This window comes from Acipenser ruthenus, chromosome 13 (genome assembly GCF_902713425.1).
Source record: "Acipenser ruthenus chromosome 13, fAciRut3.2 maternal haplotype, whole genome shotgun sequence".
Classification (NCBI taxonomy): domain Eukaryota; kingdom Metazoa; phylum Chordata; class Actinopteri; order Acipenseriformes; family Acipenseridae; genus Acipenser; species Acipenser ruthenus.
The window spans coordinates 6,416,591-6,560,769 of record NC_081201.1 but is presented as its reverse complement, the minus strand read 5'-3'; the positions used below and the strand labels follow the sequence as shown (position 1 = coordinate 6,560,769).

At 39.1% G+C, this 144,179-nt stretch overlaps 4 protein-coding genes and 1 pseudogene across 19 annotated transcripts; 2 read left to right on the top strand and 3 right to left on the bottom strand.

Moving 5' to 3' along the window:
* The first annotated feature begins 60,671 nt into the window (after positions 1 to 60,671).
* On the top strand, positions 60,672 to 106,562 carry LOC117417822 (myocardin-related transcription factor B-like). 9 transcript variants are annotated; one of them, XM_059035559.1, is made up of 17 exons: positions 60,673 to 60,823; positions 75,998 to 76,092; positions 81,372 to 81,573; positions 91,184 to 91,249; positions 92,864 to 92,919; positions 94,695 to 94,770; positions 95,117 to 95,278; positions 96,316 to 96,488; positions 96,958 to 97,101; positions 99,366 to 99,616; positions 100,349 to 100,499; positions 101,349 to 102,242; positions 102,645 to 102,785; positions 103,646 to 103,801; positions 103,908 to 104,057; positions 104,353 to 104,413; positions 104,765 to 106,562. In XM_059035559.1, the coding sequence occupies exons 3-17, from the start codon at positions 81,420 to 81,422 to the stop codon at positions 105,286 to 105,288; spliced, it is 3,159 nt and encodes a 1,052-aa protein (XP_058891542.1). In that variant the 5' UTR covers positions 60,673 to 60,823; positions 75,998 to 76,092; positions 81,372 to 81,419; the 3' UTR covers positions 105,289 to 106,562. The 9 variants fall into 9 exon arrangements, with proteins under 9 accessions (XP_058891543.1, XP_058891544.1, XP_058891542.1 ...); XM_059035557.1 differs by having other exon boundaries at positions 81,369 to 81,573; XM_059035560.1 differs by lacking the exon at positions 75,998 to 76,092 and having other exon boundaries at positions 60,672 to 60,823; positions 81,369 to 81,573; positions 102,648 to 102,785.
* Positions 106,563 to 109,650: 3,088 nt separating this feature from the next.
* Positions 109,651 to 114,362, bottom strand: LOC117418141 (cell death-inducing p53-target protein 1-like). 3 transcript variants are annotated; one of them, XM_034030760.3, is made up of 6 exons: positions 113,962 to 114,362; positions 112,926 to 113,117; positions 112,486 to 112,605; positions 111,959 to 112,048; positions 111,185 to 111,332; positions 109,651 to 110,487 (listed from the first exon to the last, which is right to left on the bottom strand). In XM_034030760.3, exons 2-6 carry the CDS (start codon positions 113,101 to 113,103, stop codon positions 110,379 to 110,381), a joined length of 645 nt encoding a protein of 214 aa, XP_033886651.1. In that variant the 5' UTR covers positions 113,104 to 113,117; positions 113,962 to 114,362; the 3' UTR covers positions 109,651 to 110,378. The 3 variants fall into 3 exon arrangements, with proteins under 3 accessions (XP_033886651.1, XP_058891547.1, XP_058891549.1); XM_059035564.1 differs by having other exon boundaries at positions 112,926 to 114,362; XM_059035566.1 differs by lacking the exon at positions 111,959 to 112,048.
* A 119-nt stretch (positions 114,363 to 114,481) lies between these two features.
* LOC117418144 (U11/U12 small nuclear ribonucleoprotein 25 kDa protein-like) lies at positions 114,482 to 119,136 on the bottom strand. The gene is made up of 7 exons (XM_034030768.3): positions 118,791 to 119,136; positions 118,218 to 118,463; positions 117,964 to 118,054; positions 117,496 to 117,601; positions 116,647 to 116,721; positions 115,946 to 116,009; positions 114,482 to 115,077 (listed from the first exon to the last, which is right to left on the bottom strand). The coding sequence occupies exons 2-6, from the start codon at positions 118,413 to 118,415 to the stop codon at positions 115,952 to 115,954; spliced, it is 528 nt and encodes a 175-aa protein (XP_033886659.1). The 5' UTR covers positions 118,416 to 118,463; positions 118,791 to 119,136; the 3' UTR covers positions 114,482 to 115,077; positions 115,946 to 115,951.
* Positions 119,137 to 119,181: 45 nt separating this feature from the next.
* On the top strand, positions 119,182 to 119,593 carry LOC117418338 (DNA-directed RNA polymerase III subunit RPC10-like; annotated as a pseudogene).
* A 450-nt stretch (positions 119,594 to 120,043) lies between these two features.
* Positions 120,044 to 132,582, bottom strand: LOC117418142 (cell death-inducing p53-target protein 1-like). Of its 6 annotated transcripts, none has more exons than XM_059035567.1 (6): positions 132,308 to 132,582; positions 127,015 to 127,100; positions 126,538 to 126,644; positions 125,781 to 125,921; positions 124,088 to 124,358; positions 120,044 to 123,234 (listed from the first exon to the last, which is right to left on the bottom strand). In XM_059035567.1, exons 3-6 carry the CDS (start codon positions 126,620 to 126,622, stop codon positions 123,123 to 123,125), a joined length of 609 nt encoding a protein of 202 aa, XP_058891550.1. In that variant the 5' UTR covers positions 126,623 to 126,644; positions 127,015 to 127,100; positions 132,308 to 132,582; the 3' UTR covers positions 120,044 to 123,122. The 6 variants fall into 6 exon arrangements, with proteins under 6 accessions (XP_058891550.1, XP_058891553.1, XP_058891551.1 ...); XM_059035570.1 differs by having other exon boundaries at positions 127,015 to 127,097; XM_059035568.1 differs by lacking the exon at positions 132,308 to 132,582 and adding an exon at positions 127,583 to 127,698.
* Between the last annotated feature and the right edge of the window lie 11,597 nt (positions 132,583 to 144,179).

The following is a 144,179-nucleotide window of genomic DNA, read 5'->3' as shown; positions in this document are numbered from 1 at the left end:
AATAAGCCATTGATTTTAAACCCATGTACAGAACATCCCAGGAAAGTTTAATTAAATGTCATCCTAGAGCAGGTGCTTGATTTAAAAAAAAATGTATTGAATCCCCCCAAAGCAAGTACTGTAGCAGATGGTCTTGATTTTTTCCCAATCCAATCTTCAAAGTCTTTACCTCACTGTGTTTCAAAGGACCTGTCACATTCTGAAGCAGTACAACCTGGATAGATGGTGAGTGGTTCCAGTTCAAGGAACATGTTTTTGCGGTCAACTGTCTGGTGACCATCTAAGGAGATATATGGACACATATTTCATCAGTAGCTTGGGTCTTGAAATTAGTATTTATGATATGGCAATGCCATCCCTATCAGAAGTTTAACCACATTCTAAAACCCCTTAGCAGACCACAGCTTTACCAGCAAGGGAACACAATGTGCAAAGTGGTCTCAACATTGTAGCATTCAACACCCATTGGCAGTGCAATATAGAGAATTAGCAACTTCCCCTCATGTTACAAAAGCACATCTGCTCAGAGCTGAATGTTATTAAGGGAAATATGCAGGCCATTATTTCTATATTAACAGCTCTGTGTTCTCTTGCTGGTAATTATAAATCAATTAAAAGCATGTATTGGAATATAACTCCAGTGTACCAGTCTTATTCTTGTGCTTTTTAATCATGAACATATATTTGCTGTTAATTGCATTTTTGAGTACTCTCTTGACACAATAAAAAGACTGCCTCACTCTTCTCAATGTTGATAATGCTTAGCAACTTTAATTGTATCTCGCTCCCCATAGCTTCTTAAATCCCCCATAAAGAGAATTAATTAAATAAATAATCAAACCTTTATATCATCATTGTTCACACACTACATGTAGCTCTGTCTTGAACCAACAGCCCTACTTTTTAGTTTTGTTTCTGCAGTGTGTCTGCAAGGCCTTTCCAGACAGCTGCTTCTGGTGTATGAGTCTAACCTTGTATCAATACAGTTTAATAAACATCATGTACTTTGAGGCACGGCTGCTAAACAGAGCATTCAGTTCTGAGATGTGAGTTTAGCAGATCAGGTGATTAAGGTCTCTGAGCTTCTCCATTGGGAAATACTATACCTTCTAGTGGCCTTAAACTGTCAGTAACTGTTCATAAAAATGAGATAGCTTTGTATATGTTTCATTATACCCACTTCAGGCCCTGGGACCACAAATGTGGTTGTTTGTCTCTGGTTGTCATTGGTTGTTTGCTATAAAGGTTTATGGGAAAATAGAAGGTTAATACTGAGGATGCTTGTGTTACTACCCGCATGGTGATTTCTTTCCCCTTGAGGGATTGCCTGACAAGGTAACTTTCTGGGTTGCCAAGTACATGGAAACAGTTGGAAATGATGTGGAGACTGAGGATATCAAATGGGTTACCTAGCCATGTTGTTGATGGTGAATCACTGGAATCCTGTAATCCCTGGTCAGAGTTTTGAGAGGAACCAGATGAGCACTGATGGGCCGAATGGCTTGCTCTCTTTCGTGAATTTTATTATGACCTGATGTTTCTGAGGTCTCTACTAAGGTATCATCACAGAGATGAAGTGGAGTAGCTCAGTGCTGCCACCCACAGTGCAGGATGGCTTATGGTATATAGCATGTCCTATAGGACCTGGAAACATGGCAAGTCACAAACGAGGATGCGTGACCACTCCCAGTTGGTGGTTTTGTAGACTACTTTCCACTGAGGACTTAGATGAGACCACTGAAATATTATTACTTGTAACAGAAAGCCCAGACCTCCAGATATGAAAAACTATTTAATTAACCCACTGCATCACCTAACCCATCTATGTCTCCTAATGCTTACATGATAATATTTTACCCTCGGCAATAAAGGATTGTAAATGTATTGCGCACTTACAAACCCCATCAAACACTGTATGTGTAATATCAGCAGATTAGGGCTTTTCAAGAGATAATTGTCTTATCCTGATGTCTGAAGAAATATGACCACAGCTGGTCTGTAAATGTTATCAAAGTTGATGCCTTTGTGTATATATAATTCATAAGTAATGCCAAATAAATTAGTCTGGGTCAGTATGATTACTGACATCACAGTCAGCTCTCTTTCTTAATTAAAAACCTAAAAATATAGCTGGATAGATTGGAAATGAACAGTAACAACAAAATGAACTAAAGCAAAGCTCCCAGGGCTGGACTATATTGCGTTGCTTGTTTTATTAAATACTCCATTGTGAAAATGCCCTTTTTGTGTTTTTGAATGATTCCATGACTGCATCATGAGATTTCTTTAAACTGAAGGAAACAGTGGTGTACTAGATAGGCAACATGGTCAATAATTAGGGCTTCTGTTTTTTGGGTTTTATTAATTGTATTTTTCGGTGCTTATTTTGAGCTGATTTCGAGTTTTATGTAAATCGTTTTTTTCGGGGCTTTCCTTTTTGATGTAATGTATGAAATTAGTGTATTTGGTTACTTTCCAAAATGCTTGAGCGTTTTTTTTTTCTGTCAAAATATGTATAGTAACTTGACAGTACTTGCACACTTAAGTTGTACCTTCTTTCCTTTGCTGTCTTCCACAACGAAATCCCTATGGTCATGGGCATGTTCTTCTGGGGGTTTTGTGTGTAGGCATTTTTGTACATTTCGCCACAATTCTGTTTTAAATCCTCTGTATCTTAACTGTAATACAGTTTGAAATCCCGCTAACAAGCCTCCATTCTGATTGTAATCTCATTTTAAATCTCGCAAGCGGAGTCTCCAATAGAAATTTAGGAATGTGCTGTCATTCAGCAGTTGGGGCGGGTTTAAAGTATTGAGAACGAATTACTGATAGATGCAAGTCAGGGAGGCGGGACATTGCCTGGCAGCACTGAGAAATGTATTTATTATTATTTTTGTAGTAGGTTTTATTTTTTAATTGGGAAAAGGGTAAAGTCAACGTGAATAGATTAACCATTTCCACAGTTTTTCTGGTGTTTCCTGGTGTTTATTGGCTATCCACCTATTTAATTTATTTTGTATGGGGGGTATTTCATCGGGTTTTAGTGGTTAAAACCAAAAATCAGAGGCCCTATCAATAATGTATCACTTTAGTAGGAACTATTAGGATAGTACAGCAGCACATTATGCTGAACCATTACCAGTATAGTACGTGATCGACTGTGGAGTATATACGTCAAAAAGCAGTTGGTTACAGTAGTTTGCTGTAAAATGGTAAAGTAAGTAGTTATCAGAGTTTAAAAGGGGCGTGTGCCTGGCTAGTCAGAGAATCAGTGGTGTAGTCGAGGGTATACGCAGGTAAACGCCATTTACCCACTTTTAATTTGGGCAATATAGCATTTACCCACTTCTCATATAAGGGATACAGAGTTTACTCATTTCTACTCTCCTGTGATATGCAAATCCTGGGTTAAAGACAAGATATTTTAACTGTGTTGCTGCAGCGTGACTGACAGCTGAGAGCTCTCATTCATAATTGCGATGCGGGCGGGTGGCATGGCCACTGGACTGTGTGTTCTCTGTGTGTGAGTGAGTGCTCTGTGATTGGTTGTTATGTTCTGTTAGGCACACTGGACCTGCGGGCCGTGCTAGTAGCCTTCACCCTAGCCCTCGAAAGGAAGCTCAAAGAACTGTGAAGCGCAATGTCACATTGTGCAGTGGATATGTACAACATGTATTTTATTATCATAGTCTGAAAAAGACTATAAAACTTTAGTGTATATTTTAAAAAGATGGCCTGGTGTGACATACATTTTTACAGTACAAAAGACTTGAGTTAGGTCATACTTGTGTTGCTGCCAGTTTATCGTCTGTTGTGAATAAACCATGCCAGCTCGATGATAAATCCTCCAGAAACCAGGCCGTTGTCACAAAATAAGTCATCCACCATAACAAAAAATGGACGTTTGAGTGACGTTTTCAGTTGCAGCCCTCTGTCTCTGGTCATTCAGCGGACAACCACAATTGACGTAGCAGGTAACAAAACCCTGTTACAGTTCTGAACTATTTGGATAGGGGGACATTGGTTTATTTATTTTTTTGGGAGAGGGCTTCAACTATTTTTTAAACAAGGGTTTCCAGAGTTCTGACATTCGTGTGCATTTTGTTTGCCTTGGAGACTTTTCTTTAGTTTGTGCTATTTACAAAGCCAAAATCATTTTTAAAAGAGTGTTGTCACTGTCCCTGTGGAACCGAGTGCCAGAAATGCATTTTAATGTCTTTCATTTTTGCCCCTGATATCCTCCAAACCCAATTAAAAAAAAACGGAAACAATGACCTGGAGCACCAAACAAGGGAGTTTACCCACTTTTTTATTTACCACTACACCACTGCAGAGAATGCAAGATGAAGTTGACCACTGTGCTAGAAATACTCAAGGACTGGCAAACTTCCAAGTTTACTGATGAGGGATTAACCACTTGTTAGGAACCGACTGTATAACAGTACAATTATTATTATTTATTTCTTAGCAGACGCCCTTATCCAGGGCGACTTACAATTGTTACAAGATATCACATTATACATTATTTCACATTATACAGATATCACATTATTTTTTACATACAATTACCCATTTATACAGTTGGGTTTTTACTGGAGCAATCTAGGTAAAGTACCTTGTAAAGTACAACAGCAGTGTCCCCCACTGGGGATGGAACCCACAACCCTCCGGTCAAGAGTCCAGAGCCCTAACCACTACTCCACACTGCAATATAGCACTATCTCATGCTGCCAATGTAAAATTGGTAGTAGTGAGTCTTCTCTTAGGGGTGCAACAATTAATGGATGCATCGATTATTGATCACCTGTCCTTAAATTTCCAGAGCTTTGATTACATATTGGTGAATCGATGCATCAAATTAGAATCCAGTTTGAAGTTTCCTGTTGCAGGTTTGCATTAAAACCGCGAGTGTGTGAGACTGCGCTTCTTTTAACGCTAGTACGGTAGATTACCTCGTTGCTAGGATACACACTTTAGGCCTCTACATTCGTGTTGGACAAGCCAAATCAGAAGTAGACCTATTGTATTCACATTTTCTTGATTTAAAAATTAAGGCAATAGTTTTTTTTATTTAATTATTTATTTTTAAATCTATTAAATCTACCGATTTACCTTCTTTTGTTTCAAAGCATGTTGTGTTTGATTATATGGCAATATTATATAAAAAGAAGCTGAATTTAGTATGATAGTTAAATTAGTCAGGATTTGTGAGATTAATTTTAATGTTTTGCTTAGCTTTTAGACATAAAATGAACAGTAATGAACAACCATAGTTGAGATAGAAATGACTTCTGTTAAAATATAGTATTTTTTATTATTATTACAATGTTAAAGGGATATCTGATGCGGACGCACGCATATTCTGTTCAGTTGTTAAAAACTCAAGTCCTTTGTATTTCTGTTTTTATAATCGGAAGTGTTCTCATTTGAATATAAGTTATGCCTTTGTGTTTAACTTTTATGCACAATGGTGTTTTTAGTTATTGTGCTTTATAACGTATTTAGAAGAAAACACAATCTAAGGCTTTAAAAGAGGTCTCTTTTGGGTCTTACACGCTTGGAAGGACTTGCAATGAGTAACGTGATGAAAAAAAGAATCTACATATAAATAATAACTGACTTCAATCTTAAATCTCATATTGCTATCTGTGTGTGTTCTTTTGCTTTGGGTGAAAGAAACTCCTTTTTTTCATCTTTACCCAGCACTATTGTTCAACGAAACCCGTTAAGACCAATATTGTGGCGACTGCCTCCGGCTCACATGGATTTACAGAAATTAGAGATGGATTTATCTGTTGTGAGATAGGTGCTTCATAGATTTGAGATTGAGACTCCCTCTGGGATGAGCATGGCCTACAATAAATGAGAATATTAATTATTCATCCAGTGTGACGTTTTGCTTTTCATCCCAAACTTGTATTTTTCTCCCAATAATAGGTTGCTAAAATCATTATTATATTGTAAGCAACTATGTATATGAGCAAGGGATATAGGACCCAGTCAGAGGCACATCTTATCCATGATTCATATAGCCTTTATTAAACACATATCTGTATTGAACTGCTTCATACATCTTTGATATCTGAAGCCACACATTGTGTCTGTTCTAGATTGGTGAATGTTATATATTGAGTTACCAACCATATTTAGAACAGTAGGTATTGCTAAAACTGTAGGGAGCCATCGAACTGCAGCTGTATAACAAGGCAAATTGCTGAATTTGTGTCTGGAAAAATCCAATTAAACTTCCGGATTTTTCTCCGTTGTGTATTGACACATATTTTCACCTTGTTTCTACTTTCTCCCAGTAGATTATCCTTACATTGGTGGTGCGCGAATGAGAAAATAATTGTGTTACAAACATCTAGCCAGCCAATTTTACCTTTACCTGAGCAATTTTAATCAAAAGATTACCACATGCGGTACCACACCGGGTAACAACTGCATTTAAACAGAACATATGAAACATCTGCCATGTGTGTTCCTACTTAAAATAGATAATGCAAATGAAATCACTCCTGTGTATTCTGTTATATGTTGTATATCTCCGTTGGCCAGTTGTAATCGCAACATGCTCACAGCAGACCTACAGTAGTCTCGCAGACATATTTTGAGGCTGTGTGGTCCAGTGGTTAAAGAAAAGGGCTTGTAACCAGAATGTCCCCGGTTCAAATCCCACCTCAACCTCTGACTCATTGTGTGACCCTGAGCAAGTCACTTAACCCCCTTGTGCTCCGTCTTTTGGGTGAGACGTAATTGTAAGTGACTCTGCAGCTGATGCATAGTTCACACACCCTAGTCTCTGTAAGTCGCCTTGGATAAAGGCGTCTGCTAAATAAACAAATAATAATAATAATAATTTTCTGCTGAGATTACACCCCCTTAGGAGAAATGAATCTAACAGAAGCTCTGAACAGGTTAGAGGTGGTCAAGCCATACAGCTTGTCCTGGCTTGACCATAGTGTCCATTGTTCAGCACCAACCCGGGGGACAGTTGACCTGTATCACCATTTTCTATTAATAAAATGATTGCTCCTCTCTTCCCTTCCCTGTCAAATTCAGATGTTCATTACAGCACAGAACAATGGAATCACAGCCAGTTCTCATCATAAAAACTTTGACCTTTGGTATCCAGCGACACGTTGAAAAGAAAGATTGACGCCTATTAGGGGAGATTTTTAATCGCTGGGTATGATGTACTGTTATTATTTTCTTTTTTACTTTGTTCTTATGTGTTCATATCTATGGGGAAAATATAACAATAGCCATATCTCAAGTTGCCAAGCAAGTTTGCTGTTATCATTTTTAGTCACCTATCATGCTTTTTACAATACAAAGCTTTTGCTATGCTTTAAAAGACAGTTCATCAATAACTAAAAACAAAAAAATGCATTATTACATTATTACGTTCCTGATCAATCATACAATATTAAGTAGTGTACTTGCAAGGTATTATTGTCTAAGACTAACAAACAGTGGCAAACCTACTTCACTTACCATTTGAGATGCATAATATAAATCTAAGTTTTCTCTGCTCTCTCTTTTAAATAAGCTGGGTTTTCTTTCAAACTCACTATTAAGTACGTACTGTGCATCTGTAAATCAAAAACAATGTTGTAGCCCCTAGATTTGGATCGAAATTATTATTATTATCATTTATTTCTTAGCAGACGCCCTTATCCAGGGCGACTTACAATTGTTACAAGATATCACATTATACAGATATCACATTATTTTACATACAATTACCCATTTATACAGTTGGGTTTTTACTGGAGCAATCTAGGTAAAGTACCTTACTCAAGGGTACAACAGCAGTGTCCCCCACTGGGGATTGAACCCACAACCCTCCGGTCAAGAGTCCAGAGCCCTAACCACTACTCCACACTGCTGCCCTAAATTGCATTGTCGTTATTTTTAATTTACAAAGATTCACATATGAGTTCAGGAAAAGAAATGCTGAATTATTTGTGACAGCTGTTTATTCAAGAATGGACTAATTAAGTCCATAATGACATTTTAAGAACTAAAAAAAGGCATAACTTATTTTATGCATGCAGGCATCACATATAATCAGGAATTCAGTGTTATCAGGGTTTCCAATAGATACCTTGTTTATACAGAATTATGAATTCGAAAGGGAGGCATAAATTCTGACTCCTGAACTCATCTTTAAGCTCAAATGAATGTTGGGCATAGACTGTCCTTCTAATTAAGTATAATAAATGCAGTATGACTGAATGTTGCCCAGTCACCCATAAAGTATCAGTCATCCACGTTCATGTGGGCAGCTTCATCAAAGGATTTATTCAAATAAATTGTTGTTTTAACAGAAGGAAGAATGGCCTTATTTATTTTATTCAACAGTAAGTAAAACCGAGTGGCTTAAAGGGGTATGTCACTGAGAAAGGAATCTACCTGTGGATCTGTGACAGACACATTTAAATTACGCTTTTATGTAAACTGGTGTCTTACTGCAAACTGCAATCGCTTGCTCCAGTTGAATATACTTTTTACTGTGGCATATTGATTTTTATGTGGTTGTTCTGGTGGGGGAACGATAAAAAAAAGTTAATTTAAAATTCAATAAATATTCAATAAAAAGATCGCCAAATAAACGGCACAGTGGCCAAAATAAAGCGATACAATAATTTAAACAAGTATCGTGCTGGTGTTAACCCGGCATGCGCAGCAATTGTTTATAAAGTTTGTCTCTCTCTTACTTTCTGTCTGCTCTCTCCTTCCTGCTTTCCACTCTCATCCACCATCTATGAGTGGCTTTTAGATACGTGGCCATCTCCCAATTGGTAATGACTTAATTAATCTGGAGATGGCCACATTATGCACACGTTTACATGGATGGGGGATTTTAACCCTACCATGCTGTAAAACAACAATTACAAAACCTTGCTTTGTTTGAAACAAATACAAAACAGTACATTTAAATAATAATAATACAAAATAACACCAATAAACACAGGGGATGGGTGTACCCCGTCAGACACCTTTAAGGGATTTTTTTTAAAAGTTTAAAATACCAAACAAATCCATAACTTCAGCTTTGCAATGATTGGGAGTGAAGATCAATAGATAGGAAAATGTTTCATGCCTACAGGGACCCACCCATTGACGGCTGTATGAAGCAGCTCTTGGAAGTGATTCTGGACTGCCCTTGCAGTTATACTCTTGAAAAGGCAGATGCTGACAGCGGGGGACGATTGTGAGAGAATGGCCGCAAGTGAAGCAAATCATTCTTCCCCTGAACAAGCCCCTCAGCTTGTAATACTAAGACATCTGACACCGGGTCACTTACTGAAGTGATTTGCTTTGACCTGCAGCTTCTGCCTTATTTCAGCTTTGTGCTGCCTACAATGTATTTTTGTGTCCATTATATTCACAGGCTAATTGCATTGCATTGCAGAGAAATACTGGGCCCGGGGGGGCTCGGGGGGGGCAGACAACTACCTGTTTCATCAATAACTTTACCTGCATTGTTTTACTGGAGACAAAGTTCATCCTAATTATATGAGTATTGATTTTCATGTGGGCTTTGGGATTAAATTCAAACTTGTAATTGTACCCCAACAAAGTGCCTTCATTGATATCCATACACGAAAGGACCTGTACAAACCCAAAGATACCAAGTGCTATGCAGTTACTGGTCCCGCGGCTTTGTTTCATGAAAATGCCACTGGAGCCTAGATCCAGTCTTTTTATTTTATACCGCCTCAAGCTGTTTTAATAAATCACCTTTTTGTCTATAAAGATAAATATGGAGAAAGGTAATGACAGTTATGCAGTTAGGTACACATGGGTGTTCTTATGCTAATGGAAATTGTTCTACTCATTTTACAGCTATTATAATTACAAATCCCATTAGAAACAACAGTAAGTCTTTTTCTTCACCTATCTCATTCATGTCTGTACACACATATTATAGGTACCTAAGAAAAAGTCCACTTATGTGTTTATCTTTAAATTATTTTTTTAGACAAAATAAAGGCATTATCTTCATCTTATTTATTAGATTGATTTCTATCCTCTGGGATCTGATATATTCTTTCAATAAAGTCCTTGTTCTCTGATAATGATTTCACCATTAGGTGTATATCTATACAGTATATATCAATGTGTCATCTGAAATGTTCTCCCAGATATATGGAGGCAAATGAGTTTAATCATGGGTTCCAGGTAATAAATCATCACCTGCTCAAGTGTCATTGTGTTTGGCTCAAGGCCTTTGTGTCATGGATTACTGAGAGTGTTTGATCACCTTTGCATTAGCTAAAGGGACTTGGCATTTAATTAGAATGTATGGACAATATTATGTGTGCTTTATTCTCTATCCCCTCGAAACTCAACAAATCTCACTGCCCTCGTTTATCTGGGCGAATAAAGACATTATTATTATTATTATTATTATTATTATTATTATTATTATTATTATTATTATTATTATTATTATTATTATTATTATTAATAGTACGACAGGGATCTAAAGGACACAGTTCGTGGGGAAGAAGTTAGACAACAAGCAGTGGAAGGGTTGAAGAGCATAGACATCAGCGCTTTACCAGGCAAACTAAAACTCTGGTGCTTTCAGTTTGGTCTACTGCCGAGGTTGCTGTGGCCACTGACTGTGTACGAGGTTTCTTTGACAACAGTAGAGGAGCTGGAAGCTTTAATCAGTTCATACATCAGGAAATGGTTGGAAGTTCCACGCTGCCTCAGCAGAGTGGGGCTTTATGGTAAAGGAATACTGCAGCTACCCGTCTCCACTCTAACCGAGGAGTTTAAGTGCGCCATGGTCAGACTGGAAATGACATTAGTAGAGTCATGCGACAAATGCGTAAGGGAGGCAGCACCTGTGATGAAAACTGGAAGAAAGTGGGCAGCAAAGAAAGCTGTGGAGGATGCAAAGGCCACCCTTCGAATTGGTGATATCATGGGGCAAGTTCAGCATGGAAGAGGGTGTCTTGGTTTCAGTTCAGCTCCTCCTACATGGCACAAGGCAGCCCCTGCTCAATGGAGGAAGCTGGTAGTCAACGAGGTGCAAAAGCAGGAGGAGAGGATGAGGTGTATACAGGCCATTTCCCAGGCCAAGCAGGGAGAATGGATGAGATGGGAGAGTGTGGAACAACGCAAGATTGGCTGGCAAGAACTATGATCAATGGAACAGAGCAGGATCAGTTTCCTCACCAGGTCAACATATAATGTTCTCCCATCACCACAGAACTTAAACCTCTGGGTAGGAGAAGATCCCTCATGTCCTTTGTATTCATCACCTGCAACTTTAAGGCACATTTTGACAGGAAGTAAGATGGCTCTTAGCCAAGGACGGTTTACTTGGCGCCGTGACCAGGTGCTGCGATGTTTGGCCTTAGCATTGGAAGACAAGCGTAACATGACCAATAAGTTGCCACCTGTTCCATCAAAACATTACACACAAAAGACAACATTCCTCCGCCCAGGAGAGCAACCACCAAGAAAAGGTGTTAAAACCAATCCTCGCCCAGGACAACTGGAAGCTGCTAGAGACTGGAAAATGCCAGCAGATGTTGGTCAATGGCTTATTTTTCCACCTGAGATTGCCACCACTAACCTTTTACCAGATATTGTCTTGTGGTCTGGATTCTTCTTCTTCTTCTTCTTCTTCTTCTTCTTCTTCTTCTTTTTCTTCTTCTTCTTCTTCTTATGTAGCACTGTATTTTAAAGGATATGAATAGATATGTAATTACAATGTTATAATTAGGGGGTTATCGCCTTTCATGGCCTTATAAACAGCATCTTCTTAACTGATGTAATTCCATTGTAACTCCGTGGTACCTGCCATTTCTATGTAATTATTCTGCTAGTAGTTACCATGTAAGTTCAGCAGGAACCAGTTAGTACATTGTTATGTCTGCTTTGTAATCTGAAGCGCTATTGATTAATTTGCATTAGTGGTTGTAGTTGTAGTTGTGATAAAACTTTTCAATAACAAAATGATACTGTATGTATAGGAATTCTGTCTTGTGATTTAGTAAAAATGCTATTGAGAAGTAATAAATTATTTTGGTTATTAAAACATTTGTTTTAAATCAGAAACTTCAATTGAACTGGACGTACAAATGCCTAAGCCTCCTATCATTTCACCAGGTCACAGAACAGTAGTTTACCTCAATCGTGTAACCTTGGTGACCAGACTGGTAGGAGTTAACAGAGTCAGTGCTGAATTACTAGCCTGTGATTCAGTCAGGCTGTTAATAAGGAAGGATGTCAACAAAGCCAGGCTTTAAAAATGGCATCAAACCAAAAAAGAAACAAACAAGGGTCCCTTATCCAGCATTACTGCAGGGCTATTGATTGAGGGAATTGATAGCTGCAGATGTATTTCTAATGATTCCAGGGGACTGTATAAGGGTATATAAAGCCAGTTAGAAAATGTAGAACAAGTAAACACTGTATTCCAGAGAAGTGTTCATCCCATAGGATATAAACAGAAAAACAAACTGTAGCTGAAATATGCAATGCTGCAACAAAAAACATCCTAGCACACAAAAGTATTGCTAAAAATGCCAAGTACAGTTGTTGAAAAAACAAGCAATATATGTTTTTCATCCATGTGCATAAATGTATGCATGTTCTTGTATTATATGTAATTAGACTGTTACATTTTTGTCTTAGGGCAATGTCATCTTCCACAGTATATGCTTAGCTGTGAGTTTCTATTAGAAAGCAAAGGTGACTTTACTGTAGGGTACACTGTTCAGTACACTCTGTCTCACCATATCCCTGGATTATTCTCATTAGCATTACCTGGCTCCAGCCCCTTAGCCCTAATCCCATTTCTCTCCATACATTAGTGTAGAGGTTAGACAGGGGTTAAGTGGATGTCTGGAACTTTGTATATGGCTATTTCACTGTTTTGCTAACTGTCCTCAGCAAGCCAGAGAGCACATTATGAGTTTTGGTATTATTTTATTTGGTATTATTAATTTATAAATAATATTTGCTATACTTGCTGTCCATGGTGCTGAAATCATAATGCGGAGCAATACTGTTCAAATGATTACTCTTTGTACATTACAGTCTATAGTATAATTGCAATAACATTGTGGTAATGTAATTTAGCATATATAAAAAGATATACTAGGTAAAATGGACGTTGGGAGTTCCATTTATACATCCTAAACCTTTTCTTTTTTTTTGCTGAGACCTTGAATGCATGTTGCCTCCACTTAATTGTATCCAAGGGCCCATCACCACAAACCCTACCATGTATTGTTTAGAAATCTATCAACATGGATACGGAGATCATATTGGTTATAATCAGGGATTCCGATGTTTTCCACCGACTTTTCTAATCTCCTATAAAAATTCAATTGATACCTGTTTAGCCTTTCATGAATCTCAATCACAACTGAGAAAGGTGCTAATTTTAAAATTGATTTCATTTATAGTTTTTTTTTTCAATGAAACAACTAAATGGGCTTTTAAATCATAAGTCTTACTTTTTTCATCTTTATTAATGTAAATACAGTCATGCAGAACAGTTGTAATAAAGTGTGTCCAGCATAAAGTATTTTATTTTTCATTACAGCTTTAATAAAGATTAGTTGATTATTAACATGTTGCGATCTCATTTGTATGTTGTGCTTGTTAATCAAAAATTAAGGCTTGGCCAATTTAAGAGGCAATGTAGTTGTTTCACAGGGAAAAAATCGTAAATTAAATCAATTTTACAATTAACACGTTTCTCAGTTGTGATTGAGATATACAAATGGCTTAACAGGTATCAATTGAATTCTTAATTATTATAATATATATATGCCTGACTTACTATGAAATATATATATATATATATATATATATATATATATATATATATATATATATATATATATATATATATATCATCATTTATTATTATTATTTATTGCTTAGCAGACACCCTTATCCAGGGTGACTTACAATTGTTACAATTCTCTATCCCCTCGAAACTCAACAAATCCCACTGCCCTCGTTTATCTGGGTGGATAAAGACATTTGTATTATTATTATTATTATTATTATTATTATTATTATTATTATTATTATTATTATTATTATTATTATTATGTAGCACTGTAGATTAAAAGATATGAATAGATATGTAATTACAATGTTATAATTAGGGGGTTATCACCTTTCATGGTCTTATAAACAGCATCTTCTTAACTGATGTAATTCCATGGCAACTCCTTGGTACCTGCCATTTCTATGTAATTATTCTGCTAGTGGCTACCATGTAAGTTTAGCAGGAACCCGTTAGTACATTGTTATGTCTGCTTTGTAATCTGAAGCGCTATTGATGAATTTGTATTAGTGGTTGTAGTTGTAGATCAATAACAAAATGATCCTGTATGTATAGGAATTCTGTCTTGTGATTTAGTAAAAATGCTATTGAGAAGTAATAAATTATTTTGGTTATTAAAACATTGTTTTAAATTAGAAACTTCAATTGAAGTGGATGTACAAATGCCTAAGCCTCCTATCATTTCACCAGGTCACAGAACAGTAGTTTACATCAATCGTGTAACCTTGGTGACCAGACTGGTAGGAGTTAACAGAGTCAGTGCTGAATTACTAGCCTGTGATTCAGTCAGGCTGTTAATAAGGAAGGATGTCAACAAAGCCAGGCTTTGAAAATGGCATCAAACCAAAAAAGAAACAAACAAGGGTCCCTTATCCAGCATTACTGCAGGGCTATTGATTGATGGAATTGATAGCTGCAGATGTATTTCTAATGATTCCAGGGGACTGTATAAGGGTATATAAAGCCAGTTAGAAAATGTAGAACAAGTAAACACTGTATTCCAGAGAAGTGTTCATCCCATAGGATATAAACAGAAAAACAAACTGTAGCTGAAATATACAATGCTGCAACAAAAAACATCCTAGCACACAAAAGTATTGCTAAAAATGCCAAGTACAGTTGTTGAAAAACAAGCAATATATGTTTTTCATCCATGTGCATAAATGTATGCATGTTCTTGTATTATATGTAATTAGACTGTTACATTTTTGTCTTAGGGCAATGTCATCTTCCACAGTATATGCTTAGCTGTGAGTTTCTATTAGAAAGCAAAGGTGACTTTACTGTAGGGTACACTGTTCAGTACACTCTGTATCACCATATCCCTAGATTATTCTCATTAGCATTACCTGGCTCCAGCCCCTTAGCCCTAATCCCATTTCTCTCCATACATTAGTGTAGAGGTTAGATAGGGGTTAAGTGGATGTCTGCAACTTTGTATATGGCTATTTCACTGTTTTGCTAACTGTCCTCAGCAAGCCAGAGAGCACATTATGAGTTTTGGTATTATTTTATTTGGTATTATTAATTTATAAATAATATTTGCTATACTTGCTGTCCATGGTGCTGAAATCATAATGCGGAGCAATACTGTTCAAATGATTACTCTTTGTACATTACAGTCTATAGTATAATTGCAATAACATTGTGGTAATGTAATTTAGCATATATAAAAAGATATACTAGGTAAAATGGACGTTGGGAGTTCCATTTATACATCCTAAACCTTTTCTTTTTTTTTTTGCTGAGACCTTGAATGCATGTTGCCTCCACTTAATTGTATCCAATTAACATGGATACAGAGATCATATTGGTTATAATCAGGGATTCCGATGTTTTCCACCGACTTTTCTAATCTCCTTTAAAAATTCTGTTAAGCCTTTCGTGAATCTCAATCACAACTGAGAAACATGCTAATTTTAAAATTAATTTCATGTATAGGTTTTTTTAGATGAAACAACTAAATGGGCTTTTAAATCATGTCTTACTTTTTTCATCTGTATTAATGTAAATACAGTCATGCAGAACGGTTGTAATAAAGTGTGTCCAGCATAAAGTATTTTATTTTTCATTACAGCTTTAATAAAGATTAGTTGATTATTAACATGTTGCGATCTCATTTGTATGTTGTGCTTGTTAATCAAAAATTAAGGCTTGGCCAATTTAAGAGGCAATGTAGTTGTTTCACAGGAAAAAAAATCGTAAATTAAATCAATTTTACAATGAACACGTTTCTCAGTTGTGATTCATATATACAAATGGCTTAACAGGTATCAATTGAATTCTTAATTATTATAATATATATGCCTGACTTACTATGAAATATATATATTTTATCATTATTTATTATTATTATTATTATTATTATTATTATTATTATTATTATTATTATTATTATTATTTATTGCTTAGCAGACACCCTTATCCAGGGTGACTTACAATTGTTACAAGATATCACATTATTTTACATACAATTACCCATTTATACAGTTAGGTTTTTTTTTTTTTACAGGCGCAATCTAGGTAAAGTACGTTGCTCAAGGGTACAACAGCAGTGTCCCCCACCTGAGGTTGAATCCACGACCCTCTGGTCAAGAGTCCAGAGCCCTAACCACTACTCCATACTGCTGCCCCAGTATATCTTACTATATATAGTAAGATAGAGTGGAATCCTATTACGACAACCAAAGGAAAGGAATAAAATGATATTTACTGAGATATTCTGAAAGTTTATATAGAAGGAGTTGAGCTGATTTTTCTATGGAGCCGCCCACAAGGACTGGTTTTATTAATTTCATAGGAGTTCACTATGATTGCTAAAAATGCATTTTTATTTCATATGGGTGTGCAGAAACAGTACTACTATTACATATGTGTAGAGCCCAGTGAAATTCTTTTTATTTATTTATTTATTTATTTATTTATAATTTTACATTTTATTTTTCACAAATTTCATTTTATTTTGTTTTATATTTCACAAATTTCATTTTATTACAGATACACATTAATAAAACAATCCAAATAGATGTAGTATACATCATGTTTTAACTACATACATATTTTTTATTAAACATTATCCTCTTTTTTTTACATTTTGACATAAATAGACCTTATTAGCAGCAGTAACGATAACATACAGTCCCCCACTCTTTTCATTTAACTGCCTATTTACAGTAAATACTGCCCATGCCCTCTATAAAAATACAATAAGGTAAAATAAAATAAATATATAGTCACTGCCCTACTATTTTGGGGCTGTCATAATAATTGCACATACAGCAATCTACCCATCAAAAAAAAAACGATAGGAATTGTATTTCAATCCCACTGCACTGAAGCAGGGCTCCAGTATACAAGAAGCTTGGAGTTTGTCAGTATTTAAACACTAAGCAAAGCAGATTCATTCATTCAAATCCATTCAAAACCAAAACAGCATTTGCTCCAGTGCAAAGTTTGCACCACTGGAAATAAAACAAAAAATTAGCATACTAATACAAAATACAAGCAAACAAGCCATATTTTCCCCAAAAGGAATAAACAGCTAATCTTAAAGACGGTATCTTTCACTCGCGTTCCAGCCGACAGTTGCAAAATCTACACATCATTATTTTGTCAACATCAGCTGCATACATCACCTAATGCACAAATTCTTTGCAGCGTTGCTTAATTGTTATACGCGGTTTAGGAGTTTTAGAAATAAATATATCTTCTCTTTCATCCCAATTTTAATTCCCAAATGACTCGCTCCAAATTATACATCTGCGCAAGTGCTAGTCAGAGCTTCCGTTTCCCTTCAGACCGTGTCCATGGTAACGACTGAGCCTTCACAACTATGATTGCAAGTATTTATTTAAAGTACTTTTTCTATAAACCTCCCAATTTAAAAATGTCATTCTATTTTTGCTTTATAATGATTTGTCATTGTATTTCGCGTTAAATTTGCATTTTGTTTTATTTCGTTTTATATGTTACATTTCGTTTTATTTTGTGCTATTTCGTATTTGCGATAAACACGGGGCTCTACCTATGTACTACGTATCTTTACATAAATAAATAGTTTAGGATGAAGATGGCCAGATATGTTCACACACTGTCCAGTAAAGATTCAGCTTGTTAGTTAGATAGATAGATAGATAGAAGCAGAAATATGTGTGTAGAATAAAGGTAAAACACAAACTTAATTTAATTGAGTTTGTTTTATATATCAAAACAGTACCAGTATTTGTTTATGCAGAGTCTGTCACTCATTGCCTCAAGGTGCCTCACAGCACAGTTCCTTTACATTATGGATTCTGATAGACTGACTGACAGACAGACACAGTCCCACCTGTGAATAATCATACTGTGTTCAAACTATATTATTCTTATTTTTTAGAGTCATTTCAAAATATGGCTTTGGAAAGTGTTAACAAGAGCAAATTGAAATTTAAACTTTTAGACGACCTAATCAAACTGTTTTCCCAAACTGCAAGCCTTTTATAAGATTCATCACATTTAAACAGCCCTTAACTGTGAAAAGAATCCAGTCTTACATCCATAAAAACCGTCATACTTCTAAAAGGCTTGGTTTGTTCTGAGCAAAAGCTTCTACATTAATCACAGACATTGTTAAATGGGCCTGTATACATGTGTGCGTTTTTGTAAATCTTAACAAGCCTCATTAAATTTCTTCCCTCCCCCACCCCTGCTTCCTGGTAAAGCCAGGAGTTATTTTTCTTAATTAATACATCATTTTTTTTGTTTAGTTTGTTGTTGTCTTTTTGTACAAAACATTAGGAACACCTGCTCTTTCCATGAAATAGACTGACGAGGTGAATCCAGGTGAAAGCTATGATCCCTTATTGATGTAACCTGTTAAATCCACTTCAATCAGTGTAGATGAAGGGGAGACAGGTTAAAGAAGGATTTTTAAGCCTTGACACAATTGAGACATGGATTGTGTATGTGTGCTATTCAGAGAGTAAATGGGCAAAACAAAAGATTTAAGTTCCTTTGAACGGGGTATGGTAGTAGGTGCTAGGCGCGCCGGTTTGAGTGTGTCAAGAACTGCAACTCTGTTGGGTTTTTCACGCTCAACAGTTTCCCGTGTGTATCAAGGATGGTCCACCACCCAAAGGACATCCAGCCAACGGCAGGCCAGTGGTCGAAAACGACTCATTGATGAAAGAGGCCAAAGGAGGCTGACACGAATTGTGCAGAGCAACAGACGGGCTACAGTTAGTCAACTGACAGTCCAGTACAACATTGGTGCCGAAAGACCCATAAAAGAATGCACAACTCGTCGTACCTTGACACGAATGGGGTATGGCAGCCGACAACCTAACAGCTTCTTTCAGCAAAACACAAGAAACTGCGGTTGCAGTGGGCTAAGGAACGAAAACACTGGACACTGGAGGACTGGAAAAACATTGCCTGGTCTGATGAATCCCGTTTCCTGCTGTTTCACGCTGAAGGGAGGACTAGGGTATGGAGAAAACCACATGAGTACATACATCCATCATGCCGCGTGTCAACATTGCAGGCTGGTGATGGTGTGGGGTGTGTTTTCATGGCACACATTGGGCCTCTTGATAAAAGTGGAGCAACGTTTGAATGCCACAGGATATCTGAACATCATTGCCAATTAGGTGCATCCCTTCATGACAGCAGTGTATCCATCTGCTAATGGATTTTTTCAGCAGGATAATGCCCCATTCCACAAGGCTAGGATTGTCCAGGAATGGTTCCACGAACATGACAGTGAATTCAGCTTACTGCAGTGGCTTGCCCAGTCACCAGATCTCAATCCAATTGAGCATCTGTGGGATGAGATGGAATGAGCCAGCCAACTTGACACAACTGTGGGAAGCATTGGAGTCAACATGGGCCAGCATTAATTTTTGTAATGTTATTTTTATAATTAGGAAGCTCATTTTACTATTCCAAGGAAAAGGAAAGAAAAACCTTGTGTTAATTATGAAGACCTGAATTCCCAGGGTTTAGAAAGACATTAAAAAACGAAACACCTTTCATTAATGTTATTAATGCATGACCAGACCCTGGATTTTATTATTCAAGAGTTAGAGGCTTTAATGTATCAATTAATGCCTAATTCAAACTGAATTAACACCCTTACCTCCCTTTCCCCAAATAATAATAATAATAATAATAATAATAATAATAATAATAATAATAATAATAAAACACTGTCACATTGTGGTAATAAGCTACTGTCTTCAAAAAGGATAAAAGCAAATCAACGAAGAAAAACAAAAACTAAGCCACAAGGCCCCCAGGGTTCCAGAACGATCAGTCCTTTAGAATAAAGTGTGTAACTGTGTTACTCAGTGAGATGAGAAAGCGAGGTGAGGACTGTTCCACAAGAGAAAGCTCGATCTATTGTAAATTACATGATGTGCTTATCCTGGCTTTACATAGAGGAGCACGCTGTTCTACCAGAAAGACATTAACTGTTAATGAAATGAAAAGGTGGAATTGTGTATGGTATATGAATAGAACACTTGTGTGTACAAAGGAGACACGTTGAATAAGAAGAATCACGAACATTCCGGAATAGATTGCAGTTCTATAATCCTTTATTGTTACCATCGCCTTTTATTCTTTCATATATTCACTAGAGCTAAACCCCAAAGCCTTGATATTGAATCTGTTAGGACAGAGTGGTTTTATTTTACTTGAGGCAGCAAACATTGAAAAAGGTGGACAAATAAAAAAAAAAAACTTTTTGCAATTTACTTTCATTTTTTCATTAACACTCTGCATTGTGTTTAACTGCACCAACACAGCAGAGTATTGTATGATTGTTACTTTTGCAATTAACATTTTTGGCTCTTGTTTTAAAACCTTTTACACAGATGTTTCTAAAAAACTTAAATTGTGCAATTATTTTAATAATCAGTAGTAAATTGGTTTATTTTCAGAAAAGTGCCCCTCTTTTAAAAAAGTGTCATTCAGATAATAACAGATAAGAGCAGACAGATGCTAGGGATTTCTCCAACCAAATGTCCATCCAGTCAAACACAACACTTTGCAAGGCTAACTTTGTTAATAGCTAATGTACAGCCCCCCACCAGCTCCTGCCTTCACTGCTTGTAAGGGGCGTCCTAGCTAGAGCCAATAATCACTGTTCTCCACAGCTCATTGGTCACCTCTAACGTTTGTGAGGAAAAGGGTCAATGCTTCAGAAGATGAGTGTTCTGCATCATTTAGTACATCTGTTCGGTATCCAGCCCCCTGTAATTGGCATCTTCGGGGGCATCCATCATTTCAGTTTGGTCCCCGCCTCCAACCATCCGCAGTCCAGGAATACAACCTGCATGACTGAACAGCTTTCCCACAAAACACTGCAAAAGGCCTGTGCCAGCCCCTCCTGGAGGTGCTATTCACAGTGTCACCAAGGCACAGTATATTAAAGTGCATGCAGTTTTGTTAACCACCATCACAATGGAGTTGTTAGAGCTTAGATACTGAGATCCAGTGTTGCTTTCAGTGTAGGTACATAAAACACATGGCTTTTTATCTTGTTGCAAGTGCATACTGGCATTAAAGGAGTTACAACTACCAGCACACACATCTACTTTATCTCACCTCTTCACTTTAGCGTGTAAACATGCTGAGGAGAAGTGCGGAGAGGCTTAAACAAAGATCAAATTGAAATAAAAAATGTCTTTAATGTATGCGTGTCCTATTTTTGTGGTACAGCTGATTTCATATCTCTTTATCTATTTTTATTTGTATTAGCTTGAGCATTTCAATTCACACTTGTCAACTTGTAATGAATCCCCTCCTAGTGGCTGATGGGTTTATATCGCTACCATCAGCATAAGACACGTACTTTCCTCTCTACTAGAGAGCTTGCTCTTTAGTTGACTGGTAAGGCGTTCGTCTTTTAACCGCATGGTCGCAGGTTCGCGTCCCGGTCCTGTCATTCCATGCAGTTCAATGGAGTGAAAAACCCATGTGTTACAAGCTGCACGTACTTAAAGGATTCGCTCTGATGGTAGAAGTGAACTAATGAACGTCCAGGACACAAGAGGCAGGTTTTAAATCTCAGCTCAACATGAAGGTTGTGAATATATTATAGCCCACCAAGCACCATCCCATACTGCTGGTTTCACATCCCAAAATCAGCACTAATCCTGATTAGAGATCACGGTTAACCAACTCCACCTGTTTGTTCAGTTGCTGTTGCAGTTAGACTTTAGTCTTATAACACCTCTCTGCAGCTGTTACCACCAATGTTCTGCACGTTTAATACAATAGTTAAAAAAATGCATCTGTTGAACTTGTTGGCACTCGTAACTCCCTCTTAACATTGCAATGCTGTTGCTCAGCAGTGCCAGGGTGCTAATTCACTGTGTCAGATCTCCCAGAGTAATTTAGCTGTCCTGTGAACACTGATGTATTACCAGCTGAACATAGACGGTGGAAAAAGAAAATAATAATCTGATAGGACTAGGTAGAAAATCGCATGGCTGAGGCACTGGAGAGAAAGTAAGATACAGAAGCTGTCAGGAACCAGTGCTGCCTTTGAAGGATTACATGCTAAAATCTCCCAAAGGTTTTTAATGAAATAAAAGTGACTCGAGCCTGGTGATATAAATCTGTGTTAATGTCTCCAAAGGCTCCTCAATACAGACCCAAAGCTTTCAGTGTAGCCATATCTCTCTCACACATACATAACAAAAACCTTCCCTCTCTCTCTCTCTCTCTCTCTCTCTCTCTCTCTCTCTCTCTCTCTCTCTCTCTCTCTCTCCCCTACCACTAGACAATGAGAAAAGACATTAAGTGCAGCCAATCCCCAAAATGTATTTTGTGTTGGTACTGTGGGTATCTGGGTTTGTTATTTGCCATCTATGGAGTTTATGGATTTTAGGTTGTCATAGTAACCAGAGCAGCAGTACTGCATGCAGAGGAAATGAGGATTGGTAGAAAAATATGGGCTTTGTTTTGTGTGCCTTAGCGTTCACACATGTGTGTAGGAAGGGCCCTCTGTTAGAATGGGGTGTCATTTTTTAGCAGTACAGGAAACTTTGATTATTTATGTGTGTCGGTGTTAGAATGGTGAAACCCAAAGAAACTATTATTGCTTTTTTTCTCTTTCAAGTACTTCTATAATGTTTTTTAATATTTTTTAACACAGAATTTGTGTTACTCCGTTCCAGCAGGCAGCAGATAGAACACATTCAATAATGGGCTCTTGGTTGGCTGGTGCTTCTGTATACACAATTACACAAATGACTGATGTAGTACAAGGATTTACATGCAATAATTCTTAATTCTTAAAGAAAAACAGATATTAAAAGACGTTAACGTAAGTTCCCACTCACTGCAATGGTTGAGCTAGGATCTCTGAAAATTGGCCTTGGTAAACTTTGTCCATGTAAACTTTTTTTAAAGGAACCACTAACTTTCTGTTTCCACTCAGAATTAACCTACACCACATGAAGGACTCTTAGTATAAGTACAGATATATATTTTTTTACAACAAAGTTGATATGATAAATCATGTGAAGAAACTTTTTTTTACCATAATTGGTTACCATTGTGATGTCATAATCAACATTCCACCACCTCAATGAACGGTTGTAATTAAAAAGAAATTGCATCATTCAGAATAAAATATTGTCAGGCTGGATCTCTCCGCCATTCATGAGATATTAGGCCATCCTGTTATCACATACTGAACCCTGCAGGATAGGCTATATAAAATCTTATTTAGAATTTCAACAAGCAGTCTTGTTTACAGGCAATGAGCAATCAGATTTGTGCTAATCAGCTGCCCTGTTCCAACTTTTCATAACAGCTGGGCAGCTTTTAGGCATGTAGATATTAACTCACTCATCTAGCGTGCATTACATTCCCAGTTACTGAATAAAATGAAAGAGATTTCTGACAAGGTGTCCTCGTATTAAAGCTGCAGTGTCCCACAATCAAGGAAAAAAACATATGTATTGGTTCAAAAACATTACCACTGACAGAATCATTTTCATTGCAGTGCCACTTCATTGTCATTGTATATGTAGCTGTGATAACAAAGAGCAAATTACCTCTGTACTGGAGCAAATTTCATTTTCTCTCCTATATAAGATTACTTCTAATGTAAATTCCCAACCAAACAAATAAATTAGATTCAGATACACAACCTTCTCAGAAAGCAAGGTCAGGAATTAAAATGGCTTTTTAAAAATGTAATACAATTACAGCAGCCAACGTCCTAATATATGTCAGAGGCAAAGTAATGTGATAAATGGTACTGTTGTAATTAACATTCAATTCAATTCAAATAACATGACAGGCGGCTAAATGGAGCTGACGATTGTGTGTGCAGTTCGTGGAAATGCCCTTAGCAATTAGCTATACAGAGGAAAAGATCAAACTAAAAAAAGTTACAGCCAGACCCACAATGAATAAAAACTACAGCTGAATCGTTTAGGACACAGCTACTATGAATAAAATAACTTGCAAGTAGTGCAATACATTATGACAGTCTCAAATCCATTGTAGTTCTGCGTATCTGATTTTTTAAGTTAGTAATTTTCAGAAATGTGCCCCAGTGCTTTTCTCTGGTTGCTTGGGGTTGTATAATCACATGACTCATGGGGGAATATATTTCCCAGCAGCCTCTGGAGCTCCCTTCCAATTGCTGTGTCTCCTATGATTCACATGATTGTGTTTCTCATTAGTCCTAGCAACCAGGAAATGGCTGCAAATTAGTAAGAACTGCATGTTTAATTGTACCATGTAAAGTTTCCTATCTTTGCTATACTTTGTAATGTATTTATGTTAGGCAGCACATAGAAAAAGCATGGAAAAGAACAAGCAAACATGATAAATCACAAAGAATAATTAACCACGGTGCAGACAAATTATAATAACCTTTTATAAAGGTTCTGTAGTATTAATGTTTTGTATTTAGTTATGCACTGTAAAGCAAATACGGTAATTGCTCAATAAGGTGATTTTAACTTATAGCACTTGTTTGTGTTTAGCGATGTAAACTAAAGGTCCTTTCTCAACACTGTCAAGTTAATCAAAGTTTTTTTTTTTTTCAAAGCTGCCTATAGATTAAAGTCTATGAATAAAACAGTTGAAAGAAAACCATGAACTCTGGAGTGGTGCTTTATTAATTCCCTGCCATACACCATTACATTTCACTCTGCCTACACAAGGAATGGGAGATAAAGAAAACATGGGAATGAGCAGGCAGATTTAATGAGAGAATCTGCACAAATATATTCAACAGAACCACTTAATGCAACATCATGTCAAGCTGATAAAGAACACAGGGGAGAAGGGACTTCTTTCTTATGCCACTCAGACAGCATTGGCAACCTAATTGCAGACCGCCTGCCTGAACCATCTTTTTTTCTCTTTATTGTATGACTTCATCACCCTGGTTTCTGTTGTTTCTTCTTGCCAAGCTCTTGCTGACACACCATGCTAGCTCACCATATACAGTGTATATAAACCAGCCATCCTTGTCAGTGTAAGGGATGTGATCTTACATATTGATAATCGGGTACATATACATAAACATATGCATGGTACACATAAATAGAAGACACACATAGAAGAGGACATGGTCAGGACAGTTGCCATGTGGAGCTGACAGCAACATTGCAGAAGAGAGTGAAAGCAATCCTGTCACAGGTCTCTCCTCACCAGAGGCACACATCTTTTGGTTTTCTGCCCTGGACAAAGAAACAAACAAGTAGACATGCCCTGCAATTGCTTCTGCGTCTAAATGTCTTCAGCAGATAGAACGGAGACTTTTATTTTCCTATTTTTGTTTCACATAGAATACCGCTGTTGCCTCGAAGGTTTAAAAGTAAATTACCCAGCCCTGTATTTCCAGTGGTTCCCCTGTGCAGTTGAAGTTTTCACGTCTAATATATTGTCTTCGATTTCTCTAGAAGTTCAACAAATCAAATATATCATCTTTGTTTGAAAGTCTCTGAAGGGACACAGTCCATATTGGGGACTGAAGACCAAAGTATTTTCAAATCTGTGGATGGAAGTTCAACATTTTCAGTTCCCGAACCCTATAGAGGGGAGAAGGATATGAGTCAATCAGATCTTTCCTGAACTGCAGGTAACACATCATGCTCTTTTAATCAATCACCAACAGTGGATCTGCACCTTAAATCGTATACGAGACGAGAACTGCAGTTTGTCTGAGAAAGGGGTTAAATACCTAGGGACTACATATTTACATTCAGGCTCAGCATCAGTGTGTAAGACCTGCATGTGGGTGACAGTATAACAGATGTGGGATAGGTGCACCACTGCTCTTGTGAGTGCCTCCCTACCTTGGCTCATAATCATTTGAAAAATGCACACAACGAGAAAAGAAAAATACCACGACTCGGTACACAAGAGGTCAAATTTAATAAAGTCGGTGTGGATAAAGCTGAGCAAAGTTAGCCCTGCTCTTGTCCGTTGTGATTAATGACTTACTGATCACTGGGGAGTTCTTTTCCGGCTGCAACGCTAATATTTGCTTGATTAGTGTAACTAAATTAGGGGGACATTTTCCATCATCCAACTATCAATGTCTTTGTTAGCAAGAGGCATGTGAAATGAAAGGGCCTAAATGAAGGCCTAATTTTTCACAATACTTTTCTCCGCTACCCTCTCTTAAGCAAGTCTCTTACTGAAGCTGTATTCAGGATTAGGCTATCCAGGCATCCTTCTGCTATTATGAGCCTGTGGAAGGCCTGCCACTGTAAAGTTCAGGATTATTTTCAAAACTCTCCTGCTCACCTACAATGCCCTTCATCACACAGGTCCCAAGTACCTCCTCAACCTGCTGACCCGCTATGTCCCTGCCCGCAAATTGAGGTCCTTCGACTCTGGCCTGCTTGTTATCCCCATGCAAAAGTGCACCACACTTGGAGAATGCTCGTTTAGCTTCATGGCTCCGACTCTCTGGAACTCCCTCCCAGCTTCGGTGCGTGATGCTCCCACCGTCGCTGGCTTTAAATCAACCCTCAAGACCCACCTGTTCTCTCTTGCTTTCCATGCTCTTTAAGCCTGATATCTGCTAGGTCCTCTGTTGGCACCCTCTGCTGCAGCAAACCACAACTCAACTACCGCTATTTATTCGAAAAGATGTTGCACGACTCTCGCAATGCTTGAGATCTCGCTAAGATGACGCTAAAAATATTTAAATTAGTATACTGCGGCTCTTTTCATTAACATATTGTCTCTTAGTACACGCCACAAAATGAGTACTAACATGAGTAGATTTGAATTTGTCTTTGCTGACATTCAGTGGTGTAATGCTGAAATTCAGGATGGAGCTGTGCTTCGGTAGCTCAAACAATACTGCAGCCGATACGTGTTTTATAACAACTTTAAAATGCCTATTGTTGTTTCGATTTCCTTGAGAGGGAGTTTAGTCAAGAAATGCCAGTTACTGATTGGCCTGCATCAGACTCACATGGTTGCGAAGAGGCCATAAGGGTTTGAACTTAATGTCGAAGCAGTCTGTTTACAATGAAAGTAAAGATTCGCCAGGTATACTAATAACTGAATTCATTCATTTAATACAAAATATATACAAATTGTATTACATTTATTTTAAAAATATACAGAATATTGAATGATCGTTGATAGTTAGCTTTTTATTTGCCTTAGGAGGATGTCCTTACATACATTACTGGGATTTATCCTCCTGTGGCAAATAAAAACCATATACCATGACCGATCATTCATTACCCTCTGTGTATCTTTCTGCTCAGGGGGTGCACCAAGGAATCTGTTTCAATCATTTCAGCATCACTTATGGAGCAGCAGTGTGGAGTAGTGGTTAGGGCTCTGGACTCTTGACCGGAGGGTTGTGGGTTCAATCCCCAGTGGGGGACACTGCTGTTGTACCCTTGAGCAAGGTACTTTACCTAGATTGCTCCAGTAAAAACCCAACTGTATAAATGGGTAATTGTATGTAAAAATAATGTGATATAATGTATAATGTGATATCTTGTAACAAGTGTAAGTCGCCCTGGATAAGGGCATCTGTTAAGAAATAAATAAAAATAAATAATAAACTGAATGAAACATTTCCACAACGTTTGCTTACAGTTTGTAGTGATAGCACAAGAATTTCAGGTTATTTTGGAAAAAGTTAATCTTTCTCTTACTTCTCGTGAAGCAGACTGAATGGACATTGCATTACTGAAATTTCTCAACTTTCTCAAATGACCGGTAATTTAAAAAAAATATCACAAGCCACAATCGATCTTAGACCCATTTAAGACATGGTGCTGTGGACCATTTAAAAAGCGCAGTTAACCTCCTTAAATATTTCAGAAGGTCTCTCATCAGGGGATTGAGGTTAGTTTGCTTTCTGAGCAGCCGAGGTAATGATCTTCATGTTCAGAGAGCGGAGTGCTAAAATACTCCTCGCCTTTGTGGAATAAACACTGAAATCGAGGTAATTGATAGTGTTCTTTGAGCTATACTGGCTTGAACTGTGTTAAGTAGGGTACAGATATTAGATGCAACTTAGTCCTTTACACATCTGAACAGCCGGCTCTAAAGGAATTATACATTTGAGTGAAAAATGTCCTTGATTTCACAGTTTTAAGTCTGTCAAAAAGAAAACAGAAGAAAAGAGCCAATAAAAAACAGATTTCAATGAAAACAGACATCTGCAATTAATTCCCCACAGTCTAAAAGGTTAATAAATTCATGTGTGCTAATTCCATGCAATTTGGGACACTTGATTTAAAGTGCAAGTTTTACGTACTGGAAAACGAAATACATTCAAACAAATCCGGGTAACAAAGAAGAAATGGAAATGCAACAAATTCAGGAACTGCCTGCAGAGAATCTGCAGATTCTTCTGTCGTGTCAAAACTGATTTATGACCAGCACTATTAAAAATAATCTGAATAGGTGCTGTACAACAAAGCAGCCTGTTCAGTAACACTTTAAGTAGTGTCTCTACTGCACACCTGTTGTCACTCCCTCCAATAGCACTGCCCCCTGACGGCACCCAGGTGCTCTTCCACCATTCTTCTGACTGACCTCTATCTGAATCTCTCTTATCTCCATCAGTCCAGACAGCGGCCTGAACATAGTAGCCTGTCCTTGGGTCAAAGGTCCTTTTTCTAATGATGTCTGACTCCTCCACACATCACTGCCTCGCTAGAGACCACTTTCATTCAACTACTATATATGAATTGGCATAATAAACTGCCTCTTAATTGTGAGACTTGTCAAGCCAGGCCTTTTTGAGAAATATATATTCCCATAACATTAAATATTTCCTATTTCTTTTCTTGTATAGTCCCTTTTTCAATTTAAATGCTCTATGTAGGTCACTTTACAAGGCTGGCTTGAGTTTGTTTTAGAAAGTCCCGCCATAACACTGTCAATACATACTAGAATACAGAGGTTGATTAATCACCCCTTCTATTTCCTTTCCTTCAAGCAAGGGAAAGCAGAAACACTCAGACATATTACGTTCAACAATGTGCTTGCCTGATGTACTTGCAGTTTGTCAGTCCATAGTTTTTATCCTGGATTATTTCACCAAACCACAATACAGTTAACTTTACTACATTTCGATCACAAGAAAAGTGCCCTTGTTAAATACAGCTTTTACATTAATTTTATTTCTTTCTCCTGACAGCATTTTCTATTTTCACACAAAGTTGTGACAGTTTAATTACATCCTCAGCTTTCAATTCCTTGCAGTTACTCTTTGGGAGCCAAATGTGAGACTGTCTGTCTCCATCTTATTGTCACTCCAACTGCCCTTTCTTATTCCTTCTTTTCGCCTTCCTCCAGGCGCGAGGTTGTCATTTTATTCTTTTTTGGCAGGGCGAAAGGAAAAGCAGGAATTGAGCCTTTGCTATAATGCTCCTCTGAGACCCTCCTCCTAAAGATCCCACTTTGGTTTCAAGGCAAAAAGACAGACCTGACATTGAAACTCAGGTTTCTCAGTTTCAAGGTGTTTCCTAGAAGTCTGTCAAAGTCACAGCACTGGGCTTGTTTCTACCAGGGAAAATACAATGCAAAACAGTCCTGGGATGGATACCATGGGGTGGGGTGGTGGAGAATATGGAAAGCAGACATGCAAAAATGTTGAGGTGGGGATGCGGTTTAATTTATTAACATTTCATGTTTAATTTCATGTGTCATTTCCTGCTTCAATTAGCGGTCTGAGCAGTGGAATCCTTGCTATGTCAAATAATGCTGTGATTCATCGAGGTGTTCTTTTAAACAAAACATAAAAACTGGATCCCATGGAAATGCTGACCTGCTCCAGAAGAGTATCAAACAGCCCCCATAAACATGGCTTGCACACTGCAGCCTCTGGAGGGGATATTTACACCCCAGGACTCAATGGGCACAACTCCGGTTTGGCTTCGCACATTCTTGGCATGAGCCCGTTGCAAATTTTGGCGTCAGATCAACAGTTTAACACCCATCGCAGCACTGTCTGCAACATAGTCTCTAGTCATTGTTTTTGTGGCTAGAAACATGCGGCTGTATCACAGTTCAGAGTCTAATTCTGTCAGCCATTATGGGAAGGAATTGCCAGCTGTCACTCATAGGGGTACTGCTGGTTGGTTTACATGGAAGGAAAGCATACAAGAAATCCTCCTGTTAGTTTAAACCTGTAGTGCCAGTTATTATTATTATTTTATTATTTATTTCTTAGCAGACGCCCTTATCCAGGGCGACTTACAGTTGTTACAAGATATCACATTATACATTATTTCACATACAATTACCCATTTATACAGTTGGGTTTTTACTGGAGCAATCTAGGTAAAGTACCTTGCTCAAGGGTACAACAGCAGTGTCTCTCACTGGGAATTGAACCCACAACCCTCCAGTCAAGAGTCCAGAGCCCTAACCACTACTCCACACTGCTGTACACAATTCTGCACCAGTAAAATGTAATATATATATATATATATATATATATATATATATATATATATATATATATATATATATATATATATATATATATATATATATATATATATATATATATATATGTAATAAATCTGTTATAAAGATTATTCTGGTGTTTACAAATTTCTAGCCCTTATTATCTGGCAGATAATAAACGTATGTAATTACACCCTAAATTTAAAGATAGATAGAAAGATAAATAGATAGATAGATAGATAGATAGATAGATAGATAGATAGATAGATAGATAGATAGATTTTTACTCTAACAAATATCAAAAGAAAACAGAAAAAAACAAGAACACATTCATGTTACTATTACCAAAAATCAGATATAAAATACAATTAAATTATCGTATCACCCTAAAATGTAAAGAAAGTACATTAAAATCACAAAAACAAAGACAATCTGAGTGTTTCCTCCTCAATTGCACACTCAACCCCACCCACACACCAAGTATGTTTACAGCTGTCCAGGTTGTGCATCATAGAATACAAGTTAAAATCGAGTCTAACTCTGGCCAAAACCAGCGCTCTAAAAATATCAAGAGCATCAGAAGCTAAAGCCCCATCCACCTTGTGTTTCCTGCTTTTTAAAATTGCTAATTTAGGTGGTCCCACTATAAAGTTTGCTAGTTGGCATAGATGTTTCCTGCGTTTGGTGTATGGTACACCAAACACACAGTCTCTGAAAAGTCAATCCCAGGATCCTCAAACAAGGACTGTATTAGTGCAAACAGCTGGGACAATCTTTGGCAAGACATGTAACTGTGGAACACAGTCTCTCTCTTTGCAGAAGGGGCATTTATCAGTGATCCTTGGATCGATTATGCAGAGATAAGAATTGTGTGCAGGAGTCTCCTGACCTTTTAAGTAGAAGGAGTTTGTACAGTGCCCTCCAAGCTGACCTGATCTAGCCGGTCTCTCCAGTGTGTGTCAGTGTGTGTTGTTTGTGACACTTTTAAGCATACCTGGTGTAGGAGCTTCCCCTCCACGCTGTGCAGAGGGAGGTCAATGAAGTGTTTTAATCAGAGCAGGCACCCTTCCTGCTCACTCTCCGGGGGGACAAGCAGGGATGGGAAAGGAGTCTCGCAGGGAGGCGGGACACACTTGGTGAAGCAGTGATTCAGAATGTGCCGTTGTTCTCTGGGTAGGGTAGTGCGGAGCTGTGAGAGCAGCAGGCTAGCCACCCTTACAAAGTGTAGACCCAGTGCTGCAGACAGACTGTCCGGGCTCATCCAGGTGTGATTTTGTTGAGCACATGGCCAGTTTTAAAATCCCAGCTTTGATCAGGGTACCAGAAAAAGTGGGAGAGTTACACAGCCCTTTTCTAAAAGCAGAAATCAAAACAATGGGTTCCTCAAGCACCCGATACAAGTCCATTGTTTGTTTATTTTGCTCTGCCTGTAGACTTTTCCATCTTGCTTGTGTCCATTTAAAGCAAGTGTTTGTCCAGACCCAGGCCTCCAGCCTTGCGAAGGAAAGCCAAAGCTAGCTCTCTCCAGGGGGCATGGGGCAGGAGTTTTTGCAGGGCCTGTAAACGAAAGGCAGCAGTGTGGCTGGCTATGTGAATGAGGCCCTGCCCACCCTCTTCCAGGGGCAGGTACAGCACACTCTGCCTCAGCCAGTGCAGTCCATCCCAAAAGAAATCCAGGATCACTTTCTGGAGCTGTTCTAACAGGGACTGTTGTGGCTCCACACAGATCAGTGTGTGCCAGAGCACTGATGCTACCAGGTTATTTACAATTAAAGCCCGCCCTCTGAAGGACAGTTGAGGTAGAGCCAGCACCCCCTCCAAATTCTTTTGGGACATTTTTTCGTCACCTAAAAACACCACCAAGTACTTAACGCTAGAACCTCCGCGGTTATACTCATACCTAAAACCAGTCAGGCAGTCATTATCAAGGTTACATTTTAAACAACATCAGTATTAAAAGACAAACTATCAGATACAACTCAAAAATGTTATCCAAGCACGTCATATCAAACATCTGCACAGCTGAAACACCGTATTTAAATGAACAATTAAACATAAAAGGGTTTGTTTTCTAACTTACCACATATAAAGCACTACTTCAAAAAATGAAAAACTATAATAAAATAAACATTTCAAAAGAAACTAGTGTGTAAACAGGTGTAAACAGGTATATGTACATACAAAACTGTAAAAACGAATGTATTTTTTCATTTAAAACAAAAGTTACATATGTTTTCTCTGCATGTATCCCTCGGGGCAGCACAGAATCCAGGCTGAGCTGTAGCTTTGCAGTTTTCTGATCGAAATGTTTCTGCCAAAGCGCTGTGGCTAGCTTCAAGATGAAATCTCTCCTACTGATATTTTCCCTGGTCCATTCCTTTTACAAAATGAAGGAATTGGTGGCTGCCAGGTCCAGTAGAGATAACAACAGGCTTGTATATTTAAAAAAAAAAAATCAAAATGACTGCTATGGCGGTTCTAGGTGGTCGGGATTATAACTTCCTTATTTCCGTGATCCTGCCTTTCACACGCCGTCAGGGTAGTTAATACATGTATTTAGGAAAAGTCATAAACGGACAACCGCATGACATTCCACCACAGAGCAATTTAAATTTGAAAACCTCAAACTGTCAAAATGACTGCCGTGACGGTTCTAGTGTTCCACTGTAACCCTTGTGGTAGGGCTGGAGGACTAAGCCCTTGCCCATCCCCCATCAGTATTGCACTGCTGTTTGCCCAGTTCATTCTTACTGAGATTTTTTCAAAGTAGGCCTGGCTGCGTCACAGTTCTTTTAGATATTTTTCTTTTTAGATCTTTCTCGGTATTGTGAGCCCATTGCAATGGGGGTATTGTGAGCCCTGTGAAAACCTGCCTCAGTTTGCATTTTAGAGGCTCTAAGGACAGGGAAAAATAACAAACCTGGGAGCTGGCAACCTTGTCTAATCCCTCTCTGCACAGGAAAAGGTGCACTCAATCCCCCATTGATCTTCAGGAGGCAGAAAATGTTACAATAAAGAATCTGGGCTAACAAACCAGGGCCAAAGCCGAATGTTCCCAGCACCTGCCATAAGTACTGGTGATCCACACGGTCAAAGGCTTTCTCCTGGTCCAAAGAAATCAGACGAGCAGGGAAGCCAAAGAGCTTGGAAGCAGCCATAATGAATTAAAAAGATCAAAGATTGACCTGTTGGGGATGCAATAAGTTTGGTCAGGGTGGATCATGATTCCCATCACAGAGATCAGCCGATTGGCCAGGGCTTTGGACAAGATTTTGTAATCTGTGCAGAGCAGAGACAACGGACGCCAGTTCTTGATCTCACACAAATCTCACTTCTTTGACAGCAGAGTGATAACTGCATACCTGCAGCTCAGGGCAGCTCTCCTCTCTCCAGGCTCTCACTATACACAGCTTGTAAATCAGCTCTGAGCAGCGGCCAAAATTATCTAAAGAACTCGACTGGTAGACCATCGATTCCTGGAGACTTACCTCCTGTCAGCCCCTTGAGGGCGTCAGAGAGCTCCTGCACAGTCAGCACACTCCCTAACCCTGCAGTTTCCTCCCTACAGTTCAAAGAGCAGTTAAAATCACCACCCAACAGTACTACTTCATCAGCAGCACAGCCCCTTAAAACCTGCTCTAAAACCTGTAAAAAATCAAATTCATTTGGTGCATAGATGTTAATAAAGTTAAAAGCTTCACCCCCCACCACAGCCTGAACTTTGAGCAGTCGCCCTTTAACAAATTTGCTCTCAGCAACAGAGTCAGGCTTAAACTGTCTTGAAAATAAAACCACCATTCCAGCACTCAGGTTTGTCCTATGGCTATAAACAAAATCCCCTCCCCAGTCCCGAAACCACTCAGTCTGCTTAATTATATCACTATGCATCTCTTGTAAAAAAGTGGCATTTAGTTTTTTTCGAGCTACGTATTCAAAGAGCACTGCCCTCTTTAAATCATCCTAAATTTCGGGGATAAGGAGGGAGAGAGACAGACAAAAGACAAGATGACAGAACAACAACTGAGCAGAAAAGCAGCTGAAGACAGACATTAATTTTTATTTTGAAAACCAATGTGAACTTTCAATATCAAGTTCTTTAGTTTTCAGTTTTGAACCTGAGTCCTTCTGCATAGTGTACCTAGCAGAGTTTATTAACTACTCGGGATCGTGAAAATGATCTCCCACAGTGATTCCTCTCCTTCCTTTCATGGGCTTTAGAAAATGTTTAATGCTGTGTACAGTATACCCGCCCTTTGTAAAAGACGACTCAGAGACTTGTTAAATCGGCTTCTTTTCCGCTATCTAAATCTGAGCTGTCTTCAGTAACTATACTGGAAGCCTGTTCAGCAGAGCGTCTCGTCATTTCAGCCCGACCTGCCTGCGTGTCAGTCTCTCCCTTATTTGCAGTGCTTTCTTTGGAAAATTACCTTTCTTACTAGCCACTGCATCTAACTGTTTTTTTCTTTTTTGCTGGTATTTTTAAATCCGGTTCGCTAACGACTTGGCTAGCATTCTCTGATATTATATCTCCCCACACACTGACTGTCTTATGTTTCTATTTCGTTTCTGCATAGACAGGTCTGCTGGAGCCTCATTCTCTTACAGCCCCTTCCTCCATATACCACTGTTATCTGGCTCTGAGACCGGAGTGCTTAATTTACCACTGCCACTCGGCAGGGGTCACTGGCTCTTCTGCGCCGTTCCCCCGCTGCAGTCGTACCATCTCCCTCCGCAAGATGCAGCTGGCCATCCTCATCACGCACTACAGCATGGGCGGTCTGCCCGCTCTCTGTATTAGTGTCTGGGACCTGAGGCACTGCTCTCCCATCTATTCTGGTTTGCTAGTGGGTACAAACATGAGAATCCCAGTTGCATCTGTGCACTGTGCAAATCTGTGGAACTGACAATCATCTGGTACCTTCTGTGTCACATAGCTATATGTGTATCAAAACTGAAATGCCTTGCTTACTGCCTGGGAAATTGGCTTGTGGAATTGCTCTATGACAACAGTGTGACCAGAAGGAGACGCACAAACCTCCAGGAATAGAATGTGTGTGTGTCTGGGTTTTGCTGGGAAGCCTGTGATTGTCATTTACTTGATAACAAGATACAGCTGGACAAGGCTGGGGCAAGCTACTTATCTCTCTGCAGAAACTATAGGCTGTTGCAGAAAGCAATATCAGAGCTTCCAGTTTCTATGGCCACCCAATAAATATTTTAAATGAATGGAACTCAAGCTTGCCTCTTTTGAATTATTATAAGAAGGGCTCTTTGTAAAGCTGACACTTCTAACAGTGCCTGTGAATCTCTTTAGTGTATTTACCATTTAGAGTGTAGCAAAAACCCTAGGGCTGTTCGGAGTATGTTTATTGTGATATATCCTGTTAAAAGCATAGCCAAGTGTAGCAAAACATAGTAAAAGTGTGATAAAAATATATATACGATAAATATGGTGAATCATATGTAAAACCATTGTTAACTATAGCAGGGTATTGGAAAGCATACTAGATGAATAGCAGAAGCATGGATAAGCAGGGTAAACTGCAAAATGACCATGCAAATGTACCATGGAAAAACTTAGGGAGGGGGGTCCTAGTTCCATTTTTTTTTAACAGTGGCGTATTTAAATACAGCCACTTGAATACAGTAAAATGATATGCATCGAACACATGAACTCTTTAGTTTTAGTATATTTCAATGTTCTAAATGTTTTAATTGAGCCAATTAAACTGCCATCCAGAACTTGGAGTAGTTAATTATGTAATTTGACCTGTTAAATTTGGAGTGGAATAGCCCACAAGGATATGACTGGACACCCTGCTCTTAGATGTACGTACGTTAGTTCAATCATAAAAGGAAAAGATGCAAAGTTTGATGTGAGGATAAACACACATGACCAGTTTTCAAAACCATGTGTGTTTATCCTCACATCATGCTAAAGAGCAGTGGGTCACACTTTCATTGATGGGAATTTATCCAGACCACAGTTTTACTCAGCTGTGTTGCTTTTTAGACAGGGGCTTACAGAAACTCTGCATCTGTGGCTAATGCTGCTCATGAGAATATAGTCCTCTCAGATTCTCTCATCAGGGAAACCTGAAGCAAACACGTAATAAAAATGACACCTTCACTAATGCACAGGTTCATAAGGTAGAGATCATAGGGCAAAGTGTTAAGAAAATGCCAAAAGAGAAATAGAAATGAAAAGAAATCTATCTATCTATCTATCTATCTATATATATATATATATATATATATATATATATATATATATATATACAGTATATACACACACACACCCAGTTTGGATGAAACCGTAGGACCAGATCACTTCATATATCCAGGAGCATAACTGTGTTGGTGGTTAGTGTGCGTTTTATTTGATTTCTCTCAAAGGTTATCCGTTTCTATATCAGTTACACTGTGACATGATTAATTACCCAATTAGGCTCTGTCCTACCTTCCCTTAATAGCTGCAGCAGTCAATCATTCTTATCCTTGAGTGTCTGAAACACAAGTTCCTCAGTGGAATCAGGTGACTGCAGTGTGGAAGGCTCCTGTACCCTAGAGTGGAGCCAGCGACAGACTCAAATCAGAAAGCCATTTAGTATAACCCTGAGTATCAAAGAGTTTCACTGACTAGGATTTCACGAAAAGCTATTTAAAAGGTGTCAAATGGCAACAACAGGACTGAAACTAATGTGACATGCTTTTGAATAAAGCCAGCATCATGGATATATAATTACCAATGAGGGAACACATTTATTGCTATCTCTTATAAGGGAGTGACAGGCAGGAACAGGTTTGTTAAGGAGGGTTATACACACCTATTTTCTTAATTCCCTTCAACAGCTTCAGAAATTACTTTGGAGGGGCTCCAAAACTATAATTGAGAAGTCAGGAGAAATATAAGTAGGCTTACTACTATTCGATTTTTTTTTTCTCCAAATGGACGATTAATACCAATGTTCATTTTAGAAAGAATTTACCATTTTTTTCGATCTTTATTTTTCCATTCAAGCAGAGAATGGGTGAAATCGACCGTTATGCTTTAAAAAAAACACAGACGTTTTATGCCATTGAGAAACGTCTTATTTAGCGAAACCCCTTTATCATATTCAACATGCAACAAAACCATGGTTACCAACATTCTAATTGAAATAACGTTTGGACACAGCAGAGCTATAGCTTGTATAGATATAGATCCTACACAAATTTAAAAAATTTACCAGCTTCAGGTTCAGCACAGCTGGACTCAGAGTCACTGGAAGGTAAGGCAGACAGGCTTGCTTCGTCCTGCCGCGGAGACTTCAGCTGTCAGTCAGGGTATTTTGCACAATATTCATGAACTGTTTTCCTCTTGCGCCCCATTTTCAAATCAAACTAGTAAATGTCACCGTATATACCTATAGCAAAAGCCTACCTACACAATAACCTGCTAACTTCAAAGTAGGAGCTTTGAATGACAGGCGCTGTAGCTGGCAAATGAAAGTGCACAGTCGGTGCAGGTCTTGATGATTGACAGTCATTTAAGCGAATGAGAGCATTGTAGTGCTGCTTCAGTCAACGAGATGTGTCAGAACACTGTCCATGACAGTGAAACTACAGTACTAATGGACCACTGAGATGATTGACAGTGACCCCTGGCCATTCAGAGCGGAAAGGAGACGGGACAGACAGTAAGTATAAAAACTACACAAACTCTAAATGATTATTTTTGGTAAGAAAATAAAAAATAGCAAGTGGTTTTACCAACATTTATCCTATATAACTCATATTTTTGGAGAATTTGACATTTAACAAGCTTTATCGATTAATATCGAAAAGTAGCAAGCCTAAATATAAGTTATCATCTCTCCTTGTTTCCAAATTTAGTAGAACTGTCTGTGATTGAAAAATAATTACATAAAAACAATCATGCATTTTACTGTTAAATTCAAGTGAGATAAACAATTCAACATTGATTAATCTTGAAAAAGCACAAATATATATATATATATATATATATATATATATATATATATATATATATATATATATATATATATCGTCGTTATGAGTAAGTATTGACTGTATCCTGAATTGATGTTTACTTCATAGGGATTCAAAAGGAAATATGTTAGTTCAATAATAGTTATTTGACTCATCACCAAAATAAAACATGCATGTATTTATCCCAAATGTATGCATCCCAGGGGCGATTTATTGATGATTACTACATTTTTAACTCAATCGACTTCTGACTCTGATCCAATTACTTACTGCTTATCCTCATTATGTTTGATTGTCTTTTCTGTTGTGTGTAATTTGGCTTAATGTTTCTGGAGAAGATGTAATTATTTATCATGTCTGACTCTTAAGCGAACTGGTTAACTTGCTCTATTGTCTTGCTGCTGTAACGATTTCCCTAAATGTCACTAGGTAGCTCTAGGAAAAGTGTTTATAGGCAACCACAGCAGAGCAGAGCTGCAAACAATTTACTCAACAGACTTTGCAATATTTCTGTATGTACAGTGCAGAGCAAAAGATACAAGTCTTATCTATCTTAAAAGAAAAGATACAAGTGAATTTGGGTGCACCAGAACCCAAGGCCTCTTGTATCAAATGACTCCTGTCACATGACTGAAATTCAGGCTTTATTTCAAAATCCTGTCTCTCAGTACCAAATAATTACTACATTTAAAAAAATAATAATAATAACAACAAACAGCATATCTAAGTATGAGTCACCATCCATGCAAAAGTACGTTTGAGCAAATGTAATTTCCTGTCGAGGTCAAGATGTTTCCAGTTTAAGCCAATGGATAGAAACAAGGTTGCAGAGATATTATAAGAGAGAGGGGCTGAGCTAAGATCAGAGCAGGTGCACAGTGCTTAAACAGGCTTTCCGATATAACTGACTGTATTTAGCTAGATTAAGACTGCATGAGAAATAAATGTGAAGCTCTGTAATTGCAAAAGAACAAAAGAAAAATAATAGCAATATTAAAACCTCTGTAAAGGGCAACAATATGGGATTGAGCTATTTTAGCAAGAAGGCGATCGTGAGTGTCTCAGGAGAGAACAGCATGGTGACATTCTCTGGTCTGCCAACAGTTTCAATTCCACATACTTTAGGGGGGAAGAGGATTCAGCCAACAATAAATACATGGAATAACAACGATATTCAATTGCCTCAGTAGGGGCACAAGAGGATTGTGCATGAAGCGAGAGCCCATATCCCAAACCATACCAAAGCATATATAGTGTTTTCAGAACTTTATATGAACCCCATCCGGAGCTTTTTTAATTGTCCGGGTCTCCATGCCTATGTAATGGGCAGTGTTGTGTGATGCACTGCAGCTGTATGTTCTGTCCCCTGTTGGTTGAGATGAGATGAGGTTAAAAGCTCAAAAAACACTAATGCCGACGAGTCTGGCTCTTTTGCATTGTGTTTAAGATGCTTGCTTGCGGTGTGCAGGGTCTCTGGATCATGCCTTGCTTCCACCCTGTTACACCTAGAAGAGCCCAAGCTGTTAGAGCTTCAATGGTTTGAGATAACAGGGGATGCTCTACAAGTTCATACAGATTATATATATATATATATATATATATATATATATATATATATATATATATATATATATATATACAGGTGTATATATATAGTGAAGATAAGGACAGCGACGCCTTTAAGGAATGGCGTCGCTGGGAGAAAAACTACATGCCCCAGGAGGCTCAGCATAAAGTGGAGAGGCGGGGTCACTGGATTTAAAAGGAAACCAGGCAGAACAATCGGGGGTTCGTGGGGAACACCGTTGGATTGTCCTGCCTGACCAAGCCATTGGTCTATTTGCGTTTCAATACCGTCTTGCCTAAGAATAGTAAGTACGTGACTTCTCAGTGTTAGTCAGTCTTAAAAGTATAGCTTTCTACGTGTAACCTCTTGTTGAGGCGGCTTTTTGTTTGTTTTGTTTTATTTGATATTCACGTTGTTTTTGTGTTACGACTGTTTTGTTATTCTGCCAAATAGTCGTTATATGCTATTTATATTTGAGCGTTTGAACTGTGCAGAGAGAGTAAGCTGTGCTGAATGTTAAGAATATATGAAAGTGAAACAAACCCAGGACTGTATTAGGGTACTCTTATGTTTATTAGCTGCAGGAGCAGCGAACTGCAACTTGTTGTGAAGGTGCTTAAGAAAACAAAAAACGCAGACACAGGACTGTGGGATTACAAATTGTTTATTTACTGTCCGGGACTGATTTGTTTAAATCCAGCCGTCACGCTGGGGTACCAGTACCCTGCTGTTCTGACAAGGAAGCCAGCTGCATTTCGCAGACATCCTGGGATTCATCGGAGGTGACAGCAGTACCATACGCACCTGCTCCGATATGTGTATGCTCCAGGGTTATCCCTACAAGGAGAGTTGCTGTTGTCTGTTTGTCTGTGTTCCAGGCGATTAACAGAGGGAGCCTGTACCCAGCTTACCTGTGTTCCTGGATTACTCCAACAGAGGGAGCCATACGCCACTTGCCTGTGTTCCCAGCTCACTCCACCAGAGGGAGCCCATATTCAACTTACCTGTGTTCCCAGCTCACTCCACCAGAGGGAGCCCATATTCAATTTACCTGTGTTCCCAGCTCACTCCACCAAAGGGAGCCCATATTCAACTTACCTGTGTTCCTGGCTACTTCACCTGGAGAAGACACCTTTGTCTGCGTACTGGCAGTGTAAAATCCAGGCATGCTACAGGCGGAGGCTGTGGCAGCTTGGTCCTCAAGAGATAGTATAGAGAGGGAAGAAGATGTGAGTTAGTTAGTGGCCCGTACAGGGCACAATACGTTTGATTTATGCAAACGTCTGTGTAAATATTGTAAATAAAGTTGCTCACCTGACTACAGAGCGTGTCCAATTCTGTCCAAGGGAAAGAAAAACGCCAGAGGTTAACGGTACCACACTACCACTCTTTTACAATATATATATATATATATTCTTTTAAGTATCACAGTACTTTCGATTCGCTACAGGTCTCCTCCCAGGCCTTAGCCTTAACATAGACCCAGACCACAGGATTTCTCCTACTTTTATCTATGGCTTTAATCAGCCTCAGGTGTTTACCATTGATGACCCGGTTACCCAGCGCAGTGCCTATTGGGTAATGTAGTCCTGATTCCCCCCTGGCTAGGACTCCGGACTAGATTTTCCCCTGCAACCAGTTAAAATGGAAAGATACTGCACTGAATTTTAGCACTTATATACCTTCCATCTATGATTTTTCTCCATGCTTCACCACAAATATATAATAGACAGCATTGTATTTTCCATCTGAAGGGTTATATGATTAGATTTTTGTTTATTACTTTTATTTTCCCTTATTTCAAGTCGTGCCTTGCAGTAATTGCTTTTTCATGTCATTTGTCTAAAGACAGGCAGTGCTGTAAACATCCTGTGTGCAAAGCCAGCTCACAATCTTCTTGTCTCTCTACAAAACAGCAATCAGAGCTCAGATTTAAAGCAGAAATCTCTTGACCTGCAGAGAACATTCCATTCATTAAATCCACCTTATAGTTTAATTCATGGTAAGTCGGCATTAAGTCTTTTAATTACCATTTTGCCTTTGTGCTTAAGTACTTCCAACACTAATGCAACGCCTGTGTGGATGTATTTATGGATCGTAATGCTGTGAGATTTAGAGTTACACTCTCTCTATGTCTTTCTCGCCCTGATAAAATGGTACCATGGTAGATTTGCATTGTTTCCTTTGTCGCTTTCCATGCTATCATATTTAACTTATAGTTTTACTGCCACCACCTCTCTATTCATAGGGTGTTGCTGCAGAATCTAGTGGTGTTTCGTAATGAAGCACATGTCTACCCTGCTTCCCTGGTGGACTTGGAGGCAGAATCAATGAGGAATGACACATTCTATCAAAACAATTTAAACATCTTGCAGACTCGTCATGTCAAAACAGATCCTCCCTGGTGCAACACTCTGTCTGCAGCAGATTGGCAGGTAATCACATTTTATTTGCAGGTAATCTAATTTGTTACCAACAGCGCTAAGGTGAAGTGGGAGCTAAACAGAGCAATGTGCACTAGGAGGCAGAAAGCATTTTAACATTGGCAGGCTCTGGCAAATAGGGGTTTATTCAATCAAAATGACCCATCACCAGTGTTAGGTGCCTCTGACTACAATTTTATTACACTCGAATTGTGTGGTAACATAGTAATTACATTATAGCTCAACCACATAACTACAGAAGGCACTAGCAACTACAAACAAGTTTCCCTTTGTCTTTAAGCATGTTGGTGCATCAGTCCTGACTAATGACTGTTAGTTTTACCATCCTTGTTATTAATTCTTATACCATCCTTTATCGTTACAACAGGCAGTAACAGATTGCTTCTCTCCTTGGCTTCTGTCAACATGAGAAAATATCTGGCAGCAATGAAGACACAACAGAGAATTGTGGACAGTGACCATTAATGAGGCATCAAACACTGTAATGTCAGGAGCATGTTTGTAATGTGAAAGGCGGCAATTTCTGTTCTACTGGATGAGTGATGCTTGTCTAAAACAGTCAGCCAAAAATATGGGAAGTCAAAATTAGCAAATAGATTTCTGCATCCACACATATGGGATCGGCTAAGGGTTTCAGAGTAGTGTGTCAATTGTGTGTCACTTCAATAGAGCTGCCATGGCTCGTAGTTCTGGCAGCCTGTTACTGGCTGAACAAGGAGGCTCCAGACCTGATTGTACATGCAGGTATCCTTGAAACTCATCAGCACAGTCTGGCCTTGGCAATGTTTTCTATAGAGGTCACTGGCAATGATTCAAGCCAGAATTATAAATTATTAAAAAGCAGAAATCTATTACTATGCAAGGAACTGCTGGAAAGGAGCATCAATTTTATCTTTAGAGGTAGCGATTAGGTTCATAGAATTAAGATGATGTCAAAATGTACAATATATCACTATGTAAAAAGCGACTGTAAAGGAACATCCCTGTTCCGGTCAATCAAACAGCCCCTGCAGAACGTTGATTACAACTGTCATTATCTACTATTCACAGATTCACAGATATCCCTCCTGGATAAAGCTAGAAATTAGTAATGGAAGGGTGTGGCAATGTGCCCCGCCCCTGTGTGCATATTATGTGTTGTATGTTGCGTGCGTGTGTTAATGTTGGTGTATAGATTGGTACATGGGATATAAACGGGTCTGTGTTTCTCGTGTGATTTAAAAATGTAGATTTGTATTTAGGCACAAGGAGGGCACAAATCACTTCATGTGCTGGTTAAATGTAATATGTGAGCACGGGGTTGCACAGAATTAATTCACGTGCTGGGATTCAAGTGAATAATGAATTAGTAATTGAATCCCAGCACAACAGTATATATAGATGCACATTTCATTCAGTCGGGGTTGGGTGTTCGGTGAGTGGAGAACGGGATTGGAGACGGAGGTAATTGTGAATTGTAAAAGTGAATAGTTAGAGTATCTGCTCACCGTGTTTGTTTGTCTGTCTAGTCCGTTTTGTTCGTCTATTTATTTTGGCCTCAAGTGCCGTGCCCTGTGTTTTGTCTGTTCAAACCTTTTATTTTCTGTTTATTCACCAAACCACACCTCTCTGTCTGTTTATTTCCTGCTTCTGGTCTGAAGCCACCCACTCCGGCCGTCTTTGTGACAAAGGGTTAAAGGTTTCTACTTAAAAAGGCAAGAAACATAATCATACAAACCAAAATAATACCTATTCATGAGTGTAATAAAAACAGTCACACAGCACAAGCTAACTCAGGTTTTATTGCATTTCATTGGAAAGTGTCACCAGGAGCCCCCTGATAAAGGTGAATCAATCAGGACACCTGAAGATGCTTTTTTTGTATTCCTAATCTCAGTCAACTTGCTTATTTATTCGAATGAATATTTAAACACTTTTTGACAGGAAAAACACACAGAGACATCTCCCAGTGGCAGCGGCACTATATTGTATGCAAACAGATGAGTGACTCATTTTTCACTGGTGAAGTTTTAAACTATCTAACCTAATATAAACTCCAGTGATTTAACTACTCTCATATCTCCACACAGCCCTTTTATTATTTATCAAGGCTGTTTGCTGTAGGGTGCCATTTCAATAATTTTTTTTGTGAAAACAACACACACCAGTCATATGAGTTGATTAATCAAAGCATGTGAGAGTAATAAAAGGACTTCCAGAATCCAAATACTAAAATGAAACTCTATTATAATGGAACAAAAACAACTGCTTCGGTAAATGCAATCATGTTTTTTAAACTAATTTAAGGTGAAAGTGCTGAGTTGATTATATTTAGCATTTGCTTTGTTAGATTTAATTTGAAGGTAACACGCCATTAGTAAGTAATTGAAGTGCTTGGTTTCATTTCCCCATTTAACTCTTGTGTTACGTGTAACAGAACCTCGCACTACCCTGCATAGTTCTCTATGTATATTGAGTACATAGAAATGTAGGGCTCAGATGGGGTCCTATTGGTCTCTTAGCAGAGTCTATACTCCAACAGGGACTGAGACAATAGCACCACAGAACATCCAAAATTCACATTTCTATAAAATGATTTCCATTGACACCACTGTTGCCATCTTTGCATCGTGTCTGAATAAGTAGTTCCAGTGGCGAATGCTGCCTAACGCACCTTCAGCACCATGTATTGTGACTCTATCCTCTCTTGGCACCAATCAGAGGAATGAACTTACTCTCAGATCCGCAGAGACCTATTACCTGTAACACAGGAACTAAGAGTGTTATGGAAAGACCAGAGTCAAAGAGAAAATAAAGTCTGGAAAACAACAACAAAACAATCATAATGTTGTTATGCTACAGAATCTTGGCCATTGCACCTGTAAACTGTAAAAACTGATTTACCTGCCTTCTAAGTTTCGTATACTTTGAATGTTTGTGGAGTATTATCTAAATGTGGAAATCATATAAGCAACAAAAAAAAAGTATTTTCATGTAATATGTTCCAACTTAATTCAACATGCAAGCTGTACATCTATATTGTTTCTTTCTGCATCATGAACAACAGAAAAGAAAATTATTTGCAATGATCGCCCCTTATTTACGTCTCTTGAGCTTCCACTCATCATCCAGAGAAGAGTGGGAATTCATTGCAGCACATACTCTCTGAAGCTTAAAACCTAGGCAAAAGCAACTCTGTATCAGTGATAAACCAATATAAATGCAATCTGTTCTCATGAAATATTTACTTGGGGTTTTACAAACTTCTGAAACATGCATTGCTAAATTCTGTTTCTTTTCTTTAAAAATAACTTAGCTAAACAACATTCCTGTTCTAAAAAGATTAAAAATAAATAAATAAATAAATAAAAGGTCAATCTCTGTCAATATTAAGGGTTTTGAAATGTCTCGTCCTCCTTGAAAATGATCTGGCTTGCCATTATGTTTTTGTGTTTCATTTCTATTTTGGACTGTATTTCTTGAGCTGAGTGCTGTAACTTGGTAAGGTCCTGAGTGTTGGCAGCACTCCCAACAGACTCATCACAAATGCTTGTGGATGTAGCTCTATGAGAAAACAAAAGGGAAACGTTCAGGAAAATGGGGTGAGCATGAAGCCAAGACCTGAACCCAAACAACTAAGGAACTCTGGCATTCTGGTTTTGATAACAACAGCAAAGAAAAATCCTTTGCAGTAATTACCAGCGATTCAAAAGACAAACAATGGCTTATGCTCTGTGCCCCAAATCAATACAGCTGTAGTGGTTAATGTATCATAAATAATTATACAATACTGACACACTATGCACATAATTAATGTCTGTTAATTAAAACCAGGTACTGTACAATTGTTCTTGTTCCTGGAGATGTTTAGCTATATTGGAAGCACTGGTAATTTTGGATCAGTAGAATGCTGAGCATGCGTATTCTCTACTTACTGTATACAATTCCAATGACCTTGACCTTCATCTTGCATGCAAGGTGTGCCATTGTAACTGCATAATAATGTCATGAACCTTATTATTTATGTTATAAAACCGTTGTTATGTATTATTATTTGTATTTGAAAAATAGAGCACATCACTAGTACTTAATTATTTGATATAGTCACCATAAATGACAATGAGTTGGATAGCCTTGAAAAAGTTTTCTTTCTAGTTTAATAGACTCTTTGGCCTCACGGCTACAACATACATCATTTGAATAAAAAAATAAAATAAAAAATTCTCTAGATCAAGGTTAGCCTGGTTGTACTGTGACTGGGTGATACAGGTATTGTCGATTTGAACAACAAAATGTAATTAAAATATTTTGATAAATTGGTCAAAATACATTAAAATGCTCAAAAATCTGCCTAAAATCATTCATTGAGACCCCTAATCACAATGCAGGGAGCTTTCAGATTCATTTGCTAAGAAGCATCCATCACACATGCCTCTCTACCACCAGTTATATTGGGGTTTATACCAACACAAGCGGGATTTAAAAATGGTAGCACTGCAATCTATCTGCAGTTAGAACTATCTTTTTTAAAAAATGATAACAAAGTTACCAAGAGACATAATATACATTTTTCCCCCCTTGTTTGATAATTGGTTGGAGACGTTTAATTCCTGATGACGCAGGCACTACTGCAATGCCATTATCTCCATCACTGCTAGATTCAATAAGGTAAGTGTCTGCCTTTGCTCTAAAGACTCTGCTAGGAGAACAGCACAGCACAAGCAGAGCCGATCTCTTGGAGGAGCATTTATGTAGTGGTTTTGTGATGCCCCCTTTGTATAAGATATTTATGAAGGGTATAGTGGTGGTTGAGTATAGCAATCTCATAATAACATTTTATTATTATTATTATTATTTATTTCTTAGCAGACGCCCTTATCCAGGGCGACTTACAATTGTTACAAGATATCACATTATACATTATTTCACATATCACATTAATAGAGATTTTATAGAGATAACTATAGAGGTCATCAACTGTAATCTCGCCTGCAGTTTACACAATGTATTATTTTAACAAAAGTTGCTGACACAAGTATGATATGAAATTAAGGCACTACAAGAATCAATTTACTGAACTTTTACAGCAGACATGCCTCTCTCTCTCTCTCTCTCTCTCTCTCTCTCTCTCTCTCTCTCTCTCTCTCTCCTTCTCTCTCTCTCTCTCGCTGTCTCACTCTCTCCCCCCTCTCTCTTTCTCTGTCTCTCTCTCTCTCTCTCTCTCTCTCTCTCTCTCTCTCTCTCTCTCTCTCTCTCTCTCTCTCTCTCTCTCTCTCTCTCTGCTACATAGTGAGCACCAGACCACAGAGAGAAAGGCTCACTCTAAAAATTGATCCTGCCATCTCTAATTGTAATGGGGATCTGGGACACTCGTAGCAAAGTGACACCAAATACTGACCTATATTAGCATCCCTGGTACATTCAGTGCAGTCTGAAAAGTTTTAAAAAGCATAACCATTTACCCTTACCTGTTCATTCACACTGCACAGTCTCACAAGATTATGGCTCATTAAAACAAAAACTACTAAAATTAGCGGTGAAACTGGGACAGTGTGGGCAGTATGAAACTGTTTCAAAACTGAAGACAGGGAAAATAAATTGTGACTATCTACATTTGCATAGCTTTTCTCAAAGAACAAAAGCATAGAAATGATGAATGTTTGGATACGGGTTCTTTAGCTTTGTCATGTTTACATTCTAGGAGATTTGTGTGATGTTTTCAAATGTATCCATTATTTTTGGCTTAACACAAATAGCCCTTAATTCGGTATGGATCCATTTCAGCCTCGGTTTTTGCACACCCCTAATTTCAAAAGTGATGGACCAGTGAATTGTGACAAAATGCAACAAAGCCAGGTTTCTCTGGTCCCAGTTCGCAGCCTGATGCCATCACACTGCAGCGCGACCCAGTCAAGAACACTAACACCGATTTACTAGGCACTCAAACTCTTATCTTTTAAATGATTTACGCTGTCTTTGCTACATGGGAAAGGGACATATGTTCCTGCTGACCTTTAAAGATATACTTTAAATACTAAGAGGCCGTCAATCCTCCAAGCTGTTTACATGTTGTTGTTTTTGGCCTACTTACTCCCCTTCTTTGTTTCTTTCCAGAGGACAGCAGGAAGCTTTACAAACCTGTGCAGAATAGTGGTTTGAAACAATTGTATTAGGGAATTCGAAATGTTAATTGCTCTTAAATGTGCTGTATAATACTAGCGCATTCTCTTTAATGGGAACAGATAATGTCAGGCTGAGAGACATTACCACTGATTGATCCTATCCCTGTGGAATGATTTTTATTTGGTCAGTTGCAAACACTTGCCTGCGGCTTGTAGTTATTATGCTGATTGCATGCAAAAAAAAAATCAGATACAACTCAATTATTCCATAAAAACAGCCAGGGATTTGGATGTACCCTGATATCATTACAGCACCACAATGACTTGAAACTTGACCAGTTAAAAATTCTGTTGGAAAACCATGCCACATACTTGGAAGAGAAAGAGAGAGATCCGGAGACTCTCTCTGTCTCTCTCTGGGCCTTTCCACATAAAGAGCCTCTGTTGAGTTTGGCAGTCTCCTGGGTATTCTGTATCCTATTTAGAAGCAGACACAGTTAAAGTTGCCTGGTTATCTTGGCCTGGGAGTGCTGGAAACCTGGGTTCAATCAAACGCAACAGCAACATTGACAAATGCTCCCGTTACCTCACATAAAGACAAACTGTGCACTGCCTCTCTTTAATAAAGACACAGAAAACACGCTTGAAGAGATCCACGCCTGAGGAGATACATGCCTGAGAAGATCCATGCCTGAGGAGATCCACGCCTGAGGAGATACATGCCTGAGGAGATCCATGCCTGAGGAGATCCATGCCTGAGGAGATCCATGCCTGAGGAGATCCACGCCTGAGGAGATACATGCCTGAGGAGATCCATGCCTGAGGAGATACATGCCTGAGGAGATACATGCCTGAGGAGATCCATGCCTGAGGAGATCCACGCCTGAGGAGATACATGCCTGAGGAGATACATGCCTGAGGAGATCCACGCCTGAGGAGATCCATGCCTGAGGAGATCCACGCCTGAGGGGAGACACTACATGGCAGGTCAAAAGTGCAACAGAACCAGAAAAGCAGACAATACTGATCGTATTAAGAAAACAATCCACCCACAATGCAAATGAAATGTTGGTTGTTCAAACAAAAAATAAGAAACTAGCCCTGGTCATTCCATTTCAGTCATGCTCCTAATATTGAGGTATCATTATATCAAAGATGATTTGCAAGACATATACAGGCCTTTGAATATTCTCTGCATCAAGGTGCACCAGTTTTATGGGTTGCAAATCGACCCCCTCTGAATGCATTTGGCACTGTTAAGCTGCAGAGGAAAATAATGAATAAACACATTTAATGTCCCATTACTTTGCAATGCAGCCCATTAGACAGAATTTATTCTACAGTCCCACTTAAAATATTGGAATGCTTCTACACTCTTTGGAGCATCATTTAGACTGATTATGAGGTGTCTCTAATAAAAATCAAGGTATTATCAACCCATTGTAAATCACTTATTGGAAAGACGGCCCTAATTCAGCTAAAAGATTCTGTAATAAAATTGAAGGTACTGTACATATTTGAAAATAGCCGCAGACATTTAAGGCACATTTAAACAATTCTAATTCAAAGATTTTATTTCAACATATATGCCAGGAAACACGTTAAGACGTGCTGAAATATACAAATAATATCTTTACATGATAACCCCAACCCCTGTGGTGTTTCATAAAGAAATACAAGGAGAAGAAATGTCAATTTATTCGACTTGTTTTCCATACCACTGTCCTGATTTATTATATTGAATTACATTTTCTTTTTGCTTCCAGAACACTACTTTTTCTTCTAAACCAAGCATTTTTTTATTTTTATTTATTACCAATCACATGCAATGCTTTGCTAAACAACACTGGAGAAGAACACTTAAATAGCCAGAATAGTAAACGCAGCATGCCAATCTTTTTTATTCTTCTTTTTTTCTTACTGCATTAGATCAGTATAACTCCAACATGTCATAAACGTCTCACTCTGAAGCAGATCACATTTGTTTAACGTTAAGTTTCCCAATAAGCAAATTAAGTTGGTTGTCAGTTTTTTTTCCAATACACACACTTTATACATTTCAGCACAGCTTTGTCTGAAGTTGGAGACTGGCTTGTCTCTTCTGCTGGGAAAGTGAAAATGTTTATTGTCAGGGTGCAATGACTTGGACTTGGCACACTTGCATCTGACTGGGTTGGACTAAAAAGACTGCAAATAGACTGAAAACAGATTATTACTCATAAATATACACTCTTTAAATGCAATATAAATAGACTCTAATGATGCAAGTATTACGGAGTGTTTTTCAAAGGTTTTGGCTTCTTGTTTTCATCACTGAAGCAGTAGACAGCTACCTGCTACCAATATTTTGTACCGTACAACTTATTGTTTGTCTCAGTATTTGAGCTGTATTCTATAACCTTCTCAGTTAAGTTCCATTACCAGTGCTGACCAGGGAAAATATGAATTAAGTGTAACTTCAGAAAGTTCTATTGAAGCATCATATTTGATCTGGCTACATAATCATACCGTATCATTCAAGCACAGGAGGAAAAATGGCCCGGTGTCTTTACAGTTTGGTACAGTGCTGTCTTTCAGTCACATTCTGTTATTGCTGTTGTCCATTTAAAATGAACCATTTCACTGTCACATTGTTTTAATTCCTGAACATACAGCTATCAATGATTCACATCTTTTCATATATCCATTTTACTTCAAATATCAGAGACACCATTCCCCTTAAATTATGTTCCATGGGTATAAAACATTTCTAATTATGTTCTGAATATGTAGATGTTTAACCACTAGAATTCAACACAGACAGAACTGTAAGGTTACAGCACCCCAAACTCATTCCAGACCTAAATCTGTGTGTGTGATGTACATGGACATAAAAGTCTTGACAATGTGCAGCAAAGCAAGTTCTTTAGACAGTTTCATTGGCTAGATGCAACTTTTTAATGCATGAACAGCTGTCTGAAATTCTAGTAACAACTCACCAAATACCTGACAGCTAGTACTGCAGTTCAAAGGTGTCTTTCTTTTCGCTGTATTTGCTTTATTATCTTGTTTTGATCATCCAACACCCCCCCATACAATATGTACACACAATACACACACTCCCTATGAAGCTGTAATAACAGTTCTACTTAAAATGATTTATAAATAAACTGGGCAGAGTGCATCTAGACTCCAGTTTAACCACAGTTTAGCTGACTGTACCCAAAATAATTACACTGTCACTGTAATTTATTGTCTATATAATGCCATTGAAGCTGCTGTTTTGCATCACTGAAACTACAGTGTAATTGATGGTATAGTGCTGTATTCAGAATATAGGTAATATTTCATAAGTGACGCAAGCATACATGCTCACGGCCAAACACACATACAAGAATACATGCATGCACATACATCACTATGAGTCACTGCACATATTCAGCTGTTTAACCACTCTTGACGTTGTTTTCTTCATCCTGATTATTTTAGGTAGTTCTTGTAAATATAGTTATAGAAGACTAGTCCATTTAAATGTCCAGATGCTTTACTGAAGGGGACAGCAGTGTTCTGCTGCCCTCTAGTGACTATTGGCTGTGACACCTCTGTCTTTTTCGATCAAAAGTCCATGCCCAATGCATGGACTTTTAAGTAAAAGTGTAAGTAAAGCACACCTTCCCTGTAGAAGTCTGGATGATAATATCTATAGAGAAAATTCTGTTGCTATTGCTGTGGCGATGTTACAGCTCAGTGTTAGTACAGAAATAGATCCTCAAGCATTTTCATGTATCCATGATTCAATGAATCACACTGTTATACTTGGCTGTTCCTGTATAAACTGTGCTTATTATACCACGCATAGTCAGTGTTAATAAGTGCTGTAGGTATGAATGCATATCCAACTACACATTCACACCAATGACTCAACCAGTGTGATATATATATATATAATTTCGTTTTCTGTCTCAACCTGCTAGCAGCTATAAACCAAAGCGACAAATTTCAGAAATTGAAAAATAACACGGATTTGTAGCAGGGGTGTGTGGTAACTGACTACCCACTGCCACACCGATACAGAGTTAAACTGGCACCTGACATAATTGATTTTGAAGGTTTCACTGGTGCCAGGAGCAGATTGGACAAAGAGAACGTGGTCTTATAATACAGCTCCTCCTCCACACTCTTCCTGTTTCAGATTCATGGGAGCGACCAGACACTTATTCCCTCGCTAGCACTTCTCGATGTCTGACTCTAGCACAGTACAAGGCCTTTGGTATTTTAATCTGTAAGTGGAATGTATACACAACCCAGCGACATTACTTATAAGTCATCGATGTCTGTTGCTTCACCGACACAATAATGTACACATTTCACACATGGTGAATTTGGAGATACAGGTTTCTATTGACAGAACTTTAACTCTTGCTTCATTTAAAGATTTATTTAAATATATTTGCATATCTATATAACTATCGAAAAGATAACTCCACTCAAGACAGTGGATTACTGTTGCACTCAACATGGCAGACCTGTAGACTGGTCTCAGATATGTGTAAAATATTTGTGTGATTTTTTCATTGTAAGGCATGCAGCTATTAATTAATCGGTTATCCTACCTTTATCTTTCTGTGCACTTATATAGTGTTCAAAGGGTTAAATGGGGTTAAGTATTCCTTAAGCATTTATTGGCTGTTTTATGAATGGAAGGCATGGGACAGTTCATTGGACCATTAAATAACTGATAGAAAGGGGCAATGGGAACTACTGAGAATGATGCAACAATTCCAGACCTGTAATTATCAGCAGGGACTTAAAATAATATTTTTGTGACATACAGTAGGTAGTTTGGCACTGCGGGTACAGTATATACACTAGAGCCACCTATTGGACACTGATAGGTACTGTGTTTACGGCACTGTGCAGTTTTCCCTGGGATATGAGTAACACACTGGGCCATCAAGCCCCTTAACCTTCAACACCTCCAACATTCAGCTCAACTGCCAGCTCGAGCCCACTCTGCATTTCAAAAGGAAGAGATGAATGTGAGTCACGCTTAAAACACTACTTAGCTCTGCTGTTTAAAGCCTTGCACGAAGCCTTCCTTGCCTTTGACAGGGAGAGGCAGCTAGAGAGTCTCCTCCAGTGAAACCACGTTATTCTTAGCACTGATTAGGTCTTACACCTCCTGATTGAGCCAGGCCTGTCTGATCCGGATTACAGAATCGCAGACATAGAGGCTCGACAATGATTCATACCTCATTATGCAAGGCTTTTTGATTCTACAGAAATGCTGTTTAACCTTTATATCACCTAAGGGTTTATATATATATATATATATATATATATATATATATATATATATATATATATATATATATATATATATATATATATATATATATAATTTATTTTAATATGTTTAAAAGTCTTAGTTAACAATTAGCATGTATGTATATTTATTTCAAAATATTCAAATGTATATGTATGTATTTTTTGTATCATACTTATCCAAGATTTTATTATTTTTGAATGATTTTTGTACTTACCCGTAATTATAATTTGTTAGTCTATATTTGGGCTGTGTTAACTGAATATTTTCCTTGTAAATTTAAATAAAAAATATTTTTAAATCATTTTATACAGTATGTTAATTATTTTCCCCTTTAAAAAAATCGGATTGTGGTGCAACAGTGCCATCTAGCTGATGCAAGGTTTGGTTCATTAGAGTGTGCTAAATAGCTTTTTTTTGAGCAGGAGAAATTTGCATTTCCTTAGCAGTTCTTCTTACAGTACATACCACTAGCAGCCACACAATCATAACTCCAGCTGTACCGATTTAGCTGATACAATACCTAATTTCTAACTTTGGTACAGAATCTTTACCGAATTTTTAGCTTCATCTGAAGTCTTTTCTTTTTTACTGCATGGCGCCACCAATCCACTAGAGGGCCTGTTAGGCAGATAGCAGACAGCAAAGAAAGTGTGTTAGTATAGAATTTGTTTGGTTAATTTTCCGAGCAGGAGCAGTGGAACTCAGAACTACGTCCATGGCTTGTTTTATTTCAGCTCGGAAGAATATGTAAAATAATACTGCTTACGTTATTACACGTGGGGTTGGGTGCTGGTGATTAAAAGGGATTTTATGAAGAAATATATTTTTAGGGTGTTTTTGTGAGGCACTGAAACGTCTAGATTTCTTAAACTTAACCCATCTCATGTATCCCTTATCCCTAAGGGAACACATGGTTGTAATAATATTCATGTAATTTGCAGGAAATAGCTAAGCTTATACCTATTATTTCTGTACCTGATGCTGAGAGGCTAATGCATGCCTTTGTTTCATCAAGTATTGACTACTCCAATGCACTTTTCTCTGGTATCCCAAAACGTGTGGTTTCTCGCTTACAGCTTGTTCACAATACAGCCGCTAGAATTCTGACTAAAACCAGGAAAAGGGAATGCATTACCCCTGTTTTGGCCTCTTTGCACTGGCTCCCTGTGGAGTATAGAACTGATTTTAAACCAGAATGTTGTAACCTTAAGATGAACTAAAATAAGATCCAAGCAACCTCAAACTGAATATGACTTTACAGAACAGGTATTCTACATTATATGTTTATACAATTAAAGCAAGTGCAGAAAAGGAATCCCATGTAGATGCAGAGGTAGAAACAGGAATGAGGTGTAAGAAACTAAGTGGAGCAGGCTAACGTTTCAGCTAATGCCTTCATCTGTGTTGTGTCTTTAAGATAGTTTACAGCTGTTCAGCGGATGTTCAGATTACAAAATAGAGATAGAACAGCATAAATATTTTGTGTTTTTAATCTGCAGAGCAAAGCAGGTGGGTGATTCAATCTGTCTGTGCTGAATAGGTGGTGGCATCTAATGTTTGATAATGGGAATATAGAGTTTTTTGAATATTTGAAGAGAGGTAAAGACGGAACCTGCTCAGTTCATTGTGGACATGGAGTTCCAAAGTGAGCTGCCAGCCTTGCAGCACTGCCGCGTCCTGGACATCGAGCCGGTCACCCTGGAGGTGGACGACTACATCGTGTCAGTGACCTGATCGGCTCCCTCAACAGCGGCCGGCTGTACACCCAGTGCCTGTCCATGTCCTGCTTCTACCAGCACGTACTGCTCATCGAATTCGACTCAGCCAAGCCCTTCTCTCCGACAGCCCAATCAGATTTCCTCCAGGAGATCTCAGCCAACGACCTCACTTACAAGCTCTCTCTGCTCACCCTGCACTTCCCCTGGCTGCGGCTGCTCTGGTGCCCCTCACCCACGCCACTGGCGAGCTCTTTGAGGAGCTGAAGCAAAAGCGGCCGGAGCCTGGCGCCTTTGCTGCCATGGCCATCACTGCCGATTCGGATACGATGCCCGAGTCCTCCGACCTCTGCAGCCCCAGTCCCCAGGACCTGCTGCTCAGGATGCCCGGAACTGCCAAGAACTGCCAAGAACTGGGCACTCATGAACAGAGCAGGCAGCCAGGCCGAGCTGGTGAACGTGAGCCAGGAGCAGCTGGCAGAGCTCCTGGGCAACGCCACCAACGCCAGGCTGCTGTACAAGTTCATCCACACCTCCAGCACTCAAGCAGCGCCCAAGGGCAAAAAGGGAAAGAGGTAGTGATCCTCTGGGGGAATTTTACTAGTAAGTTAGATGTGTTAGATCAGGATAGCACTTAGATGACTTGTCTGGTTCTCTTTAGATCCTTCCTGAGTTGGTGCCAAACACACTCCTTGCAAACCTGGTCATCATGCCAGGAACTATATAAGCTACTTTACTGCATTTGTCATCAAGCCAGTTTTAAACAATAATGGTTTGTATTTCTTTTTAGAACAAAATACTTTATAAATGCTTTATAAATCTTTTTCGAATTGGACCACACCAAGAGGAAACCATGTTTCTTCTTGTACAGTGGCAGCTTGGCCTGGTTAATCAATTTGAGTCTGAGTCTGTTGAATCAATTTTAATCTATTTGTATTATTAGACGTTCATTATTCAACCACATAACTGTGCAGTCTACCTTGCCTATACCTTGCCTTTCTGCAATGTAACTGCAAAAAGTAATGAAATTAAGCAACAGCAAAAAAGGCAAATAAAATACATGGGCAGCAGTGTGGAGTAGTGGTTAGGGCTCTGGACTCTTGACCGGAGGGTTGTGGGTTCAATCCCAAGTAGGGGATGCTGCTGTACCCTTGAGCAAGGTACTTTACCTAGATTGCTCCAGTTAAAACCCAACTGTATAAATAGGTAATATTATGTAAAAATAATGCGATATGATCACCCATTGGCGGCACAGTTTTGTAGTTAAGAGGACACAAGGTTCAATTGTTTGAGACTTTACAAGGTCTTAAAACAGTGACATATTGGCAAAATATTAACAATAATAATATGAATGAAGTGTTATGAAGTATGCGCCTTAACATAAAAAGAATGGTTTTCTCAGGGTTTCTGAACCAGTGAAAGACTTGATCTAATGGGATGTACACAAAAACACTCATGTTGTAAAATCCAGCAGACATTAATGTCATTGGAAAGGTTACAGCTGTGTGTTGTATTCTATCTATTAGTATTTTCCAGACTAACTCGCTCTAGGATTACATTTAATTATGGGGCTGCTATCCCCATAGCGACCTTTAAGAGAACAGTGTGTAATTATTTCATTCAAATGCTACCTGCTGTAAAAAAAAAAAAAAATACTGCTCTATCACAGTTCTTGTTTGTCTTGTTATTCTCTACTTTGTAATTACATTTTATCCTAGGATAGAGAACATGTATACTGGAGCTTTGAAACATGAATTTAAATGCTTAACATGAAGAACCAATCGTGTTCGTTTATCAATTTGCAGAATAAAAGTAAATGGATAAGATGGTAAGCTTTTGACACCTCTGATTGTTTTTAATGTAGAAGTGTAATAGTTGGTCTCTGTATGGTGTTACAGTATATAGCCCGCTAGATGGCAGCATATTCAATACTGAGGACCAATAGGGTAGCTTATTTTGCTTTCGAGCCCTAAAACAAAACACGAAAAAGAATATTCTGTGGAAAGGATTGACAGGTAAGAATGACACGGGATGGGCCATGGAAAATCTTAAATTGTATAACCAGAAGTAAACTTTCTTGTGTCGAGCAAAACAAAAAACGACGTTGACATATACTGATTATGTAGGTGTGTCATATGTGCCTCAATTTAAAATAAATTGGAGTTTGTCCTGATAATACCTATAAAAATAAATTAAATAAATAAATAAAATCAAGTAGCTCACTGCAGAACGGTTTTTATTCACCTCACCCTTTTAGCATGAATATCACAGTGGACACGATTTCATTCTCTCGTCCAACCCACACACAGGCAGCGATGAACAAAGAGACTGCAACATGTCAACTGCGCAGCGACAGCAATTAGTGATCTGTTGCAATAAACGTTTAGATACATTATTGTTTAAAGGTCTATGATAATAAAAAAAAAAAACATAGCGTGCAATATGAAGAAAGAGGTGTTTGCGACTCAGTCAGGCATGCAATCTGTTTAAAGCCGTTTGTTTAATTCAGTACTCAGGAAGACCCTGTTCTATCAACTGGCCTGCCTGCATGGTGTGTGAAGGCGTTTATACATGTAACCTGTACCTGTGCTGTTCAGAGACCACAAGGACCAGCGTGCCAGTGTAGGGGTGCTCAGTGGCGGAGGAACAGAAAAATGGGCCCAGGTGCGGGTTTTTTATGGGCCCCCTTTTGTACTCCACTTTTGTGTTTTGGAAGCATATATTTACAATTTAAAATACATTATTGGAAATCACAAAATAAATCAGATTGCATGTGGCGTAAAATCGCAAATGGGATTCAAGCTGTCTTCACTCACTCTCTCCTGTGGTGTACAGCACCTGTGCGAATGAGTGAATAAACAGATTATTAAATGAATAATCACCGAGGTGAATGGCCTTGAAAATAAATACATTGATTATATAATAATTTCAACTTGTGAGTCTGCCTACTGGGGCCCCTGTGCAACTGCACTGGCTGCATGGCTATTCCTTCGCCATTGGTGGTGCTGTGTTTTTTGACACAATGTTCGAACCACATGGGCTTGGGGGTTTATTGCGTAATTAGTGGGGCTTGCGAAGCAAGAGTCCGCACTTTAAATCTTCGACATCTTCTTCTTCTTCTTCTTCTTCTTCTTCTTCTTCTTCTTCTTCTTCTTCTTCTTCTTCTTCTTCTTCTTCTTCTTTGGCATGCTACTCCTCTTACACCGTGTAAGCTAGAAACGCCGTTCAAACTTTAAAACATGTAGACCTGGTCTGGAATAGTGTGCTTGTGTACAACTTTTTGATATCTTATACTTTTTAAACTATTAAGCTTTTTGTTCTTTTTTTGTCCATCTTCATTCACTTTAATGGGACTTTTTTCAACATTCTAAAGCTCCCCATTGTTTAAAAACCCCCAGACTTCCAACATTGTATTTACGGTAAACGATGTAACTTTTGACACAAATCAGCTACTTTGACCACTTTCCCAACAAGTAAGACAAAAAGTTAGAGCATATGGAATCTTCCTCTACTCTGCTATTCAAATCTAAAATCATAAATTTCAAAACAGAAATAACTTTTACCAATCAAGAGGTACAGCTGTTTTTAGTAACCGCATCAACTAATTTTTCTCTAACTTTTTATAAACAACTGAATTTTCCCAACAAGCTAGAGTAGGATACTTCTCACTGTTGAATTAACTGTCATAGAACTTGGAGAAATTTCAAAGTATAGCACATTCTAAGCATGAGACAATTAGTAATCAATGCGACTTTTGACACAAATCAGCTACTTTGACCAATTTCCCAATAAAGCAAGCCCCACAACTTTACTTGTAAAGTTATCATCTAGTTAAAATATAATCTATTGCTTTTGGGGTTAAGGCGAGGTTAAATGACGTAATGAATTAAACATTGCCAAATGGTTGGCATCATTTGGTTGTCTTTGCCCCGCGTGACATAATGTGCCTTGCGGTACAGACTTCTGAGTTTATGATAAGACGTTTTCAAATTTTTTTGAATGATCTTTGACTGCGCAGTAAATCAGACTGTTGAAGTCATAGTGAACGATCAATCAACCCGCTTTTTTTCTTATTTGTAGATTTTTGTCTTGTGTCGTCAGTCCATCAATTCGGCAGATCTAGTTTGCCGTCTGCCAATTGTAACTTTTTAAAACACCTTCTAAATAGAGTATTTTCCAAAATCACTACATAATAATTTTGTTTCATCGAAGATTCGACATACAATACTGATTTTGTATGCACTGTATTCGACAGACTTGGGTTGTCAAATTCAGTGTATAAGTGGGGAGCCAATGAAACATGATAATTTTGCATTTAAACCTGGCGTAGCTGTACGATTCCACTCTCCACAAAACTATAACCCAGACAATTTAATGTATATTTTAATCAAATAAGAATAAAATGCAAGCCCATGGCCATTTTATACAACACAGCCAGCGTGAATAAAATAGATTTGAAAATCACTGATTCTCAAAATGCATGTTACCTTCACAACTGTATATACAGTACAACTATTATTATTATTATTATTATTATTATTATTATTATTATTATTATTCATAAACACAAGTAATGTTATAGTATATAGATCATCTACTGTATTTATTATATATTTATTAAAAGTACAGTATAATTAATTATTTTTTTCTTTTAACCTGAACACAACTAAAATAACTGTATGTGATTAAAAAGAAGGAAAAAACAGCGTAATGCTGCTGCAACTGCGACTGCTCACAGAGTGTGTCGATAAGCACGGAGTGTTGAGGACTACACAGTGTTAAAAGTTTAAAGATCCACGATTACGTCATTGAGTTCAGAAACTGCTCAGAGGCGGCCATCTTCTTCACACTAACAAATTCTGTAGTGCCGATACAAAGTATTCGGGGAGATTGGTGGACATCGGGGTTAACATTGTCCAAAAGCTGGGTTATTCAAAGGAAAAGGGTAAGTCCCGCTTTCACTCTCAGTGCTTTTTTGACAGCGTCTTGTGAATGTGTGGCACAGTGAAAATGCACAACAACACTGTCCGGACTGCCTTATACAGCAGTGTCCGAAGTTATATTATAATATTAGCTGCCGATAATGCAGACGGGGAACTGTGTACAGCTAGACTTTCCTTAAAGTAAAATTGAATTATGCCAGTGACTTGCATTGTTTTTCTGATAAAGAAAACAGCTCATAACGTGACCTTGGTTATTGACTAATCAGCTGTGTGTGATTTGATCCGAAATACATAGCCCTGATTTCTTGGAGAGTGTACAAAACATGCGTTAAACTATGCCCGACATGAATGTAAAAAAAAAAAAAATGTTTATAACTAGAATAAAATATAGTTACTAAATAAACGGGGTTGTGCACTGTTGTTATTGTTGTGAAGTACACACACACTGTGTCTTATTATGAATGACAGGAGCCGACAGCACCGCTGCTATTCTGTTGGGTGTAGTTAAGTAAACACATTAGCGACAGGTTGCTCTTGAGGTTGAATACGGTTAGGCAAACATAGCCAGTGCGGTTAGTTAGGAAGTGTGAGGTTTGAGCTTTAGGCGAAGACAGATTTGTAATTAAAAACAGAAATGTAGTCAAACGTTTTTTTTTGTTTTTGTCAGAGGGTAGGGTACCGTTTGATGTATTGTGTGTGTGTGTGTGTGCGTGCGTGTTTTGGAAAAGGACTAAAGGATTTACAGCAGTTTCTGTGACATAAACACAGTGGTTTTCGGGAACTGTGGTCCAGTGCACAATCGCATTTTTTATTTTTATTTTACATATAGTGGCAAACAGTACTTTGTATAGGAAAATCAACACCGGCGCAGAACTTAAGTCACCACGATGCCCTGTACAGCCTATCAGGTCATCCCCCTGTCTTTCTTCTGCAGCTCTGCATCCAGTAAAATTACGAATCACACAAACGCTCATTTATTTTTTATTCGTCACCAGAACTGTATCAGTACAAATAGAATTGTTTTGGTTTTTGAATTTATTTTGTGAAGACTATCTGCCGACAGTTCTGTGACACTACATTCTGAATTGTATTTTTGTACCGCATTTGATCTCATCAGATTAAAAAAACAGCGGTTCTGGTACTATAAGTTGTGAGAAAAAAACAAACAAAGCAGATAAGTAAATAGTTCATAACACCAAGTATACATCCGTGTTTGTATTTGTCTGCTGTTTCAGTTGGTGGGTTTTGGCTGAGAGGCATGTTATGAAACCTGAACCCTGGTTCACATGTACACACCCATATTGTGTTCAGTTCAGGCATGAGATATATACTAAAGTTGTTAACTCAGCTTCTCTCATTTCTGTTGAGGTGATTTAAGGTTACTTAGTAACTCCAAAACTAAACTTCGTTATTGAATTAGGAAAACGTTTTGATGAGAGCATCTTTATGTTATAATTTGTAAGATAAAGTGGCCATCCTACCAGAATACATTATTAAAAGCTATGGATAGCTGTTGGTTACTCAAAATGGTTACAATGGGATATACAATACAGCTAGAGAACCACTTATTCAAGTTGAAACTTGCAAATGACATTTGTTAGGTATTGAGAGCATCTGAGGGTATATGTCTGTCTGTCTACACTTTATCACAATATACAAAATCATGAAAAACAAACAAACAAACAGGAAAAGCAACAACCGGAAGTTGTCCATGGGTGCTTGGATTGAATGCAGCGATACAGAGGATCTTAGTGTTTCTTGTAGTTTGAGTTTCATTTTAAATAGCTCTGACTGAGCTTTTTTTAAACCCCCATTTGTGAACTAACCTAGACTGTTGGAAGCGCACATTTTCATTTAAAGTTAGCCACGTTAATTACTCGTGCATGGTGCAGTGGCATGTTCAAACAGACACTACGTAATACAACAGACCACAGAGCCGCCCGCGTGTATTATTGGGATTATGTAATAAGAATTAGAATAGCGTGCGCATTATTTCTGCTCATTCTTTTTCATTTTATTTCTGCTATTCTCATTCATATATTTGTGCTATGTGGGAAAAAAATACTGTTGCTATGTGGGAAACTAAGGAGTTGCTACACGAGAATTTAAACAGCTTTTGGCTCTTTTATTCAATACACTTTAAAACAGAGGCAGCACTTTAGTGAGTTTTATTCATCCCTTTTTTCTGTTTGTAATGGATTACACCTCAGTAGACAAAGATCTCAGCTGAAGCAGTTTCAAAGGTCCAGTTTGTGAAAGCATCACTTTATTAAAACTCTCCATGCAAATGACTAAAAGTCTTGGCACAGCTCTCTTCTCTCCTGTGAAGCTACAGTAGCCTGAAGGATCCTGTGAGATTTGAGTTCTAAGGTGGAGCAGCTGGAAACCAGTCATCCCAGGCTTAGGATTCCATGATTGACCTTGAAGTAGAAATCAGTGCATAGTAGGGGAAATTAAGTAATGTGTACAGTATGCAGTGTTGGTCAATAGAGATATCGCTGACCCGCTATGACGTCTGTCTATAATCTGTCATTAACTAATTTGTTCTAACCAGACCTGTTTGCACCCTTTATTGAACTCTACATTCTTCCCTTTTTATAGTTCATTCTAGAATAAGGTGATGTTTGGCCCTTTTTTAAGTAATTGTGCATTTAATTACCAAAGTTTTACTTACAGTACCGTATGTGTTCATGTATAGAAAAAGTAAAGGTTGTAGCTCTGGACTAAAATAGAATTGTTGGGACCTTAAAGTCTAGATGTTTATAGAGCAATTGCAGTCTGTCTTGTTTTCCTAACCTGAGCTGTCAGAGGTCACAGAGCAGTTCTATGGGTGTCTCCACACTCTGTAGCTGTAAGTCACACTGCTGACTGCATGGTTCTGAACCCTGTCTCCACTGAATTGGCTGGCTCACGGTATTGGAATTTAAAGTGACGTAACTGACTTTGCATTTGTTTTAGAAGCCTGCTCCCTGATATTTACTAAAGCATGTGAAGCAATGTGATAATCGTGTACCATACACTGCAGGCAGACCAACAGATCCTTTTCAGAAGCTGTAAAGAGAGGTGAGCTTGAGCAGTACGTGGGTGGAATATTCATCAATGTGCAGTATCGAAAACAAACACTTCTACGGATTTCAGATCTAAACAAAATCCACCCTTTGAATCCTGGTAAACACCGCAGTGTGAGAAATGTAACCCTAATATCAAAGCAGCAGAGCCAGCTGTTCTTGTCAGAGTATAAGCCTCGCCTCCCCATTGACCTCTCATGATGCCATCACTCAGTCCAGGAAGTGCTCTTGTGGGGTTCCTGTTGTTGAGAAGTAAGCCAAGGGTTAGCGGTCGAGTGTAAAGTTCTCGCAGAGACCTTCTGGGAAAATCGCTTGTTGGGAAAATAGCTGTGCTTTTCTTGCTCCTCAACGGAAACTGATTTTTTTAATCCTGTTCACCAAGTCATTTCTTGCACCGGACTGTTAGTCAGCATTGTCTCGAGGGCTGCATTTGGAGGTCAGGGAGGGTGGTGTGTTGCACTGGGAAGCTATAATTGGTTACACAGCTGACCCCACCAGCAGACTGACAGTATAGGATGGAATTAGCCGGTCCCTGGTTTGGAATCCGCATGGAAACGAAGTGGCCGAGTTATTGAAGACAGTCACTGCAGAGTTGCTGAATTGGGGGCATGGGCTGTAAGTTACTTCTGATTTAATGCCAACACATTTCAATTGTACTTTTCTCATCCCAAAACCATGCTTTCCTAATTATACCCTCAATTAAAAAACAGCACGTGTATTGACCACAAACCTCAAACTGTCTGCCGTGTATAATATGTGTTTGAGAACTACTAAACAGAATATTAAACACAATCTTCCGTTGATTTTAATCTAACACTTGCAAGTCAAACCTCAATTTTGCACTAGTTTTTGGAAGCATGAGAAAGTTAAAGCTGTACTATACCAAAGAGGTAGTTGTCATACATGGCTGGCTGTTTGATGACCAGCCTTCCTCTAGATGAAGCTTGTTGTTACATGTTGAGTCTTGATTACTTCATTTTCCTAAGTATAAACATGCTGCATCCTTCCATTGTGATGCAGTTGTGGCCAACAAAAGGAACCAAGGTCATCTTTTCAGAACTGGATGTTTAATTTCAACTTTGCATTGCCGGGCATTGAGATATGATTTTGTAAATGGAAGCAGCTGGGCACTTGGACCTGTGCCTAATGACAGGTATTGAAAATGTGTTCCTTAGAGAGGGGAAGCAGAGCCTTTAGTTCTGAATTTTCCTGCTAATGGTTTCTGTGTCGTATTTTTCAATTAGAGAAAATAGGTTTGTTGATTGTAAAGAGGTTTTCTAAATCCTATGGAAAATGCACGATAAGATCGACCCGTTTTTTTGGGGGGGGTATGTAATTGGATACTATTTCTGGACATTATTCTCTACTAAATTTAACACATGTCGTAACTGCATTTCAGTTTCAGTTTGTAATCTCTTCATTCCAATTATTCTGTGCTCTTAAATGTATTTTCTGGAAATACCCAGGTAATCATTCAGCCTTGCTATTAACCACCCGCAGCAAACCTAGGCTTCTCAGAAACTTTGTGTGTGAGCATAGTGTAGGTGGAGACCTGCTGTGGATTTTGTTTTCTGGGGAAAGCTGTGGGCTATGCTCGGATGTAGGTGGTGCGGCATTGCAGCCTTTCCAAGAACTTGCACTCACTCACTCTCTTGTGAAACTTATAGAAACCGCATGTCTTTCTGTGGAACTGTTGAGTTGTGTTTCTCATATGCTGGTAATTAACAAGTAGAATTAAGGAGTATTTTAGGACTTTTCCCAGTTTGTTCAGTCTGCTATGTTCATTCCCTTTGCCTTCCTGACATCCCTGCTAACTGTTGCTATGGGACAGAAGGTTTCAGGTGATCATCCTGGATCACAGAAGAGACTGATGAGAAAATGCAAAATGGCAGGGAGCAGGGGTAAATGAAAAAAAGCAATGCAGAAGACATTAGAGAGACACAAAATCCAGTTTTATTTAGAATACTCTGCACTTCAAAGCTCCCTTGCTTATTAACATGACATGCGTCTCTTTCTACAGATTTTCAAAGGGACAAGGTCTTATGTGAGTGGTAGTCGCTGAGGTGTTTTCTTGAAAGGGGCTACGGTAAAGTATTGTGCTGTGTGCACCGATGTGCTCCATAGATGCATCAAGATGTGTGTGTGTTGCTGTGTTCATTGAAAGCAGATGGTACACTTGTTTTTCTGAAGAAGGGCTCTGAAGAGCGTTTCATCCCCTTTGAAGAGACTCGCGGGTCTATAAATACCTGTCTGCCATTGTCTCAACTGAGCAGCGCTACCACTGAAGTGACGCATCAAAGCAGTGGCTAATTATGGTTGCCACAGCAACTGCGGGGCTTGGGAGAATGTTGGTTTTGGAGTCTGGCTTGCATATTAAGCCCCTCTCACTTTTTAAGTTGATCTGCTTTGGACATACAGAACCAGGCTTTGTCAGGTTACATACCAAGGTTTATTTTATTTTTTTTCATGAATGATGTTTTTAATCTGTTTTTGTGGCTGATGTCCTCCGCACAATGCACCAGTCTGCGAATTGCATGTTAACAGATGGGAAAGCACAACTGTGAAATTGTAGTTGACTAGACTTCATAAAATGTGAGTAGCTGTTGTTGCTTTGCTTTCTTAATGTTTTTATGCCACTTATTGGAAAATGACAGGACAGTCCTTCCTAAAACATAAAACGCTGAGCAGGTTACGACTGCATATCAGACATTACATTTGATGAATGTGTTTGTTAGTGCCACCTGCTGGTCAAAAGGAAAATGTTTATTTTGTTATGCTGAAACTAACATTGTATACATTGCACAGCTCCATGTGGCATTAAGGAATTATTGTAATCAATATGTCACAGTAAAAATACAAAAGAGCTTTAAGGTCTTTTGTGAGGTTTAAATTCCTGGCTTTGGACGTCTTTATGATCTAACACACAAAACGATGATTAGAAACAGAACATTACAAAAAAATCTGAGATTTTTTTCTCAGCCTTAAAAATCTGTGCATGTCCATATTGAATTGCAGGGTCAGCTCCCCTGTCCTGTGGTGCGCTCAGTGTTACATTGCAGTCTTATTTCTAATTTCCTGTCCTGCTTGCTTTCATTTGAATGCACAGTGTACACCTTCCCAAGGGTCAAATCCGTCTTAGAGAACACTTTGCTTGCTTCCCGAGGGGTGTTCTCTTAGCCGGAGACTACTGTGTGTATATATTTGTAAGTACCTGGGTAAGTTTGGTGAAACTTGGACAGATGGTTTGGTTTTAATGCCAGATCTTAGTGGCCAGTGCCAAACACCCATGAACTTCACTTTTAAGCTTAGTTCTGAGCTACGTTAAATATAGGAGACTATTAATGCTAAACATAATACAAATGATGAGGTGTCTCTGTGTGAAGTCACAGATCTACAGAGATACAGTTCTGACTAACTAACTTCAGCCACTGGAAAAAAAGCCTGGACACAAGGCTGTCAAGGCAAACTGTGGATGGGTAGCAACATCCCTGCAGGTAGAACTGTGCAAGTGCATTGTGTCACAGTAAATTGTTTCCACCAAATCCTGCACTCTCCTATTATTAGGCATTCAAAGAATCCGATTGATTCCCAAATGGGCCGTTAACTTGAAAGTTTCTGTGTTTCACCTCCTTAACAAGTCAGGAATTTCATGGATCAGATCAAGCAACCATCTGGAGCTGAAACATTTATTGCAGTGCTACAGAGGAGTGAGCTGTCTCTGCACTGCAGCTGTGCAGCTTTCATTACTTTCAGACACTGGCTGAGCAGGAACCCTGGGCCAGGAGCCCTTCGTCTTGGCAGCGCCTCTGGGGTAGAAAGAGTCTTTCATCACCCCACTGATTCACAGTCACTTCTCAGGGCAGTGCTGAGTTTCAGGAGACGCTTGTTTTGCTCAGGTATTTGGCAGCAGCGTTGATTACTAATGCTTGACAGTCTGGTTGACTGGAAGTGTAGGATTTCTATGCAGTAAAGAGCCAGATTTGATTTTCAAAAATTATATATATCCAGAATTTTCCATTGGAAGTTCAGTTAAACAAATTTTTATGTAATTGAAGGGTAAAATCTTATCACTAGAATCCGTTTTTTAATTAATGGATTTTGGCAGAATGTAATGTCTTTAGTATTGTCTTGCTGTGTGCGTTTATGTGAGGGTTCTTTTTAACAATTCCCAAAACAAAAGCACACTTGAGCTCAGAGAATCACACAGGCAGCACAGCTGACCTCTCCTTAACCTCACAGCGTTAGAATGTGGAGCTCGTATTCACAGTGTATGCTTCCTAAATGAAAGTGTTTTTGTTCTTTATATCAGAGCCAGAATGGCTGTGCCGTTGGATCACTGAGAGTGTGAGAGCCGTGTTAGACAGGATGGCTCCTGGATTTGCCAGGTCAATATCTCGAATGGATGTGTCAGTAGTCATATTGGGTATGAAATACTATTACATGTGCATAGACTTTATGGTAAGGATTTATAGCCCTATTTTACAAAGTTACATTTTCTGGTAGGAATAAAATAATTAATAGGATACAAATGTTACAGATCTAGCAAGAAACTACCATTGAAATTGGTATTAAAAAGACTTTCTTTCCATTACTATCTTTTTGCTATAAACCTTCACAAAGGATGATACTGAGGTGACGCTAGATAAAAAAGTGTGGCAATGTGCTCCGCCCCTGTGTGCATTTCTGTGTTGTATGTTGCGTGTGTTAATGTTGGTGTATAGAGATTGGTACACGGGATATAAACGGGTCTGTGTTTCACGTGTATTTAAAAAGGAAGATTTGTATTTAGGCACGAGGATGGCACAGATCACTTCACGTGCTGGTTAAAATGTAATGTGTGGTCACGGGAGTACACTTAATTAATTCACGTGCAGTTGTGCTGAAATTCCAATTGAATGATTGACTAGCAATCGACTCTCGGTACAACTGCATAAATAGATGCACGTTTCATTCACTCGGGGTTGGGTGTTCGGTGAGTAGTGAATGGGAGAGAGAGAAGGAGAAATAAAGTTAAAGTTAGTTTAAATATCAATTGCTATTACGTGCTGGTAGGACCAGCACGATACTTTATTTAAAACTCACCGTGTTTGTTTGTGTGTCTGTCCGTCTGTTTACTGTCTAGTCCGTTTTGTTTGTCTCTTTATTTTGGCGTGAAGTGCCGTGTCCTGTTTTTGTGTTCTGTTTAAACCTTTTATTTTGTTAATAAACGCTGAGTGCTACCATTTGCACTCAGCTACTCATCACCACCGTCTGTCTGTGTGTTTCTTCCGGGTCTGACGCGTCACCACTCAGCCAGCCTTGTGACACAGAGATATTGTACTGTATGTATGTATGTATATATGCATGTATTTGTGTATGTCTGGAGGCTTGTTGGAAATAAATAGACACCACTTTTTTTTTTTTTATTATGACAAGTGCACTTTTTGTTTCTATCTTGCATATTTAATTTATGATTTAAACTTGGTATGGACTTTCCTTAGCCTAGTTCTTAAAGGAAAAATACTCCAGCACATGGTCACCTACTTATGCTTCTGGTTTCTACAAGTGGTTGGGCAAATGAAGACCAACATTGATAAGCGGTGCAATGAAATACCAAACTGTTTAGTAACAGATCATTACCTCATGATCTTCCTATAATGTGTTTTTATTATTTCAAGGACTCTTCTAATATAATAGGTTATCTATTTAATAATTAAAATTATTACCATTTAATTAAGGAACTCTAATATTGATTCAGTATGTAGTTGTGTACTTGGCTATGGCCTCCATTGTGGTGTTCTGAGAGCTAACAGTTGCATAATGAAGTCTTGCCTAGTCTGAACCAGTGTTGCCCAGCAACCGCATACCCAAACATCCCAGTATGGCCCAAGCCATGCTGGCATTCCAAAGCAGACGCGACTGTGTGATCTACCAGGATATCCTGTTCACTGGACAGGCAGAGACACACTTCTTTTCTGAAATTCACTCAAATCCATTACAAAAACTGAAGGAATGAGGAAAGGGTATATTTCTACTGTCCTCTGAGGTGTAGCTTTTTGGTTAGACTTGCCAGATTGAGAACTGGCTGGCTGTATATGTGGGGGAGTGGGGTGGACAGTACGACACCCTGGTAATTGTGAGCAATCATTTTGCTGTTTTTTTTCTATGTTAAATTATTTTTAAAAGATACACAGTTAATGTATATGAAAGTATCTGTTGGAAGCAATTTATCCCTGAATGAAACATTTAATAAGGGGAAAATACTTCCGGTAAATTCTTAGGGTGATGGGAATAGTCTGGCAGATCTTCAAAGCTGGCCGCTGTGTAACTTGTCAGCACTCTACGTGCCAGCTTTGGGTTAGTTTAATAATTAATAGTTCATGTAAGCTTAATAATTTAGAAGCTTCTGATAAATCACTCAGGCGTGTTGTTAACCGCGCATGCCTTATTTAATCCTTGTTTGTTTTATTAGATTTTTTTTTCACACAAAGAAAGTAACAGATATTGCGAAGGCATGTTATCAGGTGTAGTCAGTACTGACTTGTAACAAGTCATAATGTGTAGGTCAAACGGAAATAGATTGTTATCCAGATAGATACACTGTGTTACAGACTGGGGAATTCCATTATTTTTAAAATGCTGCACTTTGAGTGCTTTTTGTGTTGATGTAAAGTTTAAAGGGGTAGGTTCAAAATGCAGTAGTTAATAAAAGACAGTGGAGTCTTGTTATTAATATTGTTTGACCTAGGAGGCTTTTGGGTGCATAAAATACAAGTGGTGCAATTGGCAACCTAATTTCATGATCGATTATCACAAAGGCAGTTATTGACAATAATCAAGAACAAGCATTAGGATTTTTATCAGAAGGGCCAATAACGAAAAACGCTCCTGTACATAAGTTAAACTACAAGACACAACTTGCGTTCAACTGAGAATACTTTTGATTAAAAAAATAAATCCAAAATCCAAAGAACTTGAGTTAAATTAATAACTGAAAAAAATATGCGTTCATCCGGTGTCCACACCATATGCCCCTTTTAAGACTTTAGTACTCAAAAAAAATCGTTTTTTGACAGAAGTCATTTTAATCTGAAATATGCTTGTTATTATGATTATAGTTAACATTTTAAACCAAAAATCCAATAAATTGCCGAGCATCCCTTTTCCATCCTCCCTTTCCTTTACTCCAGAAATGACCAATCTTCATGTTAGATTTTTCCATTTTTTAAATAAAATATTTTTAACTAATGTGACTTGTCCAAACCAAAGGCAGTCAGAGACTTCAAACCACACTCTAATTTGATGCATCAATTCAACAATATACAATCGAAGCTCTGGAAATTTTAGGGACAGATGATCAATAATCAATGCATCAATAAATTGTTGTGTTTAAGTTCGGTTAGTGATCGGTTCCTTTGGGTCAAATTTCCTTTTGTTTTGCTGTCAATACACTGCTATGCACTAGATGGTGCTGGTGCTTACTAAAATAAAATAAAAACACAAGGCTGATCTTGCCTCCATTAAATACATATTTGAAATGGGCTAATTCAGTCTAAATTACATTGTTCTAATTATTGTTCTCTTTTTTTAATTTACTGTATTACCCCCCCCCCCCCCCCCCCCCCCCCCCCATTTTCTCCCTAATTTAGAGTGGCCTGCTGCGTTCCCACACCACAGCAATTCCCCACACAGCTCAGGAGAACTGAAGGTCAGTGGGTGACCTCTGTTCCCATGACCCAACCTATTGCCTCTTTACTATTACTTGAGTGTGAATATACTAGCCTCTGAAGGACAGTCCAGCTCAGCAGATGTCCACTTGAGCCAACCTGGCACCTGCATAGTAGGATCCACTTCAGACGATGAGGAGAAAGTCCCTGACAGTTTTTGCCTCCCTAACTGGCAGGAGCACCAGAGCCAATGCGGTCTTATGTATAACACGCCCTTCACACAACACAACCGTAACAGCTTGGAGACCGTAGGTCCCTTTTTTCTCTGTATATCTTTGCTGAGTCCAGTGTTTAGTTTTGACAGTACAATATACTAAACCAGGCAGGAATGAACACACAGCCACCCACAAAAATGTGCATCAATGGAAAATGGGCTGTGTTACAAAACAGACAAAGCAGCTTGTCAGGAGAAGGGATGAATTGTTCTAGTATCTGTTGAATTTATCTTCTGTCTTACAGAAAAGGAGGGTAGCAGTGGTTTGAAGTGAGTTATGAGAGCCAGAGACCATTTAAAACCCAGCAGAATCTAATTCCATTTTAATGATGTTTGAATTGGCTCCTTTGCTTTTTGTAATGTTTGGACAGTAATCGGAAAAGTGTGACGGTTCAGTGACCGAGACAACTAGTAAAAAGACTGTTAAAACTGTGTTATAAATACCATACAAATACCATACTATTGCAGCAAAGTATCAGGCAATTAGCATATTAACAAATTATTTTAGAAACTTGCAAGCTACTGAAAAATGTAGCAAGTTCATTGGTGATTTGCTTTTGTATGTCACTGGTCTGCCTCATTGGGTTTGTGTGTAAGGGTTGGAGTTGCTTGGCAACAGTGGCCACTTCTCACTGAAACATGTCGGCATGCAGACTTTTTGGTTAAAGGAATGTTTTCTTTTCTTTTTAATCCAAAAGAATACAGTGTGGAACTTTCTAATGAATATCGTTATAAATAAAAATAAATAAAAGAATACAATCGAAACAGATGACATCCTGTAGCAGGATCTGGTGAGAAAACGGAGTAGAATTGATTACAGAGCTCCAGCATGCAACCGTAAATACAATTAAATAAAAGTAAGTATACTACACACAGCTATGGCTGCTGTGGTTTATAGCAGTTTCTATTCAATCTACACAATGCTGTAGTCTTGATTGTTAGTGCCAATTAGGAGCCAAGGTCTCCACTGTGCGTGTTTGAGGAGGCTAGCTGGTAGCTATACAGTATACGGAAGATTATTGGAAAGAATGAAAATGAGAAAAAGAAGAAAAGTATTATAGTGATTTGATTTAAATGACACATCACATTGCTTTGTAATATATTACATATATTACAATGCAAAACAGTAAAACATCTGCTGAGTGCATTTCAAGTACTGGTATACTGTAGCAATTTAATTACCATTTTGAACTATTTTTCGTAACATGTATTATTTATGTCTGAACGTGACTGAATTTCCTCAATATGAATGTGTCTAAGGGAGCGTGTCTAAGGGAAGAGTGTTGTTTGGGTAATTTGTTACTTGCTGACAGTTGCCCAGGGAGTCAGTTGAATGTGTATTAGTGATTAATATCAAGAACATTACTGAAAGCAGTAATAGTGTGTACAATGTGGTTTGTGCATATTCCTTAGAACCCCAACTTGAAAAGAATCAGCATCCTGAGCTTGTTTCCCTAAAAAAAAAACATCAATAAAATATAATGTATGGCCTGAATTTCTGTAGGATTAATTAAATACAGACTTTATGATTAAAGTGTTACAACATATGCAAACAGCTGTACTTTCCAGGGCATGGGTCTGGATTTATTGCTGCTGTTTCAAATGAGAGGCTTGCAGTATTTTCAAAGCCCAGCAGGTGAGAGTGTTTAAGGACACTGGTCTGTTTCTCATTTTGGACCCATTAGCCACTGAAGCCACAGTCATCAATCTTCCAGTCGGGGAGAGCCGAGTAGAAAGAGGTTCTGATGATGATGAAGGCAGGTTCACGGGATCATGAGATCAGGTTTGGCTCATAAACACTGATGTTTATCTTATCCAGATGTCATTAAGAAGTAAATGCATCATGGTAACCACAGCTGACTGCTTTCGGCAAAACGGGGCCTATTTTTATCCCTCTCTGTCCCTTGGAAAAACTTTCTTTGAAAATGTTTTGTTGTACAGTTTAGCGTTTTAGAGTTGAGGGACTATTCTTTTTTTCTGAAATAACAGTGTACAGTAGCTGGATGATAAACTAAGGTCCTTTGCTTTATTTGGATAACATTACAAAAAGGCAAGAAGGGAATGGTGCACCTATATTACCAGATACCTGGGCAGCATGTTGGAGCATTTCACGTAATCGAGGTCAATAAAAATGAGTTCCTTGATGTGCGTTTATTAAATTCCTCTGTAATTTAACCTTCTGTGGATTCTACTTCATCAGTGTTATATTTATCTTGAGGTTTAAAGCTTTCAATCTATGCCAATTTGTCTGGGCAAGCATTTGCAGCAGAAGATTTGCAACACAACATTATACTTCTATAGTGCTTTTCATGCTGTACAATAACATCCAAAGATAAAACAATAAAAAGATGCAAGAGATTCAAATAATGTGCAACAAGTAATAATTAAAATAAATAACACCAAACAAAGAAACTTTTTAAAACTCGATGAGACACATCTTTAAATAATTGATCCCGTTTGTTTTGAAGAAAGAACTGTGATCAATTATGCATCACATTTTTGCAGCTATTTGCATCAATTTTTAACAGGTTTAAGTAAACTTAACGAAGGACACTTAATTAGTCTAATAAGAGCACATTGCAGGTGGAATGGCGGAACAATATTCTTCATTTAAACATTTATCAATGACTTGTATGACACATTTTGTACAGTTCTTCTCAAGCAAAGATTACAGATACAAGCTTCATGGAATGCCAGCTAGTCCAAAGGTAGCAGGCAGCCTAAACTAAGAGTTGCACCCTAGCATGTGAAATAAAAGGTTTATCCAAGCGAGCATTGCTCTTCACACAAAACCTCCTGTATGTGTTCACAAAAGTCCCTTTTACTACCTATTCATTGCTTTTCAATGACTTGGAGTGCTCATGTAGTTAAGCTGAGGGCTTAGGTGGCAACATAACCTAGTGGTAAGGACTGAGAGGCAGTGTGGCTGAATGACCTTTTCCTGGTTCTACAATATCGTGGCTCATTCTCATTATGTTGTTAACAACATAATACGAATTGTGCAACTTGGACAACCAATTATTTGCCTATGCAGTCTGGCACAATGTATATTTACCTTAAGAACTGGCACTTGAGTAACGATATGTAATCTCTTTTATATTGTTTGCCTGAAGCAATGTTGATGGTTTGCAGAAAAGCAGCAAAAGTGTTTCTGGTCCCATCAAGGTGTATGTAAGGTCTAACACTGAACACATAATGACTTTGAAAAACAGATTCTGACTTAGCCAAGAGTAGATCATAATGTAAGAAACAGGCTTTCAACAACATCGCATCAGCTCAGGTAACACGATACTGTAGAGCAGTGGTTACCAACCCTGGTCCTGGTGACCGGCTGTCTGCCTGATTTCATTCCAACTGAGCTCTCAGTTACTTATCTAGACCCTTAATTGAGCTGATCATTTGCTTAATTAGACTTTTTAATCGTGTTCAGCTCTTAAACAGTTGCAGAGTTCAAGTTACTTATAAAATGTTATAAGCGAACTTGAAATTTGCAACTGTTAAGAACTGAAAACAATCAAAAAGTTCTAATTAAGCACATTATCTGTTCAATTAAGGCTCTAGTTAAGTAATTGAGAGCTCAGTTGGAATGAAAACCAGCAGACACAGTAGGTCCCCAGGACCGGTTTGTGAACCACTGCTGTAGAAAATCTATGTGCCCCTGGGAGATGAGCCCAACTGATGTAGCAATTAATGGAATTCCTATCTGTTTTCATAATGCTAAATCGCAGGAGCCTTTAGTCTCTGCTGGCTTTGAGTGAGATATTGTAATAGCACACCTTCATTGAACTATAGTAAACCTTCTCATATCCACTTGGGTTGGATCAGATTCCACTCCTGGTCCTGTCTGATCGGAGATCTAAAACAGGTGGACTTGGAGAATCTGGGTGGAGAAACATTACTTACAGATGCGTGCACTCCTGTCCATTAACATTGTGGTTAGAGCTGAGGGACAGGGAGGTAGGCTAAGGTGCCTAGAGGTGGCAGAACTCAAGGAACTGTGGCCTTGAAGCTGAGGGGCTGTTCTTTATTTTAAATAATAGAAAAGCATTTTGAAATTACAACAAAGTCAGCTACTGCATGTCTGATGTTGTTTTATTTTTTTCGACCAGTACTTACTAAGTAAAAGCCTACCTGTTCTAAACTGTAAGGTCCCTTGACACCAGCCCAGACATGGATTTCTGTTTGCAGATCAACACTACCCAGCATGATGATGATTCGTGTCCCCTGCTCATTGTGAAGGCCTGCCCCTGACCAGCCGTCTAGACCAGGCCACCCTGCTCAAGGTGTGAAGAGGCTTGTTTTTTCCGCTCTGTTGCTGTTCTTACAGTTTACAGCAACACTTTGCATTAAGTGTCTGTAACAGCACTGTAACAACACATTTATTACACACAAAATTGAGTAGTTTCAATGCAACAACACATATGATTACAAATTGAATATTTCTGGCAGATTACACTGTGTTTTTCACACATGGTTGTATAATTAAATTACTGTGTAACCACACATGCAATTAGATAATGACTATAGCTGTCTTCGGCGTATGTGTGTCTATGTGTCCTGTGAACTCCATTGTCCAGTCTCTTTCAGACTGGCTCCTTGTGCTTAGTTTACTTTTTTTCACCAATGAAATGTGTACCAAACTGTGTCCCTATGGAGAGACCGTTGTCTTGCTAATGGCATCGGGGCATCAAATGCTGCTGCAAATGGATGCTGTATCTAAGGACTCCTGAGTCCAATATGTATTACTAGTAAACGTGCGCAAGTAGATTCCTACATTTCCCTGTGACTTCTTTCAGTATCTGTGAAATAAATCAATTGGAGTGACAGTGTAAAGACAAGCTGTCTCTCAGGTGAGTTAGCTGTGTATCCAAAATACCAGAAAATTGCTGCCTGACAGCAGCTGGTGTAGTGTCAGTGTCTGCTAGGCCCTGCGTTTCATTATTACACAAGCAGAACTTTCAGATGTGATGGTTAGAATCGTAGCTCCAGAACAGCGTCAGAATTATTATTTTTTTATGTCACATTTTGAGTCGTCTGCTTTTGTGTGTTACACGGTACGAGTGGAAATAACTGTTTGTGCAAAGCCTCTGTGAGAAAGTAAAATATTTTAATCCTTGAAGATGTTTTATGCTATGTTGAGTGGTTCTGTATTCCATCGTAATGCAGAGCTGAGTACTTGAGAAAAGGGGTGGTGGAACAAGTCAGATCAACTCTGACAACTAGAAGATACGAACTGAAAAGCAAGGGCAATGTGAGAGGGCATAATGGATTGCTGGAATGGGAAAGCAGAGCACAAGCAAACAGTGACTCCCTTTCTTTCAGCAGCTCAGTATTTCATGTGTGCAGTGATGATCCGATTCCTGCAGCCGGACTGTCGAGTGGCCAAAAGAAACAGGCAGACACGAGAGTTCAACAGCTGTTGACTGGATTGCTATTAAGTCATATATCAGGGAAACCACACTATTGTTTTCAACTGAAGTTGAACCCCTAAAAAATTTTTTTTTAATTTTATAAATTTAGTAGTCGCCAATTATTTTTTTTGTTGTTTTCTCCCCAGTTTAGTAGTGTCCAATTATTCTGTTTAGCTCGGCTCACCGCTACCGCTACCACTCCTGTGCTGACTCGGGAGCGACGAAGACGAGCACACGCTGTCCTCTGAAACGTGTGGTGTCAGACTACTGCGTTTTTACACACTGCAGCCTTACCGTGCAGTCACCCAGAGTTACAGTGTCGGAGGACAACGCAACTCTGGGCATCTTACAAGCAAGCCCCTAGGCGCCCGGCCAGACCACAGGGACGGCGCTCGGCCAATTGTGCGCCGCTCCCTGGGAGCTCCCGTCCTCGGTCGGCAAAGGAATAGCTTCCAGGCTATAGGGTGCATCCAGCACTCTACACGAGTGCCACTCGGGAGCCCCCCAATTCTATTTTGTAATATTTTACGTTCCAAAACGCCACTGTTCTCTTGTGCTGTCTGGGGATTGAATCTGCTGTTATACCTGAAAGGGTTTGAAATTTGCTTACCTTTTTGTTTATTACCTTGGCCCTTCTAGCCCAGGCTCCAACCATTTCTTTAATTATGACATTGGAATAATTTAACCTCCTGACATTAAAATAAGCATATAATTAACCTTTAAACCTGGAGTGGAATGGTCCAGATTTGCCATCCCAGGTATGGATCATTTAATATGAATTCAACTTAATAAAAATTACAAACATGAAGAGGCAGGGTCTGTGAGTCCAGTGTCAGATTATGAACCAATTATTATACCAATAACTCTGTCTGCAAATTGTACATCCATCACTCTGAACGGGACATGTTGCCAACTTGCCTCCTCAACTTCCCCATCATAAGGACACAACATTTCAATTTAAACTGACAAAATAACGAAAAAAGAAATAAATACATAAAGCAGCTCAATAGAAGCTTTGTATAAATCTACAATGGCCCAAATGAAAATATCAGATTTATTTTTACATTTTCGTCTGACTTCTTCCACCTGACTCGTGACTTCACTTTGCTTCACCACTCATGAAGGTGAAAAGACCAAGGCTAACTCGTAAAATAAAAAATAAAAAATAAAAAAATGTTCTCATAATTAGGATGTCAGAATGTTCTCATAATTAGGATGTAGTGGCTTAAGACTTAAAGGCAAACCGTTAAAAGGAAAATAAACACTGAAAGATTCAAGCCATACTAGAGTATGAAAACAATGTGTGCGGTAATCAAAAAAGATCTTATGCTTATGCTGGCGTTGGTTTCAGGATGCAGTGAATCAACACGTACCTAAAAGGCAGACACAGGCATTGAAATTTGCAAAGTTATTAAAACAGAGCTCTCTTTTAAGAGACCACCTGTGTTAAGAGTCCACTATTAGACTGTCCCTTGAGTGGTCTTTTAATACAGGGTTGACTCTGTGTGTGTGTGTGTGTGTGTGTGTATATGTATATGTATATGTATATATATATATAATATATATATATATATATATATATATATAATTACTCCACCCTCTCGATATATCGCGGGTGTCGAGGTCCAATACAAATCCACTATATATCGACAGGCTAATAACAAATGCTCCCTCCTTTTATCGGGGGGCGTCAGGGTCCAATATAAATCATCTACGCAACCTGCTTTTTCTCATTTTTCGTATAAAAAGCAGCACACCATTTCTAAGAGCTGTGTGTGCATACGGATACTCTGCAGAGAAGGGTTATTCATAATCACAATGATAATCGTGATAATCATCGTATGTTTATTGTTTTGCAGCCATGGTAACTGCAGTTTTTTTTTCTTTTTTATAAAACTCGGCTGCTATTTCAAAATGTTGTTTTGCTTGATAGAATAGAAAACTGACATGAATATTTCATGGAGAAAATGTTTCATGTGGAACTCTTCTCATGCTAACGTCATTGTCTGTTATACTGGATCGTTAATGCAGCTCTTGTTTTTCCCCACATGCAAAATTAAATGTTAATATTTAATATAGTTTAAGTAATTAGTAGTCTCTCAACCACTATTAGGCCAAACAAGGCTGTTGCTAAGTGGTCTGTTTGTTTTACTGTGATTCAGCATTTATCCGAACAGTGTCTGTGTGTCTGTGTGTGTGTGTGTGTGTGTGTATTGTATGTGTGCGTATTTGTTTTATGTGTGTATCATTGCATTATACATGTACTTTGTAGCTTCTTGATAATCAATTAAATCAGTTGATCTGTATTGCTGCACTCAATTGATAGCACCACCTTATTAATGCTAGATAATACCATTGATGTGATACAATATATCCTATATCAACAAGATACAGCAGGAAAAAAAAACAGTACTGCTTTGCACTGCAGTCAGTGTGACTGTTACCATTGATAGCAAATATTATGCATTGATCTCAGATTGCTGTTCAGAGGTACCCGTTTGTACTTGCTGTTGCTACACCATCTGCATGTGTCAAATTTCAGCAATTCAGGTGTGCAATGAAATTTCTGCTGGTAGGAACCTATTGTGGTAAATCTGAAACCTGACCTGGGTCTAGTATTCCTGTTAGACTGCACATTGAAAAAACTGGAGATCCCCTGTTTGTGCCTGTGGAAGGGTGGTGGGTAATTCACTGACACAGGACACAGAGAAATGATTCTGAAACACCGCACAGGTGCCCAGTTTTATTAGGAACTGATTTCGGTTCAGCCCGCAGAGGGCGCTGTTGTCTGTGGCCTGCCGTACCAGCTATGGTAGCGACAGAGCCACAACTATACCGGAACGATACAGGGTACAGAGGTTTAAACAAAACATTAATCAAACGGCAAAAGGAACAGGGAAAACAAAACACAGTAAACAAAACTACAAAATAAAAAGTGCTGCACTCGGCAGCTTCACCCCAACCGTCGCTACCCGCACGGCCCAGGTCTCCGTCCTACTCTAGCGGCTCCCTCAGCCTGCTATACACTCTATCGGGGCTGCCCAAGAGTTTTCCCCGCTACCGCTAATTCTTTTATTTCTTTCTTTTATTATTTATTTGTCCTCCTGGGATTTTCGTCCCGGCTGACTTTCCTCCAGCGCTTCCGCACGCCTTTTACGTCTCCGTGGGCAGACCTGAGGGAACAGCAGAATGTTAACTTATAGGGTCAGCAATTCCCCCAAGACCCGCCTCCCAGCCACTCAGAGAGAAGGAAAGTCCGCACACCCACTCTCCCCCCTCTCCGTGTCACTGCCATGACTGACAGGCGGATATTGACGAGCTGCTGCCCTCTCCCTGCAGCACTATGAACACGTCAGAAGAGTCAGCACAGGTCTCCCCCTGTTACAGTGCCCTTTAAAGATGAAGCCCTGATTTGAAATGTTATGTTGTGTTCCAGTTGTGGGCCAGACATTGACTTGCACTTCTTGAGAGAAAGCAAGTCGGCCCTACTTTCATTCCATTAGGCATTTAGAAAAGTGTACTTGCTGAATCACTGAATTGTAGTGGTTTGTCAGTATGACCCTCTGTGATGGGGATACGGTCCTTTTTATCTCCTACTGTATCCCCCCCTCCCCCGCCAGGTTTTCATTATAGATCTTGATACAGGCATGAAATGCAATAGAAGGCATGAAATACTAGAGAGCTCGGATCCAATTTCACAATCTGTGTTGCTTCTCCATCCCTGCAGATTTGCTGCTCCATTTTACCTTCAGCTGAGATCTGACTGTCTAGAATGGGAACAGTACTCAATAGCAGGACTAACACCAAATGTATTCAATTAATTGCCTCGCATTGTCCACTCTGTAACTCTCTAAGCTTCATATACTGTATGTACTTCAGTATTTAACCACATAACAAAGCAGAAACACTTTAGTGTGAAATATGACCCGTATAATCCATCATACTGGCATGTGTTGCTAATCCAGTTGCTTGTCATGCAGGAACCCGATCTTAAATGCCAATGTATCAAGAGCATTAGGTGACCAGTGAGAATGCCAGAATATCTTGCTTTGTAGGCCAGTGTCCTCAGCTGGTATTTGAAAACATCTGTTTTCCAGCTCCTCTTCTGTCTCCGCTAAGCTGTTTAACATTGTGTTTTATTTTCTTAGCAGTGCCAGTTTTCTGGTTACCAGGGTGACGCTGCTATCCCAAGGAGCATCATGGAGCCCCACAGGATGCTGGGGATCGAAGGGGATTGTGGGATGCGGGGGTTGCTAGCCCCCAGTCCTCGGAGTGAGGCTGTAGCCCATGAGCTGGAGGAATTGTCGCTGCAGCCCACCCCGAACCTGCCCCCCCTCAATGAGCGCAAGAACGGTGAGTGCAGCCAGCCTTAAGGGTTAAATAGCAGCCTGCTCTCCATCAAAACCATGAATTAACAAGCATCCCTGTACGAAGAAAGAAAAAAAAGCTATTGACCACAATGTGATGACAGGCACACAGTGACAGTCGTTTGGTATAAAACATGAAGCTTTCATGCCCATCCAAGTTGCTTATAGAGCACATAAATGTGATATTTGCCGTGAACACCGTATGTAAATTGCACCTTTTACAAGGAAAAAAGGATAAAGCTTATTCCTGTGGTTCTTAAATGGCTAAGCCATAATGTCCAATGCAAATTACTAGAGCTTCACTACAACAACAGGGAACATCAGTCTTCAGATTAAAGTCTCCTGGACCATCTGAATGCTGCGTTACCATCTCCTTATATTATAAGCCCCTCTCAGTAACTTGGTTATTTTTTTCTGTTTCATCAACAACAACAATTGTGTTTAACAATACATTTGCAACAGTATGTAGTACATGTTGTTAAAGTCATGGGGCACTGAATTAAAAACGATTAGGATGTGAATTAACCACAGTGCAAAATATATTCTAGAGCCAACCAATATATAAGCATGTTGCTGCTATAGTGTACTGCTGTATGAGAGACGACTTGCGTTCGAATGAGTGGCTTGCTGACATTAGTGGAGGGTTTGTTAGTGTAAGTTTCTGTTTTCAAAAGAGCAATTCAAAATTCCACTTTAAAATAGATTAGAATGTTCCGTGTTGGGACAACATTCCAGTGTGGCAGCTGATGTAAATGATAATAATTGGTCTGGAATTCCAGTTTTGGAGCAAATTAGACTAGAATTAAAATGTCAGAAGGTATAAAGAATCAAAACTGGAAGATGAATGTGAAAACTTAATATTCTGTTGCTAATTAACAAGTGGAGAACCATGCCCAATGTAAGCCCCAAACACCAGCTGATGAGTTTAAATCTTGTGTGAAGGCTGTTACTGCATACCGCTTTACTGTTTTCCCAGCTAGATTTGTTTTTTCTTTCTTTTTCTTTTTTCCACCTTCCAACCTTCAGCAACCTGGAAAACCTTTGATTTCCCAGGAAATGCTTTCTGATTGGCTGGTGCGTCTGGTTCCCACAATCCCAGCATTCCCTGAGCTCGAGCCCGTCTGGAAATGCTTTCTTGGCATGAGAATCCCGGCGGGAGGGCCTCCAGGGACCGGGCAGCACTGGTCCAGGCTGAGTGGCATGTTGACATTTTCACAGGGGTCCTGGGCAGAGAGGGAGACTGGGCCCAGCATGCTTTAATCCAGCTCTCAGGCTGCCTGGCAGCCCCTTGATTTATACCCTTTCCCCAGTGAATGCATCATATGCTTCACAGAGGAAGATTAATTTTTCCGAGATGTACTGTACCTTCAGGCTGTTGACAAACTGTATGGAGATGAAATCTTCGAATTAGGTTGACGCACTGAGTGACAGGCCCAGGGCTAATGTGATATTAATGGAGGATTTCCTGTCTGATGCTTAAAAAAAAAAAAATATATATATATATATATATATATATATATATATATATATATATATATATGCGCCCAACGTTTCGCTATGTTGTACATATCTTTCTCAGGGGAGCATGTGTCTGAATCAAAATGGAGGTATTTATAGGTTTTTGACAGCATGACAACTACTTGTTATTGTTATATATATTTGGTCCCCACTACTGCACCCACTGGTCCCCGGTTCTAATCCCCGCTAAGCCACTTACTAACTGTGTGTGACTCTGAGCAACCTCCTTGTGCTCAGTCCTTCGGATGAGACATAAAACTGAGGTCCTATTGTAAGTGACTCTGCAGCAGTTGTTGATGCATAGTTCACCCCCTAATCTCTGTAAGTCGCTTTGGATAAAACCGTCCGCTAAATGACTAAAGTTAATAATAATAGAAGCATCACATGAAACAGATACCACAGTGCAGCTGTGAGGATAACAGTGCACATAATCTCCAGCGTCTCCTTTTTGACTATTCATTGAAATACACAAATGTTTAGATCCCAGGTGTATGGAGGTGATATACTGGGAGGCAGTCTTGCCTAGGGCAGAGGCAAGGGGTACCCCTCTCCCCTCCCCCAAAACCTGTTAAATTTGGAGGGAGGTACCACTTCTATGTACTGGGATTGGTTATACAATCAATTATTCTCCTACATTTAAAATCATTTAAAGTTTGTTTGACCCTTTTCATTTCCGTGTTTTAAATTTGCAGAACCTCCCTTGTTCGCCAGCATGTTTACCCACCTGGTACCCTCACGATCCCAGTTTCTGTAAACAGAACATCAGCATTTTCCCAGCAGTGTTTTTTGTTGCTAGGTATTTGTTTCAGTACACGTACTGAATGAGAAGATTGTTGATTATTATATTGATTGTTATGAGCCTTCAGTTTGACTGGGAAATCATCAGTGAAGAATTACAGATTTACAATCTATTCAATGAAGAGAGAGACTTTTAAACAGTGATATTTTGTACTGAAATGTGGGAAAGTGTTCCTTTTTAAGCAATAAATATGCAGTTCTCATTAAACATGATGGATTGACAGCACAGCTCGTTATGGATGAAATTGCACCCCCTTTGGTTTTCTAATGAGATTTTCTCATAGCAGACATTGCCACCAGGTGGCCCAATATTATTTCTTCCAAAATCTTAAAGGTAAAGTCAAATTCCTTCATTTCTACACACCCCTTATTTATTAAGAGCCACATGCAGTCCAACAATATGCTTGTTCACACTATTACTATGAGTCAGCAGACAGATTTGCAGTATAATGTGCTTTAGCAGAACACTAGTTCTCTTATTAAATCATCCTCTACTGAGTATTAGCTTGTAGATGCTGCTGTTTTTCTTTTGTACAGAATCGTAATGTCATTTAGGAGCACATTAAAACACTGATGTAGTGCCAGCCCCTTGGTGTAACAGTACCCGGGTTGGAGAAATGCATGCAGGTCGCTTGACTGCTTGCATTGATTTTTTCTCTCAGCCAGATGCATTGATTTTGTAATCCTCAGAAGTTCACAGTGAGCTGGTGCCAGGGGCTTCTATTAACCCCTGTAGCTCCCCTTGTGTCCTGTAGAGCAGAGCTGCTAAGGATACTTCTTCATTGCTGCACACAGAGACCAAACAGACAGCCTGTGTAGCTCAGACAGCTCTGGTGAATTTTACAGTACCATATCTTCCTGAACTTGCCCTCCACTTAGTTTTAAAGGCGGCATGGTCGTCCTCAAATCTCCCAATATTGCGTTTCAGTATGCATTTGCAAGTTATGGTAATAACTGAATCTACAGATTTCAGGGGGATCTGGGAGCTGGACAACATAGTGGTTACTTAATCAATTGGAGTTGCTATGCAGGAACTAGGGCAGGAAATGTTATTAAAATAAACCACTGCAGCATGCGTGGGCCCTCACCACATAGAGCAGTTTCTGTTTTGAGTAACAGTGCCAGAGCTTCTGATAAGAGTTGGGGTACTTTAGTCACTGGCTAGCAATGTTAACACAACCCCCCACTCCCAGTCATAACTAACAGGACACCTCTGGGATATAGTGGAAACTTTTGAGAGACTCTGTTCCTTACTCAGATATTTTAGTATAATCCCTGGGATGTGTTCTTATATATTGAAAGCAGACAAATGTAAAACATCTATTGTTTGTATTTGTTTTTTTTTAATTATGTGTTAAATGTTATTCCTCTTGCCAGTTTTCTTTATCATTATGGTCACGGCTGAAGACATATTTGTATGACTGCTTTTAACTTATTATAAAACTGTAGATCATAAAGCCACACTTGTCTTAGGTCCTCCATATTATGTCTCTTTTAAAATGTTATTTTAACCTACCAGATGTAAAGAACATCTTCATGGATGTTGATATATAAATGATATTGTTGTTTGTTGATTTTTTAAAAATATTTCTAATTAGAAAACTTTTATAATATGTTCTTTGATTCCTAAATGTCGTTAACGGCTGGTAATATAAATAAGTCAACTAGTATGGAAATCATTTTCTATCTAGCATGCCTTCTGAGGAGCCCAAGTATCTGTTTTGCATTAGACTTCCTTTCCACTGTATCTTTTGACACAGATGACCTACCCATGCAGACCCCGCTTGTGTTGTAAAGACCTTCGTCAGTCTTGTCTTTCTCTGAGCTCCAGCTCCTCCCAGCAGCAAGGGTTAACTGGGCTGTCCTTGCCTTGCTGATTCTTTCGCTGTGTTCCCTACCTCTGGCAGTGATAGGCTCAGTCCTGCAGTGAGGAGGGAGCTGTGTGGAGCAGCACAGACACAGAGGTGAGTAAGAGAGAGAGAGTGCTGGATTGCAAGGCTCAGAATGTCTAAGGCAGAGGCACTTCCTCCTGCACAAATCGATGGAACTCCAGCCAGCATCACAGCCCGGCACTCCCAAGTCTCTCGGATCACTGGAACTATCAGATAGATGGCTTTCCTGGAAGTGGAGACTCCCGCTGTCTTCAGAGGCAAATTCAAATCAGGTGCCGATCCAGCAGAGGATTTGTTCTGAATGAAATTCTTATTGTATTTGTTAACCCAGACGTGTGTAGTATAGAAACCTAATTCAACTCAGCCTGATTCAACAGATAATTTTCAATAAGGGAGTAACTAGCATGTAATTTAGCAGCTGCTCCAGCTTGGATTTAGCGATTTAATAATGATACTAATAACAGTAAAAAATGTTGCCTTTGCGTTGATTATTTGCACCAATGTATGTTTTTGCGATAATTGGCAAAGGGATGGCTGCTTTGCTGTTCTTCGATTTGTCCAAGACAGGTAGATGCATTTCTAGTTGAAGCTTTTGGGCTGTTTCTAAATTTGTTTAGATTTTGTTTTTGTAGGTCTTTGTATTGAAGGCAGGATTTATCCACTGAGATCCAACACTTCTTGTGTACAGATGTCTGGTCCCCATTAAGGCTAGGGAGACTAAATTAAATTATTATTTTAAAATAAACTGGGACTTGCTCTCTAAACCTGAGCTTGTACTTGAGCAAACTGGGAAAGCTGTTTTGGGTTTTAGACTACTTCCTGTATTTTTTATGCATATGAAATGGCCTGATTTTGAGCATAAACGTGGTTGCGTTTCATGAGTATTATGTGTTAGGAGTGCCACAGTTCTCTTGTGTTGCTGTTGAGAAGAGCCCATTTTGAGGAGCACTAGGCTGTCTTTGTGATTGATGTTGTTTGGTTTGTTGTTGAATGTCCTGAGCGTCCTGAGTTGACAGTGCTCAGTGGGAGTGTGGACTGTCAATATGTTTGGTTCACTTAGTTAACTTTTGTATGCACATTGTAATGTTTGATTAAACTTTTTTTTTTTTTTTTTTTTTTTTTTTTTTTTTTTTTAAGTATTAAAAAATGCCAAAACATTCTTTTTTGAAACAGGTACGGTATAATAGAAGTAAAACTAGTGAAACATTTCAGATTCATCTCTACTGAAAAGGGAAGATTTGTCTACTGTACTGAATGTACAGAGTTTTATTCAGATTTTTATTTTTAAGTTACAAATAAATTTCCTTAATTTTTAATGAAATATTCAGTTGGAACAGAGGATTTCAGTTAGACAGAAAAAAGGCAATTCTATGATAATAAACCTCCCCCAATTCATAAAAAACAACTCTCCACTTGTAAGGTCAGAAGTTATTGGGAGATGTATTACTGTGTTTTAGAAAACACCATGTTACTCTTCAAACTAATAATAAATAATAATAACAATGGACACATGTTTACATCAGAAGGCTTTTATTATTCCATTAAGTTTACATTATATAGAAGTGTTTTTTTTTTCCAACACTAATATTCCTTTAACTGTGAAGTGTATTGGAAAATGAATGTTGAACCTCATTGGTTCTTTAATTGGCTTTTTTATTTATTAAAACATATATATTTTAAAATGATCATATTGGTATATTTGATGTTCTTTAGCATTGGCACACTGGATGTATAGCTTTATTTTAATTAGGCTTGCATGTTACCATTCTGGGGCCACAGCAAATGTTTTCCATTATTTCATTATTTTCTATTGCACAGCAAGGTCTGTGTGACGAGTCACAAACCAGCGCTATATAAACTGAACGATGGTGTTCTTGTTACTACAACTGTTATAAAGCTGATGCCAAAGATAAGCAATCAAGGTTTAAACAGAATTCAATGAAAGTATCCAATCTAGTTTGTCACAGAAGGCTGTGGGTATCCAACAAGGCAAAGAAAAGTGCTTCACCCCTTCTTCGAGCATGTTGCCAAAGCATTCTACCATAGTGGCCATGCCAGCTGTGATTATTTCCCTCTGGCTATGCTTTGGCCCCTGAGAATTACAAATCCTCTCAACTGGGGAAACATTTGGCAGTCAGAGGCACGCCAGCTGGAGTTTATCAAAGGATAAGACTGAGTCCCAGAGCTTGTGGAGGGGAGGCATTGGCCACCTACCTGGAGCTTATCTGGTCTATGAAACCAAGTCAGGACTGCCTTTACTGGAATACAGTATATTGTTCAAATGGCAAACTGTGCATTGGAATCTGAGTCCACCCTCAATTAGAATGTAAAGGGCTTCCAGGCACATGCACCATGCATGATCATTGGTGCCTACATCACTGTAAACAATACAAGCTGACACGATGCAAAGCTTTTGAAGCAGCACAAGGAATGATTGTGCAGAAATTAACATGTAGCAGTGATTGATAAGATTGAATGGGTTAACCTTGTGTGTGTGTCACGTGGAACAGAGTGAGTTGAGTCCAGTAGCTACCGCAAATACATACATTTTCATACACTTTAGCTAATTGCAAATAAACCGTGTGTAAATGTATGGAAAACAACAGTTAATATGTTGGTGTGGAGAGCATGTAGCCATAACAATGTAAGATTTTATGATTGCACACCGGAAAAAACACTAATCAAGTTAGGCAATGTGACCCACGCACAATCTTTGTAATAGCTGGGAAGAAATTTAAATAAATGGGAATTATGAAGAAATCTGATTAAATTGTGTGTTGCCTAGGGGATTCTTAATGACTCAATTTACATTCAGCAGACACAACTTCATGAGTAGTCTAACTGCATTTTACTGTGAAAGCAACACAGCATGGTGGTTATTATGAAATGAATACCACTTTTGGAATATACTTGTGTAATTGTATTCCTGATCACCCACAAATAAACCTAAATATCAATGGTATTGTAAAGTGTGACATATTTCATAGTTAAAGCAGAATCCTGAAAGTAATCAATCCAGATTTTTAAAAGTGACGATTTTGTATTGCAAGATCAAAGCTGGGCCCCATTAGAGCAAAACCTGTTCGTCCTTGTAACCCTGAGCATATTATTATTACATTAATCATGGCCAGAGAGTTATTACCGCTTTCAGAAGCTGCTGTCACTATTGTAGTGGGCAATGCCGTGGCACTGAAAATGAAGGTGTTGAGATAGAGATGTGTTGTGTTTTGAAGGTGATTCGCTCATTGACTAACTGTACCAGGAATTATAACCTTATCTTTAAAATCCATTCTTCCAATACTTGGAGGGTATTGTATATTTCTGTCAGGTCTCCAGTGACTATTTGTCTGTCTATTTATTTCGGGTCACTTGTCCTCAAGCCTTTTAATGGGTAATCCTGTGTGTCTGTGTGTGTCTAGAGGGTTGAGAGAGACACCAGGCCTGCCTCAGCTTGACTAATGCAGCGCAGCTTGGGTCTAGCCTGTGGCCATGCTGCCCGGGAGTCTAGATTCGATAGGTCAGGAGTTCAGAGTTGACTCAGCCTCGACAGTACAGTCTGACTGGAGGGAAGACAATACCAACATAGTGTTGGTTTTTCAGAAGACAAAAAACAGATTATGTCACATTTGAGGCAGCACAGGTTTTGCTTTGAGCTTTGGTGTTCAAGTGACCGCTGTGTGTGGCTATTGAAGCTCACAGAGGCTCCAGAATGAATCAAACCGTTTAGATGAGTTGCATCAAACTTCACATTCACATTTGTTGCAAGTAGTTATTGACCATCCTTGTAGATCAGACCACTAGAGAAAAGTTTCCTGATGTCCTCTTGTTTGACTGGAATTTGATTTTCACCAGGTCTGGGGTTTCTAGTGTCATGATATGTGTTTCTGTCCACAGTGGAAAGAATCTTAATGTATTTTGTTTTATGGGTGTTCCAAAAGCGGCTTGTTTTTTCATTTCAGTAGGCTTTTTTCAATGGCCAGCTTGTACAGTGGCTTTGCAAAGCGTTGAATTCAGAGCTCCCTGCAGCACCATCAATGTTTAATCTATATAACAAAATGAATTCCTTTTTTAAATATGTCATAATGAGTAAATTGATAATTATCTGTGGTATAAAAATAAAACACAGTGGTTCTTCCTGAGTCATTCAAATAATCAATTTCAGAGGAAAGATAAACATTACCTTAATCCCATATGTCATAAAATAATCTTTTAGTGTTTTATTTGAATTATATATATATATATATATATATATATATATATATATATATATATATATATATATATATATATATATATATATATACACATTGCATTGGGGCAGAAGGGGCACATCCCCCCCCCCCCACACACACACACTTTGAATGTGGGGGGGTCAAACTATATATTTTGCCCCTCCACTTTTTCGTTCATTATTTATGTATTATATCTTGTTGTGTTTGGCATTGGTTTGCTTTAAAATCTTTAAAATAAAATATAAAAATATAAAAGTATTCAGAGGATGGGCCACATTTGTAAACAATCACAATAAATCCTCCCTATACAAACATATTGGTTTGACCCAAGGTCTGCACCGTGGGTAATGTTAGCGAACAGTAAGAAAAAACGGCAGGCGGTCAGGAGAGATAACTGCACGAAATTTCAATACTTAAATATAGGCATATATATTTTTATTTATTACTTGCAAAAATATCTGAAGGAAGAGAGAGTATAAGACAATTATTAAAGAAAAAAATGTAAGGAAGAGAGAGTATCGGACCATTATGTAAGCAATAAGGCACGACAGGGTATGTGATATACTTTAATATCAACTGCCTGGGGCGTGGTGGTATTAGAGTATATCACACACTCTGAAGTGCCTTATTGCGCTTATAAAATGGGTTATAAATTGAAAAAAAAATGGATAAATACGTTTTTTTAATAAACAAAAAAATCATTTTTATTAAATAGCCTTCCGCCTAAAACTGAGCTAAGAGAAAATAGTTCCATATAACTTTTTTTTAAAATAAAACTCAATCCTCTTATTATTTATCCAGTTATGCCCAAAGGAGAAATGGAAGGAAACCACTTGCAATAAAAACTGAATGGTAAACGTAATAAAAACACTGTTGCTGTAGTTTTGTCAGGATGTGAGAGCTCATTATTCACGAGTGGCTGGGTTTCCGAGCGATGTGTTGCTAGACTCTCACCTCCCTGTGTCGTTCCACAGACAGGGTTAAAGCGGGTCACTTCCTGTTCCCACTGCTAATCAGACGCCCAATGGTTTTTACGAAGGGAACAGGGGTGGAGGTAATGAAAATGTCATCGCACAGTGTTACACTCGCAGCACCTCTGAACAGTCCCGCTGTAAACAAGGCTAACCCTCCTCCTTTTTTTTTTTTTCCTGTCCAGTTCTTCAGCTCCGGCTGCAGCAGAGGAGGACTCGGGAGCAGCTTGTAGACCAGGGTATCATGCCACGTAAGAAACTAATGCTTAACTTCTCTCTATACATTTCTTAATGGATTGTTTGAATTGGTCCATTCATGGTGGCTGGCTGTTTGGTCATTCATGCTCCTTTCCAAATTGGCCCTGTCCCTAGAATAATCAAATAACCTGATTTTTATTATTATTATAATTAGTATTGATGTGGCTGATTGATATTAACCACAAGATTGATTGGGTACAACTGACAGTTTTGTTGAAATAAGCTGAGCACAACTTTTAACTGTTCATCAAGTATTGCATATAGATGTTTGCCTTTGTGTTTTTAAATGTAATTTGTGTACATTGTAAAGCTAATAATTTATTTTTATGTTAAAATCTCATAAATATTTAACAAACACTGTCTTATATTTATTAATATTATAGTCATTAATTTGAGAGACTGCAGTCCTGTTGTAGCCTGTTACTTTGGCAGCCTGTTTGTGGCTCAATGGCCAAGGCCTAGCAGTTAGCTTCATGGATGTGTATATATGTATTTAGTAAAATGAATTGTGTTTTGCTGGTGTGTTTGGACCACCCAGCAGTATTGCTAAACAGATACAGGGAGCCTGCCACTGCCCGATTTGGCCACATTTTACTTAGTGTTTACTAACTGTTTTTTCTGCTGATCTCTCTGCTGTTTTCTGTTTACGTCCAAGCCAACTCTATCTCTCGCTGTGGCTTTTTATTTTTCATTCATTTGTTGGCACAGTGGGGAGGGACAATAGTGGTTAGTTACTCTCTCCACACAAGGGGAAATCTATAACATAGAAACTGCTAAATAAGAGCCAGGTAAATGCATTTCGCATTTAAACAAAATATAACCCCTCAGAACACAATACAGACTGCAGTTCAATTACCAGTGTGACTAAAGACCCTTCGATCATCACTAATAAAACAAAGAAGAAAAAAAAGAGATTTCTCTGCACGCCAAAATTCTTTATGCTGATTAGGTCCTATTGTGGGGAACTGAGGAATGCAATTATGTTTCAATGATGGCTTTTGGCTGAGTTGTTTCCTGTTGGTTTTATCTCAAAGGCTGTTTTCTTCTGTATTTTGTCAAATCTTGTTTTGGAAAAATGAACATTTTTCTCACATCTTGATATTCTCCACATCCTGTCTGGCATGCCTCTCTATTGATAATGTTAAAAAAACAAAACAAAACAAAAAAACAATCACGGATTGGAAGTCAAAATGGTACTCTGTGTTTTCCAATATTTATCATGAATATATAATTGAACGTAAGTTTCCTTTCTGGAACATTTATTATTACAGGAAAATAAGCTGTATGGACTGTTTTTATTTAAAAAGCCAAATGTAGATTGACAGACCTCAGTTTCAGATTGCTGACTGTGGTTAAAGATCTGGTTAGGTTATGCATGAGGAATCTGTGCTTGATTCCATTGAGCCTCTCTTCTGGAGCATGTTTCAGTCCTGCCCTCAGTAAGCTCCCTCACTGTGAGGCTGGCTCGGAGCAGGGTGAGCCTCCTGTGGCTGACACAGCTCCTAATGGGTCAGCTCTGTTCTCGCCATACCAGTGAATGAGTTTCCTCTGCAAACTGCTTCCTGCGGATGTTAACCCCTTCTTGCCCTGTCTGCTTCTCCACACAGCCCTAAAGAGCCCCGCTGCCTTCCACGAGCAGATCCGCAGTCTGGAGAGGGCCAGGGTAAGACTTTAGCATCCCTTATAGTCACACACACTGAGGCAAACACTAAAGACAACAGCTGTCATCACTTCTGAGCCTCTTAGGTATTAATATGTGTCAATCATTATACCTGCACCATAGAAAAAAAAAAAGTTGAAACCAAACCCTGGTCTGTTACCAGGATTAGAAAGCACGGGACTTCTTAGGTATAGTGTATTCTCAAGCCCTCAGTTTAAGTACTGTGATTTTTGGGATAGTATCAAAAATGTTCTTTTAACAAAACCCATTATTGTACAGGGTTTGATGTTCCCTGTTAAGCACAGAGGCACTGATATTCATGTCTCCACTGATGTGTTTTACAGCTGTTTTCACGCTGGTGGGTTTCTGCTTCCTGCCTCCAGTCACGGTACTCCCAGACATGCTTGGTCAGGTTTCAATTAGGACTTACCGTTCAGCAGCCCATCAGAACATGACGTGTGAGCAGAATAAATGCATGAAATTCACTTAATAAAAAGCTAGAGATTCTGGTTCTATTAAGACTGATATGCCTTTCTCACCCACTTCAGAAAAATCTGCATTATTGCATTTTGTAGAAATCTATACCCACACCCATACCTTTTTAGAAGCCTTTTTTTTAATGGAGTAGTCAGTAAGCATGGCAAATAATTATACAATTCTGTTATACAGAAGCAGAATTATACAGAACACCCGTACAGTAATAGGATACTAAGCAGGTAAGACATTGTTAGGAAAATGTCTGACCCTTTAATGCTAGTCTTAAAGGATTAAAGCAGTAGAGCTGAAATGATGGCTATCAGGTGTCATTGAGACACAGCAGTTTCACATCAGATGGGTAATTTGTGCAGTGCAAGCTCTGTGTACTAGTGCAGAGATGTTTAAATGCTGGATTACTTTGTAGACCTCAGACATGGCCAGGGTTTCCTCCTAACATTGGGAGCTCATAACATATCAGCCTGTGTATCTCTCAGAACAGCTGCATCCTTACAGTTGACAAGCTCAGCTGCTGGGTTTGGATTGAGCCGCGATTAAAAAATAAATAAGTAAAATAAAAAAACAGTGTAGTTTCAAAAGTGGGACTGGACTAGTTAACACACAGCAATTGCTCAGCAAGTATATACTTTACAGCAGTGGTACTCAATTCTGGCCCTTGAAATCTAATCCAGTCCAGGTTTTTTCTCTAAGCAAGTTCTAATGTAGTAAATTGAAGATTCTAAGAGGAAAATAACTAATTTTAGGACCTGGTTGGAATAAAGACCAGAACTGGAATAGATCTCGAGGGCCAGAGTTGAGTACCACTGCTGTATTGGTGTGAACTAGTATTGTGCTTCCCTAAAAATATTCAAGTAACACACGCTGAAGGTTCCATGCGTGGCAGAATATTAAATTACTGGTAATTAAAAAATAAATAAATAATATTAATAGTAATAATAATAATGTGTTATTATCTTCAGTTAAATTAAATTGTGCTTTTTTATTATGAGGGATGATGAATTTGTTGTTTAGTGATGTCATACACACACACACACACACACACACACACACACACACACACCATGGAGTCAGGAGAGATATTAACCAAAACCAGTGTGTACATTTAATATGACATCACCACACACACAACATGCAATGAAACTGAGAGACTGGCTTTGCCAGCTCCTTGCCTATAGTCCTAGCAGGTGAGAGCCTGAAGGATCCTCCACCCCAGTGTGTATGTGTGTGTGTGTGTCAGCCTCTCAGTTAATCCTTTTGGAGTAAAGTACTTTTTATTTCTGCAGACTGAAAACTTTCTGAAGCACAAAATCCGGAGCCGGCCTGAGCGGTCAGAGCTGGTCAGAATGCACATCCTTCAGGGTAATGACAGCACTGGAGGAGGGTTCACTGAATCCCGAGTGTGTTGTAGTCACGGGATTTAGGGATGATGGGGGTGAGGGCGGCACAGTGGTGTACTTTACATATTAAACTGGGAATTATCAAAGTTATAGCGCAGCATCACAACAGAGCGTTTATAGCATGTACAGTAGTTGTGGAACTATAAATAATTGACTTTTTCAGGCTTATTTCATCTCTATTAATTTTTATACTTTATTAAGTACTATAACTTTTATTATAACTTTATTTTTAAATACTAGCCTTTCACTTGTAATGATTTCATCCACGTGTCCATCTGAAGCCCTCTCTATCCCGTCTCCCCTCACAGAAACCCTGGCTGAGCCCTCTCTCCAGGCCACCCAGTTGAAGCTGAAGCGGGCCCGCCTGGCCGATGACCTCAATGAAAAGATCGCGCAGAGACCCGGGCCACTGGAGCTGGTGGAGAAGAACATCCTGCCTGTCGACTCCAGCCTCAAAGAAGCCATCGTTGGTAAGGATAGCTCACTGTTATAACACAGGACTGAAATGCACACCCCGCTTAGCGAACCGGGCGTCGACTCTCAGGCCCTCATTGGTGAGGAAACTGTACGTTCTGTAACACGCTATTGTATAAAATCCACAAAAACATGGGTAGTATCCATGGATACGTACTGCACAATGGAAAGGCTTCATATTTCATTGCTGATACATGTGCCTCCCAGCCCCTGTAACAGCTTTGAAACTTTAAAAGCTAAAACCTTTGCCTTGCATCTGGTCATCTGTTGCCCATTAGCTCTTCACAGACCTTCTGAGATAAGGATTAGCGGCGAGATCACAGCAAGCTAGTTGCCGAGTGCGCAGTCGAGCTCTGATAGGTTCGGATACCTGTGGCTGGGATTACTGGTCCCCCACAAGGTGTTGAGTGCTATCCCTGCAGAGACTGCATTCTGAATCCTGCCACAGGAGTGTTGTAACTGTTTACCACAGAAAACACAGCTCATTATTAATGTTTAAGAGAAGCGTAACACTGTAACCCAGTCCCTCAGTTCAAGCCACTAGGCCACACAGCCTCCCAGACCCTCATTTCTAACCACTGGTCCTTCAGCTTAAATTGTTAGGCCTGAGCACATTTATTTCTACTAGACCAGTGGTTTTCAATCCCGGTCCTGGGGACCCACTGTGTCTGCTGGTTTTCATTCCAACTGAGCTCTCAGTTACTTAACTAGACCCTTCATTGAAATGATAATTTGGTGTAGTAGACCTTTTTAATTGTTTTCAGCTCGTAAACAGTTGCAGAGCTCAAGTTACTTATAAAATGTTACTGCAACTGAAAACAATTAAAAAGGTCTAATTAAGCAAATGATCAGTTCAATGAAGGGTCTAGTTAAGTAATTCAAAGGTCAGTTTGGAATAAAACCAGCAGACACAGCGTGTCCCCAGGTCCGGGGTTGGAAACCACTGTACTGGATGACACTGCCACAGCATAATGTTTTAAAGTTATTGGTTAATAAACTGCACTTTGTTGTTGCTGTTGTTTTGGCGCCCCAGATGGTGAGGGGGAGTACTCCAAGACACAGGACGTCTACTTGTTTGATGAAGACAGCAGCGACGCCTTGTCTCCAGAGCAACCGGCCAGCCAAGAGTCCCAGAGCTCAGCGGCCTCCCCTGGAGAGCACAAAATCAGAGAGGCCTCGTCCCCGCTTCCCAACTCCGCCCTGCAGGTCAGAACCATTGGTTTAATGTGTTTGTATATCTGCTCAGTATTTAAATATCACTGAGGGAGGAGGTTCTCCTCCTTTCTCAGGCACTTACATGAGTGCTGGATTGAAAGTGTCATGGTTTGTCGTGGAATACAGAAGGTGAAACGTGCTTTGGCTGACAGATCCTCAGCAGTCCATAATATCCAATATCACGATATTGTCTGTTCCCACCAGTTAGCGCAAGCTTAAAAGGATCATTTTTGGTCTGTTTGTGATTCGTATAGTTCACAGTTCCCTTAAAAACTAAAAGCTGTTCACCACCAATTTTCTTCACCTTCAAATGCTTATAATGATCCTTGAAGTTATACCGGCGTTTTTAGATTTACATCTTTAAAAGAATTAGGAATACTGGCAATGTGTTAAATGTCAAATGGTTATTTTTATGTAGAATACTGTATCTCATCTCTGTCTCTCTCACATTGTACCACAGTACTACCCACAATTCTCACAGCCCACTTCAGACTACCTGAAACCTGTCTCAGCTGCCGAGCATCACAACGGTCGCTTGGCAACCAATTCATTCCAGCCAATCAGCACTGTAGCTCCTTCAAAACCAGCCCCTACACTTGTAAAGGTGAGTCTACATACAGTAAAAGAGTATGAAAGTTAGGCATTCTAGTGTATATGCCAAACACCTGCTGTTAGATTACAGATGAAAACTAACCCAGCAGGTTTTTTCAGTTAACCCCAAATTAGCTGGAGGCGGGCTGAGCCACAGAGCCCAGGAAATGACACAAGCGGTTTAGTCTGATTGACAGATAAAGTATCTCTGGGGGTGGGTTAAGAAGTTTGTGGAGTGGAGCTCACTGACAACAGTGCCCAGAATGACGTGAGGATGGGGTACTTCTAGCGCAACTATGGAAATCCTACCACCTGGGCCAGCTCAAACTCAGCAGATTTTAAACCACAAAATACCTTTTTTCAAGGTGAGTGTCAGCCTAACTTATCCTAACACTGGATCTTTATTTAGTATTTCAGTTGAATACAGTTAAGAAATAAAAGAAAACATGCTGTAACTTTAAACACTCAATCGTATCAAAGAAAGTGTGAAGTAAAACCGAAGGCACAAACACACATTTCAGTCAGCGTGTCTAAACAAAACTGTTTTAGACATCGGACAGAGGGACGTTCTTGTCTAAAGATGGAATATTGCTTATAACGACTTATAAATGAAACCAACAAAAGATAAAACAATTATGTCAAATGATTTTCTTTAATGTGTCTGCGCCTTTTTCTGTCCGTTAAATTCCTTCGGTGGCACCCCACTGTTTTGTTAGTGCATACTTTCTCTGAGTCAGGCAGTTGTCCCAACAACAAAGTCAAGGGTTTTTTTTCTCCTTGTTTTTTCATCTCTCGTGTGAAGGCTTTGTATACTGGGAGGTTGTGGGTTCGATCCTCAATCGGACAAAGTTTAGTCTTGATGCCTGAGGATGCTGAGTCAGGATTTTAATCTTATGTCTGGAAGTTGAGGATTGATGAGAAGTTCATTTTTAATATGTTTCCTGCCTTGCAAACTTGCTTGGCCATTTCTAGTTAAGGAGTCGAGGAGGTTTTTTTTACATTAATTTAGGTGCCATTATAGGTGGGTCTTGCACTGCAATACAAAAAACAAACAAAAAAAAAAACCCTTTTCAAATAGTTGTCCAAGGGATAGTGAGTAAAACAGATTGTTTCAGGGGTGATCCTGGGATAATCCCATTGATCCAATGGGATTCCCAAGTGCTGTATTGCGCTCCAGTAAAATCCAGCTGTGGCACATCAGGTTATAGATTGATCAAATTGACCTCTAATCGCCAATTATTTTTATTATTTTCTCCCAATTTGGAATGGCCAATTATTTTATTATGCTCAGCTCACCGCTACCACACCTGCGCTGACTCAGGAGGGCGAAGACGAACACACACTGTCCTCCGAAGCGTGTGCCATCAGCCGACCGCTTTTTTTCACACTGCGGACTCACCATGCAGCCACCCAAGAGCTACAGCGTCAGAGGACAAGCAGCTCTCGGGCATCTTACAGGCAAGCCCGCAGACGCCCGGCCAGACTACAGGGGTCGCTGGTGCGCGGTGAGCCGAGGACACCCTGGTCAACCTAACCCTCCCTCCCCCCGAGCGACGCTCGGCCAATTGAGCGCCGCCCCCTGGGAGCTCCCGTCCTCGGTCGGCAAAGGAATAGCCTGGACTCTAACTCGCGACGTCCAGACTATAGGGCACATCCGGCACTCTACGCAAGTGCTTTTACTGGATGCGCCACTCGGGAGCCCCGTGACATTCCTGTTTTACCTTTTTCTCCACTTGACTGTACAGGATAAGCCTGTTTGCAAGCAGATACTATAGATCTATGTTGAACCTAGCGCTGATGGAACAGATACTGTGTGTGCAATGATGCCTAACACCTTGTAGCTATCTTGTAGCTATGTTTGCCACGTTGCTATCTAAGATAAAGGGGGTTATCTTTTATATTGCATAAAGGTGCTATATTTAAATTGAATTTTATTTATTGTAAGTATGTTTGTTTATTTATTTATTTATTTATAGAAACTTTTTTTTTTTTTAAGTTTTTATACCAGGATGCTTTGGAACAGTTTACACAATTGTAACATTAAATATGGATGTATGTTTTGTATGATTGGGGTGCATTTAGGATACTTACTTGTAAGATGTATCAGGTAACAATCCAAAATCCAAAAATATATGGGTGAGACACGGCTGACTGGAGCTTGATTCACTTCATTTTTCCAAGTAGGTCAAAATGAATAATTGAGGTTTTTCTTTGTATTGTATACTGAGAAACTTAAGAGGTGATTTGGAGATTTTCTGTTGCTCTCCTCCTTTATAGCAGAGCCAGCCAAAGACAGCGAGTGAGAGGAGCCGCAGTAAGAAGAGTCGGGAGGCCAAGCCGCGGGTGAAGAAGCTCAAGTATCACCAGTACATCCCTCCCGACCAGAAGGCAGAACCCAGCGAGGCGCCCATGGACTCGTCGTACGCACGTCTGCTCCAGCAGCAACAGCTCTTCCTGCAGCTCCAGATCCTCAGCCAGCAGCAGCAGCAGCACTACAACTACCAGGCCATCCTGCCCGCGCCACTCAAGTACGCCACACCCTGCACTGCAGAATTACGCTGTCTGAGAACTGTCCTCTTGACTTCATCATAGCTGATCAGACCAGCCACTGCACACACCCCTCGCAGGCTAGACCACATGCTTCTACATCTCTCACCCCTTCTCTCTCTTTCTGTTTTTCTCTCACTTTCTTTATCACCTCCTTCACTTCCCTACCCCCCTCTATTTTTCTCTCTCCATCACCCTCTCATGTATTTTGTAAGTTCTCTTTATCCTTTTATTCACAGATATTTATATAAAGAATCAGTGACTAATTCTGTTTCTTTGTTAGCTGACAGACTCAATAAGCTGCAGGCCCTTTGGTTGTGTTTCTCCACCAGATGTTGATTAGCATCAGGATGTGGTTCATTGTCTCTAGACATTTGGATTACAGATGTTTGTTTTGTTTATTTTTTTATGAGGTGTTGTATTTCTGGAGTATTCAAGCTGACGGCCTGTTCCACATTTGAAATGTGTTTGCGCCGTATCAGGTGTGTGACCTGTACACTCTCTGTCTCTGTCTCTGTCTCTCTCTCTCTCTCTCTCTCTCTCTCTCTCTCTCTCTCTCTCTCTCTCTCTCTCTCCCTCCCCCCCTCGCTCTCTCTCTCCCTCCCCCCCTCTCTCTCTCCCCCCCCCCCCCTCTCTCTCTCTCTCTCTCTCTCTCTCTCTCTCTCTCTCTCTCTCTCTCTCTCTGTCTCTCTCTCGCCATCTCCACCAAGCAGGCCTGCAACCGATACTCAGAATACCTCCTTGAACAACAACATGCCCGCCTCCATTGTTGTCGCCTTGCCAACCAGTGGCACCCTGCGACAAAACAGCAGCCTGGCCAATCGGAAGGCGGGACCACTGCCTGCTAATCTGGATGATATGAAGGTACAAGCTCTCGATAGCTGTCAGAATCATGGCTCTCGTGGACTCCACATGAGGTTGCTAGGCTGTTTTGAGTTTATGACTTGCTTTTGTTTTCATAATCCATAATAATCAAACCAAAATAAATATAGTAGCACATGTTTAAACAGGCATCCATATTTAAAAGTTTTTCCCACCAAGAGAAATGGACTTTAAAAGATAGTGTGAAGCCACTGTCAATTAAGCATTTTCCGAAAGGCTTCGTTATGCAATGCTGAAGTGGAAGAGATTTGTTAATAAATTCAGAAAGTGAACCTGAAAAGAACGTACGTTTACATGATTGTCCAGGAGACACAGACCAGACCCAGTCTCAAGGACAGGCACACACACGTACGTTTTCCAATTCATTCCATTATGAATGCATTTTAAAAGAGAGCTGGCTGTAGTGTAAGCGATGGGCTATCATCATAGTTGTTATACAGCACTCCCCCCTCTTTATTCCATGATTGGATGATTCGCAGGTTTGGTGAATTCATTGTTAGGCCATGTTAATACACAAATTATAATACTATATGTAAAAGCCTGCACTATTTTCAATACTTAACGTTTTTTTGATGAGCAAGTCGGTGAAATACCCTAAGGCTATGGTTATTTGTTTTCGAAAATCACTTCTTCAGATATTATTGATTGCTGTGATTTAAGATGCAATTTCTACTTAGCACAAATTTATTTTAAAACCTGTATTTTTTCTTCAAACCCAAATCTCTTCGTAACAAGCAGAGCCAAAATGTTTGTGCGTCTAGTTTTACTTAAAAAGAAAAAAAAAAGGATTTTTTTGTATATGGAGTGATGATTTATTTTTTTCTTTCCCAGGTGGCCGAGCTGAAAATGGAACTAAAACTGAGGGGGCTCCCAGTGTCTGGCACTAAAACAGACCTCATCGAGCGACTGAAACCCCACCAGGAAAACTCTACCACCATCTCCACAAGGGGCACCATGACCACTACTATCTTCTCTGGGTCAGCTGTGGAGGGGCCCACATCAGCCTCTTTACAGACTCCCTTTGCTAAAGAGAATCGGCAGCATTCCAGCCAGCTGGAGAGCATGAGCTCCACGCCGCCTGTGTCCCCCATCCCCTCTGAGCTGTCCAGCCGGAACGCAGAGGACAACAGGTCCATGGACACCTTCAGTGAGATCATGGGCGTGGCCCCTGCTCATGCCTCAGGGGCCTCCCCCTGCAAAGGTACTGGCGAGGACTCGGGCATGGAGCTGGAGTCGTCTGTCAAGGACCGCAAACTCCACGAGAAGGAGCTGCAGATCGAAGACCTCAAGAGGAAGCTGGAGCAGGAGCAGATGCTGGTGGAGGAACTGAAGATGCAGCTGGAAATGGAAAAACTAAACCAAGCACAACAAACAGGCATCACTGTCCAGCAGAACCACTCAGGGACTCCAGAGATCAAGGATGAGAGCAGAATGTCCCCCAATTGCTCGTCTTTACACCCAGCCTCCCGGTCTCCAGTGGTCCAGCAGACACCCATGTTGATCAAGCAGGAGCAGCAGCAGCCTCAGCAGCCTCCACAGGCACCTCCAGCCCAAGGCCGAGCCTGCCTGCAACAGTTCTTCGTGAGCCACCAGAGGGTGCCCCAGGTCACTGAGCAGCCTCAAATATTGTTGACAGCACAGCCCAGGACTCCACTTCTCCTGCCAGTATCCCTCTCTGGCACCAACACAACCATCCAGCCATCAACAGCTAATGTGAAACCCCAGGTATTGGTCTTCTTTATTTTTATTTTTTATCCTTATTATAATAAATAATAATAATAATAATAATAATAATAATAATAATAATAATAATAATAATAATAATAATAATAATAATCAACAAATGTATTATTATTATTAAGGAACCTGTATCCTACAGGGCTATGTCAGTGTTTTATCCACAATAAAGTAACAGAGATTATTTTAACCCTTTCAGTCCTGGTGGGACCTCAAGGTGCGTTAAAAACTCTGTAAAGGAGCTCCTTTTTCAATTATATACCTTAGGGCCTAGCTCAATTAAAGTCATTCAGTTTATTAATAGACACGGACCATAGACCAGTCAGTTACTCACTAAGACAGTCTCTGGAAATTCCAGAAGAGTAATGTGTCCGTGACTTCTCTACCCAGCAGCAGCAGCAGCAACAACAACAAGTTCTTCAGGCCACTGTCCCTGCTTCAGCCGCAGGCCTCATTCCCCAGATTCAGCCACAGAAACAGGAGGCCTCATTCCCTCAGCAGCTCCCCAACCAAAAACACCACATCTCAAAGGTTTGGGACCATTTCCAGAACTTCCCCTGACAGTACCTCTCAAACAAGTGCTAAATGAGTTGACACGGCCCCTTTTTAAAATATAAAGGCTTTAAGTTATTATCAGGCACCTATCTGTCAAGTAACAGAACACAGATTTATGTTATGCTTGGATCTTGACTGAGCAAAAACATTGTTGCAGTTTTTCTTTAAAACCTCCTTTAAAAGTCTGTATTGGGAACATTTTGCCTCTGGCAAACAATATAAAAAAGAAACAATTGAAGGCTGCCCTTCAAAATGTGTGAAGGAATGTCACTTATAATCAAGACAGCTTTGTACTTGTGGGTGAAAACTCGGTGAAATAATAATGAATAATTTGTAATCTTGGTTTGCAGCTGTAGGGCTAATAATAGTGTAGCCTTGATGTTAAATTTCTTTTCTAATCGCATTAATAGCATCCACTTGGTAAAATCTTGGCAGAAGTCCTGTTGCTAATGCTGACTGTGGGAATATCTGACAGTAAACACGCTCTCTGAAGGATGGCAGCTCTGTAGTGTGCCAGCTTTGACCTGCACAGTTTGATTGAGGTTCCTTATAGATCTTCACATTGTTTTACTTCATTACTAGGCGTGTTACTTCTACACCGTATTTAATTTGTGTATTGTTTATGGCAATAGGACCTTAACTTTTTCTGTTAAATTATGATTCGGACCAAATGTGATATAATTAAAAACACTAATATCTAGATTATTATTATAGGAATAGCAAAGAGTTACCCTGCTATATAGTACATATTGTATTGTACCTGCAGTGGTTGAGCCTGGTCACCCTGGTATATAGTACATATTGTATTGGTTGATCCAATGTCTTTGTTTCTGCAGGCGTTCCCCACCTGCACCACATTCAGTGCTGGGTTTCAGTTCCAGAGCCAGCCAGTGACTGTTGACCCGCAGTGTTTCCTCAACAGCTCAGCAGACACCAGGCTGCCAACACAGGGCTCCCCAGGCCACACATTGCATAACGGGCCCACGCACAAGGTACGGCCTTGTCAGCCCCTTTAACTCCTGCTGTTACTTAAGTGTTGTTACCCTTCGTTTCAGTACCATCCCAGTTTCATGGATCTATGCTTTCTTCTCACTGCAGCCGGGCTCCCCCTCCCAGTCTCAGCCCCAGCCCCAATTCATCCTGCAACACTCAGTGTTTGCAAACCCCATCCACAAGAGCAAGGACCCTCCCCGCTATGAGGAGGCCGTGAAGCAGAGCCGCAGCATGCAGGCTCCCCTGCAGCCCCAGGTAAAGCCAGACACGGCTCAGATCATACAGACGCACAGGGCGATCGGAACTAGACTGCTGTTATTGCATATCGAAATACGGATTGTACAATTTCACATAAATGTATATTGTCGTCGTCTTTCAGGGCAATTTTTATTTTTTTTCATATGTTTGCAAGTTGTTTTTAATGAATATCCAGAATGTATAATAGGTTTTACTGTTATTATGTTTCCCTATTTGCTCAAGGCATTCTTCTGTCGTATGTTGTGCTGCCCCGTTAACAGTAACGTAACACAGATTGGAATTTCTCTTCAAGGTCCCCATGGTAACCAGCCAGCAGATGGACGACCTGTTTGACATCCTGATCGAGAGTGGAGGTACAGGAAGCATTCATTGCTGTTTATCCATTGAGACTCAGGGTAGCTTTTAGAAATTGACGTGTCTATGCTGATACAATAAGAAAGCAACCGTGAAACGTCCTACAACAAAACTATCAATGACCAAATTGTATTCAGTTCACTCCAGTCTTTCATTGATGTTTGACTGACCAAACTCAATTGGTAATTAAATTGATTCAATCAAAACATAATCGCTTATGACTTTTTCTGTGTTGTATGGGGCTATTCAGTCCTGTAATATAAGGGCACACCCCTAAAAGGTTTGGGCCACACTGTGAATTGAAAGATAAAAATAATACCCTTTTTGTTTTTTTTGTTTTCTTGCAACAGAGATTTCCCCATTCGTGAGGGAGGAGCCCTCCGGCTCTGCCAAGCTGATTCCTGTGACTGCCAGCATCACCACCCTACCAGTCAACACTGCGCTGTCCCGCCCACCCCCACAGGTCCAGGTGGGCCCTCCCCCTTCAATGACCTTCGACCCTGCCCCCAGCCTCTCTCTCGCCTCCGAGAATCAACTGGAGGCCTTCCTGGATGGGGCCCTCTCTGCCCACACTACTGCCCCGCAGCTGGGCTCCAGCCGAGAGCACTTGTCCCTCATCGAGGACCTGCAGAGTCAACTTATGAGCCAGTCGGCCCCTCTGAGTCAACCACACTCCCCCATGGACACCAACGAACTGCTGTTCTCCACAGACGGGGGGCCCAGTGTCGGCTTTGACCTCCACAACCCTAACCTGGATAATATGGAGTGGCTGGACCTTACCATACCCGGGTCATCCAGTGGTCTGGCCCCACCAGGGGGAGTCTTCTCCTCAGACTTTCTGGACACGCACAACCTCCAGCTACCCTGGGACTGAATCGAGCGACCCTCCAGCTCTCCAAACACAGGCGTTTGTTGTTTACGTTGTTTAGTTTGTTTGTTTTTTCTCGGATGCTCAATTGTTTAATTTGGCAGCTGGCCTCATTTAAGCTCAAATTAAGAGGCCAACAGATTTTGTAAATATAGGTCCTTAAAACTTCAAAGGAAATTTGTGTGTGTGTGGGGGGGGGGGGGGGGATTGATATCCCTTACTCGCTGTCCCCACAATATATAAAATGGCCTATTTTTTTTTTAGTTCCTGGGATGGATTTTGAGTTTGTGGGGTCACATCTGCAATGGGAAGCACAATGGCAGCAGCCTGTCTGACGATACTGAGCTCTGTCAGAGCTGGGATCCTTGGTATTCCAGTGAGAGGGTGGCAAGGTAGAGGATTCAAGACAAATGGTCTCTTCTGAAAACTGAACTGTGGGAGAGTTTGCTGCCTTGGTCATGCCTCCCTGCGTTTTGGGGAATTTGAGAAGGGGACAGGATTTTGGTCTATTTTAAATGTGTGCCAAGCAAATATGGGCAACCTGTTCCTTAAGCCCAGAGATAAAGATAACCGTCTGCTGTCGGTATTCTTTGGACCTTGGAAACTGACACATCTTCAGGTCCTAATCTCTTCTGCATGCAAGACTGGATAGGAATCAGAGACCTTGTCTATTTCTTTTTATTTCTTGTGAATTTTCCAGGCAGAAATGAAATGCCTTGGTTTACCACTGTCACTCAAAAACAGTTCTGGGAGAGCAGCTGGATTACTTTAAGGCTCAGGGAGGTGCTGGGGTGGTTTTTGTAGCACTGGCTGGCAGCAACTCAAAATGATAGCACTGGTATAGCCGTAGCATACACTACTACCATACAGTGCCATTGATTGAAGTGGCTCCTATAGCTACAATTCTGATTTGAATCTTGGCCTCACCAAACATCCTGCCTTGTCGCTAGGGATGAACTATTCATGACTAGCCTATACCAGTAAGAATTTGAGTAAAGGGAGGAACCATCTTCAAGTAACTTGTACAAAAGGACAACTGGGTTTGTTTTCAGTCTCAAGCAGTTAAGCTTTTGAGGTGTTGAGCTTCAACTGAGCAGATTCATTTTGATAACATGGCAAAGTCTCTTGGTTGCAGAAAAACAAATGGTCATTTCCATTGCACGTTTGTTTAGGCTACTCTAATTGTATGTTAGAATTGTGGCTAACAGTACATGTGACAGGAAGGGGAAGTGCACCAGTAGATTTGCTTGTAAATATAGATTCAAATACTGTAAACAAAAGTGTACGCAACATTGACCTGTATTGTGACAATAATAGAATACGTACAGCATTTGTACGAAACAGCAGACTGCTGCAGAGCAGAGAGCAGGGAGCACTAATAATATATGTTTGTGAAAAGGTAGTGTAGTAGACCACTGTGCAGGGTTTTTCATGACTTTCATACCAGGTCCCTCTCAGTTTTGCATATCACCAAAGACATTGTGCAAGTCTCAGTTTAGTTCGTTCAAACGAGGCCCAGAAAAACATGTCAAAATGTATACCAGAACACCACTGGAACATAAATATCCATCATAAGCCCCTTTTTAAACATCTTCAGATGTGCATTATACACCACTGTGGCTTATACAACAGATTAGTTACAGTAATGACACTACTGTATATACCTAAAGAACCATTGTTACTTCAAAGCCAGTAAACACAAAGAAAAAATCTGTTTAAATTAGCTGCAGACTTGGGGAATCATTCAGAGCATGCACCGTGCCCGCATTCATTTCTGAGTGGTCCGCAGTCACTATTTCAGGGTGTGGGTTGGATTTATAAAAACAAAGTTGCAAAGTGTCACTCGCTAGCTGCATTGGTATCATGAAAGATCAAGTAGCAGCAAGCCACAATTTTGACAATCAGACTGTATGGTGGCAGTCTTGAAACTACCACCATAGTTACATTTTTACCTTTTGACCGTATTTTAACAGGGGATCTTCACTGTTAGCCAAAGGTGCAGGTCTTCCTGTTTCCAAGGTTTCATCCAAATGTTTCATGCAAATTTAAATAATGACATAGAAAAACAAATTGAAGATAAGTTAATGGCACAATACTGCCACCTAATGGTCATGCAGTGGCACCGCACCTCTCAAGTGCTTTGGTGCAGTTTAATATTTCAGGAGCTATTCTGCCATTTGAAATCTAAACCCTTACTGTAAAATGACAATCTACTGGTTAGTATATGCAGTGAAATACATGAAAAGCATATCAGATAGACTATGTATGAACTTTCTTCTAAAGCAGTTCTTTATTTGTAAAATAACTGTGTCCATATAGTGTACAGTTAACAGCTACAGACAGCAATGTGCTGTAGTTCTTAAACCTCATGTCTGAAATGATCTTTTGGAGGGTTTAGTAGTGATGCCAAAAAGATATATCCGTTGTTGCTGTTGCTGTTGTTTTGTTTTATTTCGTAATCTTGATAAGAAACCAAAAGCACCAATTTGCATTCTCAGGGCTCCCAAGCACCGAACCAAATGTCCTGAATTTGATCGGATAATTGAACAGTCTACTACACAAAAAACTAGGACTACATCTGCAACATTAATGCAAATACATGCTTAGCAACCTACAGGGTGTTGTGACTTTAGACAGGGGAACAACCCCTCTGGAATTTACAAGTAGAAATATATTTGTTCTGCTCTGGGAGCCCTGGATTTTGCCAAAGAGGGCATTTCTTTGTTTAATGCCTTTAAGTTTTCTTAATATGAACAATCACAATGATGCGTTGAAATTCACAGATACTGTTTTTAAAATCAAAAGGTGCAAGTGTGTTTTGTTGGTAAACAAATAGTTTAAAAAATATATATAGAGATTTAAAAAGCTAGGTATGGGCGAACCACATGAAAATTTGGACAGTGTCACTATATATTTGTAACTTCAAAAGTGCAAAAAAAAACCCATGGTATTTTTTTTTTAAATACAAATTTACAAATACAAAATATAGTAACTGCAAAAAAGAGATTTCTGTTTAAAATAGGCATAAATAGGGTTAATTACCCTTAATGTGCGCTGTGGGAAAATGTAGCTATTCTATACAGATTTAGTACAAACATATTGAGCTTTCCTTTAGGGAACTGACCTGGGAACAACTAAATTATGATAATGATTGTAGCAATAATGTAGTTAAACTAAGTATGGTAATTACAGTTACTTGCATAGGAACCTTTATTCAAGCATTTGAAGGTCAATAGTTAATCACTTAGCTGAATAACTTGGCGTTGATAAATGACTTCCAGGTTATCACATAGTGAATTATTTTGTTTCAAGAGAATCAGTGTGTAAACTAATCAAAATGATCATTTTCAATTTGAATATTTACTGATGAGCACAAAAAATAAACCCATTCCAAGAATTGTTCTTAACTTGTGTGGCAAAGTAGTCTGCAATAGCAGCACTTAAAATCTGAGCAGCTCTTTTGGTCACCAGCTGTATTAAGTGAACAAATGAGATTAGTTTGGTAAGGAATGGGTTAAGCTTCAGTACCTGCTTGTTATTTCAGTCTTGCTGGTGCCCACCCATGGAGCTGCAATAATACAGGAGTTGATTCGCCCATACCCAAGCCCATTAATCCCACCCAAGGTGGGGGCTTGTTTTAGTTGCTTCATCGATGTTGCGTGCTGTCAGCATGTATTATTTTGTTAAGTCGTAGCCCATCCCATTGTATCCATGGCCATCTACCTTTCTGAACGACCAAAAACGTTTCCGTTTGGGGTCCTTTACACAGTAAACTGGCATCAGTTTTTATCCTAGAAGTACACCATTTATTAACTAAGTAATGAAAAACAAATTGTGTTGGTGGTTCGAAACCATGATGCCTCTGCAATGCATTTTGCACCCCCGGGGTGAATTCTGTATCATGATAGTTGTATGCCGTACATTTTTGCACATTGTGTGTGTGTGTGTGTGTGTGTGTGTGTGTGTGTGTGTGTGTGTATATATATATATATATATATACACACACACACACAAATGCATATTTTTTATACATGTGTAGCACATTTATGAGCTTTGTTTTGTAAATACCGGCAAACATTTAGATACAAATGAAATGTTTGTTATATATCAGCCTTTTTTTGTGTCAATAAAACTGGTGATGTACTGTGAATCGGACTACTGTGTCTCCCACTGCGTCAAGTCTCTTATGACTGGCTGCACAGACCTCGATTAGCTCTAGTCTTGGACTGGTTTAAATTAATTTAATTAAGGTAATTCAAGATTAGTGCTAATCTGGATCTGTGAAAAATCAGAAAATTAACAGACTAGATCAAAGCATTAGTTTATTTTTTTTTAATAAATATATTTTTTAATAAATAGATTATATATCTCATTCAGTACTATTAAATCAATTTTGGTATTCAAAAAAATGAGTTGATAACATTCAAGTCTGTTGTGCATGCAATATAGTTGCCTAAATATTGAAAATAAATGATATTAATGAACACCAATGTAATCCATACAATACCTCGCACTATATTCCCACTACAGTACTGGTTATTGAAGAACTCCTGATAAAATGAACTCAGCTTAGAAGTTATATTAAAAGAGTTTCTGTATCACCATGTTGGCAAGCTAAAAACATACATTACAACTTCTGCATGGATAAGAATGCACTACATGTGGGAAGTCAAGTGAGGAAACCTGCTATTATTGTATACTGTTATTTCTGCTGGAGGTAACCCAATTTACATCACTCTGGATGGGTTAAATCCTAAAAGCAAAGGGGTGAGCATTACAAATATATATGCAGGCACCAGATTACATAAATGTACCTTTTGAAACTTGCTTGTTAAGACAAGCGAAATAACTTTCTTTTTGTCCTGGGTTTAGATGATCTCCCAGCTTTAAAACTCTCCATAGCACTTTACTGTTGTCCAGTTTTGTTTTGGGCACAATGGCCAAGCATTAACTGACCGCTAACAATACTTTGTGAACTTTTTCTGCAGAACATTTCCATCTTTCATGCCGAGTCCCACATTTCGTTCCTTCAGCCCAAATTTTGTTGTCTATGTGCCAGAAGCCAAAGCCATTTCTTTAGTACTTGTGCTGGATTCTTACAGCCTCTTGATTGTATGAATCTTGGCTAGACACTTAGGGCACTTGTGGACCACATCTTTATATGCATTTACACAGAAGGGGATTAAACAACAGCCACAAAAGCATCTGAGGAACAAAAGAGATGTGTGTATATTATTATTATTATTATTATTATTATTATTATTATTATTATTATTATTATTATTATTATTAATAATAATAAAAATAATAATATTATTATTAACATTAGCGCAATACAAAACCAGAGTTATTAATCTATGCTGGCACAGAAACATTCAAGAAACTTTGTTCAAATTCCATGCCAAGTAATTATTTTCTTAAAATAACATTTAAAGTAAAATAGTGGCTCAGTTTCGCGTGCTCCCTTCTGCTTTATTGAGGGTTGTGAAGGGTCCTTGCACAGTAAAGTACAGTACATGGCAAGTTACTGTCCGCAGGACCTAAATCTGAATTAACCTAATGTGTTCATGGAAATAAGGATGATGCATATGGTGTTTAAAAGTCCTGGGCAGATCGAGCTGGTGGAGCTAAGAGAGTTGAAAGATCAGTGCTATTCCACAACCACTCGGAACTAGTTAAACAATAAGGTCAGAGTTTGTATAACTGAATAATAAGGTAATAGCCTGACAAGGAAGTTGCTTGACCTGGGAATTATGCAAAGATGACATTTACAGTGCGCCTTTAATGCAAATCAAGTCTGTGAAGAAAAAAAACTTTGTCGAGGTTGTCCAGTGGGAAATAGTCACTAAAAACTGCCTATTAAACAACACGTCTGAAATGAACATGAAAAAGTAATGCCCACCCAAACATGACTGCCATGATGCACAATAGCCAGACAGTGTTTCCCATCTTCCTGCAAGTCTCTGTGGTCACAAACTGCTGACAGGAGGGGCACTGCGTTGGGGTGGGACTGTCTGGGAGCTTGTTGTAGTCCAGAGTCAGCTGGGGTGCTGTGGAGAAGCAGAACAGCACACAGAAATCAAACCAATCCTGTCTGATACCGCACAAGCACTCAGAATCAGGACTCCCCCTGTGTGCCGTCTCTGGTACTGCAGCACTCAGAATCAGGACTCCCCCTGTGTGCCGTCTCTGGTACTGCAGCACTCAGAATCAGGACTCAACCCTGTGCGCTGTGAACCTTCTAATCTATCTGCTAATATAAACTGCTTCCTCTTCAGAACTTGAAATTCTGAGGCCTGCATTCTAACCTATTCCACATCAACTATTACTCTACCCTCATTTTCATTAAGGTCCACAATTACAATTGAGTTTTCATTTAGTATTATACAAAGCTGACATGTGTTCAAGTATAGACAATCAGTAGTTACAATAACTTATTTTCCATATTTCAACATATAATAACCATGTGACTTGTGAACTAAAATAGTCGATAACAAACTAACATTATACTTTTAAGCTAGTGTTTACTGCTGGGAGCAAATCAATCATCTACAGCCATTACTTGCCATTTATACTGTTATCAAAGCCGGTCTTCGTCAATTTCAATGCAGCCCATGGTAAGGCATCAGTCTTTGAGGGTCAGTGTGAATTTGTTCTGATTTTAAAGGAGTCTCACCTGGGAATGACGGTGGTGGTACTGTGATTGCAAACTCATCCGAAATGCGAGGCAGAACAAACACTCCAAGGCCATTCAGTTTGGACAAATCTTTCAAAAACAAACACACAGTGTCTAGTGATCCTGGTCAAGGCTGATACTGGACAGTTAGATTAATACAATATAAACAGCTCAATGAAATGCAAGAAAGCACCGTCATTTTTTTTTTTTTTTTATCATTCAGAATTTGAGCTACATTCTAAAAGCTATTTAATCCATCATTACTGCAACAACAATGGCCATTTTAAAACAAATACTAAAACAACTTTAGACTACTTCCCCCCAAAATCAAATGTCCACATGAGTAACTACATGAAAAAATATACTTTGGAGTACACATATCAGAGAACCTAGCCCTAAACTTACAAGAAACTGTGTGATGAAGGCACTATTACTGTGTTTTTGAACTGATTGCCCATGTTTCATAATTAAATCATGATTAAGAGAGTGGAAATGGTACTAAAGATATTGTTGTGTGCTGGGAGTACCTGGTCTGAACTGGTCAGGGCAGAGGATCTCCTCCTTGCGGTTCAGGAGCTCTCCCTCTTGCTCTGCAATGTCTCTCAGTTGCTCATCGATGCTCTCGAGCTCCGTCTTCTCGGTGGAGTCTTAAAGAGACACACAAATCACAGCATGAGTGCACCGCAGTCAACCCCACCTACAGTACTTGCAAGTTCTCAAAACAGAACACCAGCTACACACTTTGAAAGAGCTGCAGTTCAATTAGAAATGTTTAGATCCAAAATACACACAAAACCAACTAGAAGTTGCAGTTGTTAAATTTGAAAATACCTTGGTCAGTTGTTTCAGTACAGCTTTACTAAATACGCACTTGTTTGTACTGTTTTTTATTAAGCAGTTTGTTTTTTTCCTGTCTTGTTCAGAAGTTGTGCGTAATAAACCCTGGTTCAGCTGTGTTCTGGCTAACCTGTTATTTTGGTCAATGCCTTCTTGTCGGTGGAGGAGAGGAAGCCAGTGCTGTGTTTGAAGTCCTGCAGCATGGTGAGCAGCTCTTTCCTGCTCAGTAGCTGCTGCTGCTGAAGAGCCAGCTTCCTAAGCCCCTCTTCAATCTCATCCAGCTCCATCTGCTCCTGCGCGCTGGGCATCTCCGAGGCAACACCTGGGCAAAGAAAAGAAACAAGTACAGAGATGTGGACAGCATAGTAAGGGTGTGGAAACAGACAGTATCTTAGTATTCATTTACACATCTTTGAAAATCCCTAAATTGTTTGGAGCAGTGAATTTTAAAACGAACAGTAAAACGACTTGGTAGCTTAATGGTTACAAGTGCAATTACTGTGCTTTTTGTGTGCCTGAAGGCATGTCCTGTAGTTTACTAAGCCTTCATTGTAATGAGTTATAAGCAAAAAAAGAGTGTTGACTGAAAGCCAATGTTTTACCTCTTTACTGGTTTTGTACAATTTATATTCTAGAAATTGACCACTCTTTTGCACTTTATATTTGTTGATCCCCACCAGATCTCTTACTTTCTACTGAAATTCCTTAAAATAATCTTATCATTATCTAGTCCTTTTACAAAACAACAGAATAACAGTACAGATGCTCTAGAATTTCAACACTCAACCATAAAATATGGACACACAAATAGTTGAGTTTTACTCAAGATTTCCACAATAGTTCTAGTCATAATCTATGCACAGGACATATGATTAGAAATTAAAAAAGGTACATTTTCTAGATTGTCTTATATAAAATACATTTTTAAAAATCCACAAAGCAGTATTACTTTATTTTCAATACAGGACTTAATTACGTATAACCTATCCTTCACCTTTGAAGGCTCAGTACAATATAAAGTTATTAATAACTAACAAGAGCCCTTTAATATACTGGTATTTAAAATGCAAGAATTATGACAACTTTGTATTATTGTAGCTTTAAATACACTGCAGGTTTTACAATAACATTGTATATATAATTAAAAAATAAATTAAAATAATTACCTCCAACTCAAGCAAAAAGAGGAACAAGCGACCTAGTTAACTCTGCACACAGGGCTGGCGTAGACAGATATTTAAATTACCTGCTTTAGTAGACCTGATGAAGCCAGGAGCTGAACAGTGACCTATTGTTTACCAACTCCACCAATGGAAAATGTGATGGACAGAAAAATAACCCTACCTCTACGCAATATTTAAAGTATGTGGCATTGTGACCTGAAAAAAGGCAACAACATTAGCCATATTGTAATGTTTTAAACCCCAGCAGGCCCTTGTTTGGCTCATAGTGTTGCTATTGAAAGATAACTGACCTTGGTGTATTGCTGTCTATAAAAACATTTTGATGAATTGAAATGGTTTTGAAGACCAATGAAATAGGGGCCACCTGCCCTCCACCTTATTAAGATGCCTACCTTTGAATTGAGAAAAACGTATTCCACCTCAAGTGGCTAACTAATGCCATGTCTCACCTGCAGGGGTCAGCAATATCTTGTACAGAATTCTAATGAATTAAGGACTCATGTTTGTTTTTTATTTCGTTTTTTACTTTCAGTATGGTATAAAGGTGGTGTTTAGTGCAGGCTGTGTACAAATAATCAGTCCATTGTGAACAAAAGATCACAGATAGATAACGTCATTTGCCCTGGTAAACAGATTATAATGCAGCCACAAAATCAGAAACAATTGGTCAATAATGTTAAACCATTAACATATTTAAGAAATACATTGGGGAAAGGCACAGTGCAAATGTATGGTCCTGGTTAGTATTTTATTTTCCTTCTCAACATATATGTTGCTTACAGTAGGTCATTAAATAGGGTGCTTTGTGGATCTTTTTAGGTCAAATAACAGGCCCACTGGTCCACTTCTGGAGAGTTCATGAAAAAGTCGTAGAAAAGTCTCTCCTGACCCATTAGGAAGCTAGTGTCTGCCAAGGACTATCCTGGAAAGACACAAGCCCTAACCTCTGATCCACTCTTAATCAGATAGGTGATATACTGATGATCCGGATGCATTGCAGACTGGGGTGGGATCGATGTCTTCTGGAATAGTTGGTGGCTGCAGGTTTTCCCCCTTTGCTTTTGTTTCTGCCCGTTGAAAAACTCCAGTTCTACTGATCTGGCAAAATAATAGCAAAATCAAATTACTCAGCAGTGGACGGAGATCATCCAAGACATTAAACACTCAAAATACACAATACTCAAATTGAATGCCAACCACATTAAGTCTATATGGTATAAAACAATGGGGTAATAACAGGGTGCTGTTTTACCAAAAAAAAAAAAAAAACCTTAGCATTTATAAGCAGCTCACCCTTTCAGCATTGTACAAGGTCCAGGTATGTTAAAAAAATGGATGGGGAACAAAATATACCTAATGAACAAAAACTGTTTGGAGCGGTGCTAAATGCAGTACGTCCAAATAGGGAACTTGCATTCTAATGACCTCTCTGTCTTTATGTAAATTCTGCATGCATGTAAACACAATACTCATGATATTTAAATGAATAATACAGCAGCAAAGCAAAGAGCCCTTATCATGAGAGCTGATTAGTATTCAAAATGACACACAATACTTTATTATTAGAATGTATATAAAAGATGCTTGAGAGCAGGAGAGGAGCTCTTCATGAGATGTGTGAACAATATCGGCCTGACCACAATGCGCTTGCATTAAACCACCAAGGAGAAATGTGCAGAATTTGTGAAGAATCCTACTGTACTACTTTCCATATCACTCAGACTTGTTCCCATTTGCCAGGGTGTGCCTAATATTCTCAGTCAAGGCACTACCACCATGAATGGAAGTCTCTCTGAGCATATTCTTTCTTTATTACCAGCATTATCACGATGAAATTATACATCTGAAAACCAGGTGCACAGCAGCACAATACATAACCCCTATTCAAGTATATAAACAACAACACTACATTATTGTTGTGATAAAACATATGGAAATAATTGGTCAAATAAATACAGGTGCTTACCCTGATTCACTTCTTCTTTAGCTTCTTAAGAAAAGTCACCTCATCTCTGTTCCTTATGCCATAACTGTAAAAAATGATGGATGATAAAACAGTAACGTTTGTGAATAGATACTGAATAGCAGATTCTTACCCAGTATGTATTTCAAACTCTATCTGTGTGTTTTATTATTACACGTGTAGCTCACTGGTTTATTTTAGTCTTTTCGGAAACATCCTCAGAAGATCGAAACTCCAAATTCAGGACAATAAACAATGAAGTAAAAAGTCATGTTTTAAAACCTCTATTTAACTACAAAACAGAAAAGGGGTTTCCTGGTAATTAACATCCTCAAACACCACGCTGTGTATTGGGACATCCCTATTCAATTTTATTTTTTTTTCTGCTCAACAAGACAAAGAATAAGTAAGTTTGCTGTTTCATGTTTTCCGTTTCCTGTTCCTGTGTTGAAAACTGTACTGTGGTTTCTATGAAAGGTATACATACTAGAGTGCATGAAAAATATTTGGGTAGAGCTGAAAACAAGGGGAAGTTACAGCAAACCAACTTTTTGTTATAACTTTGTTCATGTTTTTTATTTTTGTTTTTCCCCCCCAATAACAAATTCTTCTGGTCCATGGGACACACACTTCCTTTAGTATTAAAGATATTATGAGTGAGGTGTGTGTAACGTTATGGAATAACTATTCTTTTCCATACTTACTCTTTAAGTTTCATCTTGTCATCTTCCAGTTTCTCTCCGTCAAAAACCAGATGGAAGGTTCTCCACACATACCGCCTTGAAAACATGCATGTGAAAAAGGGTTAGCAATGCTTCTCTCTCAGGAGACTGAGACCACAGCACTGCGGTTTGTAACGTGCCAGGCTTTAGTAGGAGCTTAATTACACACCACAGCTTTTAAAACTCAAAGTACAATCTGATATGGAGTTCACTGCTATTCAATCTAATCTAATCACTACCTGGGCCACAATGAGTAAAACCACCTTTTAGTAATTACAGATACAAACTACAGGAACAGTGGCCTAGATTTGCTACTTAGCTTTATTACGATGTGATGAAAAGGCCTCTTCGTTTAGGTTAAATGTCCTATGAAATGTGAAAATAAATGTAGTTTTAGAGTTACATTCATTGTAGTTTTATGAACTGTAATTAAAATATCAGTGTAAATACTTTACTGTAACTTTCTACAGTCAACCTGTTGGGCTTTACATACCAGCTAGGTATCCCATAAGAAACTCATACACCTGTTCCAATGCCTAAATCTTGCTGGTGGTTACCAACAGGTGGTGGAATTTTCAGCAGGGTAGGAGCTGTCAATCTTCATTTGAGTGCATTCCAGTGGCTACAAACTAAAATAACATCTACTGGAATTGAAAGACATGGGGAAGAGCGCATGACAACATAACGTAACCTTTCAAAAAGAGCTGCTCCAGACTTACTCAAAACAAAGGAGGGCTTTGGCTGAAATGCACGATTCTGCTGGGATTACTTAGCACTTGACCACATCCTTCCAGTTAGAAAAAGCATCGGTTTCCAGTCTTACTGATTTACCAGCTGATGTGTTTCACTCCTCCTCCTCGCTGCTGCTTCAGCTCCATGAACCTGCGAATAGCTTTCTTCAGGTCCAGCACTGTAGCATTCTGCACCACCACAATCGCTGGAGGAACACCAGGCATTGTTAACTCAGTCCTACAGGCACACGCTACAGTAGATAACTTCTCAGCTTTAACAGATTCACCTAGTTCCAGATACTGTAGGTCTAGTTGCATTGGCCATTATAATAAATACAGATGAGAATATTTAAAATGAGGGGCAGATGTGCACAACAGACAGTCCAACAGAAACCAATAACAGGGAGCTAACACTGCTGACACTGTGGGATGGGAAGAGTCGGGGCATCCACAGCCTTCAGCATATACACCATATGGGCCTACGTGTATGTGAAAGCAAAGGGAGTCCTCACTAATATACAGCATTATGGGTGGTGGTACAGCATTAAAAAAAAATATTAATACTCACGCATAACTTCACCGTCATGCCTGCAGACTCGGACTGTCATTGCCTGACCATACTCCAAAGCCACCTGGGAATTGATCTCTTCCAATGTGACCTGGAAAGACAGCACACCTTTCACAATCCACTGTCCAGCGTTGGGGGTCAATTCCATTTTTTCAATTCCAGTTCCATTTCTTTATTAGATATACTGTCATCCACAGACGTACTACTGTCTTGATTGTTATTGTATATGTTTTAGTTATTGGAGACGCACAAACCTGGATGGGTAGGTCACAAAGCAGAGGATCCTGGACTATCCTCGCCAGACCTTCCTCAAAGATGTCCAAGAATTCGGCATGGGGCAGGTCTTCTTCATCCTCCTCTTCCTCTACTTCCTTGCACGGTCTTTTCTCCTCTTTCACGCTGACACTTGCTGCATGGAGAACTTGTGTCCCTTCCTGCACCGTCTCTGCCATTGCCCTCTGCTAAATCTACACTAACTACGCTCAATCCAAACAAAACAACTGACAGACATAAACAGAATTGTCAATTCATCCTAAATAAACAGTGTTACATTTAAAAAACAATCGAATATATATTTTGAGATGAGTGGTAACATTCTGTAAGCTTACTGCCTTTCCTACCGTACAGTATACGGGTAATTCATGTTTTAAATATGTTGTTATGCTAAACGAATATTAAGTCATGCCGTGTAATTGTTATCAATGTGTGTTTCTTTGTATCCCCTTCTGTTCTGCTGCTAAGATAGTGCATGAAAGCAGCCAAATCAAATATTAAATATACATAATAAAGCAAACAAAAGTGAAAAACAAACACACGTAAAAGCACACCTCTCTCAGTTACTGCAGATCGACGTCAGGGAACAAGTACGATCCGTCCGATCCCAAATGAAACACACCGTTGTGTTTTAAAAAAATACTATATACTGTGCTATGACATTTAAAAAAAAAAAAATACTATTCATCATTCTGAAAAATATTAGACTCGTACAGTTTTCATAATAACAATGAAACGTGTATTGTTCCAGACTTTTTCTCAGATTTTCTAGCAAGCGCTACTGGAACTGAGATTGTTTTGGTTATGTTGCAGGACAGAGTTGAAAACATGTTACTCATAGACCGGTTTAAATTAAGAAACAGGTACTGCTGAGAAGCTGTTTTCTATTATAAAACCGCTACTTTTTTGTAATTGTTTTTCGTTGTTCTCTGTTGAGAGTGAATCATGTTGCTGTTCTGCCCGGCCTGTGGTAATGTGTTGATCGTGGAGGAAGGGCAGAAATGTTTGCGTTTTGCGTGCAACACCTGCCCTTATGTTCACAACATAACGAGAAAGGTAAATAAAATACGCGGGGTGCAGTTTGATTGTTTCAGTTTTACTGCGAACTTGATTAGCCTCAGTGTATAGATAACAAGCTCAGGTGGGTCTTATAGTAAAACCCGGAATGGATCAAACTGCTATGCAATAGGGGGGTCTTATTTTTTTCCCCTTGATTCTGCACTTGCAGGTCACCAATAGGAAATACCCCAAGCTGAAGGAGGTTGATGACGTGCTTGGTGGAGCCGCCGCCTGAGAAAACGTTGATTCTACCCCAGGTAATTCAGAGGCTGCGCTGGAAACGCGTCTCTGGCACTGATGAGGGGAGGGTCTTTTTAAAGATCTTACACTGACTCATCTAAATACACATACCCTTTACTCTACATCAGTAGTTAATTATGTAATGTTTCCTGTTAAACCTGGAGTGGAATGGCCCTGCACGACCGTGATTGGATACCCCTGCTCTCCATTAATTCCACTTGTGATTTATTAACCTGATTTGAATTCTGAGCTCGCAGAAGTAGGGAGAAGTCTATTCTGCTCTCCGTTAAGTTAAAAGGGATTACTTTTGATCTGATGAAGGAACATTTTAATAGCAATTTAAAGCAGGGTAGAGGTTATATATTAGATTACTTACAAGACGAAAATATCATTAACAATCTCTGAAGTCAGGCAAGATACATTTGAATTCTCAATCTGATCTCATGTATTAAAAATGTTAAATTTGTGTGTGTGTGTATTTAAAATAAAATAATACAAAAACAAGGAATTAAGTAGTTATTTTATTATTGTTTAAATTTTGTATCATATGCAACAGTAGTGGTCCAACTCACATCATTCAGTTTACACAAGAGTATCATTTTACATAGCAACATTAGAACATACATGACATACCATCACTTAGATTAAAGGTGAACACTTTTATTTTTAATCATTCAACCCAGTATACACAACACTGCAAGCCACTTAATGTTGCATATAGAGAAGTATAGAGCCTAGAAAGGTAAAGGAGGCCAGCTTGGATTTTCAAATATTCATAAAATGCATGAACATGCACTGGCAAATTACAAGCCGCTATCACTGGAGAGCAGATCTGGATTTTCATCTGGCCCATGGTTTTTAAAACTCAAGGTCATGCTGGTTATCCAACAGCACTGGCATCTCAACAAAAACTACAACCTTCAAACAAAACCCTAACATTTGTGCTGGATGGAATTTGTGTTGCTTTTCGTTTTGGATGCGAGAGTAACCGGATTACTCTTTAAAGGCAATTCCTAAAGAAGGAAAACAGTCTGGAACATCCTGGGAAAGCAATTCCCACAAGAGAAAAATTACCTGGGCACGTGTTGCATGACAGGGCTATAAAACAGCGCAATTCTGCTCAACTGAACCGATATGATCAACTTGAAGGTGAATTGAGTAGCCTGAGGGCGGAGTGTGCTTGAAAATGAGCCGCATGATCTTCAATGCAGCATCCACTGTTTTGGGTAAATGTGTCTGTGTATATACATTTATAATTAATGTAAGTGCATACGAAGACTGCTTTCCAACACATTATAATTTTGCTATAATATCCAATAGGGACACATTACATTATTTATGTCAATGTATGCACGCACTGCCTTACTGTTTTTCTTTTGTTGGGAAACAACTTAATATATTCTTGTGGCTTATTTGCTGGAAAACATACAATGAAGAGAATACACAGCTCAATAGAGAGTACTGAACACAGTAAAGTTTGCATCGTCTTTATTGCATGCTTAGATGATATGCCTAGTGTCACTTGTATGCAATCCTTCAACTACTGAACTGTAGATGTGTTTTGCAGTATGTGACCATGTGTATAAAAGTTTGTGTGTATTACTTCCCTTTTTATTGTTTACTGATGCTGTAGAATTACCCTTTTGGATTCTGGTCTTATAATGATAAAGACCAATAAGCTTAATTCTAGTTTCAAGTACAACCTAAGCATGGCCAATTAGTGATACCGTTTTTTTTTTTTTGTTTGTTTGTTTATAACCACCATGTGTTTTAATAAGTAACAACAACAAAAACACTAGTCTTTTTTCTTCATCACCTGTTCCCTGTTTACACTAATACAGAGATATTGTAATAACATAATGTGTTTCACAAGCTAGAATCATCCCCAGTAGTACAGGTCTCACATTATGGTTTTGTTTCAACCAGGCCTTTGTTATTTTAGGATTTAGAAAAACAAAATATTGGTTAAACAGGTTTTAGTTCTGTTTGTAACTACTTGTAATAAATCCATTTAGGAATGAGCTTCTGAAAATGAATGTCTAGCTCTGTAATACTGTTCTAATCATTCAGATTTGTTTTGTCCAGGCAGGACTGCTTGCCTTTGACATGCACTGGAATGCCAATTTCAATATAAAAACATTGGAAACGAATATTGAGGCACTGGTTTGAACAAACCCTTGAACTGTTTGGACCCGAGTTTTTTTTAAATAAAGATAAACAAAATAAGTAAGACACGACTAGAACTAAATCACAGGATCACGTGTAAAAAATAGATTTTAAAACTCTTGTCACATTTGAACTAGTATATTAAACTTTTTCAAAGCGGCTGAAAAAGCAAACACTGCAACAACATCTAATAACATCTATAGACTTTGTATAAGACTGCAACAACTAGTAGATTTTGATCATCAATGCATTCGTCTCATTGGTAGACTAGTTGATAAGACTAGTGTGTGTTTTTTTTTTTTTTTTAATGTTATAAGTGTTATATTTGTTTACTAACTAATTGATAAAAACAATTATATATGAAGTAGACTTGGTTTCATTGGTGTATTGAGTTCAGCTGTTTTCCGGTAGTGGCTTTAAATGCTGGTGAGAATACTGGGCCCTCTTTATGGGTGGTGTACACCAAGGTGTAACACTTTGAGAGCTGACTCCCCCTGGCCAGTCATCTAGCTGTTGCAGCCCTAGCCTTGTCCCTCCGCCTTGATATAAATGGATGTCGTCAGCAGTGTTGTCCCATACAAACCCAGTACTGCGTGTGAAATGATGCTGAGACTCTGCCACAGTCAACAGAACAAAAAGCCATATATTATGTGCAAAGTTGATACTTCAAATAAAATAAAATAAATGTACCATGATTAAAATTAGAACATAGAAAGGTATGCTAATGAGCCTATGGCATTATTACTGGAGAAATTAAAACACGATGCAGATGAAAATTCCCTCTGGATTAAAACACTTCTTGTAACACCCTACCTCTTAAACTGCCTCTTCATTAAAGGGACGTCCCTTTTTAGAAATAGAACAGAAAATCCCTGTGCAGCTGAGCAGCAAGATCAGGTATGACCTCTTGAGTGTGAACTCTGATAAGACAAGATGGTGCTACAGCAACAAAGACTTCAGTGGGGACCGAGTTGAGACGGAGCAGAAATGCAGTTGGAACCTCAATAGCCTGTCCATTATAATGAGTGCAAGAGAATTCAGTGATGGTCTATACTGAAAAGATTTACAGTTCCACTCTTAATTGAAGAAAACCCTATGTTTTGCTTTTGTTTTCATTTGGTAGTTTTGTAAAGTTCATAATCCCTGATGACAAGGTTGGCAGGTTGAGAGGTAAGAGTATAGTGCCTATTATTCCCTTATCTTATCAAATATAAAACACTCTATTTTTTTCATACCCTTTTGCTGAGCTTTCTGAGTTCCCAGTGAGGCATTCACAGCTACTGACTTTAATATACACTACAGTACGACTAGAGAAAGCACTGCTAGGTGAAGGTTGCTAAATAAAACATTAAAGATAAAGAAATATTGTTACTCCCACAGACATTCCACAAGGGGGAGCTATGACACCAGACGTGACTGTGTTAGCACATGCGCTTGTATGTGTAGATGTAGCCCTTGCAGTTGGGGCAGGTGTGCGTCACATCCTTCAGGTCGTCAATCACGCAAGGGATCAGACAGCAGCCCAGGTCACACCTACAGAAACACACAAACAAGTTATTATTATTATTATTATTATTATTAATTTCTTAGCAGACGCCCTTATCCAGGGCGACTTACAATTGTTATAAGATATCACATTATTTCACATTATACAGATATCACATTATTTTTACATACAATTACCCATTTATACAGTTGGGTTTTTACTGGAGCAATCTAGGTAAAGTACCTTGCTCAAGGGTACAACAGCAGTGTCCCCCACTGGGGATTGAACCCACAACCCTCCGGTCAAGAGTCCAGAGCCCTAACCACTACTCCACACTGCTGCCCCAAGTTAGGCATTCACATCTAAAGACACGTGCTTTCATTTTTTTATTTTTTATTAGGTATTGCAAATAAAAGTTATAGTGCTGGGACAAATATACGAAGCAAACACTGCTTGAAATGTATTCAGTGTCAAAAATGACCATGTTCGTATTCCTTCATATAACTTATGAGTGCACCAAACAGGTACATTAATGCATAAATTGCATTTTAAATAAATAAGACATTGTACGGTAGAGAAGAGTGTTGTTCTCCTTTTTGTAACAGGTCATTTGAAGGGGTACAAATTTATTTTACTCCAGTGATTTATATGTATTGTGGTACTATTGCTTTCCAATTAATTCAAAATTAAAGAACATTTGAATATTCATTTACACTCAGGGTTGGGGTCAATTCCCAATTCTAATTCTAATTCCCATTCCCTATTAATCAATTCCATTTGCTTTTACAACACAGGCTTTATCGAGCAAACATATATACAACTTGTCAACACATGCAATTACACTTATACATTCAAACATGTATTTTTTGTTTGCCCAGCAAGCACTCTATCTAGGCTTACCCCACGAAGCAGCAGAAGAGACAGAAGAGTGTGTTCATGAGGCCGATGTCGTGTGTGATCTTAGTGGTGATGGCTTGCTGGCAGTGGGGGCACACCGTCTGGACCGGCGCTGCCTGGAACATCTCCCCCTGCAGGACTGTCACCGTGGTGGCAGCGCTCGGCGGCACGATCACCGTGGCTGTGTGCCCCCCCGGAGAAGGGTAGTGCCCGGGGCCGGGAGCGTACTGCCCAGGGATAGGCTGTGGGAAGTTGCCGGGAGGGTAGTACCCAGCTAGGGGGAAAAGAGACTTACTGAAATCCTGTACAATCCCTATTATTTAACCCTTTGATGCAACGAAGAAGATATAAAAGTATAAGAATTTAGAAAACTAAAGGAATTTATTGACATATGCGCCTGTTTTTGTTCTCTTTTTTTATTTTTCATCCTGCTTTTTTTCCAACACAAGCCGTGATGCCTTGTACATTAAGGTCTGTACGTACACAAGACCTAGAACAATGGGGTTGATGCCTTTCCTCTTAGTCACATACAAGCTGATTAAAACTAGGCAGTCAAGGCGGTCAATTTGACCATTTGCAGTTTTTTTGTTTAATTTACTCCGCCTGTCTTGCAGATTTCTTTTCCGAAATATATGTATTAATTATCCTGACAAAGTATGAGAATTCAATCAGCCTTTTGTAATTATGTAATGTAAGAATGTAATTATGCTCAGCTCCCTTCATCCGTCAGTTACCATCGGGACTGGTGAAAAAAAAAAAAAAAAAGACTGTGGAGTTTTACAATACAATGAAGTATGGAGTTGACATTTTAGTCCAGATGGCACGGAACGAAAGCTGGCTCTCGCAGGTGGCCTGTTCAGGTGTTTTACAATGTATTGGATCTCGCAGCCATCAACTCTTTTATTCTTTACAAGGTGTCTGTATAAAAACCCATGTATTTTCAATTCTTTTTTTACTTATTTACATCGTTTCGGTTGTACAGTTTCGTATATAAATAATATACCTGAATATACACTTACTTCTTTACAAATGCTTGTATAATGTCTGTATGTAAACCCATTTCTCTTCAAATGTTCATTTATTTACAATGTTTCGGTTGTGCAGATGTTTTATATGAGGTGCCTGAATAAAACCTACGACTTCTATCTGATTGTTTGTCCTCTCATTGTAATATCTATGTTGTTTTTAATATGGCGGACAAATTGACCACTCATGTTAGTTCGAGGTATGTCTATAACTCTGGTAGTTCTAGTGTTCAAGGAGCAGTGTATTAATGCTGGGGGTTCTGAAACACTTTGGGTCCTGTGACCATATCAATGTTATGTAAAAACCTCCATTGTGCAGCAATGCAGATTCATGAGACATAACAAAAAATACACAATAATTCAGTCTCTGTGAGGCTCGATTTAATACTACATAAATACCCCATGCTCAAATACTACAGTATTTCCCTATAAAGCATACTTCATTAGCAGAATTTAATGCAAAGCATCTTTCAGTTAAATAGTGTGTGAGAATTAAGTCTAGGTTTGATCTGTACAAAAGATGGCAATGCTAAATGGAAGCCATAAAAATGCTATTAAAACAGCTATCTGGCCAACTCTATATAGAAAGTATTTAAATAGAACACTCCATGCTGTTCAGGGCTGATTCACACTGTACAAGGATACAGCAGTTACAGCTGGCTATAACATACCGTAGGGTGGGTACGCCATGCCCCCCTCTCCTGGTACATGGGGGGTTATAAACCCAGGCTGTGTCGGAGGCTCGTAGGGAGGCGGGCCATACTCTGGGTGGACTGGGTGCCCTTGAGTGTGTGTCATCAGAGGAACTGGACCTAATGGCAGAAAATGCACACTGTTAGAAGGGGCTTATGGATCAGTACAGTTAATAGTTACTATACAGAAAGATACATCCATTTTACAAAACATCTTGTCAGCCTTGGGTAAGGTTGTGAGGCTTTATAAAAATGAAAGAAAAAAAAGTGTTTTCGAACACTGGAACCTCTGTTCCATATTTCCAGGGCAACAGGTCATTCCGTAGGCCTTTTCACATATTACAGTTAGTTGTGACCCTAATTTAGAAAGACATTAAGTGTCACATTTTAATTGTGAATGGATTATGGATTTCCATACTGTTTTTAATTTTAAAAAAAAAAAGAAAGAACAAAAAAGCATTACTTAGGAGAAAGTCTCCCAATGTTCTCTGTGCTGGAAAGAGAGGAGATATTTACAGCATGTTTAAGGGGTTCTAACGGCACAAGGGTTCAGGAAAGCTCTGAAAATGAAACACGATGGAGTAGTCTACCTTCATTTTAGAAATCCCTGTCTGCATTTCCATACAGAAAAGAATCATACAACTGATTTAGGCGAAGGAACTAACGCCTTCTAAGTTTTACCTCCCGACTGCATGTTTGGAGTTTGGGTGAAAGTTTGGGTGACCTCAGGGCGTACCTGAGACGGGCGGCTGCCCATTCTTCTCTTCCATCAGGGGGGCATTGGGACCCCCAGGATACGGAGGAGGAGGATCGCTCGACATCAAGCAGTTCAGTCAGCCCAGCCTGCAGAAACATTATCAGAGTGACTCCGCAATAACTGATAATCCGCAACGATGCACTGCAAGATCATTTTAAATTAGAGAGCATTTTACAAACCTGGGGCCACCTTAAGACTCCTCAGGATTTTAGCATTAATTGGTACAATGGAATGATATATTACGCACCAGTTTCACTTTCAAGCACTGCGTTTTAACTCCTACTGAACAACTTCAAAAGTCATTTTAAAAAGTCATTTTTCTTAAAGATTTGTATGTGAAACCTCTTTTTGCTAGAATGTCCTTGGATACAATGGAAGCCACACCTGACATTCACTTCAGCAGCATTTCTTTACTTTTCTCAACATTAAAGAATATAAAGCAAAATAGACGCTTACCTGTGGAGAACAGTCAGTTCTTGCCAATTAGGCCCACAAAATCTGCCAGCTTTACTCTTCAGCTTATTTCCAGAGTTAAGCAACTACTGGAAAAATAAACAGATACCAATTATGGCTCAAGAAACAGGAGTAATATTTTAATCAGAGCATATCAGTGTGGGTAACAATAGCCACATTCATAACCAGACAGCACACAGTGACCTTAAACATACATTATGTGGCTTAGTCTGCCTGAAATCCCTTAGCAGTTAATTATTTGGTCACCTCATTGTCTAAAGAGGTTGATCCCTTGTTAAAACAGATTCTGCAACATATGTCAGCTTAAACTACTGTACTGCATGTATATATAGCCCTCAACAAACATTACACTGCAGCGCTCCCTTAGCACACACATCAAAGTGCTTTACAGAAGTGCAGTCTGCTTGCCATTGAAGATAAAAACGAGCAGAAATGAAGGTCATTTCAGTTTGAAATCTGCTTAAAGAATTAAGATATCACACACTTACTGTGACACGTAGTCTGCACTGTGATCAGTGGAGTTCAGAGGTATCTTTACACAGTCCCTTACCTTTGCCGACCGCAGAAGGAATTTCATAAAAGATCCAGACCTCAAGGTAAGCCACAGCAAACACTATTCTGGTGCATTGTGGGATTATGGCAAAGAGAACTTTGCTTTGTAAACTAAGAGACTGCTCCAACAACACAGCACACACACTCACCACACACCACAAACCTGATTTCCTGGAATAGATACTGTGTTGTATGCAATATGACACCAAGATTTAGATATGTCTTGATTTTATAGTATATTGAGCATCCTATTCTGGATTACAGTTCCCCTCTCCCCTTATAAAAGCTAACGGTAATACACCATGGTAAATGCATGTATTAAAGGGTAAGCATTAAAGCTGAAGCAAGGTTTGGTACAGAATGGTAAACCACTATAAATACTTATCATAAGGGGTGCTACAGTCCATCATTACTATGGCAAACATTTATAAGGGCAATGTGATGGCAGTCAAGCATTTTAAGAGATTGAAAACACCAATAAAAAGCACACTGTCTAATTGGTTCATACACAGTTAATATGCTAATTTATCTGTGTATCTCTTTTATAATTTAGCTATTGTGGTTAGCAGTGTGCAACGTTTCTGGTAATTGAATAGTGGAAAATAAAACTTCATTGCTACTACTACTAGACATGTAATAAATGTTATTATTTAATATCAGTGTATATTGCTGGCAAACTGGGTGCAACACTAAAACCAAACAATGAGAACCAGCCAGGTCATAGCTCCCCCAGAATATAGGAGATAGCATTGCTCTCCCTCAGCCTCAGGAAACATGTATGTGTGTAAAATAAAATACTAAACTAAGACAAGCACACAGGGGGGGGGGGCACCAAGGGGGCCCCAATTTAATTATGGAGGGGCACTTTAGGGGTTGTACAGTGTTTTCACATATAATATAATACAAAAAGAACTGTGCTGATTACAAATACGAAATCTGCAATGGCATAATCTGAAGCAAAACCCCATTAAATGCTGAATGGGATTGGAGCTGATTTAAGAAGCTGACTGTGACTTCAGAAGTACAAGAAATAATGCTGTCAACACATAATTAATGATTTAAAATGATCGTCAACCATATTTTTCTCTTAATAAACCACAAATGTGATATATTATGAGCAAGAACAGAACAGACCCCAAATGTATTTCTATATGCATCATATCATATGCTACTTGAATTAAACTGGCAGTAAATTAAAAAAAAAGATTTCATTCATATATATATTAGCCACAGTAGTCACTTCCATGTATAGTACTTCGACACAGAAGGCAGTACAAAAAAAACCTCCTGGTTTCACAAACCCGATTATCACGCGACGCCCCTGCAATAGCCATGCCACCGCCTCTTGGGTCGGGGATCCCAGTTTGAAACGCTGGTTTATCTGATCATCTGTACATGCATCCTGACCGCATCCTTCTCTCTGATTCCACCTCCTACGCCACTTGCTTTAGAAAATAACCCTTTGACACCATGATCTAGTTTTCTAGTTTCCATGTGTGATTTGTTCTGCAAACTAGTTTAGAAATCAACAAACTAGATTTACTACAGATTGGGTGCCAGGTTGGGGTCAATTCCTGCTGTTTATATTTAAGAGACATGTTGCTTTCATTTAAAGCCAAGTTGATGTGTTGCCACTGTGAGCTCATTTTAACAGAATACTGCTAATTGCAATTGTGATCAATGATGTTTTGGAATTGATTAAAAGGGAATGGGAATTGCAATTGCTATTGTTATAACTGGACTGCCGACAGCACTGAGAGATTTTTGCTTTTCTATATTAAGTTGTGTCTTGATCGAAACACATTGGGAGTTTAACATTCTTTGCCTAAACTTATTCTCTGATACCCATCCAAGTTTTTTCTCTTCCACACAGATTTGGCACAGCAGACCTACTTATATTTCAAAAAGGTCAATAAGTGATTCATAATAATAAATACGTTATCACCGGACATAAAAGTATTCACTGTATTCCTTACTGACAATCAGCTATAGCTATTCAAAACTGCTGGCTCCATGTTCCTGAGGTTCACAAAATACAAATATTTACTTTCTGTCTCAGTTGATCCAACAAAGTAAAACGAATAAACAATATATTTTAGGACAGCGCACATGAAAACACAACTGCAGCATAAAGTATCAAAAGCATGTCTCAACACTCTATACTATAACCCTTAACATAATATACATACAGTACATGGAACCTTCTGGTCTCTTTGTCAAGAGAAACTGCGTGCATGTTTTTAATAACTTCAGTAAAAAGACATTACAGCAGGACCTGAACATACAACATGATACATGGCAGGCCAAGGTTCAGCTAAACTGTGCCCAGAACTCTTTGTTTTTGTTCTAAAAGGTCCTGTTTCTTTGTAGTATCTGGCAGTAATCTGTCACGTATCTGACTGCGGTGGGACCAGAGTAAGGGCGGACATGTAAAAAGTCGGATAAATGAATCCTGTTTTAAATACACAGCTATAACAATTACTATATTCACACAATTATTGTTTTGAGATTCAGCTTTTATCAGGGAGCTCCCCTAAATCCCTTGTTTCGAAAGATACAGGGTATTAATGCTTGTGACAGGGTAGCCATCTACTGTGTGGATGTGTGAATTCACTGCTGAGTGACAGGCAGGAGATCGGGATGGAGGTTGAAGTTGATACGCCCCGCAGGCGAACAGGATTTATTTACATTTCAACACACTGAACAGCTCATGTGACACTATCAGCAATGCTGGCGCACAGAGCACATACAACACAGTGTATGAAAACTTTGATAGGACGTACTATCTCTGAACTAATCTTCTCTGTTCAATAATAAACAAACTCCGGCTCCTCGCCCGGCTGTTGGTGGTTTCGACTTGCTTAATCACTCTTCGATATCCAACCCTGCTTCTGGTTCTCTCTGACTCTCTCTCACTCTCACTCACTCTCTCACTCTCACTCTCATTCTCACTCTCACACACACAGAGCTTCTTTAGCCTAGCTGGCTTTGGTTTTGCAGCAGCTCTGAGGTGAATAAATTGAACTTTTTTATACCCGATGCCCCACTGGAACACACCTACCTGCTGATTAGATTCTACACCTGGTAATCCAACACTGCAGGCAGGCTCTCCCAGGAGTGTCAGGTGCTTCATTAATTAATTACAATAAATATACACTATTTACAATATGCATTTACACAAAAAAAAAACCTCTTCATGCGTGGACATTGTATACACTTACATTAGCATCGGGCAATTTACACAGCAGCAAAATGCAAAGCTTTCTGGGAAAAAAAAACAAAACCTTTCCATTGTAAGCACAACTTTCTTTCGCTTTCCTGTAGCCATTTTGCATTAGTGCTGTGCACGTGGGTGACGTTGATGAAGAGCTTGGTCATGGCGGATAAACGGTTAGGTCTGATAATATGAGGGACAGATACAGGATGGATTGCTGTAATAGGTTTACCAGCTGGTGCATCATGCTTTCAGATTCTGCTCCGCAATGTTCAGATGACATCCCTGTATTTCAGTTTTACCACTGGCTTTTGATGCTATCCAGCAGGCTAGAACAAGTTTTTTAAAATAACAGCTTTTTCCTGTAGTCATACTGGAGTTGGAAAAACACCTGTTGCAATGCGGACCACGGCCCTGTATTAACGTTGTACATATATGTACAGCATTTCAATATGCTTCAAAATTAATGAGAATCACGTATTATTATTTGTGTTTGTTTTATTTATATTACTTTTTTAATTATGATATTTCATTGGTATCTACTTCAATAAACAGCAGCCTGCCTGCCTGCCGCACTTTATTCATCATCCCTTGAATTGTTATTTCTTGTGTTATCTATTCTGAAGCTTTGAGAGCTTCTGCTAAGGGGGTATATTTAGCTCCATGACCCAGTTACTCCCTCCTCAGAGAAAAAGCGTAAAATCCCCTCCAAAGCTGCTGTATTTTCTACGCCTTTCTCTGAGCACCAGTTTCTGTGTCAAACCGCGGTGGCAGCACGGGAATTGTAGTTCTAAAGGCTTCGCTCAGTTTCGAAATCTTTCTGAAGCAGCGACGACGGTTTTCACCATGACGTTTTACAGCTCTGCTTTCTGGGAATTATAGTTCCCGAAACAATTACAGCTGGTTAACGTTCTTTAAATTAAGAAAGGATAAAAACTACAAGGCCCAGCCTACACAGAGAGCAACACTACAGCCTATGTGATGACATTACTCTGAAATTAGTAAAACGGTTTTCTCAGCTAGTAATATTACACAAATAGATTTTTTTGTTTTTTTATTTTATTTAAATATAAAGTATTAGGTGTAAATCATAAGATAGTCAACATATTACAGCAACATATTCCTAAAAAAACAAAAACAAAAGCAAGCACAGGCAACGCATTATATTTATCGTAATATATATATATATATATATATATATATATATATATATATATATATATATATATATATATATATATATATATATATATATATATATAGACACACACACACATCGGAAATGTAACATGTATTTAAACGGGCGTATAGCTTGGCCCTATAGTACATTTTTATAATATATACACAACAAAAGTGTCACTGTTTCTGTACTTTTATTTAGACTGGTGTCAATAAAGCTATCGTTCTCCGTCAAAGGAACAGCTGAAAACCAATACATTTACAAATAGCAAAAATAAACTTTTTTTTCAAAAAAAAAGATCTACAACGAATGGCGTAAATAAACGTTACCTGTTTTTTTGTTTGTTTTTTTTATGTTATGTTCGTATAGGCAGCGGTTCAATAGTGCAGTAAATAAATCCAACAAGCAAGCAGATGAGGTCAGGGTTTAGCTGTTCAACCTTCTTTTTCTGTCTCGACACCTTCCCCTTTTGCTGATCGGGCTTTGACGTAATAATGAAATGCACGTAAATGAAATGTCACTCATTTAACTCAAGCGATGGATCGAAGCTTTAAGTATTGCAGATTTGTCACTGCATGTGCAACCGTGTCTTCTTATACATAGTCCTGTCACATATCTATAGCTATATATTAATCACGCGATTTGATTGGCTCTTGCAGTAATGCTGGAATGTGAATATAAACACACACACACACACACACAAAATATGTGCTTACTGATGTAAACATTCGTGATATAAATAAGATGTTATAAAAAAATATAACATCTTGGTATTGATGTCATGGGTAGTGAACAGCGGAAGGATAATAATTTTGCGCGAAGGCTCGGTTGTTCTCTCTCCCGGGTCCGCCCAGGACATAATGTCGTACGTCATGGTTTTTCATGACAGATATGTCTAGTATTTCTATGTGAACGTGAGATCCACCGCATTCAATTGCAACTTGCATACTTTATATTATAGTAGTAACTAAATATATAAGAGCATAATTAATTTTTATTGCTTGTGATCCACTATGTTATGATTTGATATTGTGTTGCAACATTACAGAAATTATACAGTTATTTATAGGCAGTCATTAATGCATTTTCTCAGCACAAAGGTCCGCTGAAAGGCTGAAACAATCTAATTGTGTTGGTTAGTTCAATTACACTTCAGGTATTATCACCTGATTTATTTAAGCAGTCCGCTCTACAGGAGGGTCTTGGTCAATGGCTCTTTTGATTCACCAATGATGAACACGTCACTCAGATCATTAAAAAAGAAAAGGTTTAATAGATTGTGACAGTCTGCTCCCCTTGCTCAGTGTTGAAGATATTCATTAGCATGACAATGACTGTCAATATGATGATGATGGTGAACTCTGTGTGGGAGAGATGCCTGTGCACGATTAAAGGGATTATCACAAATTCATAACCATAACAAGTGATATAGCACAGGCAGGCTGGTGACGTCAGACCTCCTTTCTCAATCCCAGAACTTGATTTACAATGGAAGACGCATCTTTTGAGAAAGTGGTAGTTTGCATGGCAGTTTTTACCTTGCTGTTTGATAAGCCACAAGGTCAATTCTAGGTGCCCTACCCCACTGTTCCCTACCCTCATCCTAAACTACAGTTGCCCAGTTGACCACTATGCCTCTCTGGAGCTTCAATTTGTTCTATGCCACAGCACTAGATCAGGTAGCCCAAAACCCAGCAGGGGAGGCAGCTTTCATTCTGACATATACTAAAATGTGAACTTGGAGTTGTTTATTGAACAATTTGTTATTTTATATTATATGCTATGTTGGTAGTTCACTTTGACAGGAGCAGTGATGTGTTATTAGTGTACCTTTCTTAAGTCAGGGAACCATGCCCTGTCTTGAGTAGCAGAAGACACAAAGAAAATGTCGGTTCTTATCACTTTAACTGAGCTGCTAGGCCTTGCCTTTGGCAGCCCAGAGTTTGGCACTGTGATCTTCAGTGCCCTGCACTCTCTTCTCTGGGGTATACTGGAGCAATTAGGCATAGGCAAGGTGGAGAAGATAATTTTAGATGGAGACTGGAGTGAATCCACCAGGGCTGTGTCTTCTGAGGAGGCTAGCGTTGCTGCTCCCATTACTGCCAGGGGGAAGGGGGGCTCAGCATTTTATCAGCTAGCACAGAGAGTTACCTGGCTGGTGGGGAAGCTGCAGTGCCTAGATCAGCTGTCTGCCACAGAGAACCAGCTGGACAGGAGCGGGGCAAATAGCAGCCAGCCAGTGAGCGAGATGTGGCAGCTACTGCAGCTGCGGAGAAGAACTGAAGCAAACGAGGGAGGAATTAATAATAAGGCAAAACCTCAGCGCGTTTTATATTCCCAAGACACTGTAGCACTAAATTACCAAAAGGCAAGTGAAGCACTTTGCATTCTAGAGCAGTCCTGCTTAATACATGGTAAACACTTTGTTAAAATAAATAAATAAATAAATAAAACCACTTGGCACGTATCACCTTTAAAATAACTTAATTGGTTTTAAGGACAGGCAGTGTCCTTAAAACCGTGGGGAAATAGAAGTTGTTTGACTTCTATTACTCCTCTCCAAACGATGTAAATGGTGCCGCATACAGTTAATATATTGAAGATGTTTATGTAATTACATTACGCCTCCTACCCTCACCCCGAGGAGCTGGTGCAGCGGAGCCATTTACAAGAAGCCTTTGCACAGCAGATGAGGAACTGCTTAGTTCAAGAGGCAAAACAGCAAGGGCTCCACTACACGTGTCCTGTCCGATCATTCCATCAGTCAAGCAGTACATTTAGAGTGCTCTGTAAACCAAAGGTGTTTTTCACATCGGAAAATTAGGATCGCATAATGAAAAGCTCTATCATTATGCGTTGTTATTGCTTTTGCTGTGCAATTGATTGGGCCACTTTACAGTACTGTAAACAATAAGATCAATTTTCAAGAATGTAGCGTGCAGCTGAGACATATAAGCATAGGAACATAGCCAGTAATAAATCACACACTGCCTGTAGTGATTCTCCTGATAAACAACGTTTCCCTCCTGATAGAAAGTGATTTGATTGTGGTCGTTGGTCTCTGTCAGAGAGACACTGAGAGTCGCTGAGCTGAGAGACTGAAGGGAAGAGTTTTCATCTTATTCAGGGACTTACCTGGCAGCTGTTATAGTGCTGGGATACAAGCTGAAGTCAGTACTGAATGGATGGAAGATTTGAGGTCATAACTGTAGTTAACTTGACTGTAAATAATCAGTTCTCTAAATATATATATATATATATATATATATATATATATATATATATATATATATATATATATATATATATATATATATATATTCTTTCAGCCATTTACAGAAAAAGAGTCAGACCACACTGCCTCCCTCTAGTGGCTAATTCATGTTAATTCAGCGGGACAACTGAAATATTATTCCCTATACAACCGATGCTATTCAAGGTGTGGATGTATGAAGAGCATTTAGATTAAGAGCAAACAAACTAACATGCACATCAAGCTCTGTGTGCACAATATAAATATCTGGTATGGTGCTGCTGGCATTTTGCTTCTTTCAAATTACAACTGTGGTACCATTCTACCATTGCCTTTAAGAACCATTCAGAACCATTTGATTGCCATTGTATTCCACTGCATTACCATTGTAGATCACATGACAAGGGAGGAAAGATAAATGTTCAGCTAGATTGTGTTATGCAGATCATGTGAAGTGTGTCTCTAATAGCACAGAGAGGGCCTCCTTTGGGATTGCAGCGTTGTGACACTCACTCAGCTGTAACTAATTGATTCCCACAAGATACCCAGTGAAATGTCAGCATAGTATTTGTGATACAATTCCCTGTCGTTTACTTAATAGTGGAGTCTCTTAGTATTCTCTGTGAGTAATAGGGCTGAGTTTAGAGAGCTAATGACCAGCAATACACAGATCTGGAAACCAAAATACAAATGCATGTACTGATCCATGGTAAATGATCCACATTGTTTTGCTTTCACATTAACGTTTTATGTAAAATATGTGAACAGCACTGTCCTTATCTCATTTACACGTCTACTTAAACAATCCTGCCAATTTGTTAACTATACTACAGCCATATACACGTAGTAAATGTTTTTTTAAAACAACCTGAATTTTGTATGTTAAGTATCCTAGTTTTGTTCACTCTGATTGTATTGTAATGGTATAGTCTATCATTTTTTAAAGGGGGTGGATATCATGGGCGCGGATGGCATGATCTATAAAAGGCGGCTAGACATCACCCAGCTCTGGATTATTTTAAAGATGGGGATATCGACTTCCCAGGTGAATATTAGGGAACTCTGGGCTAATGATTTTTATTACATGAGAGTAGCTGTTAATAACTTCATGCCTTCACCAAGATAAAATAAGATAATAGAGGTGGGAACCAACCAAGATGTAATATATGAGCCTTCAGTGCTTTTCCTCCAGGTAATGTGGATTTCCTATTGGCCCAGTGTTGATGACTGAAGTGTAATGCTGGCTCCAGGGATCAGCCTCCCTGGCACCTCAGCATAGCAGCTGTCTTGAATGGGCTGGGTGGGGCACCTCGCAGGGATCATCAGATGGGCACCTCCCATCTTCATTTATTAGTATTACACTATGTTATGCTTACTATGGGAAACTTAGTACTACACTATATATATATATATTGTGTAGTATTCCACTTTAATGATAGAAAATAAAGTAGCTTAAGGAAACTGGTGGAAATTGGTCTAAAGATAGGGTGGACAACTAAGTTAGGTCAGCCTGGGTCATGTGCCACTGAGCTCAATGGACCCCGATCTCTCTCTCGTGCTGTCAGTAATTAGGCTGCTTCCTATGAGATTACCACTTGACCCCATTAGGCTCTGCTTTTAGCTGGAAACGGGCAAATGGGCCACTGAGTTTTTGAAATGTCCTCAGTTACTGTTAGTGCAGCAACACAGAGACGACCCAAACCAGAATCATTGTGGAACTCATGTTTCCAAGAGCTTTCAAATGGAAGAAAATGGCACATGACCACATTCGTAATTTGGAGGAATAACTTGTTCTGAATGATAATGGGTCTAGCACTTTTTTTAAACTAAATAACTCTATAACCAAAAACATACTGCATTAACCACATATTGTATTATATTATGTTTGTTCAATTAATATTGTATACCTCTGCACTTTAATTTCAATGTAAAGTCACAACAGTATAGTTTTTTATTGTACATGAACTGCATATGCACAAAAGGGCTCACAAGCCCTATTCATATATATATATATATATATATATATATATATATATATATATATATATATATATATATATAGACTCTAAAACATGTATGCTTATTCACTTGAACCGTAGACATGAGCTGCTATTACCCGACATCCAAAATAACCAGTGATCTATGCAGTGCAATACATTTTTTCCAGTACTTTGACAATTTTTTTTTTTTTTTAAATATAATAGCACTGTTAAGAAACAATAGTTATAACTGGATCAGAATAATGAGAAATATCTTAGTAGAAATATGATGGGACCAGGTTAGTGTATCAGGGTTGCAAACAGGCCAATGTACTGTAGCTCAAACAAATCTTCCTGGGAAACAGTGCCACCTAGTGGTTATGGTCCTGAGGTTCACCACTATTAGGTTTATTGATGTTGTAAGTGGGTTTATATTCATCTTCTGGTGTGCTACCATGCGTCACAAAACGTTATTTCAGTATTCTATTAAAAGCATTCATTTCATGCACTGTGGTACTGTATGTCTAAGCCTAACAACAGACTACTGAGGAAGGAAAATCACTGGTTCCTCTTTGGAATACAGTGAGTCATGCACGTGGCACACTACCACCAAGCACTGCTTTCTTGCTTTGATTGTTTTTATACTGGGAAGGGTAGCAGTTTCTTTTTAATTAAACATGGTGATTTTTTTTACGTGTTACCTACTATTTATGGGATAACACAGGATTTAAAATCCATATTCCAATAGCTTTATTTCACTTATTTAATTATTACTGAAGATTTTGATTCCACTTGTTTTTCTCCTTGGATTATTAGGGAAGCACATTCATTAATTAGGAGTTAGTGGGGTTCTGAAAAGTATAGCGCTACACGTCCCCAGGTGTTGCTACAAATGTTTAAATAACGTACCTGACATTTTTCTTTTCATTGGTAACATCCTGACAACTTTTTTACACTTATAACTTTAAAGTCTGTTTCAAAGCTCTTTTCAAAATGTCCGCTCTAGTGCACTTATAGTGTAAGGATTATTATCCATGATGTGGTGTGGAACAGAAAAGCCAGAGCACTTTTTTTTTATCGCTGCAGTGAGGACAGATCTCAAACCCCAGTGCACCATTTTGAAAAGAACTTTGAAACAGACTTTAAAGTTATAAGTGTAACAAGTTATATGTGTAACAAGTTGTCAGGATGTTAACAATGAAAAGAGAAATTACAGGTACGTTATTTAAACAGTTGTAGCAACATGTGGGGGCGTATAACGCTATATTTTTCAGACCCTTACTCATTATCCTGCTACTTTCTGGTATCCTATCACTTCATTGTGCTGCAAGGCCATTCTTAACAGAGCTGTTTCTGTGTTGAATATTATCTGTGATTCGACAGCTGTGTGACTCCTGTGTGTTGAAACCAAATGAGACTTTGGTCTTGGTTTGCTATCCCGGTAACCTCATTTGAATAATTAAATAAAGGAATTCATAAGTATCTTGGGAGGGAAGTGGTGCAGTCCATGACAGGGATATGGAGCCTCATTCAAGGACCACAGGATACTACATACAGCCTCAGATATAACAGGATCCTGTTGTCTGCCATATGTGCTCCAGCAGGGTTTCTCATTAATAAAATATCTGCATGGAAATTTGCTGCGATGTCATTCCTAAGAGGACACTGTGCTGGCAGCATTATCCACCTCTTTATTTTAGTACCACAGCTATCACTGTAGCATTCATGGCACCTACATAACACTGTATACTTGAAAATTAATGTAACATGCATATTGACTCAATATAATGCGGCAACATGTTATTATTTAACAGATTTCATTAATCACAGTAAATGTGTTATTGGGTATGACATAAACAGACTTAAAATATGTCCTTTTCAAGTACAGTACATTTTGGTTTGTAATGAAATTACATCACGTTACAATGTTTCAGCAAATGTTTCCACCAGTGTTATAAGCACTTGCTTGAGTTTTGTATGGTACAGTGAAAGCAGAGTAACTATTTATTAGACTGAAAAATATATTCTCTACTGAGTAGCTTCTCAGTGTTATAATGTATGGGAAGCATGCTGGACTCTCTAAAGACTGAAGTGTGTGAAACAAGCAAGCAAGAGAAAGGAGCAAGCAAGAGAAATGCTGGCTGATGATGTATGCTGTCTTGCAGTGAGCTCCTGCTATAATGCGGTTTCTCAATGTTTGTTTATTTCTCAAACCAGTGTCTGCCAGTCCACAGGCCGGGCTTGTCTTGCTGCGACAAGCTCTTGGCTGACAACAGGAATGCTACTAATTATAGGAAGTCATGTTTGCAGAGGGAAGGTTGAGCAATTCTTGTTACAATGCCAGTTGGTTTTGAAAGGTGGTTTGTATATCGTCAGAGAGACGAGCGATCAGCTGCAATACAAAAACAAGAAACCGTATCCTGGCAAAAGCAGTCCTTCCACTCAGATACTGTAGTGATCACCTTATTATAAGGAGAGTGACTGACATTTCATTAGAGGGGGGCTGATACATGCATTCCCACAAATTGTGATGTGTTACCTTCAGTTTTCGGAGGGTTCTCATAGGGTCCTGTATGTTAGAACATTTCTGTTAATAATACAAAAAATTCTAGAACTTTTTGTTTTTGTCAGGCAATCTTCTTATTGGCTGAGTGTATTGACCCACTTTGTCATCAATCCAACCGGGGTTTCAGAAATGACCTGTAGTTCCTTATTATCCAACAGAGGGAGCTCTTCGCATTAAAATTATACACTTATGAACGGTTAGTGAAGCGTATAGCGGCATAACAAAAGTGAACTTGACATCATTAAAAAATAAAATGTAGCAGTTCACAGTGCTTGAATGATTACGTGTCTTCTATGGCTAAAAAAATAACAGCACTTTCAGACTGCATGGCAACAAGTTATTACAAAAATCCTTGATACTGTAGGTCGAAGAGCAGTACAGGAATTCTAGCAGCTTTGAGGATTGTCAGAAGAGTACATGTTACATTTTCAGAAGGATATTATTAAAACAGGCAATGTAATAGGTAATAGGTCACCAATGACCCTTAAGTCACTGCTTTATACTTGTTATCTAAAAAGAAATAGGCATCCTGTAATTCTTATTTAGCCTCTTTGATAATGATGCTGGGGCATCCACTGTGCACAGCACTCTGATAGCATGCTAATGGATCGGTCATTCAGTGCCATGGTAATGAGCCCTGGGCTAAGAGAAGCTGCTTGATTCTCACAGGCTTGGGGGTGACGTAGTGGGAACAAGCAGTCCTGCACCCTCAGCCCCATTCAAACGCAGCCAAGCTTCAGCACTCAGTGCAGCTAATGGGGGCTGAGTGTGTGTGTGTGTGTGTGTGTGTGTGTGTGTGTGAGAGAGAGAATGAAATGGAACTTGGTTAGTGGGGGCTGATGTCACAGCCATAATGATAAAAAGTATTTTGTTTAGCCCCCTCCTAACTTTTAGGAGTATGGAGATTTTTGGCCTTATTAAGTTTGAAAGTCTCCAGTTCCTGGGAATTCATAGCAAGATCTTCTATGGGCTGCTACAGTAAGAAAGATATTGCATACATGATATAGGACTGTAGCTACAGTATATGGAAGCACACTGATTGTTCATTTTCATATGGGCTGCATTGTGCAAAAGGGTCACGTACATGAGGTTGTTTTGCCCACCAGTTACAGATGAAGGCTGTCCTTTGTGAATCAGAGTTGACATGCTTTGAAACAGTTTGATATTTTTGGCCGAGGTGTTATAATGCAGATGGCGATTGTGGCCTGATTGCCTGTACAGATTCAGCACAGGAGGGTCATGTTGCAATATTACACTTTGCTCTGCTTTAGCATGGCTAACTTATATAAGAGTGCAAAACTAGGGACAGATTATTAGACAATCAAATACTTAAACATGCCAAATCTCACCCATTAGGAACTTTTTGGATGCAATTTTAGCAGTCTCTCTCTCCACCTTGTAAGGAATGACCTTTGCATCTCTGCACACCCTGAAGAAACTACAGCAATCACAGGAACTATTTAATAAGTATGCAGACTTGCCATGTTGAATGGGTAGCAGACCCAAGACCTTTATGTAATGCTAATTGATAACAGGAATATCTCTCTGGTTTAAAATACTTAGCACATTTCACAACAGCCTCCCTATCAAAAAGTTATATTTTTTTCCTATTGCTGAACCACAGAATCATTGTATAGGGGAGCATGTGAGGCAGGGCTCATGATTTCATACTGACTGCAGCAACTGAAGCTAGCAAATTGTCTAAATATCCTTTCATTCTCCTCAGCTTGGCAGGGGTAAAATATATTATTTACTGCATTATTCAAACCCACTACCCCCCACACTGTAGCCAAGCACTCTAACCACTGAGCTATTTCCAGTTATATCTGTACCTATTTCATACCTAAAAATGTGTATTTGTTTTTTTAGACAAACGTGGCAGTTGGTCTATTATTTCAGGATACAGAAAATCAGCTGTGTTGTTATACTAGAAGATAAGAAGTCACCTCCATAGTCACTGTGATAAAAAGGGGTGGAGGTCATGTTGCAAGCTTTATCAATTATTCATCCAATTAAAAACCCTATCGGCTCAGGAGGACAGTATGTATTTTCACAACCCATTCTATTCATGTTGTTAATTATGCAAGTGTGCACTTCTTTAAACACAAACACACACACACACACACACACACACTGGCAGACACAGGCTCTGCCGATAACAAATATTGTTTCTTTTATCATTCATGCCAAGAACACAACGCAACGCGCCAGGGACCGTGTAAACAGCCGCGTGTGTTTAAACAATACACATTGTGAAGACAAGGGGCAAACAAGGTTTTTCATTATTAATTTCCTCCACCTTTGTTTGGTTACAGTTATATCCTGGGGAGAAATGAATACACCAGTAACCTGTAGTTTATACACTAGCCTGTGCCAGCATGCAGCCCGGAATCTGTACACCACAATTTGATTAAAAAAATCTAATAATGGCTCACATTTGTATGGGATTTCTTTATGCATTGAAGCGTCTCCAAATGTTCTATAAAGTGAAGACGGTCCAGTTACTGCAGTCGTCATTAGACTTAGCAAGCTCCCCTACCAGAAGTGGGGGACAATGGCAGTTTTCATGCCAGTTTTATTCCTGTGCCAGTTGTTATGGTTTGAGGTTTTTGTAACTAAGCATTATATCCCCTCCAGTCACTATTTTTAAACCTTTAGAAATGTTTCAAATTGTTTGTGGAAACTCTTTGACAAAACACATATGCCTTATAAAGTATAACATGGGTAGTAAACTTAAAATGCTACATGCAGTGACAAGTTGCTATAACATGTGTCTTAATATAAGACAATGTCAATTATCTAGATGTAATGTCCACTGCAGAGGGTAGTTGAGGGAAGCTTCAAGTTCACAGGTGTGTTTGATATTTTTTTCCCCATTCCTCTTACCTTTTAAGTCACTCAAGGTTTGAAGCAGGTCCCAGAGGTGAAGGCAGACAGTATCCACAGCAAGGTCATTGCTCCCCAGGCTGTCATACACTCCAATGTAAACAGATAGCTTTGCTGTATAAAAAAAAAATCTGACCCAATATATAACAAATGCAGTAAAATAACTGAAAGCAAAAGAGCCACTTCAACAAATATCACAGCCTATTTTTAATTGAGCAAATATTTCCATTTAAATCAATTCATTTTCTAATAGGATACCAAATATGACTAATACACACAGACCTGAGAACATCAAAGGGCTTAATTTTTAACTTGCCCAGTTTTAGCTCTGTGCCAGGGTTAAAAATGTTTAATCAAAACATTCTGTTCATAGCTAATGCTAATGCAGTGTGGCACTTGGTAAGGACATCCTGATCTAAGAATTTGCGTCTGATGAGAAAACCCTGTCCCTTCTCGTGAGTCTTCATCCAGGCTGTGGTCCTGACTGGGGATGAGAATGGGGTCGTAGCCTGTCCGGATTTGCAGGTATGAATTCCTTGATGACAAACCAGAGGGATTAATTTGTTATTTTTAGTGGAGGAATTAAATGTGCACTGATTTGATAACTCATGTAACTGCACAGAAAAAAAAAAAAAAAAAAATTGCATGTGACGTTCCTAACATTGTAACACGAGCCCCCAAAATACTGCTGGGAGATGTTTGACACTTTGAGACGTGAGACTTCAGTTCCTCCCAGGGAGCCTGTGGGCACAGGTTCGAAGTCTTAAGAATAAGTTCCACACTGAAGCTCCTGGGAGTTCTGTTTCACTGCCAGGCTTGCATAGTTTTGGTATCTAAGTTACACCCTGAGCAAACAGATACAAACAGATATGAACTGTCATCACACCTAACTTGTCATGGGCTCTGTAATGATGCGACACAGAACCCGTATACAGAAAGTAAAATAAATTACTTTATTTTATGTGTTGCTCGTGGCTTACACGTTGCGTTACACTCTCTTACTTACTGTTTCGTGACATCACTATGCTTCCTTCTACTAAACTCAAATAGCATGTGTTACATGTATGACGCGGAATAGACTCACAGGAACAGGTCTCCACTACAGACTCCAAGTAGAAAATGAGCAAAACCACAAAAACAAACCCCTTCCTTTAGCAGCAGTACTGTCTCTTAGGCTCAGAGAGCCTTGTAAGGGAGAAGCTCTGTATTTTAGTCCGCGATCCAGCATTTAATCCTTTTCTTATAGGATCTCCCACCTGAGATGCTGTATCAGTGTATTTCCAGTATGAGATTTAGAAGGAGATGCGATTGAGGCACTGAGAGGGGACATTCTCTCCCAGCTCAGACCCCTTCAGTTCAACCCTTCCAGTATTTGGGTTGCTATTTTAGACACTGGAAGATCCGACATTTGATTCAATTAAAATACAAAGCAGTTGCTTTTCATTATCTCCCTGAGAAATCTTATTTGTGTTGCGTTGTATTAGTGTTAAGACCGGGAAGATTAAAAGGCATGGTGG

Excerpts from the sequence above, each read along its gene's own strand:
- LOC117418144 (XM_034030768.3), bottom strand. The coding sequence starts at position 118,415 with ATGGCAGAGACGGTGCAGGAAGGGACACAAGTTCTCCATGCAGCAAGT. Across the intron at positions 118,055-118,217 it reads TTTGTGACCTACCCATCCAG|GTCACATTGGAAGAGATCAA; the intron begins GTTTGTGCGTCT and ends CTGTCTTTCCAG. Across the intron at positions 116,722-117,495 it reads GGAGTGAAACACATCAGCTG|GCGGTATGTGTGGAGAACCT; the intron begins GTAAATCAGTAA and ends CATGTTTTCAAG.
- LOC117417822 (XM_059035558.1), top strand. The coding sequence starts at position 81,420 with ATGGAGCCCCACAGGATGCTGGGGATCGAAGGGGATTGTGGGATGCGG. Across the intron at positions 100,500-101,348 it reads CTAATCTGGATGATATGAAG|GTGGCCGAGCTGAAAATGGA; the intron begins GTACAAGCTCTC and ends TTTCTTTCCCAG. Across the intron at positions 104,414-104,764 it reads CATCCTGATCGAGAGTGGAG|AGATTTCCCCATTCGTGAGG; the intron begins GTACAGGAAGCA and ends TTCTTGCAACAG.
- LOC117418142 (XM_059035567.1), bottom strand. The coding sequence starts at position 126,622 with ATGTCGAGCGATCCTCCTCCTCCGTATCCTGGGGGTCCCAATGCCCCC. Across the intron at positions 125,922-126,537 it reads TGGGCAGCCGCCCGTCTCAG|GTCCAGTTCCTCTGATGACA; the intron begins GTACGCCCTGAG and ends TTCTGCCATTAG. Across the intron at positions 124,359-125,780 it reads CATGGCGTACCCACCCTACG|CTGGGTACTACCCTCCCGGC; the intron begins GTATGTTATAGC and ends TTTTCCCCCTAG.
- LOC117418141 (XM_059035564.1), bottom strand. The coding sequence starts at position 113,103 with ATGCCCAGCGCGCAGGAGCAGATGGAGCTGGATGAGATTGAAGAGGGG. Across the intron at positions 112,606-112,925 it reads GGCATTGACCAAAATAACAG|ACTCCACCGAGAAGACGGAG; the intron begins GTTAGCCAGAAC and ends TGTCTCTTTAAG. Across the intron at positions 112,049-112,485 it reads CCCTGACCAGTTCAGACCAG|ATTTGTCCAAACTGAATGGC; the intron begins GTACTCCCAGCA and ends TGTTTTTGAAAG.